Source organism: Onychomys torridus, chromosome 11 (genome assembly GCF_903995425.1).
Source record: "Onychomys torridus chromosome 11, mOncTor1.1, whole genome shotgun sequence".
Classification (NCBI taxonomy): domain Eukaryota; kingdom Metazoa; phylum Chordata; class Mammalia; order Rodentia; family Cricetidae; genus Onychomys; species Onychomys torridus.
In genome coordinates this window covers 8917052-9061230 of record NC_050453.1, presented here as the reverse complement: position 1 = coordinate 9061230, position 144179 = coordinate 8917052, and the positions used below count along the sequence as shown (strand labels likewise).

The following is a 144179-nucleotide window of genomic DNA, read 5'->3' as shown; positions in this document are numbered from 1 at the left end:
AAAAATATTTACAGCATTGAAGTACATTGTTGTCCCTCTTTGGCCTCTTCATGTACCCAGCAATTCTCCTAGTTATCTTCGACTTTCATTAGTCAACTCATTTTCTTTTCAAGATAATTAATGCTTAATATGAGATAGAAAATACTTTTGGGGATCACTCTCCTGCCACTTTCAGGTTTTTGAGGCAGGCTTCACTCTGTAACCCAGTCTGGCCTTGAACTTGTTGTGTTCTTCCTGCTTCTTCTGCTTCTTCCACCTCCCTAGTGCTGGGATTACAGGAGTGTGCCACCCTGCTTCTTCTGCTTCTTCCACCTCCCTAGTGCTGGGATTACAGGAGTGTGCCACCCTGCTTGGCTTTATTTTTTTTTTTAAGTGTTCTTCTTTTCTATGTCTTTTTAGTACTATGTGTATATGTGCATGGGAGTGTGGGTGCATCTGCCACGACACATGTATGAAGTAGGAAGGACCACTTTAGATGCTGGTCCTTGAAATAGCTCCACCTTGTTTGAGGCAGGACCTACTGTTCACTGTGGTATATGCTGGCCTAGCTAGCCTGTGAGCTTCTGAGGACTCTCTGGTCTCCATCCTCCTTCTCTCCACAGTAGCTCTAAGATCTCAGGTGTGTACTTCACCCAGCCTTATCTAGGATCTGGGGGTCAGAGGTCAGGTCCTCATGCTTACACTGCATACAATTTATCCAGTGAGCCATCTCCTCAGCCCTGTTTTTAAGTATTCTTAAAAGCCTTGATGGGGAAATTTTCAGATGAGAGGCAGCTTCAACTAATAAACCATTTATTCAAGTTGACTCTGTAGATCATGTCTCATTGCTGGGTATTTTCCTCTGTTTGTAGCCAACATTGCTTTTCCACAGGAAGTGAGGTGGATGAAGAGGGGGAACTTTAGGAAAGATCTGTTCCTCATCCTTCCATCCCAGATCCACTGACACGTCAGAAGACAGTACAAGAAAGGAAGCAGAAGCTCAGTGTCCTAGTGCACTCCTGGAAAGCCAGAATTGGGGGGGGGGGGGACGCAGAACAGGAAGCTTGGTGTCTTAGTGCATTCCTAGAAAGCTAGAATGGGGGGGGGAGCAGATTGGGAGGAGTTCAAGTTTGAGTCCACAATAGGCTACATAGCAAGTCCAAAACCAGTTAAGAATCAAGAGAAGGGTGAAGAAGAGGAAGCGGAGAGAAGGGAAAAGAAGGGGAGGGAAGGGAAAGGGAGGGGAGGGGAAGGGAGGGAAGGGGAGGGGAGAGAAGGGAAGGGAAGGGAAGGGAAAGGAGGGAAGGAAAGGGAAGGGAGGGGGAGGGAAAGGGGAGGGAAAGGGAGGGGAGGGGAGGGGAGGGAAAGGGAGGGGAGGGAAAGGGAGGGAAGGGGAGGGAAGGGAATAGAAGGGAAGGGAAGGGAAGGGAAAGGAGGGAAGGAAAGGGAAGGGAGGGAAGGAAAGGGAAGGGAAGGGAAGGGAAGAGAAGGGAAGAGAAGGGAAGAGAAGGGGAACCAGGAAGGCTGCTCTCTCAACCACACAATAGGCAAAGTTAATAACATCAGAAGGATCAAAGCTCTGGCCTCCACCTTAAACCCATCTAGTACACTTTCTGCTTTGCCTGAGTGCCTCCCGCTTGGCCTGGATTTCTGATCACACTCATACGTTCTGGCTATTGTGAGTTAAAATAAAAATAAGTCAATGCAAATATAAATTTGTTCATCCTTTGTATAAAATTGCCTTCATTCACTCCATTGAGTAGGTTACAAAAGCCTTCTTGAGTTTTGCTTCCCAAGGAAGATAGCCCACAGTCGGTAACAGTTAAAAACATGCACATCTTGTCATTTTGCCCTTAGAAACAGGCATCTTCTGGAAAGGGGACTAGAAATCAGGAACCTGGTAAGCATTATTCTAATCAGGGGTCTGAAGTTGGCAGCCAGCACAGACCTGCCCCTGTTTCCCAGAGTACAGGACTGGAAGACAGTAAGAGAAGCAGGTGCCTGGTTTCCCAGCTCAACATTCAGGAAGCTTCTCTTTTGTGCTGTATCAGAAAGCTGGGAGACTGCAAGTGGGCCCCTGAAGTTGCTAGTGGACATGCTTGAATACGGACCAGTGAACTCTTGATGTCTGCAGCCCGGGCTGAGCGGGGCAGCTCAGAGACATTCAGGCGCCTAGGCTGTAAAGGTTAGTGGTTATCTCTGTTGAGAAGTATCTTTCCTTCCTCTAGTCAACCTCCTGGATTTGGAGTCATGCCTCAAAATGGATGGTGTCATAGAGCAGGGATGTAGAAATGGACATACATCAATCATCTGCGTAACAGACACTCACTGGTTCCTCTAAGGTTCTGAGTCACAGGGAAACAACTCCTAAATGCAACACTGGAGGAACTCACAAAAAAATATCCTTCCTCTTAAATGAGAGGGAAAGGGCTTCAGTGCATTAAAAGCATGGAGGGAAGTTTTCACAGCATCTCTGTCTTCTCTTCTGATTCTGCCAGCAATGGGAGGTCTGGGAGTGCCACTTCCTAAGGATTACAGGAAGCAGTAGGCCATAGAGACAAGTGGGATGAGGCCCTGGAGTGAGAACCAGTGACCCCGTTCAGCTTGGTGCAGCCTCCGGAAACATATCGTCTAACCTCCTTGGGTCACACTTTTCCTCAGTGCAAGACAGGGCAATTGGAAAAGTGTCCCCATGTCTCTTGGAATTGTAGGGTTCTGTGACTCCAGACACTTGGTTATCAGCACTGGTACCCTTGTACAGCCAAGCAGTACCTTCAAAGGAACAGATGTGGTCAAGTTCTGTGACCTCTGTGAACACAGAGAGTGTAAGAAAATGGGTGGAAATGGAAATCAAATGTACCAAACTAGCAGTTTTTAATATGACTGGCAATGTTTTGATAAGATGGTGGCTTACAAGGGAGAAATGGGAATAATACACAAATGTGAACGACGCCATTAAACACAAAACTCATCCATCATGGTGTGTGGAGGCAAAGGACTGGCAAAGCACAGATAAGAAGGATGGTGATGAGATTGCCAACACCTAGCCCCAGACTTACTGCCAGTGCGGCTAGAAGGAGACTAGAAACCAACCGCAAAACTCTCTTCTCTCATAGTGTATTAGCTACTTCCTTGTTACTGTGGGAAAACACCATGACCGAAGGAAACTCATAGAAGACAGGGTTTATTTTGGCTAGAACTTCCAGAGGGATGAGTCCATCAGGGATAGGAAGATGTGGCAACAGGCAGGGGTGGCATGCTGGGAGAAGCAGGAAGGTGACCGATCTCATTTGCATCTGCACACAGGAAGCACAGAAAGAGAACAGGAAGCGGGGATAGGAGCATTCAAACTGTGCTCCCCCTGATGAACTTCTGTCAACACTGGTCCACCTCCTAAAGGTTCCATAACTCCCAAACAGTACTGCCAAGTGGGGACCGAGTGTTTGAATTCATGGGCCTATGGGGACATTCTTCATTCAAACCACCACACAGCAAAAGAGACTGTGGGAGCGGTCAATGTAAAACTTCAACTCTACACATTCCATCTGTTGTCACTAATCACTGTGCTGGGGCACTGTCACAGCTGATGAAGTCTTGACAGAAATAGTCAAATCTTCTTCATCAGCCAGGATCTAGCTGATCACTGGACTAGAACAGATTCAGAGTAGAAAGATCACTCTGAACTACATAGGAGTCACCTGCCTTGTTCTCTGTCCTGTCACAGCAGCTGGCACATAGAAGGGACACAGCAAAATGTCACTGAATGCATTTGCACATTTTGCAGGCATATAATCATTCTTTATCCCTTTATCTTCATCCATTATTTCACTATTCATCCCTTCAAACTCTAGACACTGGGGGAATGCCCACTCTGCTCTAGTAAAAGGTTTGTACATTGAAGATACCTCGGTGCATAATGATAATCAATAAAATGACCGTGCCGTGGAGGAGAACAGTGGAGCCGGGAGAGGAGAGGCTCTGATTTGGTGCTGGTTGTTAGTATTATGGCCTGTTCTGGATGTTTCTGTGAAACCATGACTATTGAACTGATATCTAAATGATATATCAGAACCAACAAAGCAAAGATGAGAGAAAGCCATGCAGATGTAAGGAAGGTTGGGTGGTTCAGAGTGATGGATTAGAGTGCAGGTGTAAGAAAAGGACACTAGAAAAGGCAAGAGAGGCTGTATCACTAAGCTGTCAGCTGCTCAGCAGATACAATGTGTTGAATGCTTTTCTATCAGCCAAGTGTAGCAACCTCAAACTCACCTCAACCAAACACAACTATAGTCTGCAAGCATTGAAGATTTTTGCATTATTTAAAAACTGTTAAGAAAGCACCTTCTGCTAGGGCCAAGTGAGGGGTGGGTCTCAGATGTGGAGAACCCGTGAAAGTTCATTGGAGGCCATCCCAGAAGAGGAGGAGCTTGACCCAAACACTTAAGAGCAGACTGGGAATATCTAACAGAGGTTCCAAACGAAAAGATCAAAACCGGCAAGGAAATGCTTAGGCATCACTCCAGGTGCCTTCAACACCATCCGCCTGAGCTACAAAGTCACATTGAGAAAGGAGCATCAGTTAAAACTCTCACACAGAGGCCTGGATGATTGAGTGTCCCTGAGGTTTTCTGTGCATTCCTTTAAATCAGAGAACAGATGCCATTTCAATCATTTGTTCTCTGTATGAACCCCGAAAGGCTACTTAAGCAAAGGCACAGTCTGCCTGTTCCATAGGGCACAGAGGGCAAGAGTATCTGTTCCTACTGACTGGCCCAAGACACAGCAGAATGAACCCAGAAAGAAGGGCATCACTTCTAACATACATCCCAGATAAACTGGTCACACATTCAGGACACTTACATTGCCTCTAGTCAAGTTTTCCCAACACAGTTACCCTCCCACTATGCAATTCTATAACTGGTTGAGCTTCTGGACAGTTTGGATGACTTAAATCCTTATTAACTCACACCACTGCTGTTCTGTGGTTGAGAAAACCGAGACAAAGATAACAGGAGACAAAGCAGCACCCCAGCTGGATTTGAACCTGAGACATCTGGCTGCAGAGTGCTCCCATAGCCTATATATTGTTCTGCCTCCTAAGGTATGCAATAACCCAAAAGTTACCACACTTATCTTCTAGGATGGCTCAGTGTGTTCATCTTTGTAGGCTGGGCACCATCTCTGTATGAGTCCCCCACTCTGGGTCATTGCAAGAGAAAAGTCAACACAGACAATTTAGAAAGAGTTGAGGAAGCAGGTGGGTTTGACCTGACCCACCCCTGATCTCAGCTGCCAATGGCAAATAAAAGGAAGTTCACTTGCCACAGAATTACCATGAAAAGCAGCTTCCTGGTTGGCCTACTTTAGTTCCTATTCATACACATTTATTGATCAATTCAACAAGTATAGATTGAGCCCAGATTCTGTTCCTGGCACTTTCCTTAGGCATGAAAGATGCCATCAGTAAGCCAGGTCATTTCTATTGTTCTTGAAGCCACATTTTAGTCACAGAGACAGATGGTAAGTGTTACAGACAGACTTGGTCTATCATGTAGTGACAGGTGAATGAAAAACAGAAAAAGAAGATTCCTAGGTATGGTGGAGGAGACAGTTTCTTGTAAATGAGGAAGAAAACATCCAGAGGGTCCAGACTGAACTGGGTCATAAGAGGAGATTGGGGGGGGGGGCAGGTTATACAAAATGAAGAGAAGGGGATGTTTAAAGCAGTAGAGGAAGAGAAAAGAGAGGGAGGCAAGTGGACCAAGAGAGGAGCAGAGAACCATGGATACTGGGTAAGACTTGTCCTGTGTTTCTTTTGTTGTTGTTTTCATTTTTGTTTTCTGAGGCTTTTTGGTGATGATAAGGGGGCAATGCAATCTCTTATATAACTACTTTCTGCTGAGATTGGGGTGTCATTGTCAGGGCCTAGGAAAGGCTAGAATGATTGTCAAAGAATGTGAAACAGAGGAGCTCTAGGAAAAGGAAGCCTGAGGTCTAATTTTTATATAGGAAATGAACTAACAGGGCAGCTGCAGCCTTGGAGAAGGAGCTGTTTTGCTTGTGGCTGTTAACATAAAGTTACAGTTAGCCATCAATATCATCAGAGATCTGAGAAGGATAAATCATCGCAGGAAGTATATTTCAAATGGCCTTTGTGTCAATTAAAATGTCAGAGACAGTTACCTAGGCTCCTGTGGTCTCCATGGCTATGTTAGGGGTCAGAGGTCATAGGTCTTCCACTGTCAAAGGACAGCATTAAATCTTCAGCTGTTGCACAGGACAGCATCTGCCTTTGGCTGCCAGATCAGGAAAGTCTGAGAGAATTCCTGTGGAGGAGGAACCTGGGAAAACTGACCTGCTGTGGAAAGGCGGGGGCAGGGCAGTCAACCCAATAGTCTCCACACTGTAGACAGGACCCTGGTGGCAGGTAAGGGAGGATGAGGCAGTTTTTTCCCAGAAGTTGATGTTACCATGATTCAGATGGAATTGTCTGTGCCCCATCTTCTTTGGAGACCTTAGGCTCACTGCAAGGAGCTGGCATTTCTGTCTATCATGAGAAGTTTTTTTTTTTAATAAAAAAAAAATAAAAACATGTTAAATGCCATATTCAGCAGATCTCTGAAGAATTTGAGGACCATAATCTATGAAGAATGCCTGATTTTAAATAAACTTGACTTGCTTTTAGTTACTAGCTTTTGGCTTAACCTTGAAAATGCATACAGGAGAATCAATACAGCTTGTCCATGTAAATGAATTACAGTGTACTTACCATGACTGTGAGCCTAGTTCTGAGCACAGTAATGAACTTGGTCATATATGAGGTGGCTGAGCATTAATTTGCATGTCTTAATAATCTTTAACATTTTTACAATGTTTGCAGCTTTTATAAGAATAGGATTTTACAGCTTTATTCCTGTTAAGTTTGTCATAAAATTTTGAGTTGAACATTTAATTGAAGAACCTTTAGTATCAAAATAAAAATTTTAACCATAAATATAGTCCACACAGGGAGACTGGGAACTTTCCTGACCATTTTTATACTGCACCATTACAGGATATCAGTTTCTTGTATGACTCAGTTTATCCAAATAACTAATACTTAACAAATTTAGCAAAGACAAAGAATCTAGACACATATTTTTAAGCCAGCTATTATTAATCTGAATATACTTTGGGGACCAGTAAACATTATTTATTAAATATACCTTGGTTTATACCATGTGATCATCTTAACCAAGATGGTGGTGATGTTATATTATATGCAATTTTTAACTTAAGTAAAGATACTGCCAGCCATGTGGTTACTATTTTAAAATATCTATTTTTCTTAGTAGATCTATTTTTTAACAATAGCTTAATCCAAGTTATATGTACAGTATATTCTAAATAAGAGTTGAATCACATATATAGTATGCTGTAGCAAATTAAGATTACTCATGAATATTTTTTTTTAATTCTAAGCCTTTCATCATAAGTTTTAAGCTAAATTTTGTTACAGACTTTTTTAACCATACCCAATGAACTTTGCAATTCCTAATATACTTTACAGCATAGTCTTAAGCAATGATTCTCACCTTTCTAATGCTGGGACTCTTTAATACAGTTCCTTATATTGTGGTGACATTCCCACACACACCATGAAGTTATTTTCATTGTTACTTTCTAACTGTAATTTGCTACTGTTATGAATCATAAATTAAATATCTGTATTTTTCAACAGTCTTAGTGACCCTGTGAAAGGGTCATTTGATCACATGCGTGTTAAGAGACTTTTGTTTTGTTTTGTTGTTTGGTTGTTATTGCTGTTGTTGTTTTTGAGAGCAGAGAAATCACAGAGATATTTTTTTTTCTTAAGAGTGCACAGTAGTGGCAAGGCGGTGGTGGTATGCGCCTTTAATCCCAGCACTCGGGAGGCAGAGCCAGGCGGATCTCTGTGAATTTGAGGCCAGCCTGGGCTACCAAGTAAGTTCCAGGAAAGGCGCAAAGCTACACAGAGAACCCCTGTCTGAAAAAAAAAAAAAAAAAGACTGTACAGTAGAGAAACCTTAGGGATAAGAGACCTTTGGAAGTGTAGAGCAGAGAAAGTTGAGATGTAAAAGATACGAGGATCATTTGTTTGCGCAGTGATTGGGACTGTTACCATATGAGAGAGTCTGAAAATGGAGCATCATCTCCCACTGTCATCAACCACTGATGGAGCTTTCTGTGGCCAAGCCCTTTGCAGTGTGACAAGGAGGCTTAATGAAGGAGCTTCCAGGTTAATGAAGGAGCTTCCAGGAGGGAGCTGAGAGGGGCAGAGAAGCAAGTGTCTTAGTAAGTAAAGAGTTACCCATGGTGGGGGCTCCAGAGGGCATAGTAGGGTTCGGAGCTAGAGAGGTATGCCCAGGCAGGCATGGCAGGCTGGAGAAACCAGAGACACTTACAGAGTAGAGGAGGAGAGACTGATAGTTAGAAAGCAGCTGAAGAAGCAGACTCTAGAGTTTGGAGTCAAATTTGGTAGATGGCAGGAGCCAGAAGAAACAAATGATCTGTACATGCCTTAGGAAAGTCAAATCAGCAGCTTGGTTCAGAGAGACCAAGTCTCTTGGAAGGGAACTCATTTATGCCAATCTTGTAGTTTCTACACTGGATGAATGAAAAAAAAATGAGCATTTGACACTCCTAGGTATGGTGGAGAAGAAGGTTTGTTGTAGATATGAGGGAGAAAATAGCCAGACACCTCTGGAAGGGTCCAGACTGAATGGGGCCATGTAGGGGAGGGGGCAGTGTGAGAGAACAAGAGGAGATGGGGAGAGTGAGAGAGGAAGAGAAGAGAGAGAGAGGCCAAGAGGACCAAGGGACTCCATAGCCAATATGGCTAAGGTTGTATAGGAAAGAGAAGCTTGGGGAGGAGAAGCAGTGACCCAGCCCCTGAGAGGGAGAGGTTTAGGGCAGGGGGCAGGGTGGAGGCACAGTAAGTGAGATTTGTCCTGGGTTTCTTTAAGAGACCTAACATGATGAAGAAGAGCAAAGCAGGACAAGTGGCAAAGATGGACAGCGGTCAGAGAAGGCTTGTGGAGAAGCCACTGAGGGATGAGGACAAGATCACCTAGACTGTGTGAGCTGAGTGAATACAGAACCCTGAAGAGCCTGTAGCCATCCAGCACTGAGACAAACTCAGTAAAGACAGGGAAGGAAGTGCTTCATCTCGCTGAAAGGAGCTGTGACTGATGCTGCTCACCTTTACAGGGAAAGCCCAGCAGACTTGGCAGTGGGTGTGTTTTCATTGGCTATCACAAGAGCATCTTCAGAAGGAGAAAATGGGACTGGAGAGTCAACAGCAAGGGAAGAAAACAGGAAAGCAAGGCGATGAGTATGGGGAAAATCAGAACAAACAGAACCTGTTTAGGAATTTTCTATAAGGAAATAGAACAAAGTGGAGAGAAGGGATTCTGTACCATGGAAGCTTTCAGCTCTGGCTTTATTTCTTGGTTTGTTTTTGTTTTGATTTTCTGAACAGAAAGGCATAAAACCACATGTTTTCATATTAAAAGAAACAGTCAAGTAGAAGAGGAAAATTGATAAAGCGAAACAAGGAATGGTCTTATGTTTAAAGTCGATGCTTACCTGCACAGAGGAGTCAATATAATTAAGGTAGGAGATATAATGTTGATCTGCACAAGGCCCATGTCAGAACAGCAAATAACAGACCAGTGAGTGCACCATGGAAGCAACTCGGTCACTAATATATGCCACACAGCAGTTACATATGGTCAGTGGTTGCTCTGACTACTTAATGAAATTCCAGAGAAGTACTTAGATTGTCATCCTGGCTCAGAATTCTTTACGAACCACTCAAGTTTAAATTTCCCAGCAATCTTTGATTTTTCTGCCAAAGTCATCTCAAAGAATGAAACTAAAGAGGCATGGAAGTTGGCTCAGTTGGTAAAATATTCAATACATAAGGAGAAAGACTTGAACTAAAAGTCCAGAATCTACATTGAAAGGTGATTATACTCTCGGCTCTGGAAAGGAGGAGACGGGCAGGTGACTGCAACTTGAATCCCATCAGTCTAACTGAATCAGTGAGCCATAGACCAGTGAGAGCAATGAGGACCCTGTCTCAAAAAACCATGTGGAGAGCAACTGAGGGAAATACCCAGGGTTGATCTCTGGCCTCCACATGCCTGTATACACACACAAATTAAAATAACATAAAAATAATACAGAGCATAGGCTACAAATTTTCTGATTGTTAGATAGTTTTAGCTAGAACAGAAACTTCTCAAAATCTATCTACATTTTGTATATTATTACAAATTGCTTCCTGTGGACATATTTAGCCCTCTCTGACCACTCTACATAGAATGATATCTCATATCCAAATAATCATGTTCATGGGCTTGCTAACTGATCTGAGAGTAATGCAGGCACAGAGCAAATTAACTTCTGCCCATGTAAGGACTGACTGGGAGCCCTGAATATACCCAGCCCCATGAGGATTCCTGTAGTTTGTGACAGGAGACTTGCTAGAGAGATGGTCACCACTCAGCCTTGGGAGGAGAGTCCAGAGTCAGTTTCAAATGCCCAGATCGTGGAACAAAATCACAAATGAAGTAGACAGGATCCTCGAACTCATTAGGAACACTAAAACATCAATGCCAACTTAATTAGAATGTTTTTACATTCATCGCTTTCTCATCTTGCTTTCTGAAGAGTGTACACATTTAGAGTAAGAAAGGAGAAATAGCTGAATGTGTGGGTAGCAGTTTCCTGGCTTCCTTAAAAGTCACTTTGTTATTGTAGCCTAGCAAATGACATTAATATAAGTATTGCATGAACAAATAAGAGAAAGAAAAAGTAAATGAATGAATGAATGAATGAATGAATGAACAGATACATGGCAAAGAGGCATGGGGAGATCACATCTGTTCCACATGTGCTCTCCTATGTTCTTGTCACTCCCACAGTGTAATTTATTCATCTTCCCCTTGTTTTGTTTTATTTTTAATAGCTAATTACTCAAATCTAATTGTTCAAGTCAGGCTTAGTTCACTGTCCCTAATTTATAATTTATAATTTGATATCAAAAGCATGTGTTAATATCTGCATTCTGTTTTGTTGTCTGTGCCCCTGACCCTATCTCCTTAGCCTCAGTTCTCCCATCAGACTGTTGATTTATCCAACATGCATGCAGAAATATGGACTACACAGGCTACTCATTCCAGAAATGACAAATGAAAGCAGGGACTAAACATCTGTGAGCTCGTTGCGAGAAGCCATGGCATGATAAAGCACGGGGCAATGAGGAAACAGGCCCCTTACCATGACCCCCGGGATGTGTCAGCCATTCATCTTAAACCATCCAGGCAGTATCAGAATCATTCACCTGTTTCTTTCGTCTTCTACGTTCACCCATCCGTAGGGACGGCACTAGCAGTAACCCTCATCAGGTCAGGACCAAGGAATCCTTCATTTCCACCAGCTTTTACCCCAAGAGAATGATGACTGTATGTCATCTTGGAGGTGTTTCTTCTCTTGCTGCTGATGGCAGCGGGGACTTAGGAAATTCATGATTTTGTCATCTGTGGTTGCTGCACACCTGTAATCTAAGCACTTAAGAAGCAGAAGATATAGGTTCCCAAATTCAAAGCCAAATTGGGCAACATAGTGAGATGCTGTAGAAAAAAATGGGGCTGGGGGTTCAGGAGAGGAGGGGAGGAAGGAGAAAGAAGAGAAGAGAAAGCCATCCCCTCTTTAAGCTTTGGTTTCCCTGAATATAGAATAGGATCACTGGGGTTGACAGTGGTAAGATGGAGTTGTTGAATGGCAAGGAAATGGAAATGTTCTTTCACAGCTAAAAGGACACTCCAGCCCTCCAGGGGTACAACAAGGAAACTGTTAGACTCTGAAGATGGAAGTGCCCTGGAGAATTCAGGACCTACCTTCAGATGCAAACCTCAACTTTAATGCTTGTAAGCAAAAGTGGGGGCTCCTGAAAAGGGTCACAACCAAATAAAGAGCAAAGGGCATCAGCTAGGCACTGCCTCAACTTTTCTCCAGCCAGGTGCAGGTGAGAATAGGTTTGTTTTGTGTTGTAATGCATACTCTTATTTTTTTTTGTCTGTTTGTTTTTGGTTTTTTGTTTGTTTTGTTTTGTGGGGGAGGGGGTGGGGGGGTGGTTCAAGACAGGGTTTCTCTGTGTAGCTTTGCACCTTTCCTGGATCTCACTCCGTAGACCAGGCTGGCCTCGAACTCACAAAGATCCTCCTGCTTCTGCCTCCCGAGTGCTGGGATTAAAGGCATGTGCCGCCACCTCCCAGCTACATACTCTTATTTTTAATGATAAAAGATCAAGTAAGGGAGTGCCCAGGGACAATAGAGGCAATATATCAAAGCAAATGGGGACACTGTCAACCCCAACCCCTGCTCTAGCAGTAACGTTTGGGGACCACCACCCCATCCCTCATAACTACTATTTCTTCACCTTTTGTCAGAGATGGTGCAAACAGTATACAATGTTCACCAAATTTATATGAGCTGCTCATTACATTGATTTCACAACTGCAGGCCCACATAGGTGTTCTCTGGGACATTTAATACATGCCAGAGAATCTGGTGCTCAGTAGTCGAAGCCAGGATACAGTAAATGCTTTCTTTCTGTTTTCATTGAAACGGAGACTTTCTATTCGACACTTCCTGGCCTTGAATTTGTGGCAGTCCTCTCACCTCCACCTACAGAATCCTGGGATTAAATGCATTTTAAACTCAGAATGCTTTCCATTTATGATATTTTTATTGGGCTGGAAATCCATCAGAAGTTGAGTATTATCCGTACTAACTTCATAAGACTCTTTAAAGGATGAAGTAGCTAATTCACTCTCGAATTGGATAAAATGCTTTCCAAATAGCAGGGATTTGGGAAAGGCTCCTTGGTATTTTATGATTTTTTTTTTCTTTTGATGCTCTCTAAACAGAGATCCCATTAAAATGGGGACTAATGAGTTCTCTGGCTTATCAGAGAGAGGTAAAGCAAGAGGGAGGGAGGGAGCAGGAGGGAGGGAAGAAGGGAGGAGAGAGTAGATAACAGGGAGAATATCAATATCCAAGTAAATGGACCAACAGAACCACACACCCCAATAAAAACAACCAGAGTTCCTGTCACACACACACAATCACAGCTGCTTTCATGGCACTGGAGGTTTTGAAATAGTTTCATTCTATAGCTCAGGTTGACCTTGAACTCATGATCCTCCTGCATCAGCCTCAGGAGAGCTGGGATTGAAGGTCTATGCCACCACACCCAGCTCTTGGCTGCTCTCAGCTGTACTTTAGCTCCCTCATCCACCTAAAACATGGTGCTTGAGTGGCTGCTCACTGACCAACCCATCGCCATGAGTTACCCTGTGCACCTACCACTGCCTAGAAGTCTCCAAACATTTGTCCTTCAGCCTAGCCCAGGAGGTGGTATGCAGAGGTGTGAATGGTCACAGAAGTCACAGAACTGCACCAGTGTGTCAGAGAACTTCCCAAGATGCCAAAAAGGAGCGGCCTCCTTCCTCTGGGGATGACTTGCATGACGATGTGAACTTCAAGAGTTAAAACAGAAGCTTTGCCATTATAAACTAAACAGGCCACAGTGAAGAATTGCCTTTTGTGCTGTGACTTTTCATAAATTACACTTCATTATCCATTCTTACAAAAGAGGCATTCCTGGTGTTAGTATTGATGAATTTCATAGCTATCCTCCAAACTGTTTTATTAACCTCCATTTACCTAAAGGGAAGCCAGTGACATTTCATCTCTGTTTCAATTCTCCATTATTCTATCCTTCCTCCTTATTTCTCTCCATAATAATAAATATCACATAGACATAAAGGGTTATCAAGTAGTAAAATAAATCCATTGGTGTGTTTAAATGAGATCTGAATATCTGCATATAAACCTACACAGACAAATATTTAGATGACTTATACAGCTCTATGTTTAAATTCTGCTTCCTTGAGTCAACAAATAAACATTGACAGAGATAAAAAAAACCAATATTAATCCTATTATTATTACAGTAGCACAAGGCAGTGCAAGAGCCAGGAAGGGATTACAAGGGACCTCCCTGCTTATCTTCCTAATCGTTTCTCCAGAACATCCCCTTTGGAGCAAAGATAATGTCCAACCTTTCCTTGGAAGCCATGGATTTCTCTGGGTACATTTATTTTGAAGTTATTCTGGAAGCAAAAGCATCAGAGACACATGTCTATCTGGTTGCTATTAGTGTTTTGGAAACTCCAAATGAAATGCTTCAGGCTAGCAACTAGAGGTGTTGATCAAACAATAGTTTCCCAGCCAACATCCAAACTGGGTGTACCCAGATGACTTTGCACTTAAGCAGTGGAATTTGGAATATGTGGGTAAAGCTTGACTAATTATAGTGTTGACCACAGTAAAGCCATGGAGGATCCTGGCTTAGTATGCAGGAAACAGATATAGAAATGCTTATGTTAAGTGTATAGCTTTTCTGAGACAACCATTTCATATGCTATTACCAACTGCATATTCCAAAGAAACTCTGGACCAATACACTAAATCATTAGGGTTCATGGTAGCCTGGTAGTCTGCCTCACAGTTTCTCTCGCACTGCTTTATACAAACTCAGAGCATATTCTAGGCATGAAGATGTAGGGGAAAGATCCAGATATGAATTGTTGAAATAATTACAAGAAGATTTCACTGCACACATACAAGGTCTGTTGACATGGAGGAATATCTGCCCATCAGCCTGAGTAAACTATTACATAACAGCTAAGCTATAATAAAATCCTGATTCCAAATCAAATAAGTCTCCCAGACTTCTAAAATGAGTCACCAACAGCTCTATAAACATACAAAATACTTGACAAGGAAGTCTCTGATAATTTTTTAGTAATTATGTCTGCAAATTGTTCCTTGCTGACATCACCATCAGAAATGGTTTCCCATAAGCTTTCCTTCCCTGTTCACATCTGCTCATTAATCACTGATGCTTTGAATACTTCTATCACTATTAGGTAATTTACAAGGTCCTTGTGATTATCCAGGACTCTCCTTAGTAAAGTATTTAATTAGTGGAATCAGTATGATCAAAGCTAGGATAGTCTCAGACTCATGTTCCTTGTGGTCCTTGTTTAATGCACATTCACAGAATTGTCATACCTTGATCCTCAAATCACATTTCACACACACACACACACACACACACACACACACACACACACACACACGATGACACTTTGCAAACATCTTAAAATAAATGCAATGAAGAGAGATGGGGGCAGGGTTGAAGGGTCACTGAGTTGACATACTTTGTGTCTAAAGACATTCCCAAGCACTGGCATCATCTTTCTTTGTGTTGGACGTGAGATTTCAAGTTCTGCTGACATGTGATCCATAAACCAGCTCTGAGCCAAACACAAGTGTCAGCTGCTAGGTCCTGCACTCGGTGCTGTCTGGTGATGAGTGCAGGAGATGGAGAAGAGCTGTGAAGAACAGGTCTGCTGAGCCAGAAGACCAGGGCCCTCGAGTTCATCCCAGGGAAGAGTTGCCCAACAGGAAAATTTAGGCAAAGGCCTAGGGAAGTGGTTGACAAGGGGACTACTTGGCTTAAGCTATGCCATTATAATGGATACGACCCAGAATTAACCAAGCCCTTGATCTCTCTGGGACTGTACTCATTTAGTGATAAACCCTGGCTCTGTGGAACCCTGAGAAAGTACAATATTTAAAGCCATTCAGAATGTGTCTAAATGGAATCTGGATTTCTCCCGGAATGACCTGCGTAGCTGGCATGCCAGAAGTTTTGCCACTGGAATGCCACTGGAATGAAGGTGGCTGAATAAGCAGAGGATAAGCACAGGACTTCCCATTGAAAATAAAAATCTCTGTCTTCACAGGGCTGAAGTCTTCAGCCGAATACTTAGAATAAACTTACAGCAAAGAGAAGGTGCATTTCCATGGGAAAAGGAAGCTCTGGAGATATAGTCCAATTTAATGTGGAAGAAAAGCTTTGGACCAGTTGAGCATCCTGCCGAGCAATGGGCTGACTCACAAAGCTGTCCTGTGCAGCAAGAAGCAGCCAAGTAGAGGCTGCACTACATGATCCACTTCACTCGTGCATGTGTTTATGAGACTGCGTTGTAGAGTACCAGTACCTGCTAAACAGGGAGTACAGAGGATGCAAAGGTGAATAGAATCTAGCCCCTGGTATCCTGGAGTTCAAAAAGGCAAACCCCAAAGTGGAAATTCAAAACGTAATGCAGTGATCATATCACCCAGCTGTGGATAGACATCAGGCCTACCCTCGAAGGGAGCTGAAGAAATGGCTTCTCCCCCGGGGGGTACCCAGTTTCCTTTCCATGCTCCTGAAGGAATGGCACTTCTGACCCATTGACTGTATCCCTGGAAAAGAAGACAAGGTCTGCCCCTTTAACTTAAAAATAAGCAACTGGAAAAAGAGGTAAAGGACAAAAGCATGAGTGATTCTGTTAAAGAAAGCAAACCAGTAAGGGAGCAGAAGATAAAAGAAAAACCAAGTGACCCTCAGAAATGACACTTTCTGTAGGAGAAGGGGCGTGTTTTCTCTCTGCCTCCCTAGAAAGTAAGTATTTTGGCTTCATACTGATCACAAGAGGCTCTGGCCAGAGGCCTTCTGAAAATTATATTGGCAGCAAAATCCCTCAATCAATCAATCAATCAATCAATCAATCTCTGCCTCTCTCCCTCTCCCCCCTCTCTTTCTGTGTGTGTGTGTGTATTTGTGTCTGTCTCTGTCTCTGTCTCTCTCTCTATCTATCTATCTATCTATCTATCTATCTATCACACACACACACACACACACACACACACACACACACACACACACACGTACATACTCACATGCTTGGGATTCTGTTTCCATAAAGCTAATTTTTTAAACTAAAAAGTTAAGCTATTTAATCTTTTCCAGAAGCTTTGTGGAGCAACTTCAGATGCACTGCACAGAGTCCACATTGACAGACAAGATTAACATTGAAAGAGGAAGGTAGGCTACTCTTCGTACCCAAGGCTCCTTTGGGATGAGGAAGTCGGGTGATGAGAACCAGGAACCACTGTCAATTATTCTGAGGAACTGTGAAGAGTATGCAAGGTGACAGAAACTTGAGAAGGAAAAATGTGGCTCTGAACCAAGTCCACTTTGGGCTCACTGAATTAAGCAAGAAATGTTAAACTTGCTTCCTGTTCTGACAGCTGAGAACTTGGTTGGATATGACAACTGACAAGGTGAGTCATGATGCCCTGTGGAGTAGGCCAGGAAATGTGAGCCTCAGTGACCCCTTGGTTGGTGACTCTGAACTGGTGGGATGACTGTGACCTACATGGAATGACTCTGGAGGACCCAGGACTGTGAAGGAGGACTGTCCCAGCAAGCCGGGACATTAGATTGTCTCATGTTAGATTGACACATTTATCCCAGAATGAAATGGAATATTGGTGTTATGCTAATTTCATGCACAGATAACAGCAAGTTTGTAGAGAGAATTCTATTCCAAGAGGGATTTTGTCCCTTAAGACATGGCCCAAGTAGCTGGGGGAAACGCCATTGCTCAAATAAGTCTATTCTGGAGCTAATTTTTAAAATACAGTCAAAAGTAAAGCATAGAGAAATATTTCAAGAAAATAATTCTTAGAAAAATGAAAATATGAGGTAGGCTATGAGGGAAGGGGAAGAAGATTGAGGAAGGGCATCGGAGGGGAAGGCTAAGGATGACATTGGGGAAATGGATATGTTCTAATCATGATATTTCTGTGTGGAAGCACCACAGCAACACACCTTAATTTGTATGATCAATATGTCTTGATAATAGTTTCTAAACTTTTACCAAGTAAAAGAATGCCCAATGGCCATTAAAACAGAGGCCCACAACTGCAGAGAATAAAAGGCTATCGAAGCCGTCATTCTAAACATTGCAGCCTACTCACACTCCTTCCTCCCAAAGTAGGCAAATGTAGCAGCTTTTTCCTGGAACCTCTTTATGCCCAGGCTGCTGCTGGAAGGAGACATCTACTCTGGGGGAAAGTCTTCCCCTGTCCATTCATCCTTTTTATAATACCCTCATAGTACTGCTCTGGAGGCATGTCTGTTAGTTGAATCCAGATCCAATGGAACTGACAGCCAAGACTAACCATCACAGAGGTTAGACAAAAGCAACGGGGCATAAGCTGCAATTTTAGTGCAATACAAGGAAGCACTTCTGGTGTCTGTAATTGTCTAAACATGTTGTCTTTCTGGCAGGTCAGAGAATCTTGGAACGAGTCCTATTTTTAAACCTATATGAAACTATGCTGGTCAGTCCAAGAGCCACTAACCATGTGTGGTAAACAAGTCCATGAAGTGTGGATGACCTATCTCAAATTTCAACTCTCCTTTTTCTCCTTTCAGTTTTCATGTGTCTGTATATTTGATGTGCATATGTGTGTGCATGTGTATAGGCACATGTACTTGTGTGAGTGCACACGCATGTCCGTGCCTATGCCTGTGGAGGCCCATGACCGATGTTAGGAATCCTCTTCCACATTATTCAGTGAGGCGGTGTCTCTCACCCGGACACAGAGCTCAACAGTGTGGCTAGTCTCCCGATCCGGTTTTCTCTGGGATTCCTTGTGGGACTATAAGTACAGGTAGGGATGTCCCACTCTCCTGGCGTTTATGTGGGTTCCAGGAGTGGGAGCTCTCACACTTACATTTATGCAGCAAAAGCTTTAACTACTGAACGTTCTCCTCGACCCTTGTTTTACTTTCTTAATGTGGTCACTAGAAGTTTTGGCTGCATTTCCGGCTGACATTCTCTCTCTGGTGGTCAGTATCATCATAGTAACACAGGCTGACGATCACTGGCAGTCTGCGGCGCTTAGCTGTGGGCTGATGCCTGGGCTTTGCCTCCTCAGACTCCAGCTTTCCTACTGTAGCTAAAAGAATTGCCAGGCTGAACTCCAAAATAATGTCTTCATTGTTAGATGCAAAGCCTGTTTAGGGACCACACCAGTGTTGTTTTAAGAGGTCTGCCTAGGTTAAGACCATTTAAGGCAGGAGCTCAGTGGCCGTGATTCATTCCACAAGTGTTCCTGGCATTTCTGACAGTACCATCGTATTGATCAACACTGACTAGCATGGAATCTTTGTTTTGGTTTGGGACTTTGGTTTGGTTTGTCTGTTTTGTTTTGTTTTTTGAGCCCAGGCTGGCCTCATACTTAAAATGTAGCTGAAGATAACTTTGAACTCATGATCTTTTGCCTCCTCCTCTAGAGTTCTGGGATTATAGGCACATGCTACCTACCATGCACAGCTTAGTACAGAATCTTAAATTAACTGATCTTTTTCCTCTACGGTAATAACTATGCTCAAGAATATTTCAAATGAGGGGGCTAGCTCTTCAGCACCATTATCCCAGAAAATTCTTACTTCTTAACAGCATTATAGATATAGATATATGCAGATAGATATGTATAGATACAGAGAGAGTGTGTGTTTAGAATTTAAATAAGAAAAAAAAAAACTTTAATGTTTCAAACTAGAGCAAACCAATTCAACTCTGTATGTTGAGGAAAACCAAAGGGGTAAACACAATCTTCATTCATAAAAATCTTGACAATGACAGATCAAATCATCTCTTTAATCATATGACCACCTTTACCTGTGAAGTGTGGTCTTTGTAGAAAGAGAAAACTATTGGCAGCAGGTGTATGCAGCCTGCATACTCCAGCTGCCATGAGGTGCATTATTTTCAGAGGAATGGCTTCCCAGCCAAGCCCTACAGATGACAAACAAGTTGTCACTGCAGATTTCAACCCTCTCTTTGTCCCTCCAGAAGTTGTGTGCCCTTCAAGGAGGGTATACGCTGGTAGCGGAGTTGGCGGTCTATAGTCTTGAGATACAATAGCTGCTGTCTAAGCCACCCCACAACCTTTCCTGACTCCAGTCCCAACTTCTCCCCTGTCCCTTACTATCTAGAAACCTTACATCACCACAAGAGTTCAGTCATCTCTTGGGGAAACAGAGTGCTTAGGGGGTGAAGGTGGCGATTACATTTGACAATAATGTGTGGGCTGGGAATGGACTGCTGTGCAGTGATGTTGGTGACTCAGGATCTAGGAATTCTAATGAAATTCCAAGGTCTCAACATGCTGCAGAGACCATCTATGTCCTTACTGATGCTACTGTTTTGACAGCTTGTGACTTGATAGAAGGCTGGTGATGGGCTTGTAAGAGTCAAAGGATACAAGTACTTAGGACTAGTCAGGAAGGATGATGTAAGGCCATCTCCATTTCAGACAGAGGAGAACATAGCAAGGCTCTGCCTCGTGGATCATGGATAAAAATAGCGGCCATCTGCTGGTGCCAGGTACTTTTCATGATTCTCTCAGTGAGTGCTCACAGCCAATTTTATGAGACTGTGCTACATTATTCTGGCTTCATGCATGAGGAATCCAAGGCCACATGTGGTTTTGCCACTTGTCAAAGGTTGGAGTTGCTGAGGATAGAACTCAGTCCCACTTTGATCTGATTCCAAAGCCTCGTCTCTTTATTAGTATGTGGTGCTGACTTCAAGGACACTGCTTCTCCCAGGAAGAGCTGCTACTGTCTCAAGTGAGGTTTGCTTAGACATCATGAAACTGTTCAATAGCTGTGGCCTCCACGGGGAAAGTGAGTGCTTCCCACAGAGCATAGGTGGGAGAAGGTGGGGGCTTCGAGGGGCAAGTGGCGAGGACAAGGCTCCATGTGCTGCTAGAGCATAAAGTGACCCTGATGATAAAGGATCTCACTTTAAAGAATTCTGTAGGTGTCACAGCTGTGTGCCCACACAGTATAGCAACTAAGGAAAGAGCCACCTAAAATCAGACCTGAGTATTATTAGCCATACAAATTCAGTAACAACCCACTCTCTAATTCCTGCCGGAAATAAGTAAAGCCTCTTACTTCTGACTAAGACTTGGACTCTTAGTCACCATGTCACCCCAGTGGAGCTTGGCATGAGGTGACATCCCTTATGAACTTGCTATCTTTGTTTGCCAATCTCAATTCAGTCACAAATCCAGGCTCATTTAGAGGGCAAGAAAATAACTGAATACATGCACACAGTTACTAAATCTTAGCATCACATCCCAATGGTGTAGGATGGCAAATAACAAAAACCAATAAGACCTTATGTTAGCAATTCTCTCTCAGAGATAATCAGGAAATAGGCTGGAAAAGTGGACTGACCTCAACTTGCCTATGAAGGGAGAAGAAGGTAGAGACTGATCCATCTCAGAAGGAGGTGGGGAAGAGAGTGTGGTGTGACTAGAGAAGCCAAAGAAAAGCAAGAGCTGAGCTAAGCTGAGGAAATATCTGAGTATAGGCTGTTGGCTCCAGGCCATCCCAGGGCCACACACAAACATCAACCTCAGTGGGGATGGAAGGGAAAGGGACTAAAGAAGAGACTCACTGTTGGGTTGCTATAAAATCTGAACAAGAATTGGCCATCCAAGAAAGTGACATTCTATGTCCATCGGAGGACAGAATGTTACCTTGGAAAATGACTGTAGACTGTTAAAAAGCCAAAAGGCACAGGCCATTCTGTGAAATGCATAGTTATATATAGTTATAGACACTATTATGGGGAAAATACAGAGGGAAAAGGGCAGGAGGCAAGGAGGGAAGATGGGAACAGGCTGATGATAGGATGAAAAGAAAGCATGCTCCATAATTTTGAAAAGTCTATGCTGGTATAACCTTTACTCCCTAGCTTATTGGCAACTACCAAATAAAGTTCTAAAATACATAAAACTTCTCTGCATGGATAAATTATCCAGTGGTTAAAGAAAAGATCAGAGAATGCTGTGATAATCAATTTGGATTTTCCACCAGACCTTATAGACAGACATTCATCAAGAGAGCTGGGATGGCACACATCTGGGTGTGTCTATGGGGGCATTTCCAGAGAAGACTGACAGGTGGTCCAGAGAGTTGAGAGGGTGAGATCTCCTTTGAGAGGAACTCCATCCAATAAGCTAGCTAGCATCCCAGATGACTTGAGCAAGTAGAAAAGGGGGACAAGGCCTAGCTTAACAGCTTCTTCCCGAGTGGGTATGGTCTTACCCTGCTGATTCAGGTTGATGTCATTCTCTGGCATTTTCAGCCTTTGAACAGACTTGCAGCAGTGGGCTGCAGGGGCCTTTGGGGCCTTCCTCCTCAGGCAACACTATTGGCTTCTCAATCTGTGTTTACAAAGATCTCATTCTGAATTCCCTAGCTGACTCCCCAGCCTACAGAGGACCACTGTAGAGCCACCAGTACTCCAGGCTATTGAGTTCCTCATGTAACCATGTAGATCCCTTCCCCTGAATAGTCTCAATACAAGAATGGACTGTCACTCTCCTCAAATACACCACCATCAGTCCAATCGTGAATCACAGAGCCTGGTAGAGAACCATTTTCATAAGAATAGGCCATTCATCTCAAAGCTAGGATTGCTTAGTGAGATTGTGCAAATACCAATGTCTACTGAGTTAAACTCTGCACCTGCCCTTGCCAATAAGGAAGCGTAATCTAACAAAACAGACAGGTGTTAATAAGGAAGAAAATAATTCCACCCTTAAGATCGTGTAAAGGTAATAACTTTATTACAAGAGCATTAATCAACACTCTTATTGTTGTTTATTAATAGTGGCAGTGTGGAACCCAGGTCCACAGTGGCCGAGGTCAGCCTTAAAGGGGTGACTCACCCACAGGACTGATCTACATAAATAGCATGTGCTAAGATTACCATCTGGTAGAACAATCTACATCACAAGACTCCACGTTTCCTGTTATCCAGGGTAAGTACATTTCAAGCATGAGGAAAAACTTGATCAAGTTTCTCCAAGTCCCTTCACTTGGAGACTAAAGCAGCTTACACAGGGAGGAGGGGAAGGAAAATTAAGAGGTGTGGGTCCCTCTCTCATCTCCCCAGGTGTTCTCTTCACATGAGAAGAGAAAAGCTATCTTGGCTATCACACTTATTATTTGCACCATCAAATTTGCCTAATTGCGCTGGGCAGCAGTGGTGCACACCTTTACTCCCAGCACTTGGGAGGTAGAGCCAGGTGGATCTCTGTGAGTTCAAGGCTAGCCTGGTCTACAGAATTTTTTTTTTCCTAATTGCTCTTCAACAAAGCTCTTTGGGGAAGAAAATAGGAACTTGAGATAACCTTAAAAATGAATGTATTCATTTGAAAGACTTTCTCCCATCCCTGCTTCCTACTATCCCTCTCTTTCTCTTCTTATTTTCTTTTCCTTTTTCATATCTTCCATGAAAGCATGACTGTGTGTTATGAAGTCTATATGAGGGATGCCCTGAGTATCACTCTTTGTTTTGGACGGCCACTAAGGACAGGACGTCTGAGATAGTTCTAACATGGGCATGAGACTGTTAGTTTCAGATTTTTGCCCTGGTTCTAAGTAGAACCTGCCCTAAATCCTACCACAGGCAAAAAAAAAGGGGGGGGGCTGCTACTCCCACATCTGCCTGCAGGAGGCAGCCTGGTGCACCATCTCAAATCTCAGTTATTTCTCTGTGGGGAAGGGGTTGCAGGTCCACCGGTCATCAAGTCCTCCAAAGGGTTTTTCAGAGCACTGGACAGGCCAGCATTTCTACTCTTGGTCCAGAATCCTCTTTTTTCTTTTTCTTTTAGTATTTTGAGACAGAGTTTCTCTGTGTAGCCCTGGCTGCTGTCCTGGAACTAACTCACTTTGCAGATCAGGCTGACCTCAAGCTCACAAAGATCCACCTGCCTCTGCCTCCCGAGTGTTGGGATTAAAGGCATGAGCCACTACTGCCTGGCTCAGAGTCCTTTCTGATGTTTAATTTTCTTCAGATTTCTACAAATTTAGAATTTTGTAATGCAGATTTTTAAAAATTATTTTGGACTATAAAATTTATTTTATAATTCAGCCAAGTAACAGATATCATCAACCATTTCTTTCTATTTATACGAGAGCATTGTATTGTACAAATTTAAAGTGTGAACCAAAATATAGTTATACTTTGCTAATTAACAATAACTACACTCTCAGTTAGAAATGCAAATCCCTTAAAATAGCACCTTAAGCAGGGATCCAGGGTTTGTCTGTGAAAGGTCAAGTGTATTAAGCAAAGAGGCAAAGGGAAGAATATGACAAGGGAGTTTATATGTCAGAGGAAGGAGAAGATGGGGTATGCTTGGGGATAGAGCTGCCTAGCATTCATAAGGATATGAGCTGGATCCTTAGCATCAATGTTCCTTAAAATAAGCTAAAAAATGGGGAGGAAGAGGAATAAGAGAAAGAAGAGGAGGAAGAGAAGGAGGCAGCAACCCAAGCTTAGACATGCTTGCTATGACCCATTTAAAGCTAAAGACAGATAGCATCTTAATAAATTAGGGCTCAAATGGAGACAACCACTAAGTGTGGTATGTATTTGACATTATATGGTTACAGGAAGCTAGGTAATCTGTTGTTGCATTTGAGGCCAAGCCTGAACTCTGAATGGCAGCCTGTCACCTGTGGTGATATTGTGTTTCCCAAGATATTGTGCACCCTAATAAACTTATTAGGGGTCAGAGAATAGAACAGCCACTAGATATGTAGGCCAGAAAATGCCTTTAATCTAGCATTCCAGAGGCAGAAATCCACCTGGATCTCTGTAAGTTCAAAGTCACACTGGAAATAGCCAGGCATGGTAACAAGAGCCTTTAATCACAGGAAGTGATGGCAGGAAGCAGAAAGGTATTTAAGGCGTGAGGACCAGGAACTAGAGCCTAGTTAAGCTTTTAGGCTGTTAGCAGCAGTTCAGCTGAGATCCATTTGAATAAGGACTCAGAAGCTTCCAGTCTGAGGAAACAGGATCAGCTGAGGAATTGGCGAGGTGAGGAAGCTGTGGCTTGTTCTGCTTCTCTGATCTTCCAGCATTCACCCCAATGCCTGGCTCCAGCTTTGTTTTTACTAATAAAAACTTTTAAGATTCATGCTACAGTCACCTCCAATGTAACATGTACTCTTCAAAGCGGGGAGGAGTGCTACACTTTACCATAGAGGTGCATTTAAACCTGCCCAGATGGTATTGTTGACTTCACTTGAATGAAATTATTATCATGCTCACTTCCATGGAAACTGAGACCTCTAGACCAACAAAGTAGAGGCAGGAAGCAGATTCCAGTAGCTTATTACTAGATTTGATATAAGAGAAGCTAATTGCATACGTATTTCTTTCTCCTTTTGTGTGTGTGTGTGTGTGTGTGTGTGTGTGTGTGTGTGTGTGTGTGTGCATATGCCTATGTATGCTCCTGTGGAGGCCAGAGATTGATGTTTAGGGTCTTTCTATGTCGCTCTCCACCTTCTTTTTCTGAGACATGTTCTCTCCCAGAGCCTAGAGCTCATCATTTAGCTAGAATGGTAGGCCAGAGAGCCCCAGGGATCCTCCTGACTCTGCCTCCTAATGCAGGAACTACAAGTATGGGCTACCACCCTCAGCCTTTACCACATATCCTGTGGTTCTGAACTCAACTTCTCTTGCTTGCACAGCACCTTACCCTTCGGTCATCTCCCCAAACACCCAATTTGTATCTCTTGAATTCTAGAATAGGAAATCCCACCAATTGAAAAAGAGACTATACATAAGTTGGTGACTTGAGGTGTATTACTTCAGTTTCCCAAGCTATTCACATCTAGTTGGCACTGGAACTAAATCTTCAGAAGGCCATCTCACTGAACAATGGCTTCAGAGAGATGAGGTCACCAGAAAGACCAGTGAATTCCACGAGCATCAGCTCCGCCCCCCCCACCCTGTGCCATACTTAATTTTCTGTACAATGGCTTGCTTTGTAACAAGTGGAGAGACTCTAGCATTCTGTCAGTCCAGAGATGGCAGTATTAGCAGAAGCAGGACAGGAAGTTAGGGGAAATCTGCTAGAATTGATGTCCATTCCAATGATTGCAACATACTGATGCCACCCCTGAGAACGGAGCAAACTGGCTCTAGTACAATCAGCTTGTCACCAAGTGACCATTTAACAGTACACAGGGAGTGGAGCCATCCTAGGGGCTGGAGGTTGCTCAGTATTGTCAGCAGGCTGGGCCCTCAGAGTAGATAAACTCAAACAAGCCTTGCTGAGTGGAGATGAATGTAATCAAGCTCATTTATGACTTCCACCTCTACTTTCGTGTCCACTTTTTACTTGTGTACTCGAGACCCCTGACCATGAACAGGTTAAGTTGGAGGGAGAAACTCACTAATATCCATATGACAAAGCATACTGTAAACCCTGACCCTTAGATCCTCTTTTCCTGAGGTGGTTCAACTGGTGCACATTCAGAGAGGATCATTCAGAAATCCCTTCTCCAGACTTAGGCATCATTAGTTTTCCACCAGGGGTCTTTCTAAATCCCTGCATATCCAGACAACCTGTTCACTGGAGCTTAAGAATTACCACACTCTCTCATTGCAAGTGAAGAGCATGATTTGTACACCACTTTGGAGATCTAGCCACTGGTGTGTATTTTCCCTTGAATGGGACTTTAGAGTTTTACCTACTGGGTTTGGAGAAATGCTGTCATAACATGAAGGGCTATCTACAAACTAAGCCCAGTGGATACTTTCCCCAACCAACAGATAATCCTTCACCTGCAATCAGGCCGTATGTTTATGTCGAGAGGGAAGAGGCTATGAAGCAGGATGAAAGACCAGGAATGTCAGTGCAGTGACACATCTACAAGCAGCCCCCTTTCGCTTTCGGGAATCTACCACAACCTGATCTCATTTATGTGACTTCCATTTCAGCACTGCACAACATTGTGAGCCAAATGAATGTTTCTTTCCCCCATAACTGGAAGGATGGTGCTACAGAGATGTGAGAGCTCAGAGCAAGCAGAGGCCAGTGAATTCTCAGAGGGGAACAGTAGGTGGCAACCACTCGAACCATCCCTACAGGCACTGATGGTATCACCCAACAATCTTGATCTCAAGAATAAGGCAGGTTTGATGAAAGAACCATGACCCAGGCACTCCTGAGAAAATGACAATGGGGGATACCTGATACACACTTCTGAAGATAATAACCTGTGGCTGGTAGAAAGCTCTCCCAAATTGCATATAATTTACATTGTGTGTAATTTAAGTAAATAGGTACTTCTCAATTTTTTTTTCTGTTCATGGTGCATTCATATTGTAAAAAACAAAGCTCATTCTCTTGTTGGTTCTTTGTTTTCTCAAGATTTAGGAAAAATGTGAAATAAATGATGGTAACTACTCAAAACTATATCACATTTATTCCACCATCAATCTGGAAAGATTCTGCATCATGTTTTGAACGGTGTTATAAGCCATAGGTATACCTCATCTTAGCTGCTCCTTGATTTAGGCAGACTTGATTCCTGAGTTTATAGAGAGAGACCATGAAAGAAGCAAGCATTTCTTCCACAAACTGTAAGAAAATGAGCTACACCACAGGAAACAGTGCAGTATAGCCTCAGCCAAGCATTGTTGCGATGGGAGTATCACAATCTCATCCATTGTGAACTAAAGAAGGTCTCCTCCTAAGGAGCCCTCCCTCCAGTATTGGATTGACAGATCCAATTTTTAAAAGTAGAGTCAGGTCCCTTTAGTGTAGAACCTCTCTCTTTCCCCTCATTCCCTTCTCCTGTGTGTGTGTGTGTGTGTGTAGCCCAGAATTAAACATCAAGTGTCTTTCTCAGTCCATCTCTACCTTATTCTTTGAGACAGGGTCTCTCACTGGACATAGAGCTCACTAATTCTGCTAGAACCAGAACCTGGCTGGCCTGCAAACGCCCCAGACCCTCCGTCTCTGCCTCCTCAGCACTGGGATCACAGACAAGTGCCATTGCATTTGGCTTTTCATGTGGGTGCTGGAGACCCAAACTCAGGTTTTCTTGCTTGTGCAGCAGCTCCGAGAACCTTCTTTGCAGTCTTTCAGGTGACTTTCTGTCTCTGTATTCTCAATGGCAACTGGTCTACAACTCCTTGCCATTATTGCCTGAACTTCTGAAATCTTCTAGTTTTTCCTGTAGTAAATGTACAACTGAGACTCAACAAAATTACAAACAAAAATCAAAACATGCAGCCCCTTTCAAGGCAAACATAAAAGGAGGCGGTGGTGACACGGGTCAAGGCAGGGCTGTCATTAACACCAACTGCAAAGACAATCCCAGCATCACAGTTCAGGGGAAGGTAAGTTTGGCTTTGGGCTCTTTTTCAAACTTCAAGAGTCCATCTAATCCAGCCAGCACTCCTCCCTCGAGACACCGATCACCACAGCTCTGGGAAGCCAGCCTGCATGTCACATTTCCCTTCTGCTGACTACAAAGTGGAGAGCCCCACTGATCAATGAAGAATCGATGGTGTATGTCCTAAGTGGAGAGATGACAGCAGGGGTGAGGGGAGCAAGGAATGATGCAACAAGGGGAGGCTCATTTCACAAGTAACTAGGACTCAAAATTCTGTCTTCCGCAGTGTAGAGGATGCTTACAGTAGTCATGGGTCCACATGCAAAACTGTCCATTCCTGTGGCAAACTCAGTTTGAAAGAGAAGCTCTGTGTAATTAAGGCTTGTTGAGATTTTTATTTTCTTTTCACATATGGCAATATTTATCTTCAAAGTTCTCCTCTCTGGCTCCCAGGATCCTTTGTGAAGCAGCTGATCTTGGGTGGCCTCATTGTGACATGACTTGTGTGATTCGGTAGCTTATTTGTCCGGTGGTTGGGTGGAATTTATAAACTGCATATGATTGTTCTAGACTGTTTTCTTTTTTCATAAGAAGCCACGCTTTCTCCAGTGTCCATGACTGGGATTGGAATTAGGTGGAGCACTCGGGATATTTCTATTCCCACTTCCTCTGTTCAGCAATGACATTAAACAAAACAAATTCTTGCAATAAACAGAGATGGCAACAGGGTCTGGACAACTGGGGTGGGAACGGAAGACATGATTGGCCTTCAGTCTATGCAGGAGAGCTTGCTCATGAATACTCAGATCTGACTACTGCAAGCAGCAAGCATCTTCTAATTACTCCTGGCTGTTCACTGAAAAATGGAATAAAATATGGAGTCTCTTAAAAAAGGCCTCTTTGTCTAATATTGGTCTGTTCCTGAACAGACATTAATAAATGGTCTCAGTTAGTTGTGACACTTTCCTTTAATGATGAAATGTCGACAGTGCTGCCAGACCTATTAAAGAACAAAACAAAGCAGTTTAGATTCTCATTTTTTTCTTTTATTAAAAAGATGTTCCTTGGATGTTTTGTTGGCATTGGCGTTGTTGTTGTTTTCCAATAATGAGATTTCTGAAGTGTAAATGGAACTTTCAAAGTACTTCAGAGGAAAGAAAAAGAGTCCTTACAAATCCAGAATCTTGGGTGGGGCTTGCATTTTAGAATGTGAAGCAATGCGGGTGCTGGAGAGAGGGCTTAGCAGTTAAGAGCAAGTACTGCTCTTACAGAGGGCTTGAGTTTAGACCCCACACATGTGTCACCTGTAACTCCTGTGCCAGGAAATCTGGAACCCTCTTCTGGCCTCTGTGTGTGAACCAATGCACAAACAGATACACACAGAAAGCTGGAGAGAACGGCTGGGGGAGAAAGAGGAATATGACAGAGTCGACACAATAGCTCTTTCCAAGCAGTTTCCATTCTAGTATTATGTAAATCAGTCACCATGGCAAAACTTCATTCCCAGGGAACCTTTAAGCAACCACCCATGGTCCCAAAAACAACAATAATAACAAAATGTTTTGATACTGGTCCAAATTGGGCCTGAGCTTCTACAGTCTTCACACAAGTCCCAATCAGTCATAGGCTCCACACTGACACCAAGGCTCCAGGCTAGTCTTTTAGTCTTTGCCCCAACCGGTTTCTTCCTTAGGACCCGGGTAAACACAGTCCCCAGGGCTTGTGGACTGGCCGTCAAGTGCCACCTCCTGCATCCCCAGTTCTCTTAGCAAGAACTGCCCTTCTTGTGGTGTTTTCTAGTTCCTAATGTTCATGGGGACCTCCGCTGGAGAGAACCCCATGTCCCTAAAAGCTCATATGAACCAACCCATCAAGGATTCGTATCTCCTTTGATTGTAAAGCCTTTGTCCCAAGGAGGGGAGGGTGGTTGTGTTGTCATTTCTTAGCTGCATATTCTCTGACTACCCGAGTCTCCAGCACCAGCCCATTGTTAAGACCTCCATCAGTGTGCTGGATCCTAGCTAGACCTACTCTTTCTCTGCATTGAAGGTGGGACCCGAAGAGCATCTGTGGTTATTTCTAGGTCAGTCCCTTCCTCATCTCTATCTGACTCCTCCCATAGGATCCAGGTTTTGGGGTCCCAGGAGGGGCTTTGTATTACTGGTTTAATCTGGGCCTTCTTCCTCTATCAGGTCCTTGGCAATAAAAAAAAAAAAAAAAAGAGCAGGTCAACTCCTCCATTTTTCCATATCTTTTATTACATTTTCCCTGCTAAGTTGGAGGCCAATGTGGAAAATGCCAGCCACAAGTCCCCATCTTGCTGCAGTTCCACATTTATACCTGGTCTCCACCAGGATCTTCTGTCTCCTATGGCAGCGGGCAGGCTACTTCCGCAGGTGCTTGTGGTAGTTCCTTCCCTGAAGTGCTACACTTCCTGTAGAGACAGACCACCACATCACAATGTCCTCTGCAAACAACACCCTCACGCGATTTTATCTCAGGTGTTTGTCTCATTCCCCACATCAGGGAAACAACACCATTGTTCTTCCCACACCTGTCTCCACTTTCATTGTATCCTGTGGACTATACCAAGTGTTGCCAAAATCACTTCCCTGGAGGAGTCGTAAAAAACATTGACCCCCTCATTCTAAGGTCTCAACAACAAATCGATTCCACCAAAGTTCAGTCTGGGGAGATCAGTGAATTTATTAGGCTTCCTCACAGAGCACGGGTAAGGGCTGACTTACTGGAGTTGTGGGTCCTTTCCCCAAAAAGGCCACACTGAAAAGGCTTTACCTAGTGGAGATGATGGCTTTTTCTCATAGCTGCATAAATGGAGGCTCTCTTCCCCCACCCCTCGCTGGCCTACATACTGCAGCCTCTCCCAGAGGCCATGTGCAATTAAAAGAGAGATGCATACAACAAGAAATATGGAGAGGCTGGATCCTCAACTGAGGGCTGTGGCCCTCCCTGCCAGCATGAGGTTGGCTTGCTAGTCCATGCAAATAGTCAGGCACCAGGTCCAACTTAGGACAACCTTTTGCTAGTGGACACAGCTGAACTCTGAAAGATGGTAGTTGTTTAGCTCACAGAATAGTCCTCTTACAACAGTCACAAACCAAAGTTTGGCACTCAGAATTTGAAGTTGGGCAAGTGGATCTTATCAATAACCCCACATGTGGTCTGAATCTTGAGGTGACACAGAGTAAGTTCATGGGAATTTGAGGGTGTAACCCAAAACATTGTCCAATGCCCTGAATCTCACTGCTCTGTCCAAGCCACTGCTCTCCAAGCACTTTTGGAACCGTTTCCATCTGCCCAGCTGAGCAGCTGAGTCATTCATGTGAACGTTGTCCATTGGCATAGAACTCAAACACGTAGATGGGAAATGTCTTCAGGATCAAGTCATCTGAGTCACGACAGGATACAATGACATTCCCAACCTCTCACAGGGAGCAACACTCCAGAGACACCTTTATTTTCCAGATCAGGCCATTTCAGTCCTTTAAGACTGAGCCTTAGTTGTAGTTCTGACATTCCTTTTTCTCTGTGCTACAAGATTTGCTTTAGAAAGATCTGGATTATTGTCAATAAACATCAAACAAAAGACATGCTGTTCACTCCCAGTATATGCCTATTAGGTTTCTGTCTCTTAGAGAAGTCTTTTTTACCTTCACTTTTCTCTAAGTCTATCAGGAAAGCTTGGCCATTACCTTAGTGCATCATCATCAAACTTGGGTGAACAATTAATCATTGACTGGAATGCACTGAGTGAGGATGTGCTAAGCACATAGCACTAGGTTGACCACAATTAAAGACATAAAAAGGAAAGGCAAATATTGAAGGCTCAGTTCCAGCTAGGGGAATGAGACACACATACAAATTTAAAAGAGCAATCCCCTACAGTGTGTGCTTTAATGACAAATACATTGAGGAGCTAATGGGGGTGGAGAATAAGTCATGGAAAGTTTAATAGAAGCAGTGACATTCAGAAGAAAATCCCGTTGTCTCCACCTTGGCAAAGGCAGGATTTCTCTTCTAGGCATTATGGATGGGGTTGTCAGTCTGATCTTGAGAAGAGGCTTTCCCTGAGCACTGTGAGATGTTGAGTAGCACCCTACCACCAAGTTAGGAAATTAAAAATCATCCCATATAGAACAACTGGGGAAAGATGATGTCACTTGGGTGAATTTTTCGTATCAGCCTTAGAGCTGAATCGTCTGTGCTCAAGAGAGAAGCCAGACAGCCAAGGGTTGGGAATGTTGAGCACACAATGGAAGTGATGAGCAGATAACAGTAAGGAGTTGTTGGGGGGGATTTAAGAGAAGAGGTGGGCCTGGGGCCAGATGTAACACAACACATAATTATATCTAGTTTTTGCTCTTGGGCTGATGTCTTGAACGTGATTAAAGTGCTCCTGTCTTGAGAGTGGAGGGTTTACAAAAGTAGATTCTTTGAAATTCTTCCAAATAAAGGGAGCAGATGGCTGCATAGAACTAATTATCACAGGAGACATGTAAATATCTTTGAAGACATCCAAGGTCCTATAGGAGTGAATGTAATTGCAGGCGTGGAATCCGAGTTCTTTTGCTGTGGTAGGTTTTGCCTATGAACTGGAAAGCTAACAAGAGTGCCAGGAATATATTGCTAGATGATATATTTCAAAAGAGCAATGTTTTCACAGTTCATCATAAAATCTCTTCCCAGAGGGCTTTTTTTCCCAGCATGGCTTCATGTGGGTAAAATCCAAATCAGTACCACTCATAGCCTCTGCTTTCCCCTAAGTGCCTAGTGGGGCAGGTCAGCTTAGAGGGAGAAACTGTTATCTACAAACACTTTGTCTCTCTGCTTATGACTCTGGAGGCAGGGACACAAAAAGGCACCAGCAAAGGCTAACGATACAGCACCTCCTCTGTATCCAGGAAGGGACAACTTCAGCAGGCTCCTTGTCTCCCAGATGCATTATGGAATGGTTCTGAGAAGCTCAGTGAGTCACTCAGAAATACATCCTTTAGAAACAAAGAAAGGCAAAAGAACCCTACTTGACCTCCGCAAGCTGTTCAGATGTAAGCCGCTTCCTGGTTTTGCTTGTTTTCAAGTCCAGGCAGACAGGTACTGAGAGGAAACATGAGGTGTCAGTCAAGGTCATCGTTAGGAAGGCTTTCCAGGAGCTGAGAGTGGGACAGTGGGCTATCTCCAAAGCCTGGCCAGTCTGGTTGAATTTGTTTCCTGCAGTGCAGCAGGGCAGAAACAGTACTAATTCAGAAAGTTAGAAGCCAGAAAGCCTGCAGAAAAGAGAAGGAGAAAGGGGGTTCTGACTGTGTTGGGTGGCTAGCAGGACATAATTCTGGCCTTCTATCTTTGCTTGTGTGTGGGGGGGAGAATCAGAAACTTCCCAAGTTTAAAAAAAAGTAAATAAAATCAGAGTTTTAAAGCAGCTTTTTAAAAAGAGTATTCCTTTTCTTGTGACTTTAGAGTGCTCTGTTAGGCTCCAGTTTGAAATGGCACAAGGAAAAATAGTCTGAAGAGATTTCTCCTTTCCTCTATTGTGAGACAGGACCATTCTGGTGGAGTCTGTGAAGCTATTGATCAATGTTAAGGATTTTGGTGCATGATACCTTTGAAGTTATTGATCAATATTAAGGATTTTTTTTTTTTTTTTACTTTTCTTTCAAAGGCATTTGCTTTTAAAAACAAAAAAAAAAAAAAAAAAAAAAAGTGAAGCACTCCATCATGGCCTACACTTGATTTGGTCCAGGACTATTCTTAGATTGATATATAAGGAATTCACTCACCACTCCCTTCAGGATTAAGGAGCATTGACCTTTGGAACATGGTCTTTATATGCATGTCAGAGTATTTTTAAGAATGGGAAAACCCAGGATACAGATAAACAACAACCAGTTCCAAAGGAGAGTTATTTTTAGACCTGAGATTCTGAAGTATATAAAACCACAGACACCCAAATGGTTCTCACTCTAGTCACATGCCTTCCTGTCTCCTCTGTCCCCTCTCCACCCTTTTAGCATGTGCTCACACTCATAGGGACACACACACACACACACACACACTCACAATCTTTGGATCTTTTTGAGATACAGTCTAACTGTGTAGCCCAGGATAGCCTGAAAGTCACTGAGTTGTTTTTGGTGGGTGTGTGTTGGAGAAGAGTGATGATAACACACAAACTTGTTCTTATGGAGGCTTGGATTTTGTATATGGTTCCCCAGGAGCCATCTACTTTGACTTTTGACATAGTCTCTCACTAAATCCAGAGTTCCTGATTAGACCAGGCTGCCTGGCCAGTAAGCCCCAGGGATCCTCTTGTGTTCACCTCCCCAGAGCTGGCATTACAAATGCAAGCCAGTATTAGAAGAAAAGAACGATCACTGTGTTGGACAATAAACACACTAACACAGCAAATGTAACTCAGCAAGGCAATTCTTTTTGTGAAAAGGCTGAGCCAGAACCCAAACCAGGCTTCTCCAGCCTGGATCCTCTTGCCTCAGCCTCCCAAGTGCTAGGATTATAGGCATGCACTAACACACCTGACTAATACCTAGTTTTGATAATAACTCAACCCACAATGAAGAGTAAAATGATACATTTTCTTCTGATGAATAAAAGCCCAGTCTTTATGAGGCTTTCCCACAAGCTCGCCGCAAACATGCCAGGGTGGTTGCAAGCTCTCCTATAAACATTCAAATCTGGCTCTTTCTCCCAGCAAGTCTTGAGCTCTCAAGGATATAATGGGAAAATTTGGCAAATGCTATCTCTTCTGCTATTATCGATGTTCAGTCTCTGAAAATGTGTCAGATAGTCCATTGAGAAGATCGAAGGTTCCTTACATGATACTGCATATGAAATCTATAATGGAAAAGAAAGTTTCCCTCACTTGAACTGACCAAGAGCACTATGCAGAGGCATGCTCCTGTATTCTCACACCCTGAGTCAATCTAAGCATGGAGTACTGTCTAACAGGTCTCCCACGCTGCACTGCGATAGGACATCTGCTGCCCCTAAAGAGCTAATGGGCTCTAAAGATAGCATGAACTCTCAGCCCACTCTAGAGAGAACAGTGGGCGGATGGCTCTGGCTCTTGGAAGAAACCAGTTTCTCTAGATGCTTTTATCCAAGTCATCTGAGCTAGTTATGTTCCAGAAACTGAATCCTATTCATTAAAAAATCCTAGTCAATTAATAAAAATATCCAGTATTTCTTTCAAATTACCCAGTGGAAAGAAACAGAATGTAAGTAGAGATATAGGCCAGTCATAGCTGGGTGGAGCAGGGAGAGGCTTCTGTACTGCTCTTACTACTTTGGTGTGTGTTTGAAATTTTCCATAATACTAATACATTTCAAAACTCTTCATGGAGCTATTCATTATTTTCAGTACTAATTCTTTGAGTGTTCTCTTTCAAAGGGAATATTTTCTTTCTTTTTAAGATACTGCCTTTCTATGTATTTATTTTAAGTTAGCAGACAAAGTAATGGATTTCATTATGACATTTTTATGCATAAATGTCATTATACTTTGTCCTAATCCATTCCCTCCCCAACTGCTTTCCTTCAGCTCCCCCATATGTACCTTCTGCTGTCATGTCTCACATATTCCATGACTCTCTCTTTTAAAAATATGTTTTCTAAGCCAGACACGGTGGTGTACACCTGTAATTCTGCAGGCTCGGTACTGAATGGATGCAGGAAGCTGGAGTCTGAACTGGTCAGCACTACATTGAGATACCCTGACTACAATAACAGTAAACAAATGCACATGTTCCTAGTTTAATTCACACTGTGAGGTCATTCTGATTACAGTAACAACCAAGCTTGGGGAAACTGAAGGATAGCATAAACAATAAGACCCCCAGTCACCCAAATGTTAGCTTTACCAATTACCATCAGATTTTAGAGAACATCACTTAATGCCCTTGGATTCAGCCTTTCCCTATGTAACCAGGGATAGCAATGCTCATTGTATCATACAGCTGTGGATGTTAAGGAATCCAGACTGGAGACAAAGGATCTTGATACAGTAGGTACCTAACAACAACCCTGAGGCTTGTTTTTCATAAAAGCACCCACAGCATACAAAAAGTGAGTTCCAGGACACCTAGATTTACACAGAGAAACTCTGTGTCAAAACAAAACAAAACAAAACAAACAAACAAAAAAGTTGAATTACATAAAGCACATCATATTCTATATCTCCTTCCCTACCAAAAAGTAAAATAAAAAGTGACTAGATATTCACTTAGACATGTATTTATTTTACATATACTAAGCACCATTTGAATGCATTTAATGGTGCTGAGTGCAACACAGACTAACATGTGATCAAGGCTACAGGATTCTGTGGCCTAGTGGTAGACAGATAGATAAATCTGTGTGGCCCCTTGGGGAAGAGTTAAAATAAGGACACATGTGTAGAAGTCCTGGTGTTCTGAGAGGAAACTGTGAGTTCAGCTGGGAAGGGGTCAGTGAATGGCAGGTCAAGCACTCAACTAGGGCATCCCACTGACAAGTGAGCCCTTCTCCACAGCCTCCCAGCGCTCACAACCGGTCTTCTGCCTCCTTTGGCCATATCCTAGGTAACCAATGGAAAGCCACCAAAACATGTCATTCACAGTGCAAGAAAACCAGAATAGCTTCTGGCTTGCCTATTCGTTTCAAGACAATGCATCTGAACCACTAATAAACAGAGAGAAAAGCTGTGGTGAGGTACAGAGCAGACAAGAGAGAGAGAGTCCCTCTGAGGAGCCAGGAGGCAGAGGGGTAGGAGAGCCCTGGCAAGCCCCCCTGGACATCAGGAGACTGTCTCTTGCAGTTTCTACCTTCAGTCAGAGGACAAAGAAGGCTTGGAAATGGACAGTGAGAACTAGTTGGCAGGACAGCCAGGGTGCAGAGAAAGAGGCAAGGCTCCAAGTCACTGGCCCCTCCCATTTTCTATTGGCACTATAAATACCATTCTAAAATCTTACGGTAACTTAAGGAGTCTCTTTTAGGAAGCATTTGGTAGTGAGTCACCAGATAGCTATGTGTGCACCCTGCTGTGACTCCGCAGAACTCTGCCCCTGGCTCTCAGGGCTATGTCAGAACCCCCACTCTAGTGACAAGGAAGAACTTTTACCTTTTTGCACAAAAGGTCACCTTTGCTGCTGTGGCATCACAGACCGCTCTTCCTTCTGTCTTGCTCTGGGCACTTCTAGGAGAGGAAGAGGAGAGTTATAAACCTGAATGGCATTAATGGGATCCACTTCTAGGAAGAGAAGGCTGAAACTAAAAGCAGTCACTGAACTGTTTCCGGAGCAAGACTGTGCTGGATAGTTTTGTGTGTCAACTTGACACAAGCTAGAGTCATCAGAGAGGAAGGAGCCTCAGCTGGAGGAAATGCCGCCATGAGATCCAGTTGTAAGGCATTTTCTCATTTAGTCATCAAATGGAGGAGGGCCCAGCCTATGGTGGGTTGTGCCATCCCTGGGCTGGTGGTCCTGGGTTCTATAAGAAAACAGGCTGAGCAAGCATGGGAAGCAAGCCTCCCTCCATATCCTCTGCATCAGCTCCTGCCTTCAGGATCCTGCCCTGTTTGAGTTCCTGTCTTGACTTCCTTCAGTGATGAACAGCAATGTTGAGGTGTAAGCCAAATAAAACCTTTCCTCCCCAACTTGCTATTTGGCCATGGTGTTTTGTCGCAGCAATAGGAACCCTAAGACAAAGACCTCTTTCAGATCACAAAAAGGGAACTGGGCCCAGGCCTCAGTGCAAGGGAACTAGGAACCGCATCTTATTCCCAAATATACTAGGTGCACTTTCATCTGGTATCCTGCCTGTAGCTGTGGCCAAGCCGCCATGTTGGCCACATGGCCAAATAAGTTCTATACATTTTCCCCTGGGAGACCTCCCTTAAGAAAGTCCTCAAGCCAGTAGCTGCCGGTAATCAAGGGTCTATACTGAAGACAAGTGCTAGCACCTGGATAAGAGAGGAAGGACCTTTGGGTTATATTTAATCCTGCCAAGCCCTGTGCATTGTTTATTGGTCTTAGGTTGCTATCTTTTGAATAAAATGAACTATTGTATACTAGCAACACATCTACTGCATGGACATTACACAGAAACGGTCATACATAAGTATGGCTGCTACTTCCCACAGACATGGAGGTGTAGCCTGTCACGTGTGGTATGTTTTTGTGCCAACAAACTGTGCATAAAGACACATATTCAAGGGACCATTGCCTGCTTCTTTGTGTGTACTTAGCTTCTCCTAAGACCTGTGTGATTTAAGCCAATTGACTCGTGGTTTTTCTTTGTTTTGCTCTCTATGTAGATAGAACTAACCTGGAACATCCTATGTGATTCAGACTAACCTTGAATTTACAGGGCTCTTCCTACCTCAGTGTCTTAGTTTGCTTAGTTGTTGTGATAAACGCCATGACCCAAAACAACTTGGGGGGAAGGGCTCCTTTCATCTTTCACTTCCGAGTCACAGTTCATCACTGAAGGAAGTCAGGGCAAGGAGCTCAAGGCAGGGACCTGGAGGCAGAAACTGAAACAGAAGTCCCAGAAAAGTGCTGCTAACTGCCTTGTTCCCCTTGGTTTGCTCAGCCTGCTTTCTTATACAAACCAGGACCCCCAGCAGTGGCACCACCCACAGTGGGCCTGCTCACATCCATCATTAATAAAGAAAACGCTCCACACACTTGCCTGTGGACCAATATGACGGAAGCAATGATTGAATCGTGGTTCCCTCTACTCAGATGACCCTAGTTTGTGTCAGGCTGTCAAAAACTACAACTAGCGTAATCAGCCCAGAAACTTTACATTCCTCACCAATATTTCTACTTAACCATTTCTCTTTGTTAGTGGTAGCAATGGAGTGAGTGCTGGCTGATCTGTTAGCCAGCAGCCAGCCACATGTGGGGGCAGGCCACAAGCACATGTGAGTCTCAGTGTGTAGAGTACACAGCAGATCTTAAAGACAGGACTCTGAAAACGAATGTAAGATTTCTCAATAATCAAGGTATATATATATATTCTATTTTAAAGTGATAATTATTTTGATAGGCCATATCTAAAATTCTTTTTATTCATTTCATTGTACTGAAAGTGTAGAGAGCTGTGCACAGCAGCACCCATAAAATGGCACAGGCTTCCGCCCCCACCTTCCCTGTGGTGAGTGCTCTCAGTAGTAAACAACTCCATATTTGGCTTAGTCCTAGGATCTAGCTTGCTTCCGTGAACCTGGACCTATCCGCAGTGCCCATGTGGCAGGCTGGGGTTGGCCACCCAGGGACTATTTAGGTCATGGGCGGGCTTTCCCCGGGATCAGAAGATTGTTCAAGGTTCCTGAGTAAACTGCTGAAAGAAGAGCTCAGTGTTGCGTCTTCCTTGCTGGTCGAGGCGGACATGAAAGAAAGGATGCTGGAATGTTTAAACTAGGCACGTGGCAGGCATCCTATAGAATTTGAGGGCAGAATCTGTGGAGCTCATGCATCTGCTGAAGCAGCTTAGCCAAAGCCAGTATCTTCTGGTTTGGAGGCCAGAACCTTTCTGGCTACATCCCTAGAAAAGGGAAATCAAGGTCCCTGCACTGTCTTTCTGTGTGGGCTGCTGTTTACTGAGACTCTTTCCCATGGTGTCCAGGAACTGTGCTACTTAGTAGACGTCTGTATATAGTCCAGGCTATGGTTTGGTTTTGGTTTTTCTTTTCTTGTTTTCCAGCTGGAAAAATCAAACTCAGCATTGCTCTTCTATATACAGAGGTTGTCTTACATCTCACGACCCAAGAATCGCTAACTTGGTATTGGTATTTGTGTGTATGCACATGAATGAATGTACAAGTGTGTATGTACCTTTGTGCACATACATATATGTAGAGGCCAGAGGTCAATGTTAGCTGTCTTCCCCAATCACTCTCTACATTATTATTTTTATTGTTGTTTGAATTTTGTTTTCTTTTAATATTTTGTTTTTTATTTGTATTTTTTTGTTTGATTTTTTGTTTTTGAGACAAGTTCTCTCACTGAGCCTGAGTAGTATTGATCCAAGTATGTGCAAGCCTTAGGGATCCTCCTATCTAGAAGACAGGTCCACAATGCTTCACTTAGATTCTTTTTCTTCACATGAGTCCCGGGCATCTGAACCCAGGTTCTCACACTTGATCAACTGAGCGCTTTCCTGAGTGAGCCATCTCTTCAGAGTCATGCATTTTCATAATTGTGCTACTCCCTAAAAGATGAGTCTGGGAAAGAATACGCATAGTCAAACTGTGAGGCAGGCACATAAAAAGTATTATGAACAAGTCAAACTAAAGCCTGACTTTTTAATAAGAATCATCTAATTTGGAAATTGTGATTATTCATGTGAGGGACTGAGTTTTGTACTGCATTCTTTGACAACAGTTTTATTTCCCTTTCATTGGTTTATTAGCTGTGCCTTCCCTACTCAGGAAGGGCGATATGCAGTGAAATAGAGTAACAGAACAGGCCTTGAGTAATAGCAGAGGAGGAAGGAGAAGAAAATTCTACTTGCTCATGGAGACTCAGGACATGCTCAGGGCAGACTTTAAAATTCAGTCCTGAAGAAGCCAAGATAATCTATGGGCCACATTCCCCTAGTCTTATTAAAGAAATCCTCCTATTACAACAGGAAAAATAAATGTATTTTATTTAGCAGTTGACTGTAAGAGGAATTATTGCATGGTCCTTTGTGTATGAGAGCACAGAGAACATACAGAGTTTATATTTTACATTTTATCTAAGACACAGATGCTCTTCTCATAAACATTTCTCATCTCTTTCTCATGCTGTCCAGACAAGGTATTATTTGCTTTTAAATTTGAATAATAATATCTTTAAAAGTTAACAAACTTAAGATCCTCCTGTCTCAGTCTCCCAAGTTCTAGGATTACAGGTGTGTGCCATCTTTCCCGGCCATGATGCAAGGTTTTAACTGATTCTCTCTTTGGAAAGGGTCCCCACACTCTGCAGATGCAGCTTCAATGGGCCATGACCATACTGCCCCACTACCCTCAATAATGATGCAACCCATAGCACCCAGAAGCCACCACCTCCCAGGCTCATGGGGTGGGGGCTAGGCAAAGGGAACAGCTGAGATAGTGGAGGGTCCCAGCAAGACAAGTCACCACAAACCTCTAGCCAGCCATGCCTCCAGTGGATTCCTTTCTTTGGTAAAGTTTTCCTTTGTGGGTTTCTTTGAGCGCTTGACCCATAGCCCGTGGAATGTGTCAGCTTTAATTGCCTGTGTGGATTGGCACAAGTCATGCCTCAAAATTGGAATGTTGTCACATATAACATAGTCTTTCAGATGGATAAATGTGGAAAATGTTTTACCCATGCATTCCTTAGGAGCAATTGTGCTCTGCCATGGGAAGGAGGTCCCAGACCAAACCTAATGAGTATATTCCCAAGGTACCCAGGTTTCATTGGCTTTTGGGATGCAGCTGCCTTACCCTATTCCTAGAAAAACAGGTGCCCCTCCCCCAACCCCATGGACATCAGACAAAGGCAATTGCCTGCTGGAGTATTCTGACACTGTAGTAGCCAAGGCAGCTTTTCAAGAGAAGGGGGTAATTGAGTGTTGCAAGGACAGATGAGGGGTCTGAGGGTCTGGGATCCCTTTGTGTGAGGTTCTTCATGGAAGACAAACTTATGTAAGTACTGCTTAAGGACCAGGTAATAGCTGCTAAGAAGGTCATCTTGTAACAGGGTGCAGACTATATGATTCACTACTAAGAATGATGCTGTGAGGCTAGCATTTAAGGAGAAGAAAAGACAGTGGCATGGGTTAAGCACCTTCTCTATGCCAGGTGTTTTGAACTTAATCTTGAGTCTAGTATTCAAGCCCTCACTGTGTGTTCATCTAATGTCTGGTTTTGGGGGGATCAATTTTGGCCCTCTTTTTTTCCCTTTTTTTAAATTATATTTGTGTTTTAATTTTACACATCAGCCATGGGTTCCTCTGTCCTTGATAAACAGGGCTGTTCAGATGGATCAATTATTTGCTCCCTTACTCTATCGCTATCCTCACTGGATAGCTAGACACCAGCTAGACACTGGCAGAAGGATGTGTTTGGACCAAACAGCAAAGCAGAACAAAGATAATTTCATATGCCATAAATCCAGAAAGCATTCTTCTTTCTACAGAAACAATCCTCATTCAAGGAACACAGTCAAATACTAACATAATGTTACAAAAAAAAAAAAAAAACAAAAACAAAAATCAATCAAAATATTATTTGGGGACCTGAAGCTAATAAATGTATCTGTTTAATTTTGGAGGTAAAATTGGTTTAAGTTGTTTTTACCATGAGATAGAGTTAACTAATCACAAAACCGTAACTTTCCATCAGCTGGGAAGGGGCAATTAATAACTGCCCCCAGGGAAGGAAGGTTTCTCTTCAGGAGAAGCCAGCATGAAAATTCCCATAGAAAATGAAGGCCCACAGGAAATGTCTAGTTGAGATGATGAATCGCAGACGACCCAACACGTCAAACTTCCATTCCAATCTCTTCCAGGCGCCATCACGTGAAGAAATTGTTTTCATCCTAGGGCACATCTTTTTGGGAAAATAACAGTCTGTGAGCATCTAAACATCTTGTGATTGATAGTTGACATTTTCCCAAGACATTGGGCTAGGCTCCCACCATGCAATGGGATGGAGGCAAAGGATGTCCTTCATAGATCAGCAGCTAGACAGATATACAAGGATTTCCTACTTAAAACATGAAGCCAATGTGCCAGACCAATGATCCATCGCAAAGAACACTTACAAGTAAAGATGTATGGACTAGGTGGTACACTGTGTGACACACTGGGCCACACTACAGCTTCCATACTGAGATGTTTTGTTTTATTGGCTATATTTTTAAATATTCCTTTGTTTTAGGGAGAAATCACAAGGACAGAGGGTGAGAGGACAAGGAGATGAGAGGGATCAGGATGCATGATGGGAATCTGCAAAGAATCGATAAAAAGTTTGAAAAAAATAAAACAAAAAAAAGTGAAGCCAAGATAACTGGGGTTCTTGGATATAAGAGCATAAGACTGCTACCATGAGGCATTATGGGTATCCATCTTCTACTTGAGAGTTTTGAGAGAGAGTCTTTCAAAGACTAGTAGTCACAGAAAAGCCATCTCCCACTGAAGTGGTCCCATTTATGTGAACGTGTTTGTGGCGCTGGACTACAGCAGATTGTGTGTGTGTGTGTGTGTGTGTGTGTGTGTGTGTGTGTGTGTGTGAGAGAGAGAGAGAGAGAGAGAGAGAGAGAGAGAGAGAAGAGAGAGAGAGAGAGAGAAGAGAGAGAGAGAGAGAGAGAGAGAAAGAGAGAAAGAGAGAAAGAGAGAGAGAATTCTTCTTTCTGTTTTCCCAAATTATCTCATCATCAGGACTAGCATAGACCCAAGAAGCTGTCATTCCAAAGCCATCCTGAGGAAGTCAGTGGCTGCAATGGAAGCTATGTGAAACTTTCCCCATCTACTGATTCACACTTTGATGTGATCATCAGCTTGGACCTCAGCTGGGGATGCTGCCTGGAGTCATGAAACATGGTTTCTTCACATGGCTTGTGTTTGCTATAGCACAGTGGCCAGTTCCTCAAATACAAGAGAAACAGGTAAAAACTGTAGTATTATCTTTCATGGCCTAACCCTAGGTACCAAGGAGTATTGCTTCCACTATTGTTTCAAGCAGGTTCCATATGTAATGAGAAAAGTGCCACTGTCATGTAAGATGCGTAGGCAGGGTGGGATTGATGCAGAGGCCAACCCTGGAAATCGTGGGTCTATGGGCTTTCCTGTAACTATAATAATTTGTCTTCCTCTTCTCCTAGATGCTATGAATACTTAAGCTGTCCTTTATGAACTCCCCTTTTTATACTATAGACTTCAGGACCAGATGGTATCACCTGTATCAGATACAGGTATGAATGAAGTGCAGGTGAAATCCCATAGTACATCTCCCCTGAACAGTGTTTCTGACCTGGATACCAGAAAGCATCCCTGCTCTCCACTGCATGCCCAATCTGGGGTAGGAAAAATATGTTTTCCTTCTCAAAATGAAGTGATGCATTGCAAGTGAGTAGGGAAAGAGGGCTAGAGGAAATGGCATGCTCTTAGCTAAGGAGAAGGGCCAAGCCAGTTAGCTTCCTCATTGCTGTGGCCAAACACCCAAGAGAAATCATTTACAGGATGGAACTACCCTGACTCACAGGAGGCTTCTGTACTGCAGGCAGGGGTAGCCCATAGCAGAGTAGTTCTCACCTACGGTAGCCAGAAAGGAGGGGCAGGAGGAAGGGAGGGAGAGGGAAAGTAGAGAAGAGGGGAAATGGGGAAGGAAGAGATGGAAAAGGGGGGCAAGGGGGACCAAAAGAGAGGGAGAATAAGTGAGAACACTCAAGTGTGGGGCTTTCTCCTCGTTTCTTTTTTTTCACTCCAACTGGGTCATAATATATGAGATGGTGCCACCTGAATATCTCTAATTATACCAAAGAAAAGGAAACATACATGTGGTGATATAGTGTGTCCCCCAATATATTGTGTATCCTAATAAAACTTATCTGGGGTCAGAGAACAGAACAGCTACCAGATTAGACATAGAGGCCAGACTGTGGTGGCACACACTCCTTTAATCCTAGAATTCTGGAGGCAGAGATCCATATGGATATTCAGTTATCTTCTCCCAAGGGCAAACTTCCCTGAAACCCTCTCGGTGATACACCCAAGAGGTGTGCCTTACCAATTTCCTAGGTGAGCCTGAACCCAATCACACTGATACTCAAATTAACCACCACAGGAAACAAGGTCTCTCACATAGGGTAGGTTTGAGGGAGTCCCCATTTCCTGGGCATCTCAAGCTATACCCATCAATTCTATTTTTTTCAAATGAACCAATGAGTGTATTTGTAATACAAATTGCTAAACAGTCTTATTAATAAAAAAACAAAAACAAAAACAAAAACAAAAACCTGGAGCCAGATATTGGGGTAAAAACCCGAGAGATCAGAGGACAGGAAAAGCCACAGCCAATCTCACCTTACAGATGCCTCAGTCTCCAACGAGACCTGCTTCCTGTATACCCATGCCTATATGCCTTTCTGGTTCTGCATTTCACTTCCTCTCTCCGCCCAGCTACATCACTTCCTGTCTGTACAAACCTCCAGATCTCTATGGTTAGTACTGGGATTAAAGGTGTGTGCCATCGTGTCTGACTGTGTTTCCAGTGTGACCTTGAACTCATAGAGATCCAGATGGATCTCTGCCTCTGGATTGCTAGTATTAAAAGTGTGTGCCAACACTGCCTGACTTCTATGTCTAATCTAGTAGCTATTCTGTTCTCTGACCCCAGATAAGTTTTATTACAGTACACAATATATTGGGGGACACAATATATCACCACATGTATGTTTCCTTCTCATTGCTATAATCAGAGAAAGACACATAAGGACAATCTAAGAATCAGGAAAACCAATGCGGCTGTGAAGGGCTTCATTTGTGACCTCACCCAATGCTTTCCTTTACTGATGAAGCCACTGAGAAGTTGGTCACAAGGTAAAGTCACAGGCCCACCTGTGCTTCTCCTCGATTTAACTAACATAAGTAATTAATTAACATAATTAATTAATTAATTAATTAATTAATTAATTAATTATATGTGTATGGATGTTCTGTCTGCATGTATGTATGTATACCACATGCTTGTAGTGCTCATGGGGGCTAGAAGATGGTGTCAGATCCCCTGAACAGATGGTTTTGAGCCACTATGTAGGTGCTGGGAATCTACCCTGGGTCCTCTGGAAGAGCAGCCAGTGCTCTTAACCACTGAACCATCTCTCTAGCCCCAACAAACAAAGGACTGGGAACCTATGTTAAGTAAGCAGGTGCCCAGAATCGGAAGCACAGAGTAGGCACAGCCACTATTCTGAGACTCCTAGCAAGGAGGATGTGGCATTCCCTAGACCCAGGACAGCAGGGTAGAGGCAGGACAGGGGCCACAGCATTTTTTCAAGCAGTCATCTTCCAGGCTTTCCTGAAGACAGAGGTACAGCAGGGCTCCTGTTTGAAGTTCAGCCTCATTGGCCATTTGTCCTGTTTGTCTTTTCATACTTTGTCCCAGTTTTGCTTGCTTGCTGTTTGAGACAGTGTCTCACTTAGCAGTTGAGACTGGCTTGGAACTCACTATGTGTACCATGCTGGTCTCGAACCTATAGTAATCTAATCTGCACCACCCTACTGAGTGCTGAGGTTACAGGCATGTATCACCACACTCCACATAGGCACTGTAGTCTTCATTAAAGATGCTGGTCACATAGTAGATGCTCAGTATCTCTCCTCCCTTTCTTGCCCACCTCCATTGTCTTTTCTGCCCTTACCCTCCCATCTTGCCTGGAGGTCTTCCTTTGTGTTATTGGTATGCGTTCCCGAAGGGGAGTGAATAAGTTGGTATCAGTTTTTAAAACCTTGGGTTGTAATTATTTCTTATGCTGCACCCTTAAGGACATTAAACATACACACAGATATATGTGCATCCATATATATGTACATATAATATATAATATATACCTATAATTATGCACATACATGCTTATATATATAAATGTGTATCTGTATCTTCATACTTCATATAGTAATGATGATATCTTCACTATTATATTTTCATAGTAGACTGTCAAATCTATAACAAGAAAATGAACTCCAGAGGTTGCTGAGCCTCCTGAAGACTCCCCAATGGCCCTCCCACCCCAGCTTCTTTCTATGTGTCCTCTTTGCAGGGATCTGAATGTAATGCAAGGTTCCTTCCAACAGCAGGCCATGAGCAAGGGGAAGACACACACATGGCAATGGGAAACTCGACCCAGCACTGCCATTTGGTTGAAAGTTCTCTTCAGTTTTCTGTACTGTTTAATTTTGTTTCAAATGAAGAAATCTGTGTTCCACCCATACTTGAGATCGAGCCAAACTGCATGACTTCACACTGCCTTTAGGACAGCATTGGATTGCATAACTGCTGAGCTTGTTTGCTCCCAACATCCTGAGATGGAGGATCTGCTATATGATTATCAGGCCTGTGGAGAGGTCCAACCATGGCTGACTGGAGTTGGGGGATGTGAACTGAGTGACACATCGGTGTTCTTTTCAGTTGAGCTGGCATCTGCAGCAGAGAAAGTCCTTCCTGAGGAAGAAAACCTGGGAGCTTATATTGTCCTTTTCTTTACTACTGGTTTTTCTTTGTTTAATTATGTCTACTCTCTTTGGGTGGACCATTTCTCTAGTTCTGATCACACAACACAAAGCGTCCCTTGGTACATTCTGTTCCTTTTATTAGGTCTCTACCCAATTACAGGAACACTCTCAGCTCTCCTCCAAACAGCCATTCCTTGTTGGAATAAAAAAAAATAAATAAATAAAACAATTACAAAGCATTTCAGGGAAATAAAGCCTCACTCATGGAAAAGCCTAAAGCAATCTTTTAAAGATAAGGTTACTGGAAAACCTTTTCTTTGTAATCTCACATAAAGTTAGGTAGGTAAGTAGGTAGATTATAGATGATAGATAGATAAATAGATAGATAGATAGATAGGTAGGTAGGTAGGTAGATAGATAGATAGATAGATGATAGATAGATAGATGATAGATAGATAGATAGATAGATAGACAGATAGATAGTAGACAGATAGATGATAGATATATAATAGATGATAGATAGATAGATAGATGATAAATAGTTAAATAGATGATAGATAGATAGATGATAGATAGGTAGATAGATAGATAGATAGATAGATAGATGATAGATATATAATAGATGATAGATAGATATATGATAAATAGTTAAATAGATGATAGATAGATAGATGATAGATAGATAGATAGATAGATAGATAGATAGACAGACAGATAGGTAAGTTTGGTGGATGAGAAAGAGATGGTAGATAGATGATAGATAAGTAGAGATAATAGGTAAATGATAGATGATACATAGAACAAGATGATAGCTATGTGAAAGATGTAGGTGATATATGTTTACAAAAATGATTGATAATAAATTTACATAGATATAGAGAATAGATACATAACAGATAGATGATAAACAGATACCATGATCTAATATTTGTATTAATTACTCCAATTTCATAGCATCTAGTAAGCACAGTTTCAAAGGAAGTATGAAAATAACGTTTCCTCTGTTGCCTTTGACCTGAAATGTTAGTAAACTCAGTCTTATTTTTCTTCACCGTAGAATGGGACTGTGGAGCCAAGGGAAGCAATAGAGAATGGAGTGAGCAACTATGGAGATGAGTAAAGAAAGAATGAAGTCTAAATTTTGCTAGAAGTACAGTCATAGTCTTTGAGAGAAACAAAGGAATTAGTTGCTAAAGATGAGTTTTCCAGGATCTTTCAGGATACATTTCCTGTCTTTTCATGTCTGTGGGCAACTTGTAAGTCTCTAACTTTAATTTTGTGAGTGAAATACATTCATTTTGGGTTAAGTACCCCAGGGATACAAAGTCTGACTTTGCCCCTTTAAGGTCCAGTAGCTATAGCCATGCTACATATCTTCTTTGCTGAAAAATCAACATTGTCTCATTACCAGTGACTTAAACAAGTACAGTAAGTGTTCGGGTTTTTGTTTTTCCCTTAGCAAGGTAGGAAAGATTGCTACCAGAACATTGATGTAGCCTTTATGGGTTGAAAGAATTTGGTTCAATTGTTCAATATGCCCAGGAAGAGGTTAAGCTGCCTCTCTCCATTGTTAGTAAGCAACCACCAATTCCACAGGGACTTGGGCACTGGGGTTTCTGAAAGGTCCATATTTTCCTTCTGACCTTTGTCATTGAAGATTTGGTATTAGGCTGACTCCTCAAGGTTGACTGACCAAAACCACACTTTCATAGGGTAGGTCCTAACATTGTTCAATCACGTATTAATTACAAAAACAAAGGCTGACAATACATTTCATGGGAATAATTTAGCCCTTGTTTCCAGACAGAGCTGCTTGCAAATTCCACAGCAGTGCTAGAGAGAAGTGGTACACCTCAGCACTGGGAGGCTGAGACAGTCTGGGACACAGAGTGAGATTCCATCTCACAAACCAGAAGAAATGGAAAAAAGAAAAACAAAATCTACACCAGAGCCATCTCATAGAACTCAACTCAAAAGACAAAAAAATAATTTTTTTAGTAAATAATTTTAAAGAAAACCAGGTGACATTAATTTTAACCATGTGCTTTATTTAAGCTTATGCATATCTAAGAATATTTAGATATATAATAGGTATAAAATGATTATATTGAGAAAGTTTAAGTTTTGCACATATTTGTACCTAAGTCTTTAAAATTTTAGTGGATATTTTATACCTGTAGTCCATCTCAAGTCAGATTGGCTACATTTTAATTTTCCAGGTACCCCATGTGACTTATGAATTGGATGATACTATTCTAGACCCTCCACTTGCAAACTGTATGGTTGTGGGGGAGTGATCAATCCACTGTGAGTCCCTATTTACTCTCCTATAATATTGTGCTATATAAAATATAGTTGGGGCTAGAGAGGCTTTTCAGTGGTTAAAAAAAGCATACTACCCTTGTAGAGGACCCAAATTCCCTTGGAACTTGAGTTCTGAGAGGCCCAACACCCTCTTTGGGCTTCTGCATGCATTTTGCTCATATGTACACCCACACCGATACACACACACACACACACACACACACACACACACACACACGTAATTAAAAGTAAAACCAATCTTTAAAAAATACATCTACATCTGGGCGCTGGTGGTGCACACCTGTAATCCCAGCACTCGGGAGGCAGAGGCAGGTGGATCTCTGTGAGTTCAAGGCAAGCCTGGTCTACAGAGCTAGTCCAGGACAGGCTCCAAAACTACAGAGAAACCCTGTCTCAAGAAACCAAAAAAAAAAAAAAAAAAATGCATCTACATGAAAGGTTAAACGTGAGAGCAAATCAGCTGAGAGCAGGGTCTAGTGACAGATCACAGCTACTATTGCCATGCAAAGGAGTTCATTCAATGAGCTACTTTTCAATAATTTGGGTCTTGTCGTGTCCTGTTGTGTCATCAAAAGGCTAGTCCACAGAGCTATGAAACATCCTCAGGGATGACTGATGGCTTGATCCACTTGAAAGATATGGGTCTGGAGAATTTTATACATTTGAGTATAAACTGAGATGGAGATGTGAGGTCCCAAGCTACAGTCTGGAAATGAAGAGTTTGTTACTGAAAGGACTGCCATGACCCAACACAACAGGCATAAGAATATCAAAACGGATGCTCAATGATGAGTCAAAACAGAGCTCAGGATTTCCCCTCATGGTTATTCACAACAAGTAGGCAGACATACAAGTCAGGTATTCGCCTCTTCACTGGAAAGTAAAGAAACATCTGGGAGTGTAGCACAGCCATACTACATACATACTGAATGCCCTGCACTACCACCAGAAAGGAGAAAAGGAAGAAAGGAAGGAAGGAAGGAAGGAAGGAAGGAAGGAAGGGAGGAAGGAGGGAGGGAGGGAGGGAGGGAGGGAAGAAGGAAGGGAGGGAAGGAGAGAGAGAGGGAGAGAGGGAGAGAGGGAGAGAGAGAGAGAGAGAGAGAGAGAGAGAAGGAAGGAAGGAAGGAAGGAAGGAAGGAAGGAAGGAAGGAAGGAAGGAAGAAAAGGAAGGAAGAGGGAGTGATACAGTTAGAGAAGGGAGTGATGGGAAATTTCTAATGTTTTGGGGACTGCTAGGTGGATGTTTTCATTGTCTGGCCTGTATACTGCCCTTTCCTTCTCACCCATCAATCAGTTGTGCTATGGAGTGGGGTAGGTGACAGATTTTGGCTAGCTCACTCTACACAGAACCCCAGACTCAGGCCAGAGCGAACTGCTTCCTCCACTAAAGCTCAAACAAAATGTGATGGCAGAAACAAGTGACAAGATGGCAGAGAAGGGACCCACTCTCTAGTCTACTTCCATGCTCTAACTGGTGGCTTGTTTTTGTGACATGTGGACAGCAGAATGGGCACCAACTAAGTTCTTGCATTAGACAAAGCAAGAAGAACAGACCAAGTCTCATCTACTTTCTCATTAATTCTACTTATTAAGAGGCAGGCAACTCACTTGAGAAGTGGGGTCCATAGGTAAGAACCAAGGAGAGCTGAAAGCATGGGGTGTGTGTGTGTGTGTGTGTGTGTGTGTGTGCGCATGTGCGTGTGCGTGTGTGTGTGTGTGTGCAGTGCTGTGGGTAAAACTGAGACAGAAGTAACTGCTCTCAAGCAACGACCCCAGAGTGCACATGGCTTTTGTTATATCTGGCCAGCTCAATAACTATCCAAGTTATGGGGCGACAGGGGATCCTGTCTAGACCAGTTCTTTTGGCCTTGGGTTTGGCAGAACACAGAACTAGAAAGCCTAATCATGGCCCAAATATCTCTGCATTTTTTTTCCCTGGTAGACAGTCAAGCTGGGTGGAAACTAAATCCCAAACAATTACCAAATAGTAATAAATGAGAAAATAAAAAGACAGCAAAGCCTTTCTTCGGTTCTTGATAACTATGTCCTGGCTCTGAAGCCACAGCATAGTATTTCTGAATTGAACAGCTGTGTGATAAAAAGCACAGTAGACGGCTTTAAGCACAGCTTTTCCAGTGTACACAGTCACCTCACTAGGTCACATGTGTTTTCTAGTCTCAAACATGATTCTTTAACAGGAAGAACACAGCAACATATAACTGAAATAATTTATTTACCACTAGAGCACCACAAAAACCAGACATACATTGTGTTAAAATACAGTATAATTGGTCATCAAAACACATAACAGCTATTCTTATATTCCATTCTTTAAAAACCATGCCAACCATAAAATTGTACTGTTGTTTAACACATACAATCTGCTGCCCCGCCCATATGCTAACACACCCCTGCCCCCTCCTACAACCCCTCCCATGGCAATATTTACTAATAGGAAATAAAGACCTGAAGACCCCACAGACTTTAAGAGGGAGCGGGAGAGAGATTCGAGAAACTTATAAAAGGAGCAGTCAGTGCATTCAGAAGGAGAGACAAAATCATACAGAACAAAAATGTCATTTTATCTGAGGGAAACATATCTGTAAAATTAAGAGGGGGTATACAGAAATAACAGAAAAGTGTAAGGGAAGGAAAATGAACACACAGGCAAATCTGGGTTTGTGTTGTGCCTGACACAAGGGTCATTCACCAGCACTTGCTCTGTCTCTTTTTTGGCTTGTAAATCCTGTTTTTTGTTTTTAATGAATTTTGAGGAAAGCCTCCCAAACAAGTATACCATATCAAAGACTTTCTCTCTGTATTCACACCTCACTGTGTTACCCTTCAGGTAAGACCATAAATATTCCACTCTTTTGTGGACTAGTTTGTATCTTGAAGCTACCTAAGTGACAAGGATACCCTGGAAAGCCCACCATCAGGTCCCCCCTCTCAAAGATGGGACCACCCATTTCCTCAAGCCAAAGCCAACCTCCACTGTAGAGCGTTCTCACTCAGATGAACAATGGAGAATTTGGCTTGTGCTTTTTCAGCCTTCAAAGAATTTCTTTGAAAATCTGAACTTCAGGGAAGTTAATGAAATGATGAGTGCTGGCCAGAACGTTTTCCTCCTTTGAAAAACCCAACCAAAGTGCGTCTCTTTCAGTTCTCCCCATAGATCCAAAAGCGTGATGAAAGAAAAAGGTGGGTTTTTTTCTTTTTAACTGTCTGCTTTTTAACAGCAATAAAATTCCACAAATATATGAATTAAGAAAGCCAGAGAAACTTTCCCTAGCCCAGTCACCAAGATTCTGAGTTCAGATTCTTAAACCGTCTCTAAAACTACATTTGTGCTCAATTCTCTGTTTTCACACACCTCCATCTTTCCAGGAGAAGCTTTGTCATCGGACCTGACTGGTTAGTCCTGACACAGAAAAGATGGAGGACGACTGTAGAACTCAAGCATATCTTTTTGGTTTTGTTTGTATGTTTGTTTTTGTTTTTTATCTTTTAGAAAAGAAAAGGAAAGGGAGAAAAATGGACCTGGGTATCTTATGTCATTGAATGGACAATACATAAAAGACAAGCAAAGAAGATATTATTTTTAAAAAAATGAATTTGTAGTGCAAGTCGAAATCTAGGGGTTTTATTCAAAAATACTGGCCACCTAAAGGAAACAAACATACAATCTGAATGACCATTAAAAAAAAAGTCCAAATTTAAGTTCAATCTAAATCATAATCATTATTACAGAATATCAAAAATATGGTAAGGATCTACATATTACATATAAAGTAGTTAATGTTTTGATTTAATAGTTTGTAAAACAGATCTGCAGATGTGTTTTCAATTATGCTGGCTTCTAGACCCATCTATTTTAACAGTATCAGTGTGGTTACATATACCAAGACAAAGGGAAAAAACCTGTATCGGAGCTCTCCAGCCACTTCACGGTCCAAAGTCTGACAAAGTACGTCAAAACAGGTCAACATTTCACTGGCTTGCTTAAACTGGCAAAGAACCATTTACAAGTAAAAGAAAAAAAAAAAGCCCTCTCCCAGATTCCCACTGACTCCAGGCTTTCTTCCTTAACAGGCCTTCTCAGTGTATGGCCACCTGTGAAGCTTCTGCAGGCAGTTGGTGCACAGCTCGTGATCTTGGGGCTTCTACACTTTTGCAGACTTAAACCCTCTCTATATAAGGACTCATGGGGATTTCATCCTGTTTTTCCAGCTCGTTTGAGTTCAAATTCCTTAAGCCATCCATGAGTTTGTGGCAGAGCATTTGGTCTCCATTTTATACACCTGTTTTGTTTTCCAAGGGCAATGAAAGGTTCATTATATAGTAACACACAATAAATAAGCCACTGTTAGCTCAGAGGAAGGGACAGGGGGAAGGTGCCCACTGCAGAGCAATACAGAGAACCAGGAGAAGCACGGGCTGAAGTGTGGGTGGAAACGATACGTACAACTCCACTGAACGGATTTCCTGTTTTGTTTCTCTTTCACATAATTAACACTAACAAATTCTTCCAGTGTTTATTTTTTCCTTTAAAACAAACAAACAAAAAAAAGATGTTTTCTTTTTGTGTCTCTCACGAAGTAGGCGAAATGCAGCCTAGAGCCTCCCGTGGGATTTCGTTGCTGTAATCTCAGGTGCCAGTTTTAACAGACAGAACACAAGCTTGCAAAATGTTTCAACTAGTACCGCTTTCTCTCCGGTCTTTTTTTTTTTTTTTTTCTTTTCAACACTGACGAATGAAAACCCCCTCGTGTCACAGACATCATCATCGTCGCTGTCATTGTCATGCATCATTGTCACCGTGATTTTCGTGTCGTGGCTTTTCTGAGGACCTTAGCTGCATTTACAAGACTTGACGATCATGTTGGAAAGTTGTTCGATCTTGGGTGTGTTACCAATGTAGTAGAGGATGGTCAGTGGCTCCAGATCTTGGGACACACAGCAAGGGGAAGCAGAGGCTTCAGGATTTATGGTGTTGTACAAACTGAGGACCTGAGTGACACAACACAGGCACACACACAAGCAAGTGATTAGTTTCATTTGTTTTCAAATTTGTACTTATGTGCATGTGTGTGCACCTGCAAGCAGGGGCCAGAGGTTGATGGTGGGTGTCTTCTTCAGTCTCTCTTCACTTCATTATCTGTCTGTCTATCTATATCTATCTATCATCTATCTACCATCAACTAATCGATCTTCAATCTATCTATCATCTATATATCATCTATCTACCATCTGTCTATCTACCATCAACTAATCAATCATCAATCTATCTATCATCTATATATCATCTATCTACCATCTACCTATCTACCATCAACTTATCAATCATCAATCTATCTGTCTATGTATCTATCTATCATCTATATCTCTATTATCTATCTACCATCTACCTATCAATCATCTATGTACCTATGTATCTATCATCTATCTATCTATCTATCTATCTATCTTGTCTATCTTATCTATCTATCTATCTATCATCTATCTATCTATCTGTCTATCTATCTATGTATCTATCATCTATCTATCTATCTATCTATCTATCTATCTATCTATCTCAGGCTGGGTCTCTTGCTGAATCTGGAGCTTGTTGATTTGGCTTAGGTTGGCTTGGTCAATGAGCTCCAGGGATCCTCCTGTTTCTGTCCCTCACAGTCTGAGGTTATAAGAGTACATCACCATATCTGGCTTTTATGTGATTGATGGGGATATGAACTCAGGTCCTCATGCTTACCGCATTTTACACACTGAGTAACCTTCCCAGCTCAGGGCCATTGAGTAGGCAATCTCAATTATTTGTTTTCTTACCTCTAAGTTATGGTCAGACTGACTGGCTGTGTCCTTAGCAATGACAAATTTAGACTTTCCCATAGGCTGCCTTTTGTTCTTTTTGTACATATTAAACAAATGGTTCCATTAAAAGTTAGAATACACACAACTGTTTGGTTAGCAGATTTTCCTATTATTTTTCCAAAGGCCTCAGGCCTCCTGATATTTGGTCTTATTTCTATATAAATTCTATATAAACCAAGGTTTCATGAATACCCATTTTACATTCCCACATAGATTAAGAGCTCCGTAAGTTCAGAGACTCTGCTCACTTTGTTTATGTCTTGTAACTCTAGGAAGTCTTGTCTGGACAGTATACGACTCAAAAGCTAAGGGACAAAATGACAAATAGAGGTATAATAATTCGTATAAGAGCTGTAATCGACCCTCAGGTATAGACAGGATGCCTGCAGCAGGACATCTTCCTGTCAAATGACTCCGCAAGCCAATGAAATGTCACTTACATTTTCTTTTTTAAAAAATCATTTTCCTTACAATGACTTATACGCACAGTGATGTTAAGAATGGAGAAGAGCCGGGTGGTGGTGGCGCACACCTGTAATCCCAGCACTCGGGAGGCAGAGGCAGGTGGATCTCTGTGAGTTCGAGGCCAGCTTGGTCTACAGAGCTAGTCCAGGGCAACTACAGAGAAACCCTGTCTTGAAAAACCAAAAAAAAAAATAATAATAATAATAATAAAAATAAAAAAGGAGGAGAAGGAAACATGAAAGCCACATAGATTCTTTGTTTTGTTTCACTTTGATACAAAGTCTTCCTTTGTAGCCCACACTCTGTAGTAGACCAGATTGGCCTTAAACTCACAATCCTCCTCCTGCCTTAGCCACCTGAGTTCTAGAATTACAGGTGTGCACTACCCTACCCAATTAGTTAACTTGTAGTTCCAATTGTTTACTTTCTTCTATTTTGCTTAAATCAATAATAGCAACGGACCCTCCATTAACATTTGTCATGCTAAGTGGGGATTACCAAGTTCAAGAACTAAACACCTAGTCCAACAATAGAAGAGAAAGCGCTGTACATGGGTCTGTAGTTTTATCCCATTCTCCATCACAGGAGTGTATGGCTCTTATTGATGGAAGTGTGTAGGCTACCCAGTGATGACAGAGATATTTCCAAGGATGCCATTAATGTGTTAGTCAAACAAGTGACCTTTTCCTCGAGATTCCCTGGGATGTTTTCATCTGAGGACAAGAGACCTGTTGAGCACAGCAACACTGATTACTTTATTAGGCTACCCCTGGCTTCTTGGGGAACTGTCCAAACCACATATTTGTGACCATGACAGTTATTCTTCCTTCTCCTTGAAAAACAAGCTTGGCCTCAGCCTTCACACACTCCCTCTGTGTATCAAGGAGGAGAATTACGTTTCGACTTGGCAACTGGGCCCTGCCCGCGTTACAGCTACTGCCGCTGCAGTCCAGATGAAGCAGGCTGGCCAGGGAGCTCAGACAAAGGGACGGCGTGAGCCAGCTTCCCTCACATGGCCAAGCACGTGGTCAGCCCTGAGTGCCAAGCCTACAGGGGCACTGGGAAGATGACTGGAGGAGGGGAAGCCATGTTTGCTCATTTCAATTCCAGTCCAGGCAGGCATTTAGAAGTAAATAGACCTCATATTCCACTAGTTCATAATTTTTCATAAGCAGGAAAGGGCCATTTTTAATAACACAGAATTGTCTAAAATAATTGATAACCCCCAACTCTTGAATTCAGCCAAATGTGATCTCTCTGGCAGCAGATTCGTTTTCCTACCCTGCAGTGAAAGCAATGTTTCTAATGCCTCTTTAATAAGGAGATTTACAGAGCATAAAGAGCAGAATAGAAAACCTCTCCTTGCTGCCACATTTTAGGAATTAAGCTCAGAAAGATGGAGCAATGGAGACTGGGTTATAAAACAAGCAGGGCTGCAATCCAAGCTCTGGGCTGCCACTTTTTCTGCTTTCATCTTAGGCAAGACACCCACACAATCTAAATCTAATTTCTTTGTTTTTAGAAAAATTCTGTTTGAACAAGACCATATCTGGTCTTCCCATTTCTAAAATCCTACATCATAAGCCACAAAGAGGAAGCCCATGGATGAATACATCAGTAAATAGAAAACATTGTGCTCATCTGGGCTGGGGACGTATGGCATCCAGTCTTGGGTCTTCTTGCTGAGTTAGTCCTCTGTCCTCACTGAAGAATCTTGATAAAATATTTAGCTATGTGTTCACTTTGGGTCCTAGTCATAAATATTTATAGAGACAGAAATGGTAATGCATGCCTGTAATCCCAACACTTAGGAGACAGAAGCAGGAGGATTGCCGTAAGTTCAAGGCCAGCCTGATCTACATAGTGAATTTCAGGACAGCCAAGGCTACACAATGAGATTCTCCATCAAAAAAAAAGCAACCACCAAGCCGGGCAGTGGTGGCACACACCTTTAATCCCAGCACTTGGGAGGCAGAGGCAGGCAGATCTCTGTGAGTTTGAGGCCAGCCTGGTCTACAAAGCGAGTTCCAGGAAAGGCACAAAGCTACACAGAGAACCCTGTCTCGAAAACAAACAAACAAACAAACAAAAGCAACCACAAACAAAAGAAGTTATAGAGATATCCATTTTAAATATATACGCTGTATTTCACAACAACCATTGAATTTGGCATTGTTGTTATTGTTGTTGTTGTTATTATTATTATTAATATCATTACTGACTTAGGCAAGAGTAGGAGAGACGAATAATTCAGATACGTACCTTGGTATGCTGAGTGTCTGAACTCCATAGATATGGGCATGCCCCAGCACAGAAGTTAGCATTGTACCCTTTGGGTTCATGGATCCATTTCCACCCAAGATCCCTCTTGAAATCAATATAAAGAGGGCGAAGACAGCAATTATCCTGCACATTTCTGTTAAAAGAAGAAGTAGTGGGGATTTTGGAGTTGATTTCACATGTATCTCACCCTAACTCAAAAAGATGACTCATTAACTCATTCTACTCATAGCAAACACCATGAAACTGGCTAGGAGGTTCTCTTATCACCTTACACGATGTCAACAGTGAGACACCATGAGGCCCTGGACTACTGTCCCAGATGTATTCTATATCATGGCCTTTTTGTCTATGACCTGGAAAAATCAATATTCATCTTCAATGAATTAAGAGTAAGCAAGAAGACAGTTGAAAGGGGCAGAGTCTTTCCTGCTGAACAAATACCATTTAGTCTCTACTGCTGTTTTGTGCACACAATGGACACAATATTTTCAGAGAGCCCCTGGAGGCATTTCCCTTTGAGAATATATCTTATGATTTACTACTTATTGGCTAGATCTAGGAATGAATCAGAGTTCAGGAAATATGGAGTCTTGTTGCCATAATCACTGTTTCCATCAACCAAAATGTCCTCCTCTACCTGTGACCTATGACATGGTGAGCACCTCATGAAGAGGCCCCTGCCCCTGATCCACAACTTCTAAAGCAAGGAGTTCTCCCCCTACAGGAAGCACAGAAGGTCATGCATGCATCTTCCCCTTCAGGGATTCATGCAAAAGTGGCCAACAAATTCTTGCAGCTCAAAATACTCCATAAAATTCTGGCAAACAGACTCCAAGAACACATCAAAACAATTATCCACCATGATCAAGTAGGCTTCTTCCCAGGGATGCAAGCGTGGTTCAACATACTAAAGTCCGTCAATGTAATACACCATATAAACAAACTCAAAGAAAGAAACCACATGATCATCTCACTAGATGCAGAAAAGGCATTTGACAAAATCCAACACCCCTTCATGATAAAGGTCTTGGAGCGATCAGGAATACAGGGAACATACCTAAACATAATAAAGGCAATCTACAGCAACCCAACAGCCAACATCAAATTAAATGGAGAGAAACTCAAAGCAATACCACTAAAATCAGGAACAAGGCAAGGCTGTCCCCTCTCCCCCTAGTTATTCAATATAGTACTTGAAGTTCTAGCCAGAGCTATAAGACAACATAAAGAGATTAAGGGGATACAAATTGGAAAGGAAGAAGTCAAGCTCTCCCTATTTGCAGATGACATGTTAGTATTCATGAGTGACCCAAAAAATTCAACCAAGGAACTGATACAGCTAATAAAAACCTTCAGCAACATTGCAGGATACAAGATCAACTCAAAAAAATCAGTAGCCCTTCTATATACAGTAGACAAACAGCCTGAGAAGGAAATCAGAGATACATCACCCTTTACAATAGCCACAAATGTTATAAAATACCTTGGGGTTACTCTAACTAAGCATGTGAAGGACCTATATGACAAGAACTTTAAGCCCTGAAGAAAGATATTGAAGAAGATGTCAGAAAATGGAAAGATCTCCCATGCTCATGGATAGGCAGGATTAACATAGTAAAAATGGCGATCTTACCAAAAGCAATCTACAGATTCAACGCAATTCCCATCAAATTACCAACACAATCCTTCACAGATCTGGAAAGAATAATACTTCATATGGAAAAACAAAAACCCCAGGATAGCCAAAAGAATCCTGTACAATAAAACAACCTCTGGAGGCATCATAATGCCCGACCTCAAGCTCTACTATAGAGCTACTGTAATAAAAACAGCTTGGTACTGGCATAAAAACAGACATGTGGACCAATGGAATCGAACTGAAGACCCTGACATTAACCCACACACCTATGAACATATAATTTTTGACAAAGAAGCCAAAAATGTACAATGGAAAAAAGAAAGCATCTTCAACAAATGGTGCTGGCATAACTGGATGTCAATGTGTAGAAGGCTGCAAATAGATCCATCTCTGTCACCGTGCACAAAATTTAAATCCAAGTGGATCAAAGACCTCAACATAAATCCAGCTACTCTGAACCTGATAGTAGAGAAAGTAGGAAGTACTCTTGAACGCATTGGCACCAGAGATCACTTTCTAAATATAACACCAGTAGCACAGACACTGAGAGAAACAATTAATCAATGGGACCTTTTGAAACTGAGAAGCTTTTGTAGAGCAAAGGAAGTGGTCAACAAGACAAAGCGACAGCCTACAGAATGGGAAAAGGTCTTCACCAACCCCACATCTGACAGAGGGCTGATATCTAGAATATATAAAGAACTCAAGAAATTAGACATCAAAATGTCCAACAATCCAATTAAGAAATGGGCTATAGAACTAAACAGAGAATTCTCCACAGAGGAAGTTCAAATGGCTGAAAGACATCTAAGGAATTGCTCAACATCCCTAATTATCCAGGAAATGCAAATCAAAATGACTCTGAGATACCACCTTACACCTGTCAGAATGGCTAAGATCAAAAGCACAGAAGACAGTTTATGCTGGAAAGGATGTGGAGCAAGGGGAACTCTCCTCCACTGCTGGTGGGAATGCAAGCTTGTAGAGCCACTTTGGAAATCAATATGGCGCTTCCTTAGAAAATTGGGAATCCATCTCCCCCAAGACCCAGCTATAGCACTCTTGGGCATATACCCAAGGTATGCTCAATCATACCACAAGGGCATGTGCTCAGCTATATTCGTATCAGCTTTGTTTGTAATAGCCAGAACCTAGAAACAACCTAGATGCCCTTCAACTGAAGAATGTATAAAGAAAATATGGTACATATACACAATGGAGTACCACTCAGCAGAGAAAAACAATGACATCATGAGGTTTGCAGGCAAATGGATGGATCTAGAAAAAAAATCATTCTGAGTGAGGTAACCTAGACTCAGAAGGACAAACACGGTATGTATTCACTCATAGGAGGATACTAGATGTAAAACAAAGATGACTAGACTGCTACACAACTCCAGGGAGGCTACCTAGAAAACGGGACCCTAGGAAAGACCCAAGGATCACCCAATGACAGAGAAATGGATGAGATCTACATGAACAACCTGGATGACAGTGGGAGTAATGAAGAGCAAGATTTGAGGGAAAGAAAGCTTAGGGGATCAGGAGATCCCAGCTGGATCAAGAACAGAAAGGGAGAATGAGGAATAACAGACCATGATAAATGAAGACCACATGAGACCAGAAATAGGCAGAGTGCTCGAGAGGTCCCCAGAAATCCACAATGATATATCCTCTGTAGTCTGCTGGCAATGGTCGAGAAAAAGCCTGATCTGACCTAGTCTGGTGATCAGATGGCCAAACACCCTAACAGTTGTCTTGGAACTCTCATCCAATAACTGATGGAAGTGGATGCAGAGACCCTCAGCCAGGCCCCAGGTGGAGCTCCAGGTGTCCAACTGTCGAGAAAGAGGAGGGTCTGCAAGAACGTGAATTGTTGAATCCAAGATTGCAAAAAGCACAGGGACAAATAGCCAAACGAATGGAAGCACATGAATTATGAACCAAAGGCTGTGGAGCCCCCAGCTGGATCAGGCCCTCTGGATAAGTGAGACCATTGAATAGCTTGATCTGTTTGGGAGGCATCCAGTCTGTGGGACCAGAATCTGTCCTTAGTGCATGAGCTGGCTGTTTGAAACCTTGGGCTTACTCAGGGACACTTTGCTCAGTCTGGAAGGAGGTGACAGGACCTGCCTGTACTGAATCCACCAGGTTTAAATGAATCCCCAGGGGTGCCTTGATCCTGGAGGACATGGTAATGGAGGGGAGGGGCTGGGGAGAAGGTGGGGGTGGGGGCGGGAGGGGGGAGGACAGGGGAACCCATGGCTGATGTATAAAATTTAAAACACATAATAATAAAGAAAAAAATTATTTATTAAAAAAATTCTTGCAGCTCAAGGTATGGCCATCAGCCTTCTTGTACCATCTTATTTCTATAACTCAGAAAGAGATCAGACCCCAGGTGAAGACTTCACATAAGTGATGTAGCCAAAATCTCAAGGAAAAGAGCAAAGAGTCATCAGAACTTATCAGAACCCAAGCACTTCAGAGAGACTTGAAGAAAACACCTCCGGGTCTAGTTTTCTCCCTTCCCACCTGGTTCATTGCCAGAGAGCTAAGGACCACAGCACAGAAAGAACTGTTGGAAGTCCTCAGGAAACCTCAATGATATGGCTGCCTAAACAAGACCTGAGCAAGGACAGCGCCAATTGACATGCCCATGGATGGGGTAAATGTCACGGGGCCCTGCTCCTAGATGAACACCTATAGATGATCAATGATAGCTAAGAGATGAATTAGTCTTCCCCAGACATGTACCCCCTTATTGGTTATCCAACACAAAGTGATCAGCCTAAAACATATATAAATAAGTAATACTAAGTAGAGTAAGCAGATTGCATTTATTTGTTTATTTGTGTGTGTGTGGGGGGTGTGGGTGTGGGTGTAGGTGTGTATGTGTGTGTAAAACAATAACAATCAAAGAAAAAGAAGCCATGAATTTGGGAGGGAGCATAGGATAAAAGGAAGGGGTTGGAGGGAAGAAGTTATGTACTATAATTATATTTTAATAAAAAATAAAATGTTTAGTTAGTCCTTGGGGAGAATGCTGTTATGAGATTCAAAAGCTTTACTGTCTCTACAAACTGGCCTTGAGCAATGACTTCAATTCAGGTCATTATATGGAGGCAAAAGCAAAGACAATGCAGGGGTAAACAGATGCATTTGTTTTTATTTTCATTTCTTTACCTAAAGCAATAGGTGGCGTCCAAAGCGCGCTTCTTCCGCCGGTTGGACTGTTGTGACTCCAGTCTGTAGGAGGGCAACAACATTAGCAGGAGATGTGGGGTCTTCCCACTGTTTTTTTTCCTAGTGGACTTTATAGTTTTCTGATCACCACTGGTATATGTGGAGGTGCCATCAATACCTTGAAAAAACGCATTTGGGTAATAAATATTTAGCTTTACCTTTATCAAATACAAGCAGCAATATTTATATCATATAGTTTCCCCATGTATACGGTCACAAACAACAGGGATGACTGCCGCAGCTGCATCGACTGGCTATCATCAATCCCCACAGAAACAGATATGGCACAGTGGGCCTCCCACAAGCAACAATGAACACATCTAAATGGGCCTCTTGTCCGATGGCAGCTCTGTGTTGAAGGCCAGGGCTATTACTGGGAGAAGCCACTACAGAAGAAGTCTTTGACCTGTGGTCCCAGGGCAATCTAGGCAGTTTATTTTAGTCCATCCTCAGTGTGGGCTGTGTTCAAGCTCTCAGCAACAGAACACACAGCCATAGAGCATGCCTTGTCGCTTGCTGGTTCCCTCTTTTCCTGAGACCGTCAACCCAGAAGACTTTCCTAATGGGCATAACCCGAGGTGCAGCTAAACGGCCGTGAACTAGGTTCAAGTGAAACAGAACTCACCCTTACCTAATGCTATTTTGGGAAGCTGTGCAGAAAGAGCTTTTTCATTTATTTTATGGCATCCTCAACACTTTTCTGATTCCATCTGAGATTTAGAAACTTGAGCTCCCCAAAGCATGCTCGAGAGACTGCCAGTTTAAGCATTTAATCTCCACTCAAGAGAATCGTGGCTAGGTTAGAGACCAAAATAAATCTCTACACCTTCAGGGAGTGTTTTTCCATGAGCAGGGGCCACTGAGGATTTCTAAAAGTGGATTGAGGTCCCAGGTGAGGTTATGAGGGAAGGCTGGCAGATGCCACAACAGTGTGTGGCATGGACTTCCCTTTCACCTTCTCACCCAACAATTCTCTGTCTCATAAGTCAAGTGGCATGCATCTTCATTTACTCCATATGTTGATGACTTCAACTCAAAGGTGAGCAGGAGAAATGAAAGACTCATTCTGTGTTTATTAGCTGCTACAGAAACCAGGCAAAGAAGCCACATAAGGTAGTGGGTACAGGCTAGAAAAAATTGGTGCATCCCAACACCTGGAAGGTGACTTACAGAAACGGAGATGGGAGACAATTCTTTTCTTTGGTGAAATGTATTTATTGATGCTTGAAATTTTGCTTGGGGGGGGGTGTTAGAAATGGATTTTTTTGAATCCTTGTTAACTATTTCAATATCTCAGCAGATAGGAAGCTGGTTTGTTTAAGTGAAGAATTAAGGGCTTAGTAACTGAGCAGTAGTTCGCAGGATTACTTAGCTAGTTTCGTCACTAGGCATGAAGCAGTGAAAATCTGGAGTCCATTCCTTTCTTCCAATCCTTTCCACGTAAAAGAAAATATTTTAATTTTATCTTTTAATTGTGTGTGTGTGTGTGTGTGTGTGTGTATGTATGTGTGTGTGTGCGCGCGCGCGCACACGCGCCCTTGAGTGCAGATGCCCTTGGAAGCCAGAAGAGGTCGCCAGGTTCCCCTGGAACAGGAGTTATAAGCAGTTGTGAGCTCCCTGGTGTGTGTTCCGGGGACTAAACTCAGCACCTGCTCTTAACCACTCTCTCCAGGCACATTTCGTACTTTCCTCTCTCTCCCACCAAGCAGATCATCTCCCAGATGAACGGAAATTTCCACCCTTCACCAGACAATGCCATTTTCACATGCGAACCGACTCCGCCCCTCAGAAGTGATTCTCAGAGAGAGAAGAAAGCTTCAGTTACCTGCAAATCTCGCTTCGAGCTCTTCACTTTTATTGGGGATGATGTAATTATTCGATGGCACGAAGGTACAGCAAGGGCAGTGCAAACTTATCTTGAATCCCAGGTTCCTGTCTGGAAAACAGAAAGTTAAGGAAGTCATTTGTACATGTGCTGTCTACGGCTGCAGTCCAGTCACGCGATGCTGGGCCCACGTCTAGGGCGAGACTAAGGAGGTGCAGTGTAACCTTTGTGGTGAAGCCACTCGTGCACGGCGTCGGTCACATCGAAGGAGAGCCACTCGCCCTCCGCTCTTGTTTTCACAACCTTGCTATCGATGTAGCGCTGGGTTGGGGACGTTAAGTCTTTGGATTTGAGGATCTAGAGAGAGAAAAGAACAGGAGAAACCGCTCAGCTGGATGCTAACACGATTACCAAACCCAAACCAATCACACTATTCCAAGTCATTATTGATGTTTAGCTCCGAGCTTGTCTTCACGCATCACCATCCCGACAGTGTGGTTCCGTGCATGACAGCATAATACCAGCCATTTGTTCTGAAAAGTACAACTACGAAATCCTGTGTGTTTTGATAAAGATGCCAGCAACCATAAAGTCCAGTGTCGAAAGAAAAGTGACAATCGTTATTTTACTTTGCTGACAAAAGTTCTGTAACAATATGCCATATATACATATATATATATATATATATATACATATATATATATATATATATATATATATATGCTATGAAGTTTGTGGCTTTGTTGTTCTGTCTCCTTACTTCTTTAATTTTGGGATCTAGGAGATGAGAGCACAATTCAGAAGACCCGCACCCTCCCTCCCAGGTTCCTGGATTATAACTCTTCTCATAGAGAGAGAAAGGGCTTGCCCCTGTTTCCTAAATCTGCTGGCATTAAAATACGTGTCCTGCTTTTGAGTTAAACCTCTGGCTGGGATTTTGACTCTCAGTGTGATGTGAGATTTAGGATGAAATCCTGAATCCTGCCATCTCAGAAGGACTTTGGGTAGGAATGGTCTGGCACAGTGTGCCAATGAGAGTCTGAAAACAGATCTGCCTGAGCACCAAGACTTGAGGAAGATAGAGAAGGAGCTGTGACAGGAAGCTCTGGGATTTCAATGGGAAGTGTACATCTGAGGCGGTTTCTATAAGTCTGTTTTAAAATGATCATGTTTTATGAACTAAACTATGACCTAAGTTTCCCGGAGCTCTAGTTAATCCTATGTGCAGCCCATGGCTTGTCCTTCAGCAGTACTGAGGGGCTCCAGCCATAGTGATGTATACAGATCTTCCTGATTCTCAGTCTACTTTTTAGGGTATTTCCTTCTTAGGGATTTGGTCCCTCTGGTAAATCGTAAGCTTCTGCAGATCATGGGGTCATGCCATCAACTTGCAGCATTTCAAAGAGTAACACTCCACTGATTCAACAGTTACTAAATGACTCTAGATATCTAGTAGATAGATTTGTTCCATGGTAAGCTGCAAAACCAAAGCATTGTTAATGCATTCCTCCCCATACCCACCCACCTGCACACACACACACACACACACACACACACACACACACACACACCCCTTCACAGTTTGCTTCAGATAATATGGCAACAAATGCTTCCTGGGATCTTGGGAGTTAGAGTACATTCACCCCAGGATTGATAAAGTACTGTGGAGAAGAAAGAAGCCGGAGTTGGGGCTGTAGCTCAGTGGGAAAGTGCTTGCCTGGCATCCCCAGACTAGAGAAGGAAGGAAGGCGGGGGAGGAAGAAAGTAAAAAGGAGGAGGCAGGACGGGCAGAGAGAGGGAGGGAGGGAAGGAGGGAGAGGAAAAAAAGGATGGTACAAAAGGAAATAAAAACAAAGTAATAAAGGAGGGAAAGACAGAAAGAGGGAAGGAGGAAGGATGGACAGAAGAAGGGAAGAAAGAAAGAAAACAGACTCATACATTTCCATGCTCAAGTGTCTTCATGACCTTTGGACAAACATACTCCACAGGCCTGTCCCAGTGGACAAACCCCACTAAATGGAAGAATGTAGGGGTAATCATGATCCTGTAAGAGGCAAGAAGCTCTTTTTACCAGTTAAAGAAAAAAGTGAATACGACTAGAGGGCTGGGTACAGTGGACTCCAGGTTTAACACATGCTATTTGGTTTAATTTAATCCTCCAAATTTTCTGTAAAGTAGATTAAGCAAATGGAAAATCAGGGAGGATCCAAAGCCCGCCCCACCCCCAAGCCATTTTCCCACTTTGTCATGACGATCAGAGTGGGACTATAGGGTCACAACCCTTTTTCACAGGATAGAAAGAATTCAATAATCAAAGCAAAAATCTTTGAAGAAGATTATAATAAATAAATCTTGATGCAGGCAGAATGCATACCTAGTTGACTGAGGATGACAGAAATCATTAAAGAAGCAGCCCTGCATCCATGAGTCCTCTGTGGAGAAGAGCTGTCTTGGGCGAATAAGACACAACTTACCCAACTGAGAAGAAGGGGCACATGCGCCCAATATGGGGTAGGAATGATACAAACAAGAGGGGAAGTGGAATTCCATCCACTTCCCTGATCCCTGACTGGCCAACGGTATGGAGCATGCCCAGACTCATCCTTCAGCCAGGGACTTTTCTCCAAGCAGGCCTTCTAGGAGGTGCTGCATTGTTACGAGGTAATTTGCATACTTTCTGTGCTTTTAAAAGCTTATTCATCTGCATATAAGTAACACTTAGGGCTACTATCCAGAACAAAAACTCATTTTCATTGTTGAAGTAATTATAACTAAATTACATATTATATAATTATTTGATACTATGATAGAACAATTTTATGATTATAATTTTTTTGTTTTGTTTTGTTTCTTGAGACAGGGTTTCTCTGTGTAGCTCTGCGACTTTCCTGGAACTCATTTTGGAGACCAGGCTGGCCTCGAACTCACAGAAATCCGCCTGCTTCTGCCTCCCAAGTGCTGGGATTAAAGGTGTGCGCCACCACCGCCCGGCCTATGATTATAAATTTTGAATGTAAAGTTAAATGTATATCAAATGTCTATGATATATATGACTCATTTACATGATTCCATCTACACACACATATGCATATACACAATATCTAGTCTCACTGAGGACAAGGATATCACAACCATATTAACCAAATGGATGAAAAATGGGTTCTAGCAAATTGATAGAAAAATTTTTATTCTCTTTATATTTCTGTACATGTGTGAGCATGTCTGGAAGCACTTGTATCATGGTAGGTGTGGCAGGCAGAGCACAGCTTACAGGTGTCTGTTCTCACAACCACTGTGTGGGTCTCAGGGATGGAATTTAGGTCAGCAGGGTTGGGGGCAAGCATCTTTGTCTGCTGAGCCACCTCACCAGCCTATTGATGGGGAATTCTGTACCTTATAGAGGAGTAAATCTACATTATCCTGATTTCAAGAGGGGGCATAAAGGATAGTGAAGGGACTCTGGTTTTTTCTGTTGTGAATCCACTGAAGAGTTAGGGATCGCCGCTTCCTCAACTACAGAGCACTGCAAGGCTCAGTCAATGGACAATTCACTTTTTAAAAAAAAGTCAGAGAAGGGCATGCTGGATTGTTTTTATCCAGGTTTAAGAGTCATGAAAAGGCCACATGTCAATAACCCCAAGAAAGACAGGAGGCCATGTAATTCCGAGACAGAGAAGTGCTAGTTTTTCTTTCTGCATCAGTCAGTGTCTTGAACTCTCCGGACAATGACTTCTTAAATTCACTCACAGTCCTAACTCCACTCTTCTCCTGTCCTGAGCAGAAACAGGAAACAGCTGTTTCTCATCACTCAGAGAATAGTCCTCATGCTCCTGAAGACTGTTATTAAGTCCCCCTCAGCACGCATGTTTTCTCTCTAAGCTAAATAAACGGAGTTCCTTTAGACCGTATTTAGAGGGGCAGACTCCCAAACCTTTAATCATCTGAGTGGCTAACAAGGACTGATGATGCTTTTTAAAAGTGTACCTCCACAGGCTTCATGATTTCCCCCTCAGAACTGTCCAGAAAAGCTTCTACTTACACCTCACCATGGAATCTTCACTTCAAAGCTATCTTCAAAAGTTCTACATGCCACTCCTCCATTCCCTGTTTATTCCCATTTATCAGCATGTTAAATTAAGTCTAAAGAGAAGATGTATCCCAGGGAGTTAACCCGATGTCTCTCTTCCCAGGGCCTTTCTTGCATTCGAGAAGTCATAAAAGGTGTTGGGGAGAGGTAATTCTAACAATAAAGTGCCTGACCTGCCAACAAGAGGATCTGAGTTCAGATCCCCAGTACTCATGTGAAAAGTCAGGCATGGTGGCATGCAACTGTAACTATAGTACAGGAGCAAAGGCAGGAGGATTTCAGAAGATCACCAGCCAGTCAGCCTCACTGAATTGATAAGCTCCAGGTTCACTGAGAGGCCACTTAAACAGTGGAAGGCTATCAAAGAACACATCTAATAATGATCTCTGGCCTCCACATGCATGTATGCACACACACACACACACACACACACACACACACACACACACACACACAGAGAGAGAGAGAGAGAGAGAGAGAGAGAGAGCGCAAAAAAGGACTAGACCAGTCAACTTCCCATTATATTTTAGCCTTTGCAACATGAGCTGTTCTCTTGTCTCTAAACCAGGGCATCAAATGTGACCAGCTGCTGGGTCCTTCTAGATCCAAAGTCACTTGTTGCTGTGTTTCTTTCTACAACTTAGGGCAGAGGTAATTTGGTCAATGAGCAGCTATCTTTCTTGGCCCAGTTACCCAATGCTGCCCAACCATTCCAGATTCTATCCTCAGCTGGCCAGAACCTGCAAAATTCTGGGCCTCTTCTAGAACATACTTTCTAACCACTTCTGGCCCTTGCCGGGTGAGTTGTACTTAGCAAACATCCACTCTACATGTTTCCCAACTGGCTGACAATGGCTGCACTTGGTATTGAAATGATGCAAGTTAATTAATTGCCTAGAAGCTGACGATATAAAAGACCAAAAGAAAAGGGAGCTAGTACTTCTAGAGTGAAAAACCAGAGCATTCTAGAAGGTCTTCAGAAAGATGACTTGCTATAAGGGAAAAGTGCGTTCTTGAAAAAAGTTCCTCCAAAGAGTAATGAGAGTTACCACATGATCCAGAAAAGCTACTCCCACTTATAACCCAAAAGAATTGAGAACCCAGATACAAGCAGATAATGTATATACCAATTATCTCAGATACTGTTCTTTTGCTATGAATAAACACCATGACCAAGGTAGCTTATAAAAGAGAGCATTTAATTGAGGGCTTGCTTACAGTTTCAAAGGGTTAGTCCATGACCATCATGGTGGTTAGCCTATCAGCCAGTAGGTGGACACGATGCTGTAGCTGTAGCTGAGTTCATATCCTGATACACAGGCAGGAGGCAGAGAAGGTGAGAGACTGGGTCTGGCATAGGCTTTAAAAACCTCAAAGCCCACCCCCAGTGACACACCTCCTCCAACAAGGCCACACCTCCTAATCCTTCCTAAACATTCTACCAACTGGGAACCAAACACTCAAATATATGAGGCTATGGGGGCCATCCTCATTCAAACATCACACCAATGTCCACAGCAACATCGTACACAGAGCCAAAAGGTGGAGAAAGACCAAGTGCCCATCAAAAGATGTGTGGATGAGCACAATGTAATATATGCATACAGTAGACTACTGCATATAGCCAGAGAGATAAGGGGAATTCTGGCATCTGCTGCAACATGGACAAATCTAGAGGACATCAAACTCAGTGAAGGATATCAACACAAAACCAGAAGCTTCTCACTTACATGAGAAGTTAGACTAGGAGAATTTAAACAGAAAGAAAGTAGAACAGTTGTTGCAGGGGTTGGGGGAACAGGGAAATTAGTCGTTATGGATAAATGGATGAAGTTTCTGCTTTGAATGATTAACACCAACACCACCAACAAATCCTGGGCTGGTGAGATGTTCAGTGGATAAAGGCACTTTCTGCCATGGCTGATAAGCCAAGTTTGATCCTCAGGACCTACATGGAGGGAGTACTAACTCCCCCAAGTTGTCCTCTGATTTCAATTTGAGCATCATTGCAAACACACATTCACATATGCATACACTGACAATAACTTCAGTTAACTTCAGTTTTAAAAAAGGGAGGAATTTAAAATCCTGCCAGTGTGCAGTGTTGTTAACCTCATAGCACTGAGAACATGATGCCCACAGCAGTAAACAGAGACAGCCCAAAGGGGAATTTTAGTCTTTATACATGTTTTATCACAATCATTTTTCCTAATTTTAGGTGTGAGAGAGACAGCTATCAAATAAATAACAAAACAAACACTATACTAAAAATCTAGAAGGATCCTGCTTTTTCAAAGAAAATAAGAGTTAAGGATTAAAGTTGACAAAGGCTGATATGCTTTATGGAAAAAAATAACATAGATTAGCAATTAGCATAGCTATGTAAAAAGCACCCTTCAACAACATGCTAATGTGTGAGAACATATATGCACGCACTCACATATATCCACACACTCACATATATTCATTTCAAGCTAATGTAATTTAAAGTTTATCTCATTTTTATAATCCTGTGTGTGTGTGTGTGTGTGTGTGTGTGTGTGTGTGTGTGCTCACTCATGAGTGATACAGTGAACACATAGAGGTCAGAGGACGACCCTGACAAATCTGGCTCTCCTTCTACCATGTGAGTCTTAGGGATCAAACTCAAGTCTTCAAGTTTGGCAGCAAGCACCTTTACACACTGAGCCATCTCCCAGGCTCTATTTTTTTTTTTTTTTCTTTCCCAGTAAAGAGTTGATTTGCTGGGCAGTGGTGGTGCACACCTTTAATTCCAGCACTCGGGAGGCAGAGCCAGGCAGATCTTTTTGAGATCGAGGCCAGCCTGGTCTACAGAGCGAGATCCAGGACAGGCACCAAAACTACACAGAGAAACTCTGTCTTGATAAAACCAAAAAAGAAAAAAAAAAGTTGACCAACAATAGTTCCTCACTGACTTAGAAGCAGGGACTCCTAAGAGCTTGAAAATGAGATTTCTCTGTCTCAGGCTCAGCTGCCACCCACAGTGCTGCCTTCATTGAATTACTGATACGGACAAGTTATATACAACATGTGTAAAGTACTCACGTCTCACCTTTGGCAAGACTTTAAGTTCTTCAGTGAGTTACAAAACCCCTACACAAAAGGATTCATTCATCCCTCCATCCCTGGAAAGCAGCCAGCTGGGGAGTGGTTAGAGGTGAAAGTCACTGTGTTACCAAATAGTTTAGGGGTTTTTTTAAAAAGTAAAAGTATAGGTGGAAATTGCAGCCAGAGAAAAATCTTCACCATAAAAGAATAATACTGTAAATCAACTTGGGATTTGGCTCGGTGCCAAGGGTGACATCTCTCCATGATATACCATAGCATTGCAAGAAGATTGTGGGAATTGGACATCACTATCCGTATCTGGACATTAATGACCCTGCAGGAGAATGGAAGAGTCAATTCAACCAGCCTTCTAATGGAAAGGAGATTTTACAACAGGGCTGTAGAGAAAACCTGCGCTAGCCTAACTGGTGCCAGCCCATCTTGCTGTGACAATCAATGTTTCCAGTGTTCCAACTGTCATTAATGTCTAAATGTGTTTAAATATGACTAGAGTTCCCAACAATATTTAGTAATGAATACCGATTTAAGTGTACACTCTGTTGGCTGTGACCATGAACCTCTTGGATGTGCTTGACACCAAGTTATGAACTTCTGAATCATAAAGCTCAAGACTGGAGAGGCACTTCAGAGGCCAGCTGTTCCAGCCTGACCCACCTTACCGCCATCTTTCTTCTTGTAAAGGCCCCTCTTAATAACTTTATAAGAAAGGCCACCTGTCACCTCTAGATATTTCAAATTCTTCAGATTCTACCTTCTGTGAACATTTCCACCAAGCAGGCTGTTAATCATAGTCCCACTGTCTTGTGGCTCTGCAGTCAGTGGAGCTCTTCAAATATTTCCAAGTTTGTTTTTAGTCCAACAAAACCCCTGTGCAGTAGACATTACGCCTCTGAATCTCACACCCTCTAGCTAATGAGGGAAAGCCTGAAGAACTCATGTGCATTGGCAAAGCTTGGGAACAAGAGCCTGGATGCATAGGGAAGAGGGTTTTCCAATATTGTATTTTGCTTGCTCTAGTAAAATGTGAAATTCTCTCTCTTCTCTATGACAGCCCCAGTCATGAGGGGGCAGTTTCCTTCAACATCTTCCTTCAGGTCAAGTTCAAGGGTGCTTCACTATTCTGGTAATGCCCCTCCGGTCCCCCCAGTCTGGGTACTGAACCAAGGCCCTGTGATTATTAGGCAAATGCTCCATCACTAAGCTGTATCTCCAGTTCTCTTTTTATTTTTAATTTTAGCACAGGGCCTCACTTAGTTGCTCATGCAGGCACTGAATTTATTCTGGAGTCCAGGTTGACTTTCAACTTAACAATCCTTTTACCTCTGCCTCCCCTTCTAGGTAGTTGTAATTTAGGTCTGTGATACCAGGCAAAGCTGTCTTTTCCATGTCTCTTTAAAGATTAATTCTTCAATAAAGTCCATATGTGATCTAGAGTATGGGAAGGATACAGAGGGTGGGAGCGTGGTCTGAGGGGCACCTGTGTTCCTTGTTTGGGGCATAGTCTTAATAAAAATGACTTCATTTGGTCAGTAGCCACATCCATCATCCATTGAGTCAGTCATTTCTGTCTCTGTCTCTCTATCTCTGTCTGTCTGTTGCTCCCTCTCTCTAGCCCAGCCTCAGCATTTCCAGTTTCATAGGATGAGAACCTAAGAGCCTGTATTTGTATCACATTCCCATATGATCCAGAAACACGGAGCAGGGAACACTCTGGACCTCACTGTTGTAGTCTACATTTATGGAATTTATATTTGGATCACAAACACAAATGTCTTCCTTTCAACTTTGAAGTTGATTATTCTATCCAGGATTTTAGCTTGCTGGGTTCTCTCTGAATGCCGTTTGCCACTCAATATATAATTTGTAGATGTATTATATAATACATATAGATTCCTTTTGGCATTGTGTCTGTTACTGCTTACCCGATGTCTTCATCATGTTGGTGTCAAAGCTAACCACCGTGGCACCCAAACCAGAACCTGTTGCTAGATTCAGTTCCTTCCTGGCTGCTTGTCTCTGAAATCACACTCTATGGTGCACTGTCTACAGTCAAGAAAGTGGAATTTCAACAACTGAGAGCTGCAAAGCCTGTTCAGGTGAGCAGTCCCACTCTGCAGCCCTTGATGTCCTCTATGCAAAGTGTCCCCAAAGATCATCAGTGCTGCGATGGTCTCAGGGACTTTAGGAGTTAGGCACACCCCAGCTCTCACTCTCTAGACCTGCTTGTGAGGTTTTAAAACCAACTTACATATTAGCTAAAATGTCACAAGCTGTAATTCTTCTGGTGCCTCCCTGATTTCATATCGCCATCTTGTCATGGACACTAGTCAGATGACTATTAGGGACCTGTCCTCTTCCATATGGTCCTATCTTAACTAATTATCCCACCGTGAATTTACTTGAAAACCAGATCATAGTTTAGGAATAAGTGTTTGAGTGTATTCATGGGGAGGTGGGAAGAAACACAACTACAACAGTGAGTATCACACACCATGCTGTGTAGACAACCTTGACATGTGTGACTGAACTGTAAAATCCTTCAGAGAAAGAACGTTCTTTCTGACACTTCCTTATTAGCCTACATAGCCTTCCACTGGCACCTTACACAGCAGTCCTGTATAGATTCCCATCACTAACAAACCTAGAAACTCTTGGTCAAGTGATAAGTAAGTCCCAATCAAAGACTGATTATTCAGTCTTTGAAAGTGACAAATGAAAACTCCTTGGGTTTTTTTTTTTTTTTTTTTTAACACACTTGCAGACCAACCACAGCAGTTACACATATCTCAGAGAACAGAATCACGAAGGTCTGTGATAGGATGCTCCATGAGACCCTTTCTGCTGTGTTACATGTTACTAGGAGAATGCGAACAGGGGGAAAAGCAGAAGAGAGAATTGCCAAGTGATGGAAAGTGGAACTTTCTAGAGAATCAGAGCTAGGCAAAATTATTTTTTTCTTTTCCAGAGGCAGAAATGTAACTCTCTTCGCAGTCACACTGGGCCACTTTAAGGGTGCCTGACAAACCACGGCTGGCATCAGTAACCTTCTGAGGTCACTTAGCAGGCCCAGAACTTACTGCTTCTGCTAACACCATGTCCCATAATTGTCATGGCTCCTTTGTAATTGTACCCTTCCAAGAAGTCCTGAGTAATGTATGCCTGGCAAGGACTTTTCTGGAGCCTGCAGAGTCAGCCTGCAACAGGCACCAGCTTTGGAAGACAGAAGAGAGTGAAAACAGACTCTCTGGAGCTCAAATCACCCGTGTTGCCATGAGTGCTTTCTCTTTATAGTATATAGCTTGGCACTTGATAGACACCTGCGGGATGCATAACCAAGTGTACCTGCAACCAAGGATAAGAACACACGGGATCTTTTTTACACTAATGTCACCAGATATGTGTTGACACATCCCCCCCTACACACACACACACACACACACACACACACTCCTCCTCAGTGATGGAAATACCTTACAATTCTCTATTGTTCTCCTTCCTTTCATTCATTCTACAGATGGGCCTTTGTGCTGTGACTGCACATAGGCATAAACAAGTAAATTCACTTCTCCAGGTCTAAGGGATGAAAGAGACCTTTGTCACTTGAAATCACCGGTGCTACAGCTCAGAGGGACATGTGAGGCCATCGCAGACATCACACAGCTTAGAGGGGACTCAACAGACTAAATAACATCAGTGCAGGAGATCATGCAGCATTGTATTGATGGTTCAAGGCCACAAATCCTTTTGTTGGCTGGACTTTCTCACTCCCTGAGGCTATACATCCTAGTGCTGTCAACAGATGTGGAGAGTCTGAAATAGGCCCACGACTCTCTGGAGCTATCTTCTGATTTCATATCTGACTTTCTATTCGGATTCTCTGGTCTGACACTAACACAGGTAGGTTTGGAGAATACATTTCTAACACTTCTTCCTATTTCCTGGTACCTACAATACACATTGCCTGTACTATAATTTATGCACATATTTACACTCAGCTGAGCATTTCCATTAGTGGTTGGGGCTATTCAGTACCAAGTTTAAACAAGTCAAGAATCAGCTCTTTTTTTTTTTTTTTTTCTGTTTGTTTGCTTTAAAAAATATAGAGAGTTCAGGGATTATCTTCTTAGTTTGATTCCTGTTGCAATGACAAAATACCCGAGGCTGTGTACTTTGTAAAGCAAAGAGGTCTATCTGGCTCATAGTTTGGGGGGCTGAAAGTGAAGACCTGGGCAGTCAAATCTGTTTGGGTTCTGGTGAGGGCATGTGAGTTACATCACAGCACAGTGAGAGTATGTGCCAAAGTGGCATGAATGAACAGAGACAGGCCAGCATAGGATAGCCTTCCTTTACAATGTATGCAAGGGACACAGGAAAGACACCACTGAAATGGCTGTTCCATGACTGGTGGTTGTGGGAGGGGTGTTGTGGGTAAGAGAGAGAGAACATCCAGAGGCATCTGGAAAAGTCGAGAGCCTAGAAAACGAGAAACAGAGTGAACACGGTCAGGGCTAGGGCAGTGGGGAGAATGGCAAGAGAGAAAATATCAAGAAAGAGTAAGTAGAGAAAGCTAGAATAGTAGGGGGCTTGCCCTTATAAAAAAAAGGGGGGGCGCATCTGGAACAGCCTGGGGGTCATTATAGTAGAGGAGCGTGGGGGAGCTGAGAAGGGCCAGGAGTGTGGGTGCTTTGGAAAGTATAACAAGTACATATGAGTAGGACTGAGGGAGCCTGGAGGCTAGCATGGGTTTTGATACGCTAATAGGTGCCACAGGTCTATGTCAATGGAGAGCCCTATGTCCCTTCTGCCAGAGGAAAGGGAAATAACTCCCTTTCTTAGATAGGTAGCTCTTTCTCACATTCCTGAGGAATGCTGATTTTTATCTAACCACCAGAAATCCTTTTATAGTCCAGCTTGAATCGAGCTTAGACTCAATTTTGGACCAAGTCAGTGGGCCTGTCCCTTTGTGGGGGAAATTGGGGTACCCTTTTGACCTGACATATAACAAGCCATTTGTGGAGAAAGAGTAACTCAGTCTCACTAGACCTAATCCTAACTACAACATGGAAATTAACCACTGTCAAGGATCTTCCTTCAAGGCACTAATTTCCCACTATGCCTCACTTCTTCAATGTTCTATCACTTGTCAACACCCTTCCCCTGGAGATGATGCCTTAAATGCATGAGCCATTAAGGGAAAAACCATTCCTAAACCCAAGAGTATCAGTTCCATTAACTTGTTACAGAATCTTTTTTTTTTTTTAAACCTACATTGTTATTATCTACTTTGCCAGTTGCTAAATAAATAACAGAAAATGGGTAGGCAAGTACATTTCTTTCTCCATAAATATTTGGAGAGAGATCTTTAAAACCCAGGCAGGACATTTTCCAAAGCTAAAGAAGCAAGTAATGGTTCTTAAAGGACCCATTATGATGTCACACATTTATTTTAACAATGATCTTGTTATGATCCTTTCTTGACTTCACTCAGAAGCGGCTATGGAGTACTCATTATGCCTGGAAGAGGAGCGGGGTGAGGGAAAAACAAGATAAAGACCAGTGACCACAAGATCAAGTACCATGGTGTTGGAGAGTGTCAAAGAGAAGAGTACAGATGCCAGTAGGGGTGGCTCTGTTGGAAAGGGGACCCCGAGGTGACAGGCAGGGTGGGGCCCAGAGTCACCAGCAAGTCACAGGAGGGCCAAAGACCTAAGGGACTGAAGGAGCCAGACACACTGATAGTTCTAGAAGTGCACTGTGGATAGAGAGAAGAGTAGACGTGAGCCTTAGCAGGGAGTGAGTAGAGAGTGGATAAAAGGTCTAGGGACCAGCATGTGGGAGCTTCATGGCAGCTGAAAGCAGAAAGCAGCACTTTTCAGACAGGTATGGCCAAAAGGGGCGCTGGAGGGGCCTGACTTCATATCTAATGGAAAACCAGGGCCATCACCATTCGCCTTATTGTCTAAACTCTCCAGTAGAACTGTGGCAGTTTTCAAAAAGTAAACCAATAGCATCTTTCCAACATCCAGATCTGTCCCTGAAGAGGTGTCCTCAAAAACTGTGAGCCGAGCCTACTTCTAGAACAGAAGTTTCACCCCCCCCCCAAAAAAAAACCCTATTTTTAACTTTATCAAAATGCCACTCCCAAAGTAAGCATGTGTTCTCCCTTGGAAGAGACTTTGGGCTCGAGAAGGTTATAGAAGAGTTGAGATAGCAAACATCGGCAGTACGATAAGAAGAGCTTTATTGAAAATCAGTTCATAGGGGGCTGGAGAGATGCCTCAGTGGTTAGGTTCTTTCTCTTCCAGGGGACCCATGTTCTGTTCGCAACATCCACATTGGGAGGTTCACAAACTTTCTGAACTCTGTTCCAGGAAATCTGATGTCCTCGTTTGGCCTCTGAAGGTTCCTGGCACGTGAGGTGCCATATACACATGTAGCTACTCACTCATACATGCAAATTAAAAAATTAAAAATCAATCTGAAATAGAAAATCTCTTTGTCTGATGATGAGCCAGGAAGTAGTAGCTGAGGTTAGGGGATGAGGTTACGGATTGTCCCCATTGACTTGATTGCTTTCTAGTAGTTCTTCAAAGAGACAAATGAGACACATCACAGTCTCCAGCTCACTCACTGTCCTTAGCGATTTAACCTAGCACACACACAAGCCATAAAATGACATAAACAACAGCCAACCCCATCACCCTACTCTGCTCTACTCATAACAGGAAACAGATCAGATCAAGTCCCACCAGAGATAATGGACAACATCATAGTGATTTTCTAGTCACATGCTAGTTGTAGAAGAAATACTGCCACCACCACCCCCAGGTGGCCAGTAAAATTAAGATAATGGTCCACCTCTGCTTCAGATTTGCCACACTTGGAACTGACCATAGAGACATTGTTCTACAAGCATTCAAAAGAATGCTTGGGGGACTGGAGAGATGGCTCAGAGGTTAAGAGCACCAGCTGTTCTTCCAGAGGTCCTGAGTTCAATTCCCAGCACGCATATGGTGGCTCACAACCATCTGTAATGAGATCTGGTGCCCTCTTCTGCGTAGATAATCAATCAATCAATCAATCTTTAAAAAAGAATGCTTGGGAAACTACAATGGTAATTGCTGGGGAGACAGAGCCTGTGTGGGGTTTTCATGTGTGAACCTGGTAAAGCTCTGACAAATAAGGTGGTTGTATTTGTATTGCACCAACTTGCAAATATTTCTAGCCACAGGACTTCCTTGGGATACCAAAAGGGCAAAGCTCTGCCCTCAGCACACATGGTCCAAACCCCACAGCCTTGTGCTTTCTGATACTAAGGTGAAGAGGTCGAGAATATGGCTCCTGGAGCCAGACAGCTTGGGTGGGAATCCAGGCATGGCCCTCCTCTGATCCAATGGCAGCAAAGTCACTGAATTTCACCAGGCACCAGTGTCCTTGTTTCTAACAAACAGGAGATGGCATATCTACTCTTTCTAGGGATATTTATTATAAAGAGTGAATGGCTTTTTACACACACACACACACACACACACACACACACACACACACACACACGAGAGAGAGAGAGAGAGAGAGAGCCCTCACAACATTGTGCAACACAGGGTGAATACTGGATGTCTTAACAATAATATCAATAATAATATCAACACTGTTCTGTTGTTCCAGGCTATAATACGAAAAGAGGAGGAGTAGCACTATCAGTCACTATTGCATGATCGGGGACTTTTTTCATTCAATCAAGAAGAACTGGTGTCCGTGTGACTTTCTGAGTCCTAGCTACTCACACAGCTAACTGACTCCAAGTAGCATCATGACCTAATGGAAATGATAACTATTCAATTTCCTTCTGAGGCAGGCATGTCATTTGATCACTTTGTAAAACCCTGAGATACTGATGGCCTTGTGTAAGGAGTATTTTTTCAAACGTCATGGCTGTTTTGTTTGTTTATTTGTTTTGGAGGGGGGTTGAAATGGTTCCTATGCTGTGTATGTCTCCAACGCGGCGCCAGAGGGTGAGATCAGTCTTAAGGGGATTGTATGTTGTAAAATTCCATACAACAGGAGCACAGTATAACTTTTTTTTTTCAGTAGCATATTTTGCAAGTCTAATTTAGCAGACAGTCAGGGTTTTCTGGCTGACCTCTTTTTTATTTTATATCCCCGTGGGCAATATGAGAAATGAAAGCTGAGAGTTTCTCTCTCTCTTCCTCTCTGTCTCTCTCTCTGTCTCTGTCTCTCTCTCTCTCTTTCTCCCTCTCTCTCTCTTTCTCCCTCCCTCTCTCTCTCTCCGTCTCTCTATCTCTCTCTGTCTCTCTGTCTCTCTCCATCTCTCTCTGTCTCTCCCTCTCTCTCTCTGTCTCTGTCTCTCTGTCTCTGTCTCTCTCTGTCTCTCTCTCTCTCTCTCTCACACACACACACACACACACACACACACACACAAGTGGGAGCTGGGGAGGAAGAGGTAGTTTTTATTAATTCCATTCGCACTGTTCTCCCTACAGTAGCTAGGAGCCCCTCCTTTCACATCTTAAGAACCCAGATCTCTCCAAATGCAGGTCTAGGCCATCCATCATCCACCCTAACTTTCAACCTACAGCCTCAGAAATGCACATTTCAGAATCTTGCATAGATGAACTATGTAGACTGTCTGCTTAGGTAGGGGATGACTTTCTTTCACTACTAAAATAGTTCAATTATTTTGCTCCACAAACATCAATTCTCCATTTCCTCCTCAAATATAAAAGTTTAATACCTTCTACAGTATGAAGTAAAAAATTAAATGGGTATCAATAATTTATGGCTGAGTCACTGTGTCACGGCTGAGCCACTGTGTCACGGCTGAGCCACTGTGTCACGGCTTCACCCCTGCTTTCGTTCAGTGGTGAGATCCCAGGCTGTGGAGAGCTGGATCCTTTAGAAACTATGTTTAACAGAAAAGGGAGGAGGTGAGATTCCAGGCCATGGAGGGCTGGATCCTTTAGAAACTATGCTTGACAGAGGAGGAAGGAGGTGGAAGAAAGGGGGAAGACAGCTTTGGTTTTCCTGCTGTCCAGATTCTGATGGAGTACACTTGAGAGGGGTACCCTCATGCTAAGTTCGTGGTGGCACCAAAGCTGTGTGTCTTTGATTCCTATAAAAATGCGTGGTGTCAGCACCTTGGATGTCCATGATCAAGAATCACCATTCCTCTTAAACCCATTGTGTCTACTTTATCTCAACATGTCCACCACCCACTGGTTCACAGGGGTCTATCATCAGGCTATCTGGAAGTGTTCCTGGTCACTTCACACCAACTCCATATGAGGAGGTGACACTTTGGTGGCTTTTCCCTTGAAGTTCCATTTTATAAGAACTCAGTACATCACCCCGTGGCTCTGGAGAGGAAGTGATGTAAAAATTGACTCGCTAGTCTGCAGCTAATTAGCTAATTTAAAACAAGCTGCTTCCCAAGTGAGAATGGGAAGCTCCTAGTCCCAAGCTCTGGGCTATCACACTTCAACCATCAGGAGACCTTTTGGAAACCACCCAGGTCCAGAAGCAACTGTCCCTTTTCTTCCCAGGAAGAAGCAGAATCTCTAAGAAGAGAATCATGAGTAGTTCTTTTGCAAAGCTCTTCAAAGTACTACATGCTGGGAAATGACTGGATCTACATGCTAATTTACACACAGGTGTGCATTAGTGGGTTATGAACATGTGGGGACACACACACACTCTTCAGCACAGTACCCTGAAAGTCCCAATGTATATTAATGTGTCTTCCAGGAATCAATCTCCACTGTCTCAGAGTACACACAGTCCTCTAGGGAGCAGAATATCAGAAGACACAGTAGTCAAAGGACAGCCAGAAACTTTAGGGCTTGATCTCAGAACAACCAACTTTTTCAAATAGTTTAAGATCTTCCCATTTAAGTATAAAACTATTTTTTTTCTTTTTGCTTTCTCAAAATGATATTTCAAATGAGTTTGGATCTAAAACTCATAAATCTACTTCATGTGTTCAATGCTGTTCTTGTAACGTAGCCTCACTGCTGTAGTTCACAAACCTCAGTTGCTACACTAGGCTGAAAATGACATGACCAGAGGCTGCAAAGACACTGCCACCCTCCCTACCCCAGTGACAGCTAAAGTGGAGAGCTGATGAACAATAAGGAAAAATGGAGCTTCCAATAAAGGGTCCAGAAGCAGAGGTCAGAGGACAGATGGAGTGTCAAGGGGACAAACATCGGGTAGGCTTTACACAGGGTAGGTTTTAAGTAAATGCAGACCACATAGGCTTCCAATAGGCCAATTTTATGGAGGCATTTTCTCAGTTGTGGTCCCCTCTTCTCAGATAATTCAAACTTGAGTCAAGTTGACAAAGTCAAAACAAACAAACAAAAACCCAACCAGGACACAAAGAATAGAGGAGAGGATCTTTAAGGTTTTGCCGTGAGCAGGAGAGAAATGGCCAGGATCCTTGAAAGTCAGAAACAGATTCCTGTCTCATGCCTGCTGCTTAGTACCCTTGTGACTCTGACCTATCACTTAATCTCTCTGAAACTCAATTTAGCATCTTTCTCTATAAGGTGAAGAAAGAAGGAGGTAGAAATAGTACCAGACAGGGCAAGGGTTGCAGTCCACAGTGGTCACATGACACAGCTCTGCTGAAGTGGCCACAGTACAGACAGGAGCACAGACATGCACTGTTCTGACGTCGGGCTGAATCAGCACTGTCTCTGAGGCATGAGCTGCCCACAGTGTGCTCTGGGAACACATGTAAAGACGCAAACACCCATTCTAACAAAGGGTCTATTCTAGCAAAAAAGAAGATGCTCTATATGCCCACTCCACCACTAGTTCCTCATCCCTACTTAAGAGGTGGCACATGCCTTTAATCCCAGCGCTCAGGAGGCAGAGCCAGGCAAATCTCTGTGAGTTCGAGGCCAGCCTGGTCTATAGAGCAAGACCCAGGACAGGCACCAAAACAGCACAGAGAAACCCTGTCTTGAAAAAACAAACAAAAAGAGATATTCATATATTCTCATGAATTCACACATAGCATGTCCATGTACAGTATCATCCCATTTTCATAATGAATATGAGAAAAATCCTTATCTTGATTATCCAATTTTCCAAATAATTAAAACCCAGAACAATGAAGTTTCTGCTTCCAGATATCAATTGTTTATTTTCTTCAAGTAAGCCCCCCTGTAACACACACTGCTAACAAGGTGACCTGGTCTTAACCTCCTTCCATCTCTCTGTTACATTATTTCTCTACTCTGCCTGGAGGCTACCTTCTCCTTCTCTTTCCAGCTGGAACACCTTATAGGTACATGCAATAAGGCCACCAAAGATTCTGTTGTTGGGAGCTGATGGTTTAGCTTAGGCCTGATTCCCATACACATACACTAAGTCTGATTCCCAACACTGCAAAAATAAATAAATACATACAAAATAAATTGGAATGCCTATCACTCCATGGCTGCTTCTGCTCAGAATGACCCCTCACCTTGTTTTAATATGCTCTAAGGTGTTTTTGGAAGCCTTTTTTGAGCACTAGCTCCTTGCTGAGAGTTCCCAGACTCTGCCCTCTACACCTACACATGCTGTTCACATGACATGATGACTTTATAGCTGTGTGTTTGCACATCTGCATTCCTCACCAGATGCAGGGCTTTAAAGAACAGCTTCATAGTGCATACACAGCACAATCTTATTGAGGACCCCCTTAAAATGGAGTGGCTAAGGAATGAGTGTCTGCATTTCTCATCGCTCCTATGTCCCTCAAGCCTCAGCCCCACAGCCTTCACCTGAGTCACTTGATTCAGAGTCGGTGTCTGAAATCTCAGGAGCCCCGTTCACCATCTGTGTTTCAAACAGCTGCCCAGCAGCTCTGCTGACAAGATGAGAGGGGAGACGTCGGGGTGACTAGCACAATGTAGAACAGCTCATGCGCATGGGGGCTAGATGGCAGTACATCGAAGGATCAGCTAGTCAGAGACGGAGAGGAGGCAGTGAGCTGAGAACCAGACAGGTTAAAGTAAACAGGAGATGAGGAGGAACAGCAGAGGCAGGGAGGAAGGAGGTGAGGAAAAGATGAGAGGGAAGGAAAGGAGAAAGGAGGAGATCCTGCTCAGCTGCCCTGCTTGGGGTCGTCTGCCTGTGCATTCTGGCTTTCCAGACCACAGGCCTGACCTGTAGACTAAAGTCTGCCAAGATGGGTACTCCAGTCCTTCACACAACTGAGGGAGAGTGTGCAGCATTGGTGCCCCCTTCTGTGTCTCTTCCTTGCTGAGCATTGAGGGACCAGCAGTTTTGGTAAGACTAAGGACAAAGCAGGACTCATATCACACAGGTATAGAAGAAAATCCTAACAATAGAAAGCATTTCACCCACTATGCAATGCAAACAAAGGTTACCTGATACAGTTCAATCCGTTGTTCAGCCACTCTGGCTTTGGGGTTCTGCAAACGAAAGACTCTGAACTCTGCCTTCACCAGATTAGAAGCATTCTTCTCCATTGTTGAGACATCAAAGCGGACAATTCTGAAGTAGGGTCTGTAGAAAGTGGGCGGGATGGCATCTGTAAAAAGTTAGGGCAACGGTTGAGAAAGCTTAAACCTACCATGCTCTCAAGAAAGACCACAGTGTGCGATAGTCCCAAGGAGCCATATGGGAAGTGTCTACTGTATTTCATTTCCAATGGCCAATTTAATACCATTAACAGTTTAACCAGAAACAAAATGAAAATCAACATGTGTGTTTAGTTCCAGGAGAAGCAGATTAAGAACGATTAACAAACCATTTCCAACCACGTCTGAAAGCAAGCAGTTAACCCTGTCTTTTGAAGGCTGACAGACCAGTGGAAAACCCTAGATGGTTACGAATTGGAACAAGTTCATGACAGTTGATGGCTGGAGAGAGCTGCCGGGCTTGCATACACGTTAATCAGATATGCCAAGAAAATAGCTCCTAAATGGCATGCTTTCTGCCCGTGTGTTTTTTTCCTTGAAAGTTTGGCTCCAAATACTCCACTCCTAGTCAGCCTCATGGACTGAGTCATATTTTACTTTTAAAGTCTGGGTTTTCAATGCATATGACCAAGTTCTGATAAGGAAATCTGAAAAACAAAAATAGACCCACAAACCACCCACACCTGGTCCAGCCCTCAAATTCTTGGGCAACGTCATCTGCAGGTAGGTGGAAGATGATCCAAGCTATGAGAGAGGGAAAGCACCAATTCCTTTATTTTGGAGCCTTGTGGGAGACAGCATTTGTGACCATACACAACAATTTCAAGACCATGTGTTGCTCAGAATTTTGCTATTATTTTCTAGCAATTACCGTTGCCTTTGAATATGAAAGTGAGGTTACCCTAAGACCCAAGCAGATTGTCTTGCCTCTCTGATTTCACCCCCAACATTCACTGAGCACCAACACTGGGCCAAGAGACCACTGGCTTTTTTGAGTGTGTTTTCTTACAAATTTTCCTGTAAATTTACCTTCCCCATTCCAGAATATTCCATCTAGTCTAGAAACTCTACTTCTTTCTGCCCTTTGTACATTCACAAGGCCTCACTACAACATAATCATTCACAGTTATGTTTCTCTTTAAATATGTTGTTTGTTTCTGCATTGTGTTTGTTTATTTTGCTTTCCCTGTGAAAATGTAAAAATCTGGAAGGTAGAGACTATTTGCAAGGAATTTCTTCCCCCTCCCACCCCCTACATATTCAGGGCAGGGTTCTGAAGGCACGGAATTTCCCAAAGACCTGTTTGAGTAGTTGATCATCAATGGGAGTCTTGAATGAGTCAGATAACTGGCTGTTGACAACACTAACTTACTAAACTAGCCATTTTGCTGATCTTAAATCAGATGTAAATGCCTCTCATGAACCTGTGACAATTCTACTGGAATGTGAGGGCAGCTCCTCATCTTTAGGAGCTCTATGGTTTTAACCTCATGGGTGCCTTTTCATATCTCCCCATGGCCTTGAGACTGCAAATTCAGGCTCATGAATTCCAAGTCAATTGCCTTATGAATTCAGACTTTGTATCTGGCAAACCAGAATTCTCAGAAACAAACAAACAAACAGCCCCACAAATCCAAAATAAGCAGATTTTGGAGAAATGAAAGTATTCACTGAGACACTGTGATGGCCCTCTGTGGACGAGATGGTGGGAAGACCTCAGACCAAGAAGGCGTCTTTGGAGTTCCCTGGCATAGAATTCTATAAGGTAGCTGCTGAGACAACATCGACCTTTTCTTTGCTTGGAATATACCCATCCCAGCAACTCCTAGTTCTATGCTAAGCAGCACAACTGAAAACAGCTTAGTCGCCCTGGCAGAGCAGGCCAGGCTCCTGGCTTTCTACACTCTCTTGGCCAGAACCTTCCACAGGAGGTATGGCCACATTCATCTTCGCTTATCCGCTGTGTTAGACAGCAAAGGCTTCAAACATCCTTTGAAAGCACATTCTGGAAGTGCAGGACCAATTTTGTGTGTTCCTTGTCATCAGGCAGGGTAAACATCTTCTTCCCCCCTTTTCTTTCCAGTGGAGCCCCCCCCCACCCATTCTACTTCCACAAACAGTCATCCTTCACACCCCTCTGCCACAATCTTCTCCTTCATCAAGTTTGTAAATCAGTGCTTTCCAGATTTATTTTTATTCTCTTTTGTGTTTACTAAACTTTGAACCATTTTCCCCCCATTCTGGTCTTCTGCCCATACACACGAGTTTCCTTTCTATGGCTGCCTTGGACCATGAGGTCAATTTTGTTTCTACTTCTTCTAAGCAAATCTCCAAATGATCCTGTCCCAGGCTTTTGAGCTCTGAAGGAGCGTCGGCAAATATTTACAAGAGCAGCTTGATGGCTAAGTGCGGTCCCTCAGCTATGTTCCTTCCCTCCATCCCAGGCAAACAGTCCTTTCTGCTGGCTTGTAGAACCATTTAGACAGCTTATATTTCAACTGGCTACTAATACCCACCTGCATTTAGGTTCCTGTTTCGTAAGTAAAAGTGGTTAATGCGCAAGGGGAAGGACACCTGAGCAGTCCCGACCAGTGTCTCTGGTCAGGTTTTGGAACGAGGTGAAGCACCCAGGCCTGGAGGAGGATGTGACAAAGGAGCTCAGGGAAATCTTCTGACCCCCGAACCACCCCCTTCTAAGGGAGCGTCCCAGCTGTCCCCTACTGTCCTTTGCTTACTGATCACCAGCCCTCTGACCTGGATGAGGAACTTGAGCAACTTGCCAAATGTCCTCTCATTTGGGGGAAATGTCGCTGTCGATTGCTCTGACCGTCATGGGTCAGTTTTTAACAGCAACCAGAACCAGAACAAGGCAGGCTCACTCCTTCAGCTCGGGGTGCCAGAGCAGCAGGGTAGGGGTTTAATGGCTTGTGCAGCCCAGATCCACCCACTTAGCCTTGGAGGAATGAGCTGTTTCCTCTGCCTCCTCCAAGAACTCCCTTCCCCCTCTGGGATGGGTCCTTGTTATAATCCTCTGTAATTCCAATCCCAGTTTCCACTCTCGCCAGGTGGCCAGGTGCTCTATCTTGACTGGCGCCAGCTTACCCACCCTGACAGCCTGGCCCACTCCTCCTTTTCCATTTCTGACCCACTTTTTCTACTCAAGCGAACTGACTTTCCTCCAGCCCTTTGGCTTTCATACCAGCCGCTGGCCCTGTTGGTTTCCCACATGCCTTGCCCTCAGAGAAAATCGTGTGCATTGAAGATTTCATGTGTCATGGATTAAGCAATCTCCCTGTCACTTTGCTCTGGCTGTACATATTTGCTAAATCAAATCTGGAGAATTGGAGAGCTGGGGGTGGGGATTTAAATGCTCAATACTTTGCAAAGTAACTGTATGCAGAAAGCTAAATGTAGCATTTACTCACACACTACTTCATAAACATTACATACTGGCTAGAGTCGGTTCCGAATAACCAATTTATTATATAGATTGTATTCTCTCTAGATGAGCACGTTGGGCTCAGGTGTCTTTTATTGACAGTTACTTACTTCCTCATAGCCCAGAACTAACTTCTTGGGCTAGTGATCAGAGCAGACACACAGGGTCTCCATACTCAGAAAGGCACCACACTCTAGCTGAATGCTCTACAGCAGCATCTTGAAATCTTTAATAACTTTTAAATTAATGTTTTGTGAGTAAAGTCCCACATGACAATGGGGTATGAGACTTGGAACCTCAGCTCCTGCACTGTCTTATCTCCCAGGATTCTCTGCCTTGGCTCTCTGGGGGCCCCATCCTCATTCAATGTTCTTAGACTGCTTAGTGGCCACTGTTAGCTTCTACACCTAGAAGAACTGGGGCCAGGCACACGAGCCAAGTCATTTCGTGGTGGCAACTGCCACATCCCTTGCTGGCAGTGCCGCAGTGCTGTCAGAGGGACATTCTGTGGGAACATACCTCCAGCCCACTCTAGGTACCAAGCACAGGCCACTGTGGAGTTCACCATATCTTGGGATAGAGCAAGAGGCTTATGGGACAAATTCGCTGGCTTGGTAAGGCATCACAGGCAGCTAGGGTCTGAGGGACCCTAGCTTGCTGAACATGTGAGGTAAAAGGCAGGGTGCCTGTTGGGTTCTCTCAGTGTAGAAATAACACAGTTCCAGATAAGCACAGTATCCAATAGCCCACACAGGCAGATGGCAGAGAGAAAAGGAGAGAGACAAAGAGATAGAGACAGACAGAGAGACAGAGACAGAGAGAGAAATTATGAAGCAAAGCAAAAAGTTCTACATGCTATGACCTTCCTCCCTCCTTTCTTTCTCTCCTTCCCTTTTTCTTTCCTTCCTTCTTACCTTCCTCTTTCCTTCTGTCCTCCTTCCTTCTTCCCTTCCTTCCCTCTTTCTTTCCTTCCTTCCTGTCTGTGTCCTTCCTTCCTTCTTTCCTTCCTGGTGTTACTAGGGATCTCTTCCAGGGCCTCGTGCATATTGTGCAATTGCTCCACACCTGAGCTATATCCCCAGCTGTTCTAGATTTTTCTACAACCCCTCTTTTTCTGTTTGCACAAGAGACCCCATGGTTTTCTTTTGAAAGAAGATCCTCTACATTGCATATCTATCCCTACTACAGCCACACAGAACAAGAAGATCTCAGGGCAGGAAAGATCTCAGTGAGGATGTCAGTTCTAATACCAAATCAAGCAGAGCTTGGCTGAACACAGCAAGGACATGATCCTGCTTTTCTGAGCCCATCTCTTCATCTACATACCCAGGCAAATAGATAGCAAAAGGTGCTGTTGGGGTTACATGAGCGAGCAGAAGGGAAGTTGGAGCTCTGGATCTTGCACAAATCTCTACCCAGGTCCCTTGCAAAGCTGCCAAGTGGCCATAGGGCCTTTGTGAGTGTGCCCAGGAGGGAAGTTCTTGCTGCCTGACAGAATTCATTAGAGGCAAAGAGAAGGAACAAAAACAGCAGCATGCCCCCAGGGCACTGTATAAAGGGCTCTGTGTGTTCTAATTCCTGTCCCCTTTATGGGGAGGAGCTAGTCACCAGTCTTCACAGTTCCCACCATCTTCCACTTGTTTTACGGAAAGTTCTGGCCACTCTAAAGGGTGACAATTCCATCTTCCCACCCTCCTCCATAATGCTCAAATGAGGTCTCAAAAAAAAAAAAAAAAAAAAAACAAAACCAAAAAAACAAAACAACAACAACAACAAAAAAAAACAGGTCAGGTATAATAGGTCAGATATAATAGCACACCCTCATAGTCTCAGCAATTTTGGAGGCTAAGATGGGTGTGAAGCCAGCCTAGAGTATACATCAACATTATAAACTAGCCAGGGAGACATAAGAAGATAAAACAAAACACAGACACAAAGAAACAAGAGTGAAGAAAGGTCTTACATACATGGTTCTGACGAAGAACAAAGAAACAGAATCAGTAAGAAACCCCTGGCTATCCAGGGCTCAGCCCTTAAGCCAGGTAAGGCTTTAGTCATAGTCTGGTGCTTTGGTTCTCAACCTGTGGGTAGCAACCCCTTTGGGGACTGAATGACCCTTTTACAGGGGTCCCCTAAGACCATTGGAAATCACAGATACTTACAATTCATAACAGTAGTAAAATTACGGCTATAAAGTAGCAATGAAAATAATTTTATGGTTGGACGTCACCACAACATGAGGAACTGTATTAAAGAACAGCACGCATTAGAAAGGTTGACAACCACTGGTCTAGAGTTTATTCCCCCATTTAGTTTGTTACACCACAAAATTGACAAGGAAAAGACAGATGACCTGTCAAATTCTTGGCCAAGGATCTACAGGCATTTACTGTATTTGTTAAAACATTGGTTCTCGGGCTGGAGAGATGGCTCAGAGGTTAAGAGCACTGACTGCACTTCCAGAGGTCCTGAGTTCAATTCCCAGCAACCACACGGTGGCTCACAACCATCTGTAACGAGATCTTGTGCCTTCTTCTGGCCTGCAGTCATACATGCTGTATATATAATAAATAAATAAATCTTAAAACAAAACAAAACAAAACATTGGTTCTCAAAGTGAGGTTCTGGGCCCACGGCATTAAGCTCACTTGGGACCTGAGACAAATGGCAGTCATTGGAGCAGGGGTGTACTACATACCAGATCTGAGAAACCCTCCACCCGACCCCAGTAAAACCTCCTGCCACACTGACTGGTTCCTAGGTGGTCAAGTCAGTGTTCCTAAAACAAGATGATCATTAAGGACCAGGACAAACTCTTGGTGCCCAACAGCCACCGTTACTGAAGGGGAACCCAGAAGTGGCCTTTGTCCCGGGGAATTTCCAAGATAAGCAAGCAAGGTCAGTGGGTCAAAGTGAGACTTGGATGGTGTGGGTTTGCAAGGGATTGCGAGTGGTCGGGGAGGTTTTGTGTGTTCTCCTCTCTGACATAGTCACACACTATCTGCACTTCAAGTCCAAGATGACTCCCTCCTAAAAGCCCGAAGAGGCTTCCAAACCAATGTACTCTGACAAGAGTGAGGATAAGACTCCTGGGACAGGAAAAATTAGGAAAACACAGGGCAGGAAAGAAACCTCTCACCCTCCGATCTAGTTTGTGTTTCCTGTTTGCTGAGAGTTGAAACACTTGTGCACAACTTAAAAAAAAAAAAAAAGAAAAAAGAAATTGCACACAAAGGCACCTCTAACCAAGATGTCAATAACAATCTCTTACTTAGGCCAGAATGTTTGTGGCCTCAAGCTTAACTGTCAAACATTCCCCTCTCATTAAATCTAAACAACACACCTCATAAAACTAGTTTACAATTTCATCTGCCAAAGGAAATTCTTTAAGATAAGATAAATACATAAACCGGCTTGTATATTTTTAGTTAATTTTTAAACCATGTAATCTTTAAGTTTTGTTGAAAATTACACTTGCGGGTGAGGAACTGCTCTGTCTGAGTAGAGGTCCCTAAGTGGGAAGCACTGCCTGGTTGGGTCACAGTGATGGGCCATCATCCTACCACCTTAGTCCTTGAAGACTAGGGACAATGGACAACACTTGGTATGTTTCTTGGGTGAGTCTTGTTCCTTACATGTGGAGAACTACTGACATAAAGGACAGACAGGAGACAAGAGGCCACAAATAAAAACAGATGCACAAAGAAACATCTGAGCTTTTGATTTAAACTATACGGAGGAAATAGGAGATTACAGCAGTACACGATCTCTAAAGGTCTTCAGAGGAAGACAGCACAATCCTCCTGTGTGTTGTCCACCATTTATCTCAAGGGGCTTTGAAGGCACCGATGCCTGGGTATCTGAGCCCCTCAAAGTCTTGTGAACTAGATCTGGATGGGCTTTTCTGGAGTCCTTAAGTGGTTCTGACACACAACCAGGACTGACAATTACTGAGGGAAGCAGGTAATGCTTATTTTAGAGAAGAGAGGACTTCAGGGCATCAAATCCCTCAGGGGTTCCAGTACTCCAGGAGCTTGGACCTTTTCTGTAGAGCAAGGGAGTCACAGTTAGGCTCAATATATAAGACTTTGGTTTGCTGTGTGAGTATGAGTGAGTGAGTGAGTGAGTGAGTGAGTGAGTGTGTGTGTGTGTGTGTGTGTGTGTGTGTGTGTTGTATGTGTGGATGCATGTATGGATGTTTGCATATGTCTGCACATGTGTGTACATACATGTGGATGCCAGAAGTTGACCTGGTGTGTCTTCCTCTATAATTCTCCACTTTATACACCGAGGCAGGGTATCTCACTGAACTCAGAGCTTTTAGATTCAGCTAGTCTACCCAGCTTGTGCCAGGGATCCCCTGACTTTGCCTACTAGATGATGAGGTCACAAGTGTGCCTATCAGGCATTTACATGATTGCTGGGGACCTGAATTCCAGTCCTCACATTTACATGACAAGCGCTTTTTCTTCTGAGCCTTGTTCTCAACCCCCACCAATGTGTAAAAAATTTTCTAGTGGTCCAGAAGAACTGGAGAAGTAAGTAGAAGGACTCACCTGTCTTCCAGGATATTAAGTTCCAATGCTGGTGGCCCTTCACACCATTCTCATTTTAATGGTGTCCACATTGTTTTTGTCCTCTGAATCCCACTGTTAATGAATGTTCTCTCAATCTGAGGGTTTTATCAGTATCCTAGATCTATTGTTTGAATGGCAGGTAATTCTTTTCACAGCCACCCTTGAGAACTTCTGCCATAGACAATGCTGGTCCAATCACATTGAGTTTGACCAGCCTTCCCTTCCAGCTCCTCCATTCATGAACTAGCTAGGGATGAATAAAGTATGCCCATCCCACTACCTCCTCCCCATAAAAAGAAGAGACTGATCAGATTGCATTCTCTACAGAGAAGACCATCCCACTTCAGAAACAAAGAAATGAAGTGTGAGGCAAGTGAAATAACTTTTAGCCAACATCAAGGTGAGGTGGTACTTTCAATCAAAAGCCCTTTGATTCTATACTCTCTGCCTTTTGTGAGAAGAAACCCCCCCAGAGTGGACGGCATGAACACCACCTAGTATGAATGCTGGCATTTCATGGGCTCTTGCGAGAAGAGCACACAGAAACTGGTCCACCTTCACAAAGATCAGCCTGAGAAAGTTTGATGCCGGGATCTACATCTTCACTCCCTAATAAGATCCCCCCACACCACTTCCGTGCTGGACACTGTGACTATCCCCAGTAAGAGGGACGTCATTCACTCCAGTATTGCCCACTCTTGTTCAGACTTGTTGCCTACTGCTCCAACCCTAGGAGCATCCACGTACTGCACTGCTGGAACCTTCCAATGAGCAGAAGAGAATTCTTGTTTCCTCTCCCATGACAGACTCCACTGCCCTGCAGCTTAGCTGTGATTGGTACGGACTTATGACATGCTTAATGAGTATAATGGTCCCTCATTCCTGACATCCTCTGTGTGCGGGGAAGTAGTTTGGGGGTTTATTAGACAGCCCCCAAAATGCAACAAGACAATCAACCCACCCAACAGTTGCAGGGCAATAAATCAGCTCCTATTTGTGTGTGCACAGGCGCAGCCAGCAAGAAACCAAGACAATTGTGTTTTGGGGTTTTCTGAAATTTGTCTTGGCACACTGGATATAGATTCAGTTTCACTACCACATCCCAACACTGCTGACATTCAAGTCACAGCAATTTAACATAAAATGACTGAGAAATAAACAGCACATCAGCCGTGGTTTCTGATTTTCTCTCCAGCCATCCCACCTATTAAATGTAACAGAGCACCACAGCATCTGCAATTTACAGTGGAATGGAGTCTCGGAGAGGGGGCGGAGTCAGACTTGACATGCCGCTGGCAGTGGGGAGCCTAATTGTGCCAGCATCAGCTTGTGTGACTTGGCCTTCATCAAGCTGCTATTTGAGACCATGCGTGCTGTCAGCAGGAGTGTTTGGGCCCCTTCTTACATGTGAAAAAGAAATGTAGAAGTAAAATAACAGTAATGCTGGCCCATGGTATTTGGTTTTCTTGAACTGTGACAGACATGGAGTTTCTACCTTCTATCCCTAAGTTTCCATTACCCCCATAGAACCCCACCTCTTTGGAGACACCCATTTCCCTTACAGTTCCAGGTTTCTCAGCCACCTCTGGGCTGGCTGGGAATTTCTGGGCTTCACAGTAAAAGCTGTGTGTACTGCAAAAGGCTACCGGTTAACTTAGAAGCAATCCAGAGAAGATAATCATGGAAAGAGCATGGCTGGATCCACATTTGAACAGCTAGATGGCGGAGATTTCATATCCTTCCACCATGGCCTTCTAGGAGGCTCTTGGGATAGGTTACTTCTTGTCTGTTTGCTTGTTTTTAAGATAGGATCTAGCTATGTAGCCCAGGCTGGCTTTGAACTTGTGATCCTTTTGCCTCAGCCTCCCAAGTGCTAAGACTACATGCACAGGCTACCACAATTCAGCTCAATACTGGGACCAGATGTTTGGAATCATTTTTACATGGCATGATCTTATTCTTTATAACATGTCAATCTTTTTCCTTCCTTCTTCCTTCATCCACATCTGCCTTCCTTTCTTCTTCCCTCCTTTCCTTCCCCATCTCTTTCTCTTCCTCCCTCCCTTCCCCTTTCTATCCCTCTCACTTTCTCCTCTCTCTTCTGCTCCATTCTCTTTCTCTCCTCTCTTTCTTCCCTTTAAATTATGCTTTTGGGAGCTGAAAAGATGCCTCAAGGGTGAAGAGCACTAGCTGCTCTTACATAGGATCTGAGTTCATTCCCAACACCCACATGGCGGCTCACAACTGAGTGCAGCTCCAGTTTCCAGAGATCTGATACCCTATTCTGGCTTTCAATGGCACTACATGAGCATGGTGTGGGTGAGCACCCACACCCACACACACATGCAAAACACCCATACATAGATAGATAGATAGATAGATAGATAGATAGATAAATAGATAGATAAATAGATAGATAGATATGTAGATACGTAGATATGTAGGTAGGTAGGTAGGTAGGCAGACAGGCAGGCAGACAGGCAGACAGACAGATAACAAAACATCTGTGCATTTTGTTCTCTGATATCCAGGAGACAATCCATACCAGTCATCCTTTTGAACCACCAATGGCATCAAAAGAGGCTGAGACCCCACAATATCAATGTCTTTACCCTGAGCAATTTAACAAGTCATCTTGAACCCCTTACTAAGAACCATAGTTTATTTTCCTTTCTCTTGACATATTGAGAACCTGAAGGATTAGGATCTTTCTACTAGTATACCAAACACTGGCAAAACATGAGTTAAAAAACACAGCCCTTGACATTGTGGGACAATCTTACTTTTCTTTCCTAAGCTCTGCATGCTCACTGTGAGCTTCACATCACAGGCAGAGCCGCTCCTTACTAGCCTGAAAATATCGCCCAAATCTTAAAAACAAGCAAACAAACACACAGCCAGGATCCTAGTTTGCTCTCTATTGCTGTGATAAAACACATGACCAAAAACAACTTAAGGAGGAAGGGGTTTCTTTCAGCTTCCAGCTCCCAGGTCACAGCCCATCATGAAGGGAAGTCAGAGCAGGAACTCAAGGCAGGAACCGAAGCAGAAACATGGAGGAGTGCTGCTTAGGGGCTTGCTCCTCAGGCTCATCTTAAGCTACCTTTCTAATATTCTCCAGGACTACCTGCTCAGGCATGATACTGCCCATAGTGGGCTGTTCCCTCCCACATAATCACTAATCAAGAAAAATGTCCCCCAGACTTGCCTATAGGCCAATCAGATGGCATTTTTTTCAGTCAAGGTGCCCTCTTTCCTGGTGACCCTAGTTTGTATCAAATTGACAAAAACCTAACCAGTACAGCCAGTCTGAGTTCTTCATGTTTTCTTTATGCTCTTGCTTATGACCTTTTCTTTTCTTTTCTTTTCCTTTTTTGAAGGGCAGTCACTTAACTACTTTGAGATACTATGCTGATGCATTGCTCTGCCTTAAAGCTGAAGTTAGTAAGTGGGAGGGCACACCCTGCTAGAATGGCAAAGTTATTCACCAACTGAGCCAAGTGTCATGGACTGTTGTTAGGAACATCTTAAATCCATGACTTGGCAGAGAACAAATAGGAAAAGGAATAGACGATCCTGATGACCCAGTTTGATGGAAGTAAAGCAAGTACTGTGATGCTCAGTCTCTGCAACTCTTTGGAGTGATGTGAGTGTGTCCCTCAGGTGTGCTCAGTGTTAGCGGCGTCCAATCCCTCTGACTGTCAAAGACAAAATCCTCAGAACTCAGACTCAGCTGCCTCTGAAAACTCCCACTGTATAAAAGTTCTTCCCAGTAAAGGGCCAAGCACAGGGCTCTAGGGGAGGCCACCCAGATCTGTCCCCAAAGAGAATGGTTTCTGATTTCCTCTCAGTCCTGCTTAAAAATTCTGAGGCCAGTTTTCAAGTTTTCTCCTCATCATGTCTTTTCTATGTAAAAATCCCTATGTCCTTTCACTGTTTCTCAAGCTCACTTTTTCTGGTTGCTCTTTTTGCTTCAATCTTAAACTCACTCCCTTCAGCCTAAACATAATTATAGAAGCACATGGAGGACTGTTACCTGCTCCGAACTTAAACTTAAAAAAAAGAAAAGAAAAGAAACACCTCTCTCTTATATTGTGGATATTTTATTTTTACTTTTCATCCACACTAAAATTCTATACATTTCAAGTGCATAATAAAATATGACTCTTGACTCATCCATGGGAACTAATTTATAGACTTGTGTGTGTTTGTATGTGTGAGAGACACTAAATAGTCCTCAATAGTTTGGAACCTGCTATGTAGATCATGCTGGCTTGGAATGCACAGAGATCTGCTAACGGCTAGAATTAAAGGTGTGGCCACTACACCTGGCCAAGACACCATCATCCTACACAGATACCCTGAGGTATCTTTGTGAACAGGGTTCATCACTTATCCCTATTCTGTGTGGATTTAATTTGTTGAAGCTGATTTTGCGGTAGTGCACACTGAGAGGAATTTAAAGGTGGACACAGTGGACCTGAACATCCATCAGCTTGTCACATGATGCTTCAGGGGACAGGGTATCAAGTCCGGAACCACAGTCTTGCTTATTTTTCTAGATGACCTACATTCACAGCTAAGGAACAAAGGGTTGAAGTGGATAAAGCCCTCAGGCCACACTAAACTCCATCCTTCTCCAGGCCCTGTGCACTGTGCTGCTATCCTCCAGCTGGAGCAGCCAAGCTTGAAACTACGCTGTCACCTGGCACCATGATGGGGCTTCTGGTTTACCTAGTCACACACTTCAAAGTAGGTCAGCAGGCCAGCTGTATGCCTACTGAAAACGGCCAATAGGACAGGGCCGAGGAAAGTTCTGGAATCCACTTTGTCCCAGCACACCCAACCTGTATTAACCAACACGGAGACTAGCTTCCAAATGCATATCCTCCAAAAGCTGAGTGACTAGTTTGGAGTTTTCTTTATGTTAAACAGCAGCTCTGTAAAGACGGTGAGGTGTGTGAACTGCTCAGAAGGATGGCTGATTCCTCACTACCTACACTGGATGGCTGATTCCTCACTACCTACACTGGCATTTCAACAGTCAGCCACTTGGTGCCTTACAGAAAACACTACAGGTTTCCAGGATAGAGCTTTCTTGGGGCTCGTGGGTATGTGCAGAGGGTGTGCGCTCTTCCCTCATCCTGTTTGTATTGGCGACACAGCTATGGGTAATTAAGATAGGGAGCATATAGGAATTACAAGAATCCAGATGAACTGTACCATGAAGGAACTCTGGAGCACAGCCAGGGGTGCGATGCTTATTTTAAGAATCTGTTCATTTGGGCACCGAGTAGCTTTCTGGGCTTCAAGGCCAGGCCACCATTTATAAGAAGAGCAAAGAGTCCTCAAATCTAGAGTCTTCGCTGCAGAAGCAGTCCATGGCAAAGTCCTTCCAAATGTTTAATGTGCTACTTTCTTAACTGAACTAGGTGAGAGCAAGCTCTACAGCTGAGCCGCACTCATTATTTTTGAGTGGAGAGGCCACAGAAGGTCCACGTTTTAATCTACTCTGAGGGATACTGGAAAAGAATACTGGACATAAACAATACCCAGAGGCTTGGAGAAAGCTTTGTGACCAGATCAAAACTCAGTGGGCTCTAGAAGCCCCCACAGCCATGGTTTACATAGGTAGCTGGGCAGAAGAAATAGCATAAATGACTATTTAATCTCATCAGTGGCTTTCCTATGTGTATTGACAGTATATATTAAATCATCTTTAAAAAGAAGTTTTGCAGAAGATAGGCTATTACTTTGCCAACGTGTTAGGGTGAAAGCAAATAGAGAATTTCTCGAATGTCACAGTGGAGTGCATATACATACCAACATAACTTGAGTAAAGGTAACAGTAAACAAAGGTATGGAGGTGGGAGATTTTAACAAAGGAGAGTTCATCTGCTTATTCAGCTATACCGTGAAGTTAGTGGGATCTCTCATTGTGGCAGGAGATATGTGTTGTAGCATAGAAGACACCTACTTCTTGTCACATTGCAATGGTCTCATTAGATCCCTTTTAAAGATTAAACAACATGTCAGAAAGATTCCTATTTGTGTAAAAAGTGAAGAATTGGGCATCTCCACAACTGCCTCCAGATCAATTAATATAGCATTTGTGTGTAGAAGAACACAAAAGTATAGATCCAGAATCTATATTTCTTATATGATTGATTTGTACACTACATACTATACCAGAGTGCCCATGTGACTCTGCCCTGAGTGCATTGGTCTACACTGGCCAGAGGAGCTTGGACCAGAATCACTTGTTAACTCTCCTGATTTTCTGCAGTGCCCTTCACACCTGGGAATTCTCTCTGACATTGTGGCCTAGAGGTGGGACTCACACCCCTCCTCTGCCACCACTGCAAACTCCCCTTCACTCTCTCAACCAAGATGCTCATGGGCAAAGTCTCGGGAGCTCAGACTGGCTGACCCTACCATATTTCCCATCCTATGAGCTAGTTCCAGGTCTAGACAAACATCTCTTAGAATATAAAATATGTGTTAAACAAAAACACAAAATAAAAGCAAATTCATCCTTTCTCTCAAACACTTAAAAGCCAAGGATTCTGATGAGTGCTAACCACAGTCCCTGGGGTTTTCCTGGGTCTTCCCATCTCATCAAGCACCTCCATCTTTCTTATCTCACATGAGCCTGGTACTTTTGCAAAATGAGTAGTAGTACCTCCCTTTCTACTGAGGAAGCCATAGTCCAGAGAGAGCCCAAATGGTTTGATTGAACTGACTCCCTGTACTTCTTAGTGCTGACTCAATGCTGCACTCTTGATCCCTGAGGTGGTCTAAATAAGAATGGACCCATAGACTCACACATTTGAAAGCTTAGTCACCGGGGAATGGAACTCTTTGGTAGGATTAGACGGATTAAGAGGTATGGCCTTGTTGGAGGAAGTGTGTTACTAGGGGCGAGTGTTGAGGTTTCAAAAGCCCATGCCAGGCCCAGTCTCTCTGTCTCTGTCTGCCCACCACCCCTGCTTGTGAATCAGGATGTAACTCTTAGCTACATCTCCCTTATCACACCTGCTGCCATGCTCCCCACCACAATGATAATGAACTAAGCCTCTGAACTGTAAGCAAGCCCCTAATTAAAGGCTTTCTTTTCTAAGAGTTGCCTTGGTCATGGTGTCTCTTCTCAGGAATAGAACAGTGACTGCGACAATATCTGAGTTCAAGTCTAGCTTCCCCTGTGAAATATAAAGTAGCCAGTGGAGCCACACATTCCCAATGGCATGCACTCTAAGGGAAGCAGGCTATGAAGGTCAATTATGAAACCTTCATTATATTCCAGCTTGAAGAGATAGAACATTCAAACACATAAGCTGCCTTTCAACCAGCTCTGAAAGGATTCCTTCTCTTGGTTGTTACTGTGAACAGCTCTTTTCAGTGCCAAGTGCAGAAGCCTCCTGCTCTAAGTGCACAGTCGCCTGAGGGTGACAGTACCTGGAAGGGACCATGATGGAGGATGATTTATGCTCAGGGATCAGCTGCCAGCAACTCACAGTATACAATGAATGCCCTTCCCTGTACAGTACTATGGGAACAGGCTGGAGGTGAGAATCAGGCAGAAAGAAGGAGGAAGAAGAAAGAGGATAAGGAGAAAGAGGAAAAGAAGAGGGGGAGAGAGAGAGAGCATATGGCGGTGTGCTTGTGGCTTGTTGGGGGATGAAGATGTCTTTCGATGGACCTGCTCTTTTGTTCATGATGAGCAAGGAGAACCTGGGTCACAGGCAATTATAGCAATGGGCAAAATAGTACAGGTGCCAAAAGGATCCATGGCCACACTCAGGGACAAAAATCAATTTTTGGTGCTCAAAACAATCCACAATTGTCCTGATGTTTAATGTACTTCCTAAATTTTCCTCTGGATACAGGACAGCTGTGAATTCTTTTCCATCAAGAGCTCAGTTGACATACGGCAGGCATTTGGAGCAGCCCAACACAGACTTTTGGAAACTCTAGTTGGGGCTCTGTAGATAGCTCAATAGATGAAGTATTCACCACACAAACATGAAGACTGGAGTTTGGGTCCTCAGAACTCACATAAAAGCCACCAACTGAACTTGTGACATGGACAGGGGATACCTGAGGCAAACTGGCCTGTTAGACTAGCCCAATTAGCAAACTCCAGGTTCAGTGAGAGACCCTTTCTCAGTGAGCAGGGCAGAGAGCAATTGAGAAGACAGCAAACATCAACTTCTGACTTACACACACACTTGCAGTCATGTACACATGCATACACACATACATGTGCATCCACACACATACATGCACATACCCACACATGTGCACTCACACACATGCATGCATACACACCAAACACATATTTACATATTCAAGTAGCAGAAACAAAAGCAACCCCGCTTGATCTCTGACTGTCTATGACCTCATTTTAGGAAGGAAGTTGGGAGCTCTTAGAACTAAATGTGCCTTTTCCATAGTCCTGCTCTAATTATACACAGGGTCTGATTCTACATCCATTTCTCTGACGTGCATAGGGCCTCTGGTTCCAGCACCCAGTCCTGCAAAGGACATGGATAGACTGTCTCAATATTTATGTTGTATGTATGTCCATGCAGCCTAATGCCAAAAGGAGTTGGACATGGAGAGGCAAAGAGGAGAAGCAGAATCTTGAACTTCAATGGCATGCTCAGCATTCTAAAATATCTGTCTTGTCCAGACAGAATCCTAAAAGCATTTTGAGTCCAGTATAATAAAGAGGGTCAACAGAGAGGTGACTATGTCTCCAGGCTTCAATCACAGTATCTTGTCTTGTGAGTCTGGTGAGGGTAAAAGGGAGTGAGAAAGTCATGCATGAACAGCTCCTGTACAGTGACCCCCAGGGCTCTGGAGGAACCTGAAATATGCTGTGTGGGAGGGGCTAGCAGAAGTGAGTATTAAGAGGAAGGTTGGGGTCCACTATAGATCTGACAGTGGGCATCATGACACATCACACATGAATCAGTTCCTCAATATCTATTAAAGATCTTGGACAATACTTTACCATGTGTTGCTGGGAGGGCCCTGGTGACATTTGACATTCAAAGTAGGCATGCACTCTCCTGCTCTAGTTAGGCTTGTTTGGAATGAAGTTCCTTCAGCAGGCTCTCACTGGTCAAGGCCATTGTTGTTCTGTACTCCTGACCCAAGGCTGTCTGATGCAGCTCAGTAAAGAGCCTTTGATTATAGTTTTGACATGTGTTAAGCCCTTCAGTTAAAATCTTCCAAGTCTCATGGCCAGGGGGATGAAAGGTTTCTATGCAGGGATGCTGCTTCTCAGGAGGAATTCCTACTTGCCTCTGAAGTCATGTTACCTTGAGGGGAAACCCACATCCTCATTGTACCTATGAACTTGGGATCCCCTTATGGGACTCTAGCCAGACCCCGATAGGACCATGCAGGCTGAAAGTGTTTGGTTTTGCTAAATGCAAAATGATAAAGGCAAGGTGTTATCACTGCACTAAAACTTACTTTTATTGAACAAAACACACGGCACATACACACATCTTCAATGAGAACACAGTAACATGAAGCAAGCCTTCCTCCAACAGGTGAAGTCTCAATGCACTTAAAATACTCAAACAGACACTTTCATAACCCTGTGGCCCCAAACTCCCTTTCCAGATGCAGGAGTGCTCTGTCATCTCCTTGCCACTCTCTGCCACCTCCACACTGTGCTCTCTCCACTGCTCTAGGCATACCATATCATTTCCAATTTTCAGACATGCCAAGAGCTTCTGGCATGCCAACAGACCTACATCATGCTTCACCTAGAAACCCTTTACATGAGAGAAATTCTGTTCACCCTGCAAGGTCCAGCCTCGGCTCATCACTCAGAGGCCATATTTCTAGCTCTTGGCAAGCACACTCAGCTTCTCCCCTGTGCTTTTCCTTCCTTCCTTCCTTCCTTCCTTCTTTCCTTCCTTCCTTCCTTCCTTCCTCCCTCCCTTCCTCCCTCCCTCCCTCCCTCCCTCCCCCCCCTCTCTCTCTTTCCTTCCTTCCTTCCTTCCTTCCTTCCTTCCTTCCTTCCTTCCTTCTTTCCTTCTTTCTTTCTTTCTTTCTTTCTTTCTTTCTTTCTCTCTTTCATTTTTCAAGACAGGGTTTCTCTGCATAGCCCTGGCTGTCTTGGAACTCACTTTGTAGACCAGGCTGGCCTTGAACTCACAGAGATTCTCCTGCCTCTGCCTCCCAGTGCTGGTATTAAAGGCATGCACCACCACCACCCGGCTCTCCCTTCTGTTTTAATGACATTTGTCATATAGTATATTATAGAGTTCTTCTTAGATGTTTATAGTGGTGTGAAAAGGTGACATGCATTAATAACACCTCACTCTTATTTTTCATTTTGAATTTACCAAGCCTACTTACCTTCACAAGCACAGCCATTAGCTATTTGGATCTAACTAAAATTTTGTAAAATATCCTCTCAGTTCATAGACACAGGAGGACATGGGTCTTCCTCAAAGAAACATGAGTTCAAAGGCAGGTGGGAATTCCCACTGAGAAACAGTTGTCCTGAGTAGAAATCCTGGGTCCTCTGGGCCATGGAACTTTGTAATATGACCACACTAAAATCAAAGTCTCTTCCCTGAGCTGTAGTAGACAACCCTGAGTCAGGGATAGAAAATGATGCTGTATCTAAATCCTATCCTCACTGCGCTCACTGCTCAGAACAACTGTAAGAATGACAAGAGGTAAGAAATGTGAGCAGAGCAAATACTCAATGTAAAGTCATATTATTAACACCATTCTGGGAGTGGGAGCAAAAGAGAAGAGTTACGCGTACTCTGAGCTGAAGTCGATGTCTTTCCCATAAAGGACATACAGGAAATGTCACAAGTCTCCAGGCAGTGGCAATATGGGAAAGCTTGTAGATAGGAGCCATCCTTTTCTCTGCCTCAAGGACCCATCAAAACAGCATGACTCTTGGGGATGCCCTGCTGCATCACTTGTAATGATTGGAATCAGGAACCTGTGGCAGAGCTGACCCTGATTCAGTAGGATGAGTCTGAGGAAACGACCTGCTCTTATGGTTACGAGTTGTTGGTCTGGGTAGGTGACAGGGTCAGTCTGAGAAGCTACCTGCTAGGCCTGAAGACCTACTTGTCTGATCCCCAGGACTCACAAGGTTGGGGAAAAGCAACTCTTCCAGGTTGTCTTCTGCCTTCCATGTGTGCACTATGGCATGTCAGCACATGTGTGCGCTCATGTACACACACACGCACACACACACACACACACACACACACACACACACACGCACGCACAGTAAATGTAATAAAACTTTTTGTTTGTTTTTATAAATGACTGATGACTGATTATATCCCCCAAAAGCCAGCTATATAAGGAAACTTGCAGCAAATGGAATGGTCATCAGCACTTCCCACAGGTGAACACAATTGACAAAGTGCTTTCCTGGACATGACCATCTTTTCTGTAACCTCAGTGTCTTCGGGCTATCGCACAGAACTGCCAGTGCACGGGTAGAACACACTGTGGACTGAACGGTTTCTCATCCCCACCCTTCTGCTGAAGGAAGAGCTGGGTTTGCCGGCAGGCAAGCCACTGTGCAACTGCAAGAAGCTGAAACAGAAATGTGGCTGAAAATTGTGACCCAAGTCTCCTGACTCCCGGCCCGCCGGCCTTCTCCTGTTTCCTGCCTCCGCCTCATAAAGATTTGCACTGTCGTCCTTCAAGGGATGAGAGTGAGAAAAAGGAAAATCCAAGAACAACTCAGGCTCGGTACAGGGAAGACTGCTCTACAAGAGTGAGGCACAGAAGGGACCAGAGCCGCCCCTGGCAGCAGCCAGAGTCGCCTGTGATGAAGTCCAAGGAGAGAACTGGATGACAGGTCATACTGCACTGTGACACAGTAGTATAGACTAGTTTTAATTGCTCCAACAGTCAATTTCCCAAAAAGAAAAGATGGAAAAGGAGCCAGGCAGCATCACAGTCGAACTGTGCTTATAAAAAGTGAATTCATGTTTTGAAAGAGATGACATGGGACCCACATCACTTGTTGCTTCCAGCAAGCCTTCTCTGGCCAAGACTTTTGTCATTTCCTACTCAAAGCTGTCTGCTGAGGCTCAAAGAAGACACTTGGGTCTTGTTCTGATGTGTGGACATTAAACCCTTGTTAAACCCTTCATGGAAAATCTTCCAAGTCTCATGGCCAAGGGATCAAGGGTTTTGACCAAGGACTGCTGCCTCTTAGGAGGAATACCCACTGGCCTCCGAAGTCATACAACTTTGAAGAAGCCTCAACCTTGGGCTTGTGAAGTAGGGATCACTTCAGCCGGCTCTAGTCAGACCCAAATAAGTCCATTCTCATGTAAAGAAGTAGACTTGTAACAGTGTGCAATGCACATAGCCCTAGAGGCCATCCTCAGAAAATGGACATCTGATGACATCTTCTTAGCTGATCCTCTGGCCCCTAAATATCTTTTGAGCTTCGCCTTCCAGTCTGCAGATAAGGCCACCACAAAGTCCCAGAGAGTGAACAAAAGAGCGATACTCAGGTCTTGAACTCGTAGGGAGTCCCCTTGCCATTTATCACATCTGCCTCAAACTTGGAAGGGCTCACTAGGGCTTCAGTGTGTAAACCCCAGTCCCTCTTGGGAGAGAGATAAGATCACTGTCACTGGTTCTACAGGTGACAGTGATATAGGGGGTGCAGAGTGCTCACTGGAGATCTCTCCAGTGCCTGCAGTCCATTGTCAACATCCTAGTTTTGTGGATCCTCCCCACCGGTCATCCTCAAGTTCATGCTCACGATCGTTCTTCAGATATCTGAGTTTCACCTCCTGACCTTTTTTGGTCAGAGCCTATGGTACGTATGAACTGTCCTTGAACTTGAAAATCAGGTGACTCAAGTAAGTGCTGAGTCAGTACCTGGGAGGCCAGTCTCTGTAGGTCACAGGCCAGTCACAGCAGCTCAGTCTGACCTCATGATGCCAGTGCTGCCTATAAGGACTCCTCCAGGGCAATTCTCATTTCCTCCCCATTTTGCAGGTGAGTGGACTCAGGAGAGTGAGGCAGTTCTGTTAGCCTGCACTGAGAGAGCCACACGGCAAATGATAGGACCCCACGTTAACAACTGCCAAAGGCCCAAAAGCTGGCCTTTTGCTCTGCCCTCTGCCTCTGAGCCTCTGGGATGACAAGCTTTGGTGGGACCCCCTTTTACTTGCTCTCTCTCCTTTCCTTCATGGGTTTTCTTGGGTCCAAAGTCCTTGTTTCCAGTGCAGCACCACCCTGACTGAACTGAACGTATTAAAGCCCACACAGCTAATTGGTGAAGCCAGAGAAGAATTGGTTAATAGCACACCTTCAGGCCTTCATTTCAAGATTCAGGTAGAATTTGTTATCCAAAATTGTTTCTATCAACAGAATAGAAAGGGGCTTGGTGGTTAAAAGTCTTCGCTGTTCTTCCAAAAGATCTGAGTTCCTAGCACCCATATCTGGCAGTGCACAACCACCTGTAATTCTAGCTCCATGGGCTCTAACTCCCTCTTCTGGCCTCCATGGGCACTGTACTCCAGCACACATAGCTACACATACACATATAATTAAATGTTTTTAAAACATTTAAAGAGAAAGAGAGAGTAGAGTGCATTTAGCATGTTTGCATTTCTACAACTTTCAAATACCCCATGAACCTGCTAATGCTTTTCTACCACATTGTTTTCATTGTTCTAAATCTACTTCAATACACACAGCTACTTGGGTTAATTACTTATGAAAGAAAAGAACCTCAAGTCCCATAAAACCATGAACTGTGAAAAATGTTCATTGAAAATAAGGTACATACCCAATGTGTAAAGTATTCACAATATTTATGATGTTTAATGCCATTCTCCCCTCCCTCCTCTTCATCTTTGTCTGGTGCTAGGGATGGATCTCATCAGGGCTTTGTCTATGCTGGGCAAGGGCTCTACCATGGAGCCACACCCCCAACCCTCCCTTTTCTTCTTTATAATGAACCAGATGTTCTGGAGGGCAAAGAGTGAATTGCTTTATGTGTTCTAAATAACCTGTGAATAAACTTTCTGTACACCTCATTTCTATAGGACTGTTAAAATAACCACAAAAATTTACCATTGGTAAACTCCATGGTACAGGGCAGAGGGCAAGCATGCCTGGGTCACTGCACAATGACTCTGAGATTCAGAATATGGTGCTTTTCCACCAGTACATGTTCACCCTCCACCTTTCCTGATGGGGAAACCCAAAGGCTATAGCCCTGACTTGCAATACCTCCACAGAGAGTTCTTCAGAAGTCTCTGGCTGACTCCACGGCAACTTCTAACTTCTAAATCCCTGACTCATGGCCTGGGTCCCACGTCTTGTGAGTCCCCTACACACAGCTGTGGTTAAATCCTTTGATTAAAAAATAAAAAGAAAGAAACAAAACACGCCACACATTCATGATTGGTGAGTGGATAAAGTTCTCCAAGGAGTGCCAGTTCTTGGGAGATCTTACCAAGATGCCCAGTGCCAAAAGAGCCCACATGACGTTGCCTATCACTCATAGACACACACACACACACACACACACACACACACACACACACACACCACAGGCAGTTCAAAAAGTCTTTGTTTCTTGATGCAGATTGCTCTTTGCAATGGGAGAGGAATTTTGAGAGATCCATGCTTTTCTGTCTTTCCTCTTGGGCCATTCACAGAATCACTTGAAGACACCTGTTCCAGTGCATGCTGACCAGCAGAGATTTCAGAATCTGCTGAAATGTGAATGTGGGCTCATGCATGCAGTAGAATCTGGGTGGGTAACAAACTCCCTAGTCTCACAGACACCTGGTTTCCAAAGTTGAGATGATTAGGTAAAAGAGAAACGGCGTGCCCTGTGTCGTACACTCCCAGTGTTTGCAAAGGGACGCTTGCAGAAGAATAAGCAAACACACGTGGTGCCCGAGGAAGCCTTAGCTTTGGGCTAGGAACAGGGAGTCATGGCTTTAAGAATTCGTCTTCTGAAACCAGACTTCTCTATCCAAAGGGTAGCCAGTTCAGTTCCAGCCAGTCACTTCACCTCTCTCCTCCCTGAGCACTTGCAATATGTAAAATCATCCTTTGGGTGTGGTCTCCGTATCCCAGCCAGTGCTCATAGGACACAGCGGTACTGTGAGGCCCAAAGAGGAAAAAGTTGACTGTCCACAAAGAAAAGCCCTGACTCCTCACTTTACTAAGGAAGTGCAAGCCACACTTAGAAACAGCCACGGAGTCAGGGGAGTCAGGGGTGAGCCATCAAGTACCTTTGTGAATACAGCCCTGCTGAGCCTAAATGTGTGTCTTGGAGCACATCTCGGCCATGCTAAGGATGACTGCTCTTCCACGGACAACACTCACCAAAAAGCTTCACTTCACACCTTTGCTTCTAGAATTTTCCACCTCTAGCAAAAAATATTGCTTTTGGGGTAAGATTCAACCAAAGCAGAATCTTCCAAGGCAAAAGGACCAGTAGCTGAATAAGGGCTCCTGCAAGGAGCCTAGGGGAGGAAGGTCCTTCTGTTTATATTTCCACTTTCCTTGGAAGACAGCCCTGGCCCTGCAGGGGGTGGAGGAGCTCACAGGGCCCTGTCCAACACCAAGGCTGCATTTTCACGAAAGCACTTCAAAGAGAATTCAGGGTTTATTTTGTGGATAAATTAAGGATAAAAAGGACAACCCAACCCACGGGGTCTCCTTAACCTTGACTCATCAGGTTAAGGGATGAGAGTTAACAAGGTACAAGGCATGTGTTCTTCTCTGACACCTAGTGATTTCTTCAATTTGAAAATAGTTCTGCCTTGCCCTCGTCCCAAATGCCCCTCTGCATGTGTATGTACCTGTGTTCACACGTTCATGCACATGCACATATACACACATACACACACACATACACACACACCCAAAAATTTGGTTGCTCTTAGAGACACAGTGGTCAATGCAAACTTTTAAAATCCTGCCTCAATCCCACAATCCCTTTCAAATAAAAGACTTATTGTGTGTGTGTGCATTGTGTAAATGTGTGTGCATGCAAGTGAGAGTATGTGCATGTACATGTCCATGTGTGCCACACAGTGCATGTGTAGGTTGGAGGACAACACGTCGGAGTGGCTGTCACTTTTCACCTCCTGTGTGGGGCCTGCGATGGAACTCAGCGGGACAGGCTTTGCAGCACGTGCTTTTACCCACTGGGCCATCTTGCAGCTCCAACACTTCTTCTGCCGCCCAGAGCCAGGCTGGCCCACACTTCCAGGGTTTTGCCTGTGAGCTTGTCGTTGGTGCCAATGAAGATGTCGCATATGAAGGTAAAGAGATTTAAGGTCTGAGATTCAGCATACCTGGTTCTATCCCCAGTTCTACCACACACCGGTGTGGCCCTTAGCAAACAGCTTGACCAGGAATGTTAGACTTTAACAACACCTAACTCTGTAGTGGGTAGCCAGTCCAGCTTTGATCTGGAAGCTCCAACCCCCACTGAGGCTTCAGTAACTGTCACGTCTACAAGGTGGGGCTGAGAAAGGACCTGAGATCCTGATGCTCAGGCTCTCTTGGTTCCTGAACCCTGGACACTGGAGGTAGACCAAGCAGAGTTCTCTAGAGAACACTGCTGAACTGCACTACACCTTTCCCAGACCCTGTTACCTATCCCTTCACTTGTAAGTTACCCCACAATAAACCTTCCTTTTAACTATGTGGAGTAGCCTTAATAATTTCACAATATAACTCCTCGGTCAGTTGGGAAGGTTGGAGAAAGGAAAACAGTGACCCATTCAGCTCTGCTTGATGCATGAGTTATTGGCATTGCTGGCTCTGTCCCAGCTGTGCTAACATACAGCTCGAGATCTCAGACCAGCACATGGTTAACAATGGATCTTACCCGTGACTCGCCTGGACACTCTCCATGTATGGAGGAGGGTTGAGCAGAGTCTACCTTGTAGACAGCGAGAATAAAATAGAGCCACCAAAGCAAAATATTGAGCACAGTATCCAGCACATGAGGAGCACCCCAAGTGGTTTACCTCTGTCCTCTCCTTATAGGTCCCGAATTGTCAGCAAAGGGATTGTTTGTGGCAAATCTGTGTTTATCTTCCCAGGTAATTCCCACTCAAACATCCCTCTGACCACAGAAGCCCCATAGCCAGCAGTCCCACCAACCCCTATCCTACTTAGCTCTGCTCTTCATCTCAGAAAAGGAAAAAAAAAAATCTGTTAAATATTCCACTCACAAGGTAACAGGCCTGGAATGCACGGCATCTCAGGCGGAGCTCAGTTGTGTCTTGGCACTAGATACACACACTCTGCAGCCTGGGGCCAAACTACATTTGGCCACTTTGTACAATTCAAATAAAGATTCTGAAAATCTTCCAGCTTATAAACATCTGTACTGTTTGCTAATCAGAGAACTTTTTTTTTTAAAAGTCATCTAATGAGAACTGTGCAAATGGCTTACTCCTTTTAGCTGCAGACCTTAGCATATTCATAGTTAATGCTATCAATTTCCAAAGAGGAATCTCTTTCTTCAAATATTAAGACCTGGGCCATTTTCTTCTCAGGGTTTATGCTCCGATCCATAAATGACACTGAAGCTTTGGTGACACGATTGGTCATAGACTTGACCTTCTACTTAATAGGAGTGAATGGACAACAGCATCTTTGGTGGATGGGTGTCATGATTCTGCCACTGAAAAAAATAACCTGAAAAAAGTAGTTTAGCCTCTCTATGCCTTGGTTTCTCTAAAAGAGAAATGAAGAAAATACAAATCTTTTGATTGCTAGCATCAAACAAATCAAAGTCTCCAAAATGCTGGCCACAGGAAGTACTCCATAAGCATTTCCATTACTGCTTAGCAAATACCAAGTCTGGATAAAAGGAACGCAGCAGGTTCTCAGCCAAGGGTAACTGGTTCCTCAAGTCAAAGTTTTTAGATGTAGTAGAATGTTACCAGATGAATTCAATGCACATAAAGAAAGGTGTAAACCATATTGTAGTATTGTCTGTGAACATTTATTCTGGTCTTCCCCAGATTAGATCACACACACACACACACACACACACACACACACACACACACACACACACACAGAGAGAGAGAGAGAGAGAGAGAGAGAGAGAGAGAGAGAGAGTATGAATGTTCATCCTGGTCTTCCCCAGCTTAGATCTCACACACACATACTCTCTCTCTCTCTCTCTCTCTCTCCCTCCCTCTCAGAAAAAGGAGACCTTTCCATGGATCTCCTCTTGCCTTCTGGATATTAACCCCAGAAGCTTAAAATAAAAGCCTTTGAGGAAGAGTTAGGAACACTGACAATGGGCATTAGGGAGGAAGGAAGGAAGGAAGGAAGGAAGGAAGGAAGGAAGGAAGGAAGGAAGGAAGGAAGGACCCATCTCACAAGGCTGCAGAAAACACTGCATCCCTTCTCTGCCTTCACAATATTAGGCAGCAGTGCAACCAGCTGTCCCCTGTGGGTGGCAGGTAACACTTCAGTGACTGATGGGTGACAAGTGGACTGCCAGCAGACATCCTTCTGGACTGGCTGAGACTTCCCAGGAGGGTAGCCACAACACGCACACCATAGAAACAGGTGAAGGCTTTCCCACAGCTCTCCTTGCCTTGCCTTCTCCTCGCCTCACCCAGGTAATCACAATTTATTTCCTAACAGGTAAGGAAACGCTAACAAAACCAAATGCATTCCTAATGAATGAAAATGGAGGAGGTGTGACCAGCAGATGCCTTCGTCAGCACTTACTTTATGGACGATGTGGGAGAGAGCAGAGCAGCATCAGTCAGAGAGATACTTTTAATTCAGTGACACCTTCAAGGACCGCCAACTACATCTTTCCACCCTGTTATCCAAGGGTCTGGAGAGAGCTTCCCCAGCCACAGACACTCATGTACTGGGCAGGCCTCAGCTTCCCAGGGGTCCTAGGCAGAGAAGCATGGGCCAGAAAAGAGTAGGACATTTGTTTGTTCCTTGAAGAAGGGTAAGTACCTCCCAGTGTGGAGTATATTAGAGTGAAGAGCACAGGACTGAATGAATCACAGGCCGACACAGGGTGGGGGTGGGGAGGAATGTCCTTGTGGTTAACCACATTTTACTGGGGATTTTTATTGATTGCTGTTGTATTGAAAGAGACATGACTCAAAGGTACCATAGCCACAGTCTTGCAAAGCACTGGGTTCTACTGGAATTCAGCGGATGTCATGAGCCACAGTGTGAGGTGGGAAAAGGTTTGCTGACATCACAGATAGCGGCTTCTCTCCTCTGCTGATGAACAGGCAAGCTTTTCCCTTTCTTTCTGGTTTTGAGACTGTGACTGGTGTCTGTGCAAGCAGACACTGGGCTCTCTGAATGTTAACAGTGCTTTCTCTTAAAAGTTGATTTTATCTGCCAGCCACCTTCCCTGTATGTTCACACTGTGCTGTGCCTATAAATCCACTTATTTTAAAAAAAAATCTGCATTGTGTACAATAGTTCTTTTACAAGTCTATCTCCACAAAAAGGAGATAAGCTACTTGAAGGCAGGGGTGATAAGATTGTGATATCAGAAGGAATAAAAAGTCTGCAGTCAGTTAAGTCAATCAAGGCTCTTTCCTCCCAGGGACCTGGTGTACAGTGGACACTAACAGCATCCTCCCTAGGAATGTATGCAGCCTGTTGCCTATGTGGATGGTTCTAAGCAACCTTGGAGACATTTTTCTGGTGGCTATTGATGTCTCTGTCTCAGTGGCAGGCATGTAAAGTATGCAGGGTGCCTTAGGGAAGCCCCAGGGTTCACAGGATTCACACTGGCCAGGTCATCCTGTCCATCCAAAGCACCAAACTGTAGACTAAGGAGCATGCAATTGAGGCCCTGTGTAAAGCCAAGTTCAAGTTCCTTGGCTGCTGGAAGATCAATACCTCAAAGAAGTGAGGCTTCACCAAGTGTAATGCAGATGGATCTAAAGACACATAGTAGCTAAGAAACGGCTCATCCCTGATGGCTGTGGGGTCAAACAATTCCCCGGTCGAACCATGGAGCCTTGGATGAGTGGTGGGCCTTGCACCCCTTGGGGCTTCACTGTGCTTTCATACACCATACCAAATCATATTCAGTAATAAGGCGGCGAGAGCACAATGATCTGAAGCATAGCATCTGAGAGGGGCCTTGCCCACTGTCTGGTCAAAAGGAATGCAGACACTTGTGCATTAGCCCAGGAGGTGGGACATTTGTACCTTTCTGCCTGAAGCCTGTGTTCTTCCTCCAAGCAAGTGGTCTTCCCACAACACAGTGCATGGACGCTGAGAACGGACTGAACAAATGAGCTAACACTCCCCAGGTTGAGATTTTCAGGGACAGTCCATACAGAACTTGAGATGAGAGGAAAAAGGAGCAAGACCGTTAAGTGTGCCATCCACTTGGGGCCAGGAAGGAGGTGGCTCCGGAAGTGAGAGCCATTGTTTACAAGCGTCTGGACCTGAGTTCAGTCCCTGGTGCCCATGTGAAAAGCTGCGTATGACTAAGCAGACCTGTAACCCCAGTGCCCCAGGGAAGTGGAAACAGGAGTCTAGGCTTCAGGCTCAGTGAAAGATACTATCTCAAGGGAAAAAGGTATGAGTGATAGAACAAAACACCCAGTCCTCCTCTGGCCTCTATACACATCTACAGAGCATACACATGGAATTCACACACACACACACACACACACACACACACACACACACACACACACAGAGTTTAAAAACATGGACCGTCTACTTTGAGAAACTTGGTTTTGACCAAGTTTTGTGAGGAAGCCGGGAGATGGGAAGACTGTCTCATTTGCTATCCTCTCAAGGGGCACACTTTTAACTGGACATGGTCCTATTGGACTAGCTACAACACCCTTGTGTGGAGGAGTTCAGGAGTTCACTCTTCCGGCTTAACTGAAGGTCTAAAAACTCCACACTTAGATGCTCTCCACCCACCATCCCAGGCCCCGGCAGCCACCACGTCTCTTAGAATCTATGAATTTGACTGTGGTTGGATACCTCATATTTATAAATGATATCTGCACCATCTTCCCCTCACAGAAACTTGGGCCTCTTCAGCTTTTCTATACTTTAAGACGACATCGGCCTCTCTTTTCACAGTCTACCAACTTGATGCTAAAAACATGGGCTGTAATGCCTACTTTTTCACTTGAACCCTCACAATAGAAAAGCAAGAAAGTTAAGAGGTTCAACAGTGACCAGGAAATGAATAAAAGAAGGGCAATTTCTTCAGCCTTATGAGGCTTGAAGCATTTCTCTGTGTTGGATCATTTTCTTCTTTAAAAGCCATTAAAAAGTGAGGTTTGGGGGTTGGGGATTTAGCTCAGTGATAGAGCACTTGCCTAGCAAGTGCAAGGCCCTGGGTTTGGTCCTCAGCTCTTAAAAAAAAAAAAAAAATGAGGTTTTAAAAAGCAAATCCTCACTTTAGAGAAAAGCAAAGTGAGGTTCTGAAAGCGTAGCAGGCTTGTTGGACTGTAACCTGGTCTCCTCTATGCAAAACCTACATGATTGTGACACGTGAGATCCTTGTTGGTCCATGGGTGGGTGACTCCCTTTCTTGGCTTATTAACAAAAGGTTGGGGGTCAACAAACAAAAATGTTAGCATCTTCAAAGTTGAAATGGAAGAACCACCTTCTGTTCCACAAAGCAAAAGAAACAGAGTCCCATTACCAACACTCATCCGTCTAGACAATGACTAAACAAGGTCCCTTCAGGGTTAGACTTGAGTTTCCTCTGTTCAGCCTGCTGGATATTTAGCAATTAAAAAAACGAAATTCAGAAAGAAAGAAAAAAAATGGTTTAAAGGCTGCCGTTCTGATCCAACCCCTCCCCCACTACCCAGAGAGTAGTTTAAAAGTCATTTCAACACAGGCTACATGTGGTAAAAGTCTCAAGCAGAAATCAGATTGAGACAAAAGGGGCCCTAAAAATACTCATGAAGTCTGGCTACAGATACAAGAACACAGGCCCAAGTGTCCCTTTATAGCCCTGCGACAGCAGCTTGAACTCACTGAGGGAGCAGGGTCTCACCCAGGTATTCCTGCAGCTGGAGATGAGAAGCCACCAAAGGTTAGCTTCCCACTTTTCCTGTGGGCTGGGAAGTTGCTTCTCTCTGCTCCTTCTGTGCCCTGGGAATGCTGAACTTTCTCTAACTTATAATAAGGAAAATACTATGGTTTTTCTTTTTTCTTTGAAGACTGGCATGGGGATTTTGATTGAGATTACACTCAATCTATAAACCTCTTTTGGTGGGATGATCATTTGATAATATTAACCAATCCATGAGGCCTTTCCATCCTCTAGCGTATCCTGAATTTCTTTCTTGGGATGTTTAAAGTTTTCATTGAAGAAGTCCTTTGCCTCCTTACTTAGGTTTCCTTGAGGGTAATTTTTTTTTAAAGCTATCATGTATAGGAATGTTTCCCTGATTTCTTTCTCAGTATGTTTATCATTGGTGTATAGAAAGTATACTTACATGTTAAGTTTGTATCCTGCCTTTTGCTGAAATTATTAACTCTGACACAATGTCCAACTGCCTCCTAAATATTTACGTTTATACCTATAGACAATCTTATTCTCTGTCTTAAACTGAGAAGTCTTTCTGTCCATTCAGCAGGATGAATACAGAGATTCGTGGCTGTACAAGGTGCTAAGAATAAATGATCAGGTGATTGTTGAGAGCTCAGCCCCAAACAAGTCATTTCTACCATCCCCTCTAAGGCTCAGAGACACTTCAAGAGGGAGGTGGAACTAATGTAAGAACTGAAAGATAGAGAGAAGTTAAGAAATGTCTTCTGGGCGAGACACTGTCATTGCAATCATGTGATCACCACAGCCATGGTGGATCTACCGCAAAATAGACCCATCATCAAGAGTCAGGCATGGACAGGGGAAGCAGGGAGGGGGAGAAGAGGAAAAAGGAAAGGGGGGAGGGTCCTAACCCCCACTGCTGTCCTATTTGCTACTGATGAATTTAGAGAGAGGGGAAGTCATGGCCTTCAGTGTTCTACTGCCCACTGTGCTGGGCTCTACCGGATAGTTCCAACTCAATGGTCACATGGATGGTCTTGGTTAAACTAAATGGGTTATAAAACACAATCAAAAGTATGAATGTGGAAGAGGGACCAGCAGGGATGAGGGAAGAGCGTGGATAGAAATGGGAGGGAGATTCTAGGGCAGAGAATTAGCATACATTGCATACATGTATAAAACTGCAAATAAAAAAATTAGTAAGAGAAAGGAAAGTCCCACATGCAGAGAAAAGGAAGTCAGTGTTCCTGCATCAGGTAGAGACAGAGAATCACAGGCTCGTGGTGATAACATTTTTAGGCCTATGAATACTGCTACATTTGGTGGACACAGCATTCCTCCGAGTAGGCAATTAGCTGGCCAGCCTGCCATGCCTGGAGAAATGAAAGCATCCTGTGACTAAAACCAGACCTCTCTCTCTTTTCCCCAGAAGTCCTCAGCACGATGCACAGTACCTTTTCTATTACAGTGCATATTTGCAAAATTCATCCCGTCTCATTTAACAAATATGTATTGGACACCCGAATCTGCCACATTCCTTCCTGTGTGTGGGGTTGACAGGCTCGGCAGGGACTGCTATGGAAATTTTTGAGTCCTGCTGGTTGATGGGTGCTGAAAGGTGACCCCAATCTTTTAGCAGGTGTTAGAAAATCAAGTAGTGATTGCTGAAATTCATGTGGCTGAAAACAAAACAAGAAGAAAAAGCAAACAAAACACAGTCGTCTAGATAAAGGTAAGGATTTTAAACCGCATACTGTAACTATTAACCAGGTAGGAGAGTAATAAGGACGCATACATCCTGCATCTAATGTGTAGGGAAAAAATGCTCTTCAAAGAACACGTATGAATCCCTGCTTAACTCTGATGCCTGTGTTTGAACCCATGGGTGTCATAAGCTTATAGGAGAGAAACACAGTATTTAAAAGAATGAAAAAGAACAGAAAAGGAAAAACCACATCTTTCTCTTTGTTGGAAAAGGACGACTTCCTATACATGAGACACAGATGGTTCCCAGCCCCTGGGGTCTCTTTCTATCATCTCACTCCTACAAATAAAATCTCACTTAAATTTGAAGTTTATCCCTTAAGGGAAAGCAGGTAATAGGATAACTCTGGAGTCAGACAGCCCAAGTTCATGCTCTGGCTCTGCCGTCTGTCATCTGTGTGGCTGTGAGAAAATGGCATGTGATGTCTGTAAGACTCTCCTTCCTGTCTATAAAGCAGAATGATAATGGTCATATATAGACAGGGCCAATACAGATATTAGCCCAGAGCCCAACTATTCAGCCACTGACTGTTAGCAGTTTTGTTCATAGTTTTGTTTGTTGTGTGTACTGGGGGGTACATGGGTGTTTACATTCATGCGTCTATGGGTGCACATGTATGCGTGCACATGCAGAGACCAGAGGAAACTCAGGTGTCTTTCCTCACATGCTGCCCAAGTTTTTCATCTGACACAAACAAGTTCTCTCATTGGCCTGGAGCTTATCTAGTAGGCTATGTTGGTTACAGGGAGTCTAGGGTTCTGCTTCTCTCCCACCCCCTTCCAGTACTAAGTCACCCCCACCCCCATTCCCCAGTTCCCCACCCCCATCTCCAGAACTAGGATTACAAGCACATACCACAGGCCTGGCTTTTTTATGTGGGTTCTGGAGATCAAACTCAAGTGCAAGCCCTTTACAGCCTATGCTCTCTCTCCTGCCCTTACATTATTAGTAAAGACACGGTCCACTCTTCTCATCCATCAGTATTCCCACCCTAGATGCCCTTTCTTCATGCAAATATTCCCTCAAAATAAAATATGAACAGCCGGGCAGAACCACACAGTTTTATTAGAAGTAAGAGGTATTCATCCAAAACAGGTTTCCAAACTACCTAGGCAGCCTTTGGAAAGCTAAAGATGCTGGGTCCCTCCACAGACAACTGGGTCACAACTTATCCAGACTATCACTAGCACGGGTAAGGTAGGCTTCTCAGTTGATTTGGATGCACCGTGGAAGCAAGAACTCCTGAACTAGGGTTACTATGCCAGAGCAAGTGGTTTTTACATGTAAAGCCCAGTCACTGCATACCTGCTGGCCAGCCATGCTGCTGAGTCACCTTGTTCGGTTTCTGAAAAACAAACTTCCCTCTCCTCAACAACACTGCTAGAATTAATGATCCTTGAAGTCACAATGGTCTCAGATCCACTGGGAACTACCTTCCTGATTTCCCAAATATGGACAGTGGATGAAGAAAGTGGCTGTCAGTCTTGGGAAAACAAGCAATGTGGACCAGGAAAAGACCCCTGTTGCTGATGTGAGCACATAAGGAGTCAGCTCCACTTCAGAGCAAAGACACAATCCAACAGAATATTAGAAAAATATGCTCTGACCATTTAGAGTTCAGAAGGATCCAAAACCAATTTAGACTTCAGTTGGTGGACAAAGTTCACATTCAGCAACACAGCTCCGGCAGTTGCATCATGCACACAACAGGGCAATTCAGAAATACAGATGTCCAGCCATGTGCAAAACAATGCTTTCATTTTTGCTTCCCCTTCCCACCACTGACCCCGAGAGCAGGCTGGAGAAGCTCAGCATCTGCTGCTACTAAGAATAGGCTGTGCCGATGATTATCTATGAACTTGTAAGCAATACGCCACCTTGCACATTCAGGGGTCCTCACAGTGGAAAGCTGTCACTGCAACAGGGGTCACACAGCAGAGGCCCTTGCCTGACAGAGCAATTTTCCAGTTTGTTCATTGGGTATGAAGCTAAGAGTCTGACTCTAGGATCTGTGCCTGAAGTGTCACTATCAGGAAAACAAAGTTCTAGACTCTAGAATCAAGAGAATAACATGATACAAAAGCTTACATCAGCAAGCAGTTCATACAAGACATACAAGGAACAGAAGATCTGGCTCCTCTAGCAAACTGCTAGCACCTGAGGACTCAGAGCTTCAAGGAGAACTAGTCAGATCCTTGCTGTGGACAACCTCACAGACACCTCCAGGCATGTCAGGACCAGGAAGGGACTCCAGGACCCCATGGCAAGGGAAGTAAGCATACTTCAGCCTTTTTCTGACAAACACAAACGTCATACACCGCATCAAGACATGCCTCAGAAACTTGGTACTTCCAGCCATATTTCTGCTACCAGCAAAACTCGTCTCCACTGGAGGAACAAGTCATTATGAAAATGAAGGGAAGTAACATGTCTGTCTGTCTTTCTAACATCGACCCGCTCAGCATTCCGCCAGTCTCCCCTAAAAAGCTCTTCACAACTACACAGACGAGGCCACAATGTGGACTTAGTGCATAGCCACCATATAGAAAAGCCTTCAACACTGGTGGAAACTTTCTTTCCCAACTCCTCCACCTACCCTGTGACAGCCAGTATCATTTGTTTAAAATGTTGTCTGTCCTCTTCTGCAGGCCAGTCCTAATGCATCCTCCTTTTCTCCCTGTGCCCTTTTGACCCTTCTAAAATCAGACTTGGCCATGCGACTTGTGGAATATGAGTGGGGACTGTCACCATGCCTAATTGAGGGTCACTGAATGGAGATCTCCCAGAGCATACTATAGTCAACTCAGAAGGTGTACTATAACAATATGAATATGAGAGACATCTTTGCTGTGGGCCATTGGGATTGACAGCAGGGCTTTTGAGGTTGACCTCAAGCTTATAGAATAATACTATATTTCATATTCCAAACAACCATAGCATACCATTACATGCAAGTCTACAATCAATAGGCTAAATGCATCTTCTCAATGAACCAACTTTGAAAAATAAGCACTTCATATAATTCTACAATTCTATTCTCCAGCCTCAGTCTTAAAAAAGAGAGCTCTTGTAAACACACCTCAGTTTTTCAGAGACTACAGGAAGCCTTCCCGGCTGCTTCCCAACTCATCATGGCAGTCACACAAGCTCACATGAAAGAACAAGTCTGCTTCCAGAGGACATAAAACACTTCCTGCTGCTGCCAGGTGGCCAAACTACAATCTCAGATGTCATCTTTCACGTTGCAAATATCATCTCCCTTTAGGAGCTATCCTTTCCCTAAGCCATGTTAGGCAATTCTTTTGGCCTCTGGATGCCTTGCTTGAAACCAATTACATAGGGTTGACTTTTGTTTGGGTTGTTTGGTTTGGTCTGCCTGACTTCCTCACTGGGTTCTAGATTCACTGAAAGTGGGGTCTGTGCTAGTTAGCTGTAATTGTCAACTTGGTACAGCCTGGAGTCACTTGAGAGGAGAAACTCAGTTGAAGAATTACCTAGACCAGACAGGAACGTCTGGGAGATATTGCCTTGACTGTCGACTGCTGGAGGAGGGCCCAGGCCACCATGGGTGACACTATCTATAGGTGAGATCCTGCACTGTATAAGACTAGCTAAACATGAGGAGGGAGGGAGGCTGCGAAGCAGCATTCCTCCATAGTTTCTGCTTCGAGTTCCTGCCTTGGGTTCTTGCCCTGACTACCCTCACTAATGGACTGTGACCTGGAAGCCAAATACATCCTTTCCTCCCCTAAGTTGCTTTTGTCCATGGTACTCATTACAGGAACAGAAGAGAAACTGGGAGAGCCTGTGCTATATACTCCTACACATGCCATCTGCACACTCAATTGATAATTCTTGTTCAGATAAAGGGATGAAATTAACCTCCCAGTGTGAAGGCTTGTTGTTCAGAACTTAAGAATTAGAAAGCAAAATCCAGCCCAACAGAAATCTTTTTGAGCACTAAGAGGCATGGCTTTACACATTGCCTAACTTGACTTTGATATATAAACTAAGGCATTTCCATTTCAATTTCTTATATTGGGCTCAGCTGCACAGATGCAAAGATTTGAGAGACTAGCTTTCTCCTATGCACAGGGAAAGGTAGACTGCCATCCTTGGAGGTTAAGGCACGGTCACCTATGAGTTCAGTGCTCTGTGTCCCTGGCCACTGAGTCAAAGGGGACTATTACTAAACATTACAGCGAACGCATACTCCAACAGCTGCCACTTCCTGTTTGTCACTACAGGATGGGAGAGCCAGGGGGTATTTTCACACACGGGGGGGGGGGGGGGGGGGGTCCAAAATGGTTTCTTGTCAGAAGAGAAGAAGGTGAGTTACTAATTACTCAGAATTACTAATTAAAAGCAATCGGGGACAGTGAGATAGCTGAAGAGGTAAAGGCACTCAAAGTCAAGCCTGACACCCTGAGTTCAATACCCAATTCCATATAGTAAAGAGGAGAGAATTGACTTCCACACTGACCCTATGCACACTTGTGACACTTGCACACCCCTCCCCCTACCATACATCAAAATAAAGATGGCTTCCATGCACACTTGCACAAATGTTCACAGCATTTGAGCTTTATGCACACACTGTCATCACGGCATAGATTTACATGGAGAGATCTTGGAAGACCTCACTCCCACACCTTATAAAGATCTTACTGGCCAGGTGGTGGTGGTACATGTCTTTAATCCCAGCACTCGGGAAGCAGAGGCAGGCAGTTCTCTGTGAGTTCGAGGCCAGCCTGGGCTACAGAGTGAGTTCCAGGAAAGGCGCCAAAACTACACAAAGAAACACTGTCTTGAAAAAAAAAAAATCTTGCTGGACTTCCTGCTTCTTCCTGGGCTACTCTGTGCTCCATTCTCAACTGAACAGCCATAGTAAACCTTCAGTAAAACCACCCTCTCTTCAGAGGAAAAGCCACACTCTTCAATGGCCAACGGGATCCTGCATGAACTCCACCCCACCCCCCACCCCCCATCTTTCTATTCTCATCCCTAGGATGCCTCTGCTAATCCTAAAACATGCCAGGGACAGTCAGGCTGCTCCCTGTGCAGTGACTCTCTTCCCACACAGCCACTCTGATCTCCTTCCAGTCTCTGCTTAAACATTGTCTTCTTAAACAACACTTCCATGCCCAAACTATATGAGACCATTACTCATCCCTCTGTCTCCCAAAACTTGCTCTACTCATGTTCTCTGGAACATTTATCAGATTGTGCCCCCTCCTTTACTCTGTAGTATTGATTGTCTTCCATCACCAGAATCAAGATCTCGAAAGGCAAGGGTTTGCTTCTGTGGTATCCACTTGGTAGCAATACCATGGTTCCATTGGTGCCAAGAGCAGAGACTCAATAAGTGCTGTTGAATTAATTAGTATCTCATAAGTATCTCTTTGGTTTCTCCCAGATTGCTGCAAGCATTAGACATTTACTTTAGGATTCTACTTATACCTGTTGTCACTGTAGAGATCTTTCCATTAAAGCCTTGTTAGGGAGTAAAATTAACCCTCTCAGCTGTTCTTCTCACCCCTCAGTAGTGAGGTAAGTCATGAAAGGAGAACGGGGCAGTTCTCGAAACAGTATGATGACCACAAATAGAAGTAAAACCAGTACTGAAACTGTCCTATTACAGGATAAGATTCAGAGAGCTGGGTGGTGCAAACTCACACCAGAATCCTGGGAGGCACAAGCTGCACAAGTCAAATCATGACTATACTTTCAGAGCCTGGTCAGAGTCTCACCTACTTTAAGACAAACAGCATTTAAAAGTGAAAACCTCAGTACCCGAAGAAGCTTAGTTTGGTCCAGACAGTGGAGTTCACATCCATTGTTGGCTAAAGAGGTGGCTCAGTGGTTAGAGCACTTGCTGCTCTTGCCCAGGAGCCATGTTTGGTTCCCAGCACTCAGAGAGCAGCCTGTAACTGTTGTAACTCCAGTTCCAAGATTCAAGGGCCTCTTCTGTTCTCCTTGGCCACTGCATGCACACACACACACACACACACACACACACACACACACACACACACGGAAAAAAAAAGACAAAATATAAAAAACTCATACACATAAAATAAAAAAGAATCTCCTTCAGAGCCCACAGTTGCCTAGTTGAAGGCACTGGAATGAAGGGATTACTCTCTTATCTAATGCCAAGATGCTACTTACCCCATGTGCACAATTCACTTCCCTATACACTCAAGGAAGGCCCTTCCCTATGGCAGACAAGGAGCAAGGGCACTGCAGGATACTACCAGTAACAGGTCTACCTCACTGTCTGTAGGTACTTTGGAAATGGGAGGCACATAGTGAGAACTCTGACTGGGCTATGGATTCAGCTCCCCCCAGCCCCTGCAGCAGCAGCTGATCAAACAGAGGCCCTGCTGGATCTGAAGCCTTCCACATGCGCATCTGTGGGTAAACAGACATGCATCATCAGAGCGTCCACTGGCTCTCACAGCTGCAAACTTCAGTGACATCAGAAGCACCTGCAGTCTGTTTAGAGCATGCAACCTCCCAGCTGACCCCACCCAGTGCTTCTGACTCGGCTGGTCTGGGACAGGCCCAAGGAAGTTGCTTTGTAAGATGCTTTGGGACATACACACACACAGGCAATGCTTTGAATGCCACCTTTAAATCTTTGTTTTTTGAAGATGTGTTGATTTGATTTGGTATGTGTTTTGGTACTGTGTTTGTGCTCAGCACCTTGGAGGCCAGAAGAGGTACCAGATCCCCTAGAACTGGAGTTACAGATGGTTGTGAGCCACTGGGTGGTTACTGGGAACCCAAACTGGGGCCTCTGAAAGAGCAGCAAGGGCTCTTAACCCCTAACCATCTTTCCAGCCCCCATCTTTAAATCTTAACGGAGCCACAGAAAAACCTTGTACTAAATCCTTAAATAATGAGTTCATCCTTGTGATTGTTAATCCAGGCATTCATAGGTAGACTATCAGTTATCTCTACTGCTTATCTACGTTTGGAATTCCAGCTCTTTCCCTTCCTTCCTTCCTTCCTTCCTTCCTTCCTTCCTTCCTTCCTTCCTTCTTTCCTCTCTTTCCTCTTGCCTCCTTCTTTTAGACAGAGTCTAGCCCAGGCTAGCCTCAAACTCATGATTCTCCTGCTTCTGTTCCCCTAGTGCCAGGATGATAGACATGGTACCTCCACACCCAACTTCTATAATCAGGCTCATCCAACCTTTTGACATTGCAAAAAGACATTGTCATCTACAAAGTTCACACTTGGGAAACACACAATTGAATTTTAAACATTGCAAAAAAAAAAATTGCATGAAGTTTTAAGTACATTTGTGCTTAGCTGCATCCATAGCCATACTCAGCCATGTGCAGCCTGAGTGATGGACAGATTTGTGGGCCACCAGTTTTTACACTTAGGCAGGTTAATCTCACCTTTATGTATTATTGGGGATAATGAACTCAACACAAGAAAATGGCTCTTCAAGATCACAGTCTGTGACAGCATGGGAATTATACAGACTGCTTGAGGAAGCATCACATAGGTCAGCCTGTCACCAGTGTCAGACCCCTACATGTCACCAGCACCCATATTACCTGGTAAAGAAAGGAAGAGGCACCCCACCCCGCTGCTGCTATCTGCTCCTCGGAATGGAGGGATAGTTCAAACAAAGTGGCAGGGACGGCTCTTGAGCTGAACACAGGCTCACCTCACTGAATGAGTGTTTGAATCGCAGGCATGGAGAGAAATTCACTCAGATCCTGGATGCTTACACCTGGCAGACACTCATGTTTTTACTCAGTTACTATTTCTAAGACCAAAATAAAAGCAGAGCTGCACCGCACAGGAATCTGCCCTCCCCTCCACCCCACCCTACCCCCACCGTGTATGTGTGTGTGTGTGTGTGTGTGTGTGTGTGTGTGTGTGTGTGTGTGTGATCCCCATGACCAGCTCTTTTGAGACAGGGTCTCTCATTGGTCTGGAGCTCACCAATTAGGCTAGAAGGGTTGTTCAGTGAGGCCCAAGGATCCCTTGTCTCCAACTTCCTGGATTATAAGTCTGCCATTATGCCTGGCACTTCCACATGTGTTCTGGGGATTGAACTCTGGTCCTCCTGAGTAGGAGCAAGTGCTTTATTGACTGAGCCATTTCCTGGCACCCTGTTAAGGAGCCTGGCCTGGAAAACCTCAGAGGGGTCTGCCACGTGGGGTGAATAAGCCTCCTAGTGTATGGGAACCTAGCCAAGTCTGTGCCTCATGCCCTCCTTTACCCTCAGAGATGTTCAGGACAAAACCAGATTCCCCAAGGAGTGCTGGAGTTTCATGTGTCATATTCACTAGAGGAAGAGGAAAGCTCTAGGCAACTGCTAACTGAAAATAACTTCAACAAAACAGGAGAATCTAAGGAGAAAAACTACTCCAGGAACTGGAAAGGGCTTGGCCTGCTTGCTGGGCAGGAGGAGGAAAGTCACCTAAGGTAGGAGGGAACGGGCTTACAAAATGAGAGGAAAGCAGGAAGGAGCGAGTTGGGAGCCTGTGGCTAGGGTGGAGCAAAGCCAGGTCACACCTGGATTCCAATGTCAGCACCGCTATCAGCCAGTTCTGAGACTGGGACAAGGAAGTCACTCTTCCAAACCACAGTTTCCTGAAGGAAGAAGAAAGAAAAGAGAACTGTCCCCCGGTCTTCTGTCACTAACCCAGTCTGAGAATGGGTGGTGTGATGTGGGTGACAGGGACGTAGAGGGGTTTGACAAAGGTTTGCCTTTCCCCACTTGTTCCCATTTTCCCTTCTAAAACACTGCTCGGAGAGTGGCAGGAAGTAAAAATCCAGAACGTAGAAACCAAATGGAATCTTGTCTCACACAGAGCTACCCCAGCACAGACTGAACATTTTACTGTGTTTATTCCCATTGTTCCCTCTAGCCACTGTGAGGCCTTCAATGCCGAAATAAAATGATAAACACATACTCTTAACAGAACTGGGGCTGTTTTGTTTTGTACTAGAAAACCTGAGCTCCGGGCCACTCTAAGTCACAGTAGTTTCTAAGGAGTGAGGCCAGGCATGGCAAGTTTCGAAGAATTAGGCTTCGGCCAGGGCAGTAAAACCATCCCCTCTGGGTCAATGCAGGACCTCCACATACGCTTCAAGAGTCCTAACTCACTTAGTCTGTTTCTTTCTTCCTGTGCATGGTTCAGGGACAAGTCAGCCACTGAATTCCTTGTGTGTTGGCTTGCTGAAATCTTCTTTTCTGTGGACTCGCTGCCCAGAATACTGTAGGCATTCAATCAATGCTAAGGGAACAGGTGATGTTCCAAACCAGAAAGTAGCGACACCTGTGGGTTTGGGGATCCTCATTCTAACATGTGGAGCTGAGGGGCTTGCACTTGGTCTCCAGGTTCAGGTGGTTGAGGAACTAACCTACAAGAAGTCATTTTCTCATGCAACCATGAAGGTTAGAGGTGACAGCATGAACATGGCCCTCCTGGGAGCCTCCCTCTATCACTTTAGGGGGACAGGGAATCTCCTTTCATTTTGGTTTAGTACAAGGAACAGTAATTGAACTACAGCGTGTCAAAAATCGGAATGTAGACACAAATACACTCTGCAAGAAGAACCTCCCACTAACATCCAGGCCTTACTAGATCTTGGGCCCTTCAGAAAATGGCCTCCGTGGGGATCAAAAGATCAATACTTTAAATCCCTCTGCGATCCCTGGCACACACAGCTCACACCTGGTAGCCATTCTTGCACATGGGGCAGTGTGTCACTTCCAAGCTAGTCATCAGTGCTTCTCATGAAACTGACTAGAAAATTCTAGGCACTCTGGTGACTGCTCACCTACAAGCTGTTTCTCAAAATCCTGTCTCCCCTCTGACCAGTTCCCCACTGGAGACAGACACAAAAGACTTGGTATCGCCATGTCAAAGGAGGAATAAAGTGGACAAGTATACTCACCAAGGTACCCACAGAGCACCTGGGACTGTCTGGAGCAAAAGCTGCCCACTGAGCCAGAGGGTGTTGTAACAACTGGGCAGACAGCTAGGGGTTTTAAAAAGCAGTCATTAGCTATTTTACTGAAGACATGCCCAGCCCAGAACTACACTAAGATTCCAAGTAGAAAAGGGACTTGCTGGCTAGTCTTACCACCCCCCCCACACCACCCCTCAAAATAGCAGGCATCTGATAACCAGGACAGGACATTAAACACTCAAACTCTTTGCTCCCACCCCTGATTTCTAATCCCTGATCTCGTGTTATGCCATACCCAGCAGCCCACATTGCTCAATGCAATTGTCCTTTTTGACATGCTCTAGCAATAAAACAACAATTTACAATTTATATACTGAACTGGGGAAAAGTAATACCTTGAATTATACTAAGGATGAATAAGAAAGGTCTTGACCCCCTTGGACAAAAGAATCTATTGTTCAGAACAAAGCTAGAGTCTTTGTTTGGCTGGCCTAGGTTTCAAAGTTCTTAAAAACCACCTGTCCTCATTTTTCACCCACATAGGAAACCCCTTTCACATTTGGGTCAGAAATCCCAGGGCCTGTTGATTTAGAGCTATGGGCCTACAATTTCAAAAGTTAGCACGTTTTGAAAGAGATTAAACATGTCTTCCTTGGAGCTGGACTACTGGGACACCATGAGGCTTTTGTGTTTAACAGAATGGCAACCAGGTTGACATGTTGCTGCCTTATTCTCAGAGGAAGAAAATGCACTGGAAAAACTAAAACAAACAGACAAAACAAAAAAACAAAAAAACACACGTGGATGGACTCGTGTATCTCAAAGGGAAGAGAAACCATTGCTGAATGTTCACAGCAACGGCTTTCTTCTCTCCAACAAGGACTTTTGCAGAAGATGGGGATTAAAATCATTTGATTTCCCCTGAATTTACCCATGTTTCTGTATATATAAGACAAACATGTTACCCCTACCTCCCTAAAAAAGATGCCAGATTTAAAAGACTGGCAGATAAAAGGCACTTGAGCGACGCAGACCTTTCGGTTATCTGGTTTGTGTGGTGACAGAAGCCTTGCCTACATCCAAGTCTGGCGTGAATACAATTCTTTCTAGTGCTTCATGTCAGTTTAGAATCCGTGTACCTTCCATTGCATGCTTGTGTGGGTGTATTTTCTAGAGGGAACCAATGCCCTTCAGAACAGACTCGAATCTTCTTTTAACAAGACAAAGGCTTCATGGACTCTTCCACATGGATGCCTTACCCCTGTACTTTAGACAGTAACAGCCCTTCCCACACCCCGTAACTGACCATCTCCAACCTTCAGCCCCCTAAAAAGCTCCCAGCGACACATGTTCCCACATGTGTGGATTTCACTTTCAAGCCAGAACACTCTGGTTCTGAAATGGGGCTCTGCATGGCCGGTGTGGCAGGGAAGGTGAAAGCTAGTGATGACCTTTCGCTGAACATGCCGCTGTCATCTTGCTACCATATGCTGCTTCCAGCCGACATCTGCGCCCATATGTTCCCCCCAGTAAGCAACTGTGCTGTTTACTTTTAGAATTTCTCCACAGTCTGATAGGGAGAGGGTATCCCTCACCCTGAGTATAAACTGTTTGTCACAAGATTAACAAGTTTTCTCTTTCATATCTGACCTTTACAAAGTCGTGCTGAAAGTTATCCTAAATAAAAATCGTAAGGAATATAATCAGAGATGGGCAGCGACGTGGAGGGAGCGGCTTGCTCAACACTTGTTCCTCTGTGTGATGGCCCTATGCATTTCTTGGGGGGAACCTAAGGCCTTTTCCTTGGAAACAGCACCTTCTTCAGGCCAGTACATGCTCTGATACAAAAGAGGGCATTGAATTCAGATGGCCGACACTGCCCAAAGTCACCTAGACCTCAGGGACACAGGTGAGAACAGAGGGAGGGAAATACTGCCCTTGAATCCTTAAGTATGCACCTTTGGTTTGCTTCTATTCCACTATGAAGTTGGAATATTCATATCCTTCGTTTCCCCTGTTCTTTCTGTCCTGTTCTGTTGCCTTTTGTTTGTGTTTTTGTTTTTAAGCAGGGCCACAGGAAGGGGGGTCTCTGGTGGAAGTCAGTACTCAAGACAGTGAGATCACAAACTGTGGGGGCTATGCAGAGGACAATAGTGACTTCTCGGACCACAGAAAGAAGTCCTCGATATTTGAGCAGCCAACATTCAACTTATACACAATTGTAAAAGCGGCGAAATAGATACACTTTTATTTTTTCAGGTGACTGAGGTTCTAGTTATCCGTGACGCTTTGTGAGATAAGAAAGACAATGAAAACCCAGACATAGTCATAGTCTTAGAGATGAAATTGTTCAGAAGAAACTGGATACTCATAAATTGAGAAAGAGGAATGTGGATTATACAGACTATAAGATGGATACTTTACAAAGTAACTAAAGACTATGATGTAAATGGTAAGTTCTGGGGGCTGTTTTTAGCCTAGGATGGTAGGACAGGAAGCAATGAGACAAATCCCCACTTACAAAGGGATACCACCATCTGGGTGCATAATCTTGAGGGACCCTGAGGTCTGGCAAAAGGTCTTTCCAGTGTCTAAGTGGTAAAGAGTCGGACTAGTGGTTTTCAGATTTGACTATGCCCAAGTGTCCCCTCCCGTGCTTGCTATGAACGCACGTTACCAAGCCTCTGTCTCTCCCTTCCTGGTTATCACTCACAGTTGTAGAAAGGGGTCCAGAAACCTGTATCTGGGCAAAGAGGTCAAGAGCTCCTAAAGCACATAGTTTACAAACCATCTGGGAATACTGTGTGAATCTGTTGAGTGTAATTAAATGGCATCTAAAACTCTCAGTCAGGACCGAAGAGATGGCTTGGTAGTTAAGAGCACTGGCTACTCCGGCAGAGGATCCAGGCTCAGTTTCCAGCACCTATGTAATGGCTCAAAACTGTCTGTAACCTCAGTTGCAGGGGATCCTACACGTACTTCTGGCCTCCAAGGGTACTGTATGCACCTGGTACACATATTTACATGCAGGCATGTTCATACACATAAAATAAACATATGTTTTTAAAAGTTTCAATAAACTTCATGTCAAATCAGCTCCTGAAAAATCCTCCCAAGCTCTCCATTCAGACACCCACAGTATCTCTCCTAAAATAAGAACAATTGCACAAGTGGGCCCTACCTTTTCCTGATAGTACTAAATTACAACAACTTTCAACTGTTCTTAGAATGTGCCTACAACTGTTACTGGGAAGGAGAATACTCCGGGCTTGACTCAAGGCCTTCTTTCCGTAATGTGAACACCTGTGAATTGAGAGCTGGTCCTACGCACACCGTTTCATTACTGATCGTGATATTTTCTGACAGCACTATGTCCCCCTCCAAGATAGCGTAGTGCCCACCACTCAAGCCCACAGAAGCAGAAAGCTTGGGTGTCACAGGAAGAAAAGCAGCAGATCAGAGCGCAGATCCCTTAGGCCTGGCAAGTGACTTCAGCTGACTGACCCATTGAACAAGCTAACAAGCCAATGGAGAGGTCTAAGAGCGGACACTGTTCAAGTCAGAGAGGGTTGCTGATGTTGGTTTGTTTCGTTTTAGTGCTTCGAGGTGTCTCAGATACAAACAAGATGGTGAGAGGTGGGCAACCCTGGGGTTTCACAGACAGCTCTACATGCGGTGCTTGCTGTGTGAGTGCCGCGTGAAGGCTGCAATTCAGCTTTTGTGCTGCGCCTCCACTTCCAGACCAGGCAGGAGTTCAGAAGCATGCCTTCCTCTGTCCCTATTCTCAACTTGCAGAGCTTCAGATGCCGAGGGAGGAACTTGGATGTGGAAGGATACACTAACAGAGAGACATGCCAGGGGACAGTTTCTTCAATAAATGCTCTTCCTCTGCAGAGAGAAATGGCTCTTTTCTTCTTCTGGCCTAGGGTCAGAGTACACCATCTACACATTTCAGGACTTTCGGAGCTAGCTGCTCAATTACAGAACTTCGTTATAAATCAAGTGGGAACAATTTCAGTATGATCATGAAGGTGTCAAAGCATAATGAAAATGAGATTGAACTGGTGGATGAACTATGAACGGCCCTCTAAAAAAAGAATTTCCCCAAATGGGAAAACGACAAAGTCCTACCACATCTGGTGCAGACAGGATAATCGGTGATAAATTTGGTCTAAGAAGCACTGAAATTACCAAAAATAAAACCAGTCCAAAGCTTGGAAATTAAATTGCATTTCCCAGAATATTCCCACTTACATTTTGGCAACAATAAATAGCCCTATGCTGTTAAAATCCACCAAGAAAAACTACCCGATTGTTCTGATGGTGTTCCTTTCAGGTGGAATGATTGCAGAACTCACCAGCCCTGTGGTCATGTCAGCCTGTTTCTTGGAGCCAAATGGAGCATTCTTGTTCAAAAGAAGGAAGGAATGAGGGTTCTTATGGCAGCCCGAGGTTATGAATGGACGGTGATCTGGGAACTAGCTTGTTGGGACATATGTGGTGTTTGTCAGTGTGCTGTGGGATAGATAGGGAAAATCACATGAACAGAGCCAAGATACAAGCCAGGGCATTTTTCTTTTTCTTTCATGAGACTGGAAAGATCCTGCAGAATTTCCTGAAGCAAATATCACAAGAGAGCAGTTCTCACATAGTTACTCCATGACTGTGCCTTGAGATATGTGGAGTCTCCTCTTCAGAACAACCTGCCTCCTAATTACCAGTGTGGAAAGAGCCAGGAAGGCCTGAGGCCACAGAGACACTCTCCCTGGGAAAGGAGATGCACGGAGCCGGCTAGTGTGAAGCAAAACAGCTGCCTGCCGAGGGTTGGAAATGCATTCAAACTATTTTCAGACGGTTTGGGCTTCACAACATCCACAGAGTATTTTCCATCTGCATTTGGTTTCTCAAGTCATTGTGGCTGAAGAAAAATCTAAGCCAAATGTTTCTAACTTATCAGGCCTAACGAGTCCAAGCGCTGTTTGAGAGAATGCAGAGGTGGTGGCAGTCCACAGGACAGGGTTTACTCCGCTCCATGAAGCTGCCCCTTTCCAAACGACCTAAACCCAGTCAATTTCCTCTTGAATAGCAGTTTTCTGGCACCCATGAAGTGGTATTCCTAGGCTGCCCTAAGAAATCCAGGATACAAATTCACGGAGGAAACATCATACAGTACACTATTACCCAAGACCAGAGGGCTCAGAGTAGGTGCTTCTTGTATCATTGGTTTGGATTCATTTCTCCTCCTCAGATCATCTGGGATGACTCCTGAGAAGTACCTTCTAGCCCTGTCATCTAAACTCCTCTTTGAGATTCCCATTCTCTAAGTTCCTTCGGCTGCAGCCTTTGTACATGGTAATTCAGGGCTAGGTCAGAAGTGCATCTACCCTACTTAACCATGCCTGTCTGGCCTGGCTCAGAGCTCTCTCCAAATGTCTTGCTTCCTTCTCAATAGAGTTTCCTTCTAGGGGAGTTGGGACAGGTCACAACTATGAGGAGGGGAGACCTGGCCCTAAGGGCCAGAAGCAGTTGTGGTTGGTGTCCTTATCACACCTACTACACTCATACTTTGTAATGCTAGCACCAGCTGTTACTTTCTTCATGCTTACAAACTGAGAAACTGAGGCCCAGGCATGTGAAGAAGCATGAACCCACACTACAAGGCCAGTAACAGCAAAGCCACACTTTGTAGTCAGTGTCACAGTTCTGAAAGCCTATACTGAGAAGGCCATGTTATAAGTCAAGATAGGACCCCACTCTTACAGACTCCACTTTTTCTTTTTGGAGCAATCTTCTGTCTGTCCTCTTGTTTCTACTTATTGGATCTGGCTAGCTCTAAAGCTCAGACTCATTTTGCCTTCCCAAATCAATTAATTCTCTGGAAGCATCATAAAATGTTTGGGAGGGGCTGCAGTACATGTCAAAAGCAAGGACTTGATAAATCATAATTTTACTATCAACCAAGCACACAGATAAAAGTTAAACATGTTGAAGGAAAAAAAAAAAACCCTCCAGTTTTGTGTAATCTTCAGAGATATATTTGCTTTTCTAGGAAAATATTCTGAACTTTCAAATGCAATTCTCCACAGAACAGAGTCATTCTCAAATGGATTGACCAGTGACATCAGGTCAAGAAAAGCCATGCTAAGGTACTCATAGTGGCAGATGCCTGTGACTCTCTAGCACTCAGGAGACTGAAGCAGTAAGATAAGAGTTCAAGGCTAGCCTGGATTGCATATCCCAAGGTCTGGCTTGCATATTAAGACTCCACATTTACCAAACAAACAAGAAAAGTAATGATGTCTGTTTGCTGGACTCTGGATTAGGGCTACTGTTATCAACAGGGAGCAAATCCTTTATGTATAGAATGTATCACTGATACGCTAGTATCTGTATCCTCAGATGTCAAAGTGGAAATCTAGGGTCAACTTCAGGGGATGACTTATGGAGACGAAATGAGGCCTGTGTAAATATTTCAAGCCTGCCTGGCACACAGAAGTGCCCCGTAAAGGTTCACTTTCTTCTTGTCCATAACAGTATAATTCTGTAAAAATGCAGAACCAGGAAAAGAACGTATGCAGCCTCAGCCCAGAGACACTGAGTCCTTTCCCCCCTGATGTTAAGAACAGCCTTTATCTCCAGGTTTCCTGGTGCAGGTCATTTTGGAAGTTCAGTCTTTCTCAAGAGGCAATGCTCACTCACTGAACATTTACTGAGCAAAGACAATATACTAGGTTCCGTAAGACCAGAGAGGAATCAGGGCAACTACAGAACCAACCAAGAAAACCAGTGAAAGGAGGCAGAGATAAGGAATGAGGTGGGGTCAGGATCCTGGGGTACAGAAGAAGAGTCAATTACATGTAGTCAGAAAAACTAAAGATGGTCTCCAATGGAGGAGCCATCTTCTTAAGTCTACAAGAATCTTCAAAAATAGTAAAAGACAGTTCACCCAGTTGAAGAAACAACATTCAGGGCCCAGAGACATGAAAATGTTTGGACAAAGGACAAAAGTAAAAGGTTCCCAGAATGTAGTGTTCAGGCAAAGACTTGGAAAGGAGAAGGGCTGAACAGGAAGAAAGCAGAGCTGACCTCTGGTCTAGAATCCTAATTACTTAAGAGAGCTGAGGCCTAAAGGCCACCTGAGAAACAACCAGAGTGAACAAGAGGACTGGATCCACTGGGTGAAACTTCTATGGAATGATGGGGGGATGCCAAGACACCCCAAGACAGTGGAAGTGGTCTGTGGGGCATCACATTTAAATACCACTAAAACCCACGCCATCTCCTAACCACTCAAGCTCTAGAATTAACTGGAGCAATCTTCCCTTTCTAGTGGTGTATAAAGCAGTGGTGCATCTTAAAGTCAACGGCATTTGCAACTCAATGAACAATGACTGGCCTGCAAAGGCCTACTCAATGCCAGAGGCTGCCCAGGGCCTCTTCACACATGGAACCTCTGCCATCTGCTGAAGCAGGTGGTTCAGGGTAGAAATGTGAGAGTCTGCCAAAGCTCACAAACACAGCAGGGTACTAGGTAGGTATGGGCACAACGATTTGACCACCCCACCCGGGATACCCATCACCTTAAAGGGCAAGGGGCAACTTGGATTGGGAGCCAGGGATCAAAGAGGGCTGGATGTGGAGTCAAAGCCATCCAGCCAACACAGGAAGGAGGCATGGTTGTGAGAGACTACAGTCAGACACCCACCTCTGGCTACCAGAGGTTAGAAAAGGAACAACCACCAACCCATCTTCTAAACAAAAGCTGGAAGTAAACCTTTTGGCCTAAACAAGCCTGTCCCAGAATCCCTAACAGGTTATTAAATTTAAAATAAAATACCTAGAGAACAATGAATTCCTGGGTTCAATATTATCTCCGTTTAAAATATATTAAAGAGCAGGACACAAGCACACCAGATGCTTTTAAAAATGACAACAGAAACATCTGTTTATCTCCGCCAAAGCCACATTTCGTCAGGCTGCTGGGAATCTGCAAAGTGGACTCCTTGCTGAGGCTGAAGGACAGACCGGAAATGCGAGGAGACAGTGGAAAGGGCGGCTCCCAGGCACCTGCTTGCCGCCCACCTCACTTGGGAATTTAGGAAGGACATGGCAGGAGCAATGGGGAGCAATAGCGTGGGTCAGAAACCCATCCTTGCACACTTCTCCCAGGCTCCTCCACCCTGCCTTCCGGAACCTTCTGAAACTGCAGCCTTAAGTGTGTTGTAATCTCTGGGCAAAGGCCCCGGAGTCACTGACCTCCTCGATTCTAACCCAGATTTGATGTGGGTTCAGCAGTGAGTCATTAGCCCTTTTTTCACATCTCCATTTCCTCTAGGAAAAACGATTTGTCATTCTTTCATATCTTTACACGGAAGGTGCCTGAGGTGACATCAGCATCTTTCCACCAAGGAGAAAACTTTCAAAACCTGCGTCTCCTCTCCTTGACCACGGGAGGCGCTGTGGAGACGCAGAGGTGTGGTTAAGTGGACCACACCTGCCTGCTCTTTAATCTTGGGGAACCCCAATTCTTCTCAGAGGAGGTGGTAACTTCACTTGGCAACAAAAACTACCTACCTGTTTCAGCTATAAACCGTGTTTTAATTTGAGGCGTCTCTCACCTAGTCTGCAAAGTGAAAATGGAGGAAATCTTGTAGGAGGGCAATGCAGAGGAACTCAAGTGTAACCACAGTTAGGCATTAGAAGTAGTGCTGGCCACAATGCAATAAAAAGAGAGAATTAAAGTCATAACAGTCATTCTGGAAGTCAAGAGGTCCAAGCCAGTCTTTATTCTCCAGCCCCCCACCCCACCCCCACCACCTATTCATATACAAACAGACAGAGACTCTCTCAGGAGAGAAGGTAAAAATACATCTTACAGTAAAGCTACTACTGTGTTCTGCTAATATTCTCCTTCATTGGGCAGTTGGCCCAATAGACCAGCAGTCTGTATACAGAGAGACAGATTCATGAATTGAATACTAAGTCACATTCCTCAAAACCATCATGTCATTGCTATTCAGTCTACATCCCGCAATTTCACTTGGAAAATTACAGGGGTACCAGAAAAGGAGAATTGCTTAGTATTAAATGTTTAGCCTTCATGTGAAAGAATTACAAAGGAAACCTAGCTGTGGTTTTCCAGGCCATCTACTTCAGTCCACCTAATTCTAAGAGATGTAATAAGCCAACACGACTATTGACTTCCTTTGCTTGCCCAGGTTGCAGATTCCACTCAAACTGGAAAATCCAAGTCCATTCCTCTATTCTTTTTTTTTCTTTCTATGTGCTGCCTGTCATCTGACTGGTACTCACCAGCGTAACCAGTAAATGAGGGACCAACCCTGCTGCTGGAAGTCAGTAATTGGGAAACTTGATTGTCTGGAATGTAGGAGCTTCAATGTCACAGTCATAAAGTATATGCCATACAAAATAGCAGCCTAGCCTATATTCTATTATGATTCTTCTCTATTTGATTATTTTATTTTGATATCTTTAGATCATAAAGATACTTTATTGTTGCTATTACTTTTAAAATAGTACTAGGAGCAGGATTCAGCAGCCCAAGCTAACTAAACACCAGGGAAATGTGGCTTCCTACCATGGGCAACATTGAAATTCGAGGCTGGATAATTCTCTGGTATATGGCTGCCCTCTTCATTATGAGAGGGTAGGAATATTCCTGGCTTCTCTCTAATGAAGACCAGCAGCAGCCCCCCACCTCAAGGCTATGAATACTATCCAGACGTTTATCAGTTGTCACAGCAGAGGCAGTGTGGAGCTGGGAGAGGGAGGGGCGGGATACAACAGAGCCAGAGTCAGACCTACAACATGTGCCTGCTTTGCTGTGAAGACAGCAAAGAGAGCCAAGCATGTGGTCAACTCCTATAGTCCCAGCACTAGAGAAGATGAGACCTGAGAGTCATAAGTTTTAGGATGGCCTAGACTATATGACAAATTTAAGGCTAGCTTGAGCCATATCCTGAGGCCCTACCTAACAAAACAGGGTTTGTTATATAGCTCAGTGGTAGGGATTGCTTTCTTGCAAACGGAAAGCCTCAGACTTAAAACAAACAAAAATAGACAAAAAAGAAAATTACTTCCTCTTACCTATCATGTCTTTACAGGTTTTAATATCAGTTTAGATTCTTCTTAGATGTAATAGAGTCACCTTTTTCAGAATTTCTAAAGCCTTGTATGGTGTCTTTTGAATATCTGCACCTTGAACTTCAAAGGGATAGTCAAAGTGTTCGACATCCACTAACGCCTGCTGGGCAAGCTATCAGTAAACTCCAGCACAACTCCGCTTTGCATCTTAAACTAACAGTATGCAAAAAGATCAATATAAAGAAATTCAAAACTAATCAGATCCCTTCTTTAAATGTTGACATAGTATTATTTATACCCCCATAAATACATTCTTGGCTAAAATTCATACTAGAAGCTTGGCACCTGGCCAATTCTATTAATATCTACTTTATTTATACAGCACACTTGGCCAAGGATAATATTTAAGACAAAGTATGCCTGAGGGTATATACAATATCTCTTATATTTTCACTTTTAAATCTCCACATTGCTAAAAATATTGAGTTTGAACTTCATAAAATGTCCCACCAAGGGCTATCAACCATCTGTAGTGATATACAGTCACTGAGAATAATCAGGGCATATTTGTAATACTTGAGCTGAAGTCCCTCCCTGAATACTACTAAGTTGGTGGGGGGAAAGAAAAGAAAAAGGAAGCGGTGATCTTTCCCATGCCTTCCTCTATGCACTTAGGGCCCTCTTCAGATTCACAGCAAGACATGACAGGCAGCCGTCCTCCTTTCAGGCACCACAGCGACAACTGCCCAGTCCCAAGTCAGGCAGAAAGTGCGGAAGACGGGGAGCTGGCACACAAGTCAGCCCTGGTCACACTTCCAGTTTTCTTTGCTTTAAAAATACAATGGAATAGTTTTCTTTCTTTTCTCTTTCTTTCTCTTTCTTACTTTTTTCTTTTGTCTTTTCTGGAAGCTCTCACTATATTCCAGGACTTCCTAGTCCTGGAAAATCAGTTAACCTACTTTCTATAAAATTATCCACAGTCCCTGCACAGTTGTGTTGAATCTACTATTAATATGACATTCTACCTCTAAGTGTCTACACTGAACACAGGTTTTTAAAAATCTCTATTTTTCATGTGAAAATATGATAGCATATGTGTATACACACACACACACATATATACAGTGTGTTTGTGTTTGCATGTACAAGTATGTAGTTTTTAGGTTTTCATTTATTTGAAGGCTCAGGTATGGGATAGAGATGAGAAACCACACATTAATCTTAGATGATACTCTCAAGTCCTCCTGATATCCCGGGGAATGCTTCTAATTTGTTCATGACCATGGTCTTGGGTTGTCCTGTCTTTGCTCACCTTCATCCATCTGACTGAAGTGCTCCCTTGGCTAGCTCCCTCCACACCTATACAACAAGAGACTGGATCTTTTGTCTCTGCAAACATCCTGGCAGCTAATCTGAACTTTTGCAGCTAAATACCAAAGAAGGACTTATTCGGCCGCCTATAATATATTTGTCTGTCAGCCCAAATATCGGTAGAATCAATACACACACACACACACACACACACACACACACACACACACACACACACACGCAAGAGAAAGCTAACTGACTCAACCCTTCACTTCTGGGCTAATTACAATGAACTCTCTTCTCTAGCCTCTCTATGTCTCCACCCCAGATTGAAAGCCTTACTTCCCAGGGGGAATAAACAGGGCAGAGTGTAAGTGTCGCCACTGTGGTGGTTAGGACCATAATTATAATAATAAAATCATCCTGCTGGGCAGGGTTCCCTGCCTCTGTTGCGCCAGGAAACAAGAGCCACTACAGGGTGAGAAAAGTGACCAGAAAGAGTGTGGGTAGACACTCTGAGGACACCAAGTGCAAGACAAGGCAAGCTGACTAGCTACGGCTCGTCAAACTAAAAATAAATATTAGAAGAGAAAGCACCACCCTGCAATTCTAACTTCTGGGATAAAATTACCAAGATGGCTGCATTATCTATCTATTTAGGCAAGACACGGAGACTTCACAAAGGCAGCCAGCGAGGATATAGGGCATGAAAAGGGGAGGAGAGAAAGGATCAGCCAATGAAAAGTTTACGGCGGGGACTTGGAACCCAGGGATGCTGAAGTTTTTATTTTTTCTTTTAGTGTTTCTTCTGGTGTTTAACCCTCTCAGGTAATCACTCAATGTCATTGCTGCTGCAATCTCAATCCCTCCCCCCTCTTCTCCCTGTTTTAAAGAACTCTGAAATAAAACTACACTAACTGTACTTCCCTTTCCCACAAAGAGCTCCACAATAAATCACTGCTACTGTATGCCAGCTGTTTTGAGGATACTGCTCGAAGGGAAACAGGGTAAAAAAATATATTTTTTTGAAAATCAGCTGTCTTTCCTAGATTCTATTTCAGAATACACAGGAGTCCCCACTGCTTAAGAAAGTGCTGGAGCAGAGTTCAAGGTTGAAAAAAACATCTGAGAATACCCTACGAAAAACGACCTGTTCTGAGCCTAGTGAGGGCTAGCTAGAAAAACAGAAGGGGAAGTGAAACCTACTTCAGCCCAGTTAGAACCTTAGTTATCCTTTCTGCTCTCCACGTGAGGTCAGAAAGGGACTTGGCTACTCGGATTTGCGAGGGGAGGGGTGTGAGAACACCTACAGAGAGCACTAGAAGACCGAGGATTTAAGGAGTTTTCAGTGTCTCCCCCGCCCCCAACATCCTGCGCGCGTTTGGTGTTGGTGATACTGACATTCTTAGGGCAGGGAGAAACCTTAGCAAAGGCTTGGGGAGCCCCCCAAATAGGTCAGTACGGAAAGGGATGCCTTTGGGAAGGCTAGTTTGGAGGCACTTTTTTTAACTCTTTGTGTACTGGTTGGAGGACACACACACCCCATCCCCACCCCCTGCGCCAACCCAGCAAAGAAAACAAGTCTATCAAGGTCCCCCTAGCCTAAAGTCATGCGGAAAAGCGCTTTCCTTTTGACAGAAAGGAGCTGACTCCCTAGTTGGTGGACCAGGGAAGAGGGAGAAATCCAAACGTCTTTAAAAAAGGCTGAGGCGTTTGGGGGAAGGGAATTATAGAAAAGAAAAAAATTAAACCTGCAGATCTCCATCCCACCACTGGAACGGTGGTGGAGGAGCGAAGGACAGAATGGAAAGGGGGCGATCGGGACCTGGGGACCTGGAGAGAAAAGGGCGAACTCCTAGGGCTGCTGTGGGTCTGAGGAGCTCCGGGCCAACCTTAGACTCTGGGATGGAAAAGGCGAAAACCATGGAAACCGTACTTACTTTCGGAGGGGAAGTGGGAAGGCATGTCGATTTTATAAATCTCCTTGGCGTAGTACTCTTCCTCGCTCCGCTCCCGCTCACAGGCGGCCGCCCTCCGGCTTGCCTTTTCCTGCAGCAAGTCCCTGGTACTGTTGTATATGGAAATCACCTCCGGGGGGACCTCGTCCGGCTCAGGATAGTCTTCCGGGGGGCTGGTGAGCTTCAGCTTGCTCAGGATCTGCCCGCGGATGGCCTCGATCCTCTTGCGCATAAACTGGTCCATGTCGAGGGTGCTGCAGGTAGACAGGCTGAGCGCCACCGGGACCAGATGCAGGAGCAAAAAGGTTCTCAGCACACAGTAGTGCATGTTTTTAAAAGGTGGGAACGTTGCTGTTGTTGTCGTTTAAAGTAAGAAAAAATATAAAAAGAAACCAATAATTCTCAGAGCAAGCCAGGTAAAGTTTTTTGGTTTTTTTTTTTGTTTTTTTAATGAGAAACGTCTGCAAAGCAATCGAAAGTCAATGCCCGATTTAAAAGAGAAAAAAAAGTCCTTGGCTGTGATTCCTTTAAAAAAAAGAAGAAAAAGAAAAAGAAAAAGAAAATGCAACGCGTTCCCAACGTGGAGACAGTAATATGCGATGTTCAAGCGTGGGGAGGGGGTTCTCACTTTAAGGAGTAAGAAAGGTTTGTTTTCTCCCCAGGAAGGGAGGGAGTAGAGTGGCTCTGAAGTAGAAATAAACTTAAGAGGAAGAAATGCAGTTCAGTGTGTCAGGCTCGGGTGCGGAGTGGCGGATCTGAACTCGGATCCTTCGCCCAAAAGGGAAGAGAAGGTCCGGGCACTGGCAGGAGGCGCGCAGGGCCGCGGGGAGCGCAGAGCGGCGGCTGGGGCTGCGCCGGGCTCTAACTGAGATGTTCAAAGACCGAGCGGCTCGGGCCTGCCTTCCACACGTGTGTGGATGAGTGTGTGTGTGGATGTGTGCGCGCGTGCGTGTGTGCGCGCGCCGAGGGCGAGCCTGGCGAGCCGCGGGGTGGCAGATGCGCCCCGGCGCGGCTCACTCGGGGACTCGGTGGGGTACTGTCCGTCCCGGAGAACCGCCAAGACCGGAGCAGGCAGCGACGATCCTGCTCCTGCGGCCGCGCTGTGGCCTACACCCGGCTGGGTCGCTCCACGTTGCAGCCGCTGCTGGTGCCTGCAAAGGGGGTTAGGCTCCAGCTCTGTCCTGCAGATCCTCCTCCTCTTGCTCCAGGCGGCCACCGGGCGACAGAGATCCGCCACCTCCTTCACCCCCTGCGGAACAACACTGCCTCCTGGGCGCGTTGGCTGCGGAGCGCCTCGGAGACCCGCACCCTTCCCCAGCCTCTCCCGGCTTCCAGCAAGCTTGCACTTTCTCGGTTAGGGTAAGAAGGTATTTGCGACCCTAAAATAGACCTCTGCTGATACCTACTCCTCTCTGCAGCCGGGTTGCTTCAGGACGGCTCCTTAAACCCTAATGCTTCTTCTACTCGTCATCCCTGTCGCCTGCCCTAGGGCTCAGCTCTCTGCTTGTTCTCTCACTCTCTCGCCCCGGTTCTCTGGCCCACAGCTTTGGCCGCTCAGCTCCCAGCAAACCTGCTGCCAGCAGATAACATCACGATCCTGCCCGGAGCAGAGATTTATAAATGCTCCCCAAACCACGTGTTTGCCTTCAACAAAGTGACGCGCTAGGATTACAGTCAGAAGTCCTCTGTTACTAAGACCACGAGCTCTCGACCGTTGAGGGGGTGTGGAAAAGGGGACGGCCCGTGGGGGAGGGCCACTGGCAAGAGCCATTTGCTGCAGTCACTGTCTGATCGGCGGCGAGGGCTGTCCGTGGAGGGGCAGGCAGCTAAGCATCTCCTTTCTACATGGAGGGGCTCATTCATTCGCAGCCTCCCTGGTTTTTATTAGTCTGTTTACAACCAAGCCTTCCGTTTGTCTGTGAACTAGCAGAAACCGGGTCCACCTTTCCTCCCCAAAGCATGCTGTTTCAGTACTCCTATAAAGGAAGCATTGCCTGCTTCGTGTGAACCCACTTCTTGTATGGCTTTCTGCTCTCTTCCTAGACAGGGACTATTCACCATCTCCATTCTGCCCACAGCATACATCTAGGAAACCCGGATTTTAAATGTTTGATGTCTATGGTTACACAGTACTCACAGCCTCACAATTTTTTCCTACACTGACTTGTCCAAATTAGATGGAACCCAGAATCACTCTTGCCACTGTCCCTTTCCCTTTCTGCCTTTAGTCAAAGTCAACATTTCAATTTTAGCAATGACTCTGTGGCCACACTGACTAGACAGATAATTTAAACTGGAAACTGTTGAGCATCCCCCCCCCCCCAAGTCAAGATCTCTATATTATTTCCTGGTTCAGTCATTTCCTAGTTCAAAAAGAACCGAGCCTTTGGGGATACCTGCAGTAGATGTGTGGGGAAGGATTTATATCATTAATAGAGGGAGCTGGGTAAATAGTAATGAGAGCTGGCATACATTCCACACAGCAATGAAGAGTATTATTTATATTTCACAGACAAGGAGGTAGAGGCCACAGGAAGTGAAGTCCGTTGTTCCAGAGAACAGGAAGTGGTGGGCCTGGACTTTGCAGGGAAGGCCCACTGCCTGAGTTCTCTCTCACTCTGCCATTCTAAGAAACACAAGTTCCAGAACATCTGACCAACAGGGATTCTGAGGTCAAGCCAGTGTGGGGTATGCAGAATAGTCTACTGCCCTCTTACAGAACCAAGATTCCCCCTGTCACAGTCTGTGTTCTAAGAATCCTGCAGCAAACTCCCTCCTCTATCACCTCCCCACCCACCTTGAACACATTCCTCTACTCCACTGACCCTGTAAAACCCTGGAGTGAATGAATTGTTCCACCATGCACCTAGATCATTCTGAAAAGTATATGAAACTGCCATCATGGCAGACTTTTCTGGTCAGCTTCAGATGGAAACAGCTCTCCAGGGTTGGACAACCAGCTATGATGCTATAAGCTGAAGAGCTAGTGTGAGTCCATCTTAATCCAGCTGCACACAGAAGACGTGGAGTGGGAGCTGGAGCTACCGAGGGCCAATGTCACTTCGGAACACTGTGGCTTCTTGGGGGGTGCTCACCCAGTGCTCATGGGACCTGGGGAACAGGCACAGGTGCATCTTAGGATGAGTGGATGCAGAGGATATGGGCAGAGCAGCAACAAGCCCCCGTATTAACATGTGCTCCATTCATGCACACATGCACCGCTCTAACATCAGTACCCATGTTCTTGTCCGAGGTAGTTGGTTGAGCGCTTACAGCTCTATACCCCTTAGGCCTGAGACCGGATCTCTTCCGAAGAGGCTCCTTTAGTTTCCCCAAGGCTCAGGAGGTGACAGATACCTTCTGGGATGGGCAAGCACAGTGACCCAAGTCAGCAGGGGAAAAGGAAGCCTTTCTGCCTCACAGGAGAGCAGTTCTCAAGAGTTGTGCTGGTTACCACAAATGAATTGTCTTTAGCAGCTAAGGCCTTTGCACCCCATAGTCAGGAAACAAAGCCACCACACCTATTAAGGCTGGTATGTACTCAGGACTCCATGGGCTGTCTGGTAAAAGAGCACATTGTGTATAGCATCTTGACCTCAGTGCTCACTCAGAAGGACCACTCCAAGAGTTCAAATCCCTGTCACTGTGGCCTGTGAACCTATCAGAACTATTGAGAGGCTCCGTTCATTTCATGACCTGTGGGCCTGGGAATATATGCAGAAGACTGTAAGGAGGAGTCATTATACAAGGCATAGGAAGTGTTTATAACAAAGCTGGAGCCTCGTGTCTGCTCATTGAGCCTTAACTGCCATTATCTTAGGCTTTCTCTAGTGCAGTCAGGGGCTACTGTCAGGCTTGTCTATATCTGGTCTCCATTCTTCATCAAAAAGAACCAAACTGGGTCAAGGAAGGAGCTGTGTGAATCTGCTTCATGGACACACCCAGGCCTTGTTTAAAACTTGGGGTATTTTGCCCCTCTGTAATTACAGAACAAACAGCTAAACGCACACTTTTGATGAAATATAATACGAACTTGCTATCAAAGTTCAGTTAGGCATTCACCATCATTAAGGTCTCTGATGACCCTGAAGTGAAAGGTTTGGTTTCTAGGCCAGCGAGGCTGAGGGTGAGGAAGCAGCTGTGTCCAACCGCAGCCCCGAGTGCTCATTAATAGGTCTGTTATTCACTTCAGTGATGTGGAGTGCATACAAAACAAAACTGCTTGTGCCTGTGCTGGGGTCTGTCCTTCATGTCCCAGCAACAGTCTGACCTGTCATCTCCGGCCTCTCATCAAAAAATAAAAAAAATAAAAAAATTATTTATAACAATTCTGAAA

At 43.9% G+C, this 144179-nt stretch overlaps 1 protein-coding gene and 1 non-coding gene across 4 annotated transcripts; one reads left to right on the top strand and one right to left on the bottom strand.

Moving 5' to 3' along the window:
• Positions 1 to 51940: 51940 nt before the first annotated feature.
• On the bottom strand, positions 51941 to 141530 carry Tgfb2 (transforming growth factor beta 2). 3 transcript variants are annotated; one of them, XM_036202070.1, is made up of 8 exons: positions 139826 to 141525; positions 126456 to 126539; positions 84634 to 84797; positions 65280 to 65412; positions 65056 to 65166; positions 63171 to 63348; positions 58325 to 58478; positions 51941 to 54736 (listed from the first exon to the last, which is right to left on the bottom strand). In XM_036202070.1, exons 1-8 carry the CDS (start codon positions 140169 to 140171, stop codon positions 54578 to 54580), a joined length of 1329 nt encoding a protein of 442 aa, XP_036057963.1. In that variant the 5' UTR covers positions 140172 to 141525; the 3' UTR covers positions 51941 to 54577. The 3 variants fall into 3 exon arrangements, with proteins under 3 accessions (XP_036057963.1, XP_036057964.1, XP_036057965.1); XM_036202072.1 differs by having other exon boundaries at positions 54648 to 54736; positions 63171 to 63233; positions 139826 to 141530; XM_036202071.1 differs by lacking the exon at positions 126456 to 126539 and having other exon boundaries at positions 139826 to 141522.
• Positions 112280 to 112414, top strand: LOC118593563. Its single transcript, XR_004946240.1, has one exon. It is a non-coding gene; the product is annotated as a small nucleolar RNA SNORA70 (small nucleolar RNA).
• Positions 141531 to 144179: the final 2649 nt, after the last annotated feature.

Coding starts and splice junctions, on each gene's coding strand:
- Tgfb2 (XM_036202070.1), bottom strand. CDS start 140,171: ATGCACTACTGTGTGCTGAGAACCTTTTTGCTCCTGCATCTGGTCCCG. Junction 58,479..63,170: donor GACGCCACCTATTGCTTTAG/GTAAAGAAATGA, acceptor TTCTTTTAACAG/AAATGTGCAGGATAATTGCT. Junction 54,737..58,324: donor CAGACACTCAGCATACCAAG/GTACGTATCTGA, acceptor TGTGTCACTCAG/GTCCTCAGTTTGTACAACAC.